We start from the raw sequence: 144,179 nt of genomic DNA on the forward strand, positions 1-144,179 counted from the left end.
ATAACAAGAAAGAGCCCAAATATATATCTACCTGGTAAACAAGCTGGGCCAAATCCTCTCTAGCCAGCGGATACCATGGGGGAGAAGTCTTTGATTCAAGCTTCTTTTTGGCTTCCAAGGTTTTAGCCACATTAGCATGTTGCTCTCGCAGATAGGATTTAATGTCACACTCACAAATATTTGCAGCATTGACCAATGTATCTTTCGGATTTGCATGCTCATTGAAGCTTCCAAAAAAAAAATTTAATACAGATGCATTTAATGAGAAGGATCACATGCGCATTGTGTTTTGAGAGGAACTTATTCATTCATGCGAAGAAAGCCAGCAAGCAACAAGACTTCACTGAGTCTAGTTGGATCAACAACAGTGCTAAAGACCCTCAAATGCCATTCTTTATCATCTTTATATTTCTCTGTAATGAGATCCATCCAAGCCACTGTGCGATGGTTCCCCTCCCACACATAGAACATTTTATTGGAAAGAAAAGACAACCCCTTCTTGGTTCTCAACTCATTGTCAAACTCTTTATCTATAGCCTACCAGTGGGCCTCCCATGAAGCCCTCATGTCACTTGTCACCGGAATTGCAACACCCAAAGGGGAGATGACAGAGACAATGAAAATACCCTTCTTTGGACAGTAAGTTTCACCCTCTAAGGCTATTTTGAGTAGCGAAGTGTCACTTCTCAAACCTCGAACCCTAGGGTATGGAAACATCCTACAAAGGGGAATGCGTGGGCACCTTGAAACATCTAAAACCCTGCATTTAGCCAATACATGTCCACCTTTCATAATTTCCACCACCTCATTTTCCCCTTGCTCTTCTTTCTCACTACACATGGGCTGCATAGTGCTGCTAGCGGGTTGAGACAATACTTGTTCTTTTTGTCTTCTTTTAGAAACCTAGGAAGACATTAATCAAACACAAAACAAACAACATTTGAAACATAGAACTTAGAAACTAGCAAACTCAATATAAGCAACATAAAATATTCCCTAGAAAAAGCATACAAACAAGAACCTGGATAGGAGAGAAATCATCGCCGCCACTCTCATCTGCTGTAGGACTAGATGCACACACTCCTTTCTCCTTGCTCGTTGGCTGAATTATAAATCATTAGTTCACACAAAAATATTAAGAAATCAAAGCTACAACAATTGAATGTAAAATCTTCCTGTAAGAGACCCGAACTCCCTATGTTTTTTTGCTTGTTTTCTCTTTCATGGAGGCATGATTATTCCCTAACATTTCACAAAAGATTATGTTGGTGTCAAAAAATTAAGATCATGGCCACAAAATGGCCATGAGGTAATCAAGATCATGGTCATTGTGGCAAGCATCCTAAACTCCTTTACTCAAAATGGCCATGAGGTAATCAAGATCATGGTCATTGTGGCAAGCATCCTAAACTCCTTTACTCACTCCTATTAAATTTACCTATCATAAGATTGAACCCTTCTATCATAAGATTGTCTATGGCCTTAGCTCCTTCCCACCCCAAGGGCAAGAAAGCCCATACGCTGGCATATGGGCTTTCTTGCCCTTGGTGGCAAGGGGATAAGGTCTCATTGTGTGTGGCCTTAGCTTCTTGCCACCAAGGGCAAGAAAGCCCATACGCTGGCGTATGGGCTTTCTTGCCCTTGGTGGCAAGGTCTCATTGTCTGTGGCCTTAGCAACTTTCCACCAAGGGCAAGAAAGCCCATACGCTGGCGTATGGGCTTTCTTGCCCTTAGTGGCAATAAGGAAACCAGGCCCTAAATCTTTGTTGAAAGCTTCAAACTTGGATCAAGGTAAGACTTCTGTAAAGATGTTTGACACATTGTCTTGTGTTGGACAATATGCTAAATGTATCTCCCTTGCTAGAATCATCTCTCACACATAGTGATAATGCATTACTATGCATTTAGTTTGAGCATGAAATACTGGGGCTTTTGCAACTACAAGTGCTATTTGACTATCAATGTAGATAGTCATAGGAGTGTCTTGAGCTAGTAGGAGATCATGAAGTAGCCTGCATGTCCATACACAATCTACTGTAGTAGAGACGGTTACCCTATAAACGTAAGTAGATGTAGCCTCTATGGGTTATTTCTTGCTAGAGATAAGAAACACAAGCACTATCCACTTATAAGTAGTTCTCACTAGTGGAATGAGAAATTATTGATCCAATCCAACTCTGTATGGGCATGCAATTAACATGGTCCAATTCCCATTAGGGAAAAAAAAATAACAGTCTAGGGTGCCTTGTATGTAGTCTTTTTAATAATGTCTAGTATTTTGTGCTTGGCCAATGCATAAATTTGCAAGTAAAATTGAAACTAGACATTGAATATCTGCGTGGTTTTTGTTGCTAGTAAATAGATGAGGCAACCCACAATGAGTATGAACATCAAACTCTTCACTTACATCAACAAGAGAGAGATGTAGGTGAGGCTCCATAAGGATAGCTATTGACTTGCACTTTTCTATACCAAACCTTACATGCATAATATACGTGATGTAAAAAAATACCGTGTTCATTTTTCTTGAACTCAATGCCCAAATAAATGTGCAAAAGACCCATGTTTGACATGTCAAAAGCACCCCACAAAGTGTCTTTAAACTCTTTGATGGAGTGCAAAGTATCACTCGCATAAAGCCTTGAGATAGTAGTGAAGCCTTCTCAAACCAAGCACAGGGTCTTAGCTCCTTCCCACCAAGGGCAAGAAAGCCCATACGCTGGGCTTTCTTGCCCTTGGTGGGGCTTATTGCCACCAAGGGCAAGAAAGCCCATACGCCAGCATATGGGCTTTCTTGCCCTCACACTGCTCCGCCAGCTACACACTCATGCCCTCGACTTCATATTCCACCCACACATGCACTCACCCTTCACACCTTGTTCCCACACAAGCCCGTGGATGCCCTCTGCTGGGGACATGCACACACACAAGCACACCCACGGCTGCTTCTTATCCCATACTCAACACACAACACACTCAACCCTTGCCTCATAATACTGTGCCCTCACACTGCCCTCTGCTGGGGACATGCACACACACAAGCACACCCACGGCTGCTTCTTATCCCATACTCAACACACAACACACTCAACCCTTGCCTCATAATACTGTGCCCTCACACTGCGACACCACACCAAACACATGCACACTCGTTGGTTGATTACTCAGAACACCCCTGCGCACTTGCAGCCCTCTGATGGACTGCCACGCTACACACTCACACAAACACTCACTCTTCTGCTCACTGCACACACACACACACACACACCCGCCGGTGCTCGCTTATCATAAACACACCCACACACACGCAGTCACTGCGGTTTACACACCCACCGCCTATACACTCTCAAGCACACACGCACACTCGTTTCTCATCAACTCACACACCCACAACTCTCACTCAACCACACTCTATATCTCTCTCTCTCTCTCTCTCTTTCTCTCTTTCTCTCTCTCTCTCACGAAGGGCAAGAAAGCCCATACGCCAGCGTATGGGCTTTCTTGCCCTTGGTGGCAAGGGGCTAAGGCCACAGACAATGAGACCTTAGCCCCTTGCCACCAAGGGCAAGAAAGCCCATACGCCAGTTGGTGAAGTGGAAAAAAGAACACGAAAACAGGCTTCTATAGTTTCCCACTCCCCCAACCTTGGAAATCACTAACACAAAACAGGGGCACCATAGTCAAAGTAGACACCCAACAAACACATACACTTCCACTGTGTGCATGACGAGGTAATCGACGAAGGCTGGCACAAATAGCGCTGTGAGAGTGTAAACCCGTGGACTACACCACCAAACACGTCAATCATGCCTTCTCCTAAAAATCAACACACACAGGATACCAACACACAACCATAGCCAAATACATCACTAGTATCATTCATCCTTGAATTCCCAGTAAACACTTCATACAAGCTTCTTCCGACATAGAAGCTTTTGCTTCACACCATCTTACATACACGACACCTTCACATCAACACACAAGATGTATACTCACAAGGTTGTCCCTGCTCACTACTACGAGCTGCACCACAACAAGAAAAACACTCTCTGGTATCCCCTAGCCACAGCTAATCAACATAACCAACACCCCTACCCTGAGACACCAGGAGGCAGTAACCCACAAAAACCACATGCACACACTCTCTATCGCCAAACAGCTGTGCCAAAACACAACAAACCTGCTCGCGGGCTGCTATACTCCCTCTTCCTTGCTACCAGCCACCGTAGGCGACAAAGCAAACCACTCTTTTATCATCACCAGCATCTCGTTTGCTGGACTTGTGAGATCCCTGTCCCCACCGAGCAACGGATTCGGGGTACTAGCAGCGGAAGTAGCACTTCTCGCGCGGGACAGGGGTCCCACACTCGGGGCCTCGCCCACGGATATCCGGACAAGAGACTAATCCGTCGGTTTGTCCAAAACCGAAACCGAAAAAACTTTCTTTACCCGGAAAGCACGGGCGATTCCACCAGGATAACTCTTTACTCTAACGTAGTCAAGATCATTACCGATCAAACTGATCTGACTGCACCTTTAACGGTACTTGGTCAAATCAAGGAAGAACTTGCACTTGGATCATTGGGATCAACGCTTTTTTCCCCATCAAGAGGCACAGCCGTTGATTCCTATCCATAGAACAATTTCTATCCGGGATTTACTTCATCTATCGTAATAATAGAAATTAAATCTCGATTTACGGATCCATCAGTCCAGCCTAACCCCATCCGATCCCATGGGTTAGCCAACCGCCCAACCACTGTAGTGATGGGATCCAATTTTGGAATTTGGTTAGGTTTTGTCCCGGGTACCAAGGAAAAGAGTTCCAAGGCCCCCTAGCCGGAAGTTCATGCAAACATAGAACTAGCCACACCACTTACACACCCAATATGAAATTGCCTTTTTCTTAGCATCAACTAACTTTAAAACAATCCTTTAATGAAACCATAGTACCACTGATCATAATCTTCCAATTTATCCGGTTGATTCATAATTTCCCATCATTCCTTCATCAGAGTATCTATGACATCATTGGCAACTAGAACGCTCACCACCTGTCCACACAGGGGCCTTTTCAATAGTTCCTAGCCCATAATACTCGGCAATATAATCACTTATAAAAATCAAGATGGACTCTCGTTGAAGATCAGCAAGATCAACCAACAGATCCATATAAAGAGCCATGGACTCATCCATTGAAGACCAGCAAGGTCAATCAACCAGATCCATGCCCGGTTTCACAAAACAACTCTTACTCCTTGTTCCAATATCTTCCTCGACGCACGCGTGGGTATCCTGGGCGACCCAGAGCCCGAGCACCGTATGGTCAGCACCCTCTAGGATCCTTCGCAGGTGACCTAGCGCTTCACTCATAGGCCGCTTCCTTGGTCCCTCATCCACCGTACCGGAAGCTCACCATTTAAATCGAACCGAGGCTAGTCAAGACCTCGGTCGACCTTGCTACGCGAGACGTCCTCCATTGACTCTCCGTTAGCAGTTGCAACTTTAACAGTTAGGTCTTCATGACCTTAATCCACAAGATGGTCAAAATGCTTCCCCAGCATTCTTGACATAAAACAGTCATTTACAAACAGTCACAAAATACAGTTTCTAAATCAAACTCTCGTCTTTCCACATTATCCCTCCTTAGTCCACATTACTTATTCCACATTCCATTCAATGTGTACTCATTCTCATCCATTTCCTCATATCGACGACACATTAATTCACATTCACATTCATACATCCACATTTACATGGATACATCCATTTTCACATTCTCATTTATACATCCACATCCCATATCCACATTCATACATACACATCCATATCCACATCTATACATCCACATTCACATCCTCATTTATACATCCACATCCACATCCATATTCACATCCATACATCCACATCTACATGCATACCTCCATTTTCACATCCTCATTTATACATCCACATCCCTTATCTACATTCATACATACACATCCATATCCACATCCATACATCCACATCCACATCCACACTCATATTCACATCCATATATCCACATCTACATGCATACATCCATTATCACGTCCTCATTCATACATCCACATCCACATACATACATACATCCACATCCACATACATACATACATCCACATCCACATTCCCATTCACATCTATACATCCACATCTACATCCACATTCCCATTCACATCCACATCTACATCCACATTCATATACATCCACATCCACATTCCCATTCACATCTATACATTCACATCTACATCCACATACATACATACATCCACATCCACATTCCCATTCACATCTATACATCCACATCTACATCCACATTCACATCTATGCATATACATCTTCATGCATACATCCATTTTCACATTCATACATCCACTTTCACATTCATACATCCATACTCCCATCTCCACATCCACACATCCACATACATACATCCATTTCCACATTCCCATTCATGTAACCCCATATGTCTTCACATCTAATCTTTTACATCACATCCATTCTCGCCCTATCACAACCCATATACATCCTATTCTATCACATACACTTCTTACCTCATCCCATACACATCTTATCACATCCTATCACTTTCCATACGCATCTTATCAATTCTTATCACATCTCATACACCTCTTATCACATCTTATCACATTTCATATCTTTTTTTTTAAAGAGAATTCTTATATTTGATATAAGATTTCTCTACACATTTATTTATACATAAATTCCATTTAAGGAGACTAACACTTTCGAAATTAAAATCAATCTTTTATGCATCTTCTTATGCATAAATTCAGTTTGGTAGGAAATTACACTTTTAGAATAAAAGAATTTCTCTTATGCATCTAAGTTAAGCATAAAATCCATTTATGAGGAAAATCACACTTTTAGTATAAAAAGAATATCTTTTATGCATACCTATATGCATGAAATCCAATATGATAAAAGTAACACTCTTACAATAAAATAATCAACTTTTATGCATACCTCTATGCATGAAATTCAATTATGATAAAAGTCACACTTTTATAATAAAATAATCAACTCTTATGCATACTTCTATGCATGAAAATTAAAAATGATAAAAATAACATTTTTGATATAAAAATTTATCCATTATGCATCCTTCTATGCATGAAATAAAAATGGTAAAAATAACACTTTTGATATAAAAATTTATCCATTATGCATACTTCTATGCATGAAATAAAAATGGTAAAAATAACACTTTTGATATAAAAATTTATCCATTATGCATACTTCTATGCATGAAATAAAAATGGTAAAAATAACACTTTTGATATAAAAATTTATCCATTATGCATACTTCTATGCATGAAATAAAAATGGTAAAAATAACACTTTTGATATAAAAATTTATCCATTATGCATACTTCTATGCATGAAATAAAAATGGTAAAAATAACACTTTTGATATAAAAATTTATCCATTATGCATACTTCTATGCATGAAATAAAAATGGTAAAAATAACACTTTTGATATAAAAACTTATCCTTTATGCATGATATTAAAATTCAATTTCTCCATAATTGTAATGAAATTCTTTCAATTAATCTAGGATGATAATTCCTAGAATATGGTAGGAAGCCCTCTTTTTATGCTTTGAATGAAATTATTTTATGCATAATTTTTATAAAAATTTTGCCATAGCTCCGCTGCTATGACTGATAAATCTCAGTTTTTCTAAGGGATAAAGCTTATCATTAAGAAAATAATTAAAATGATCTCTAATTGGATCATTCATCCATAATGGATTGAATCATCAATATACATAAACTAAAAGCATAGAAAAAAGCCATTAATTTGGCCTCAAGCATAGCTTAATCTTGGGTTAAGGAAAAGCTTTATGAAAAGCTTGATTTGGATTGAGAATGGGTCATGAGTATGACCATTTCTTGAGTGAGAGAGAGAAATTACATAAAAACCATTAGAATTTAAACATAAATGGAAATTAACTTCAATAGCATTTATTAAATTATGTAACTCATCACTACTATTCACCAGTTAACTTCAATAGCATTTAAAAAAACCATACCAATTAAGCTTCTCAAGCTTGAGAGGGGTTGAGAAGAGAGAAACATTGAGAAATTATAGAAAGATCAATATTCATTAATTACCTTACAAATTGCTTGATTCTTTGTTCACGGTAGAGGCCCCCAACCAATCAATTGGTTAAGTATGTTGATGGAGCCACTAATGGGGATTGAAGAAAGAGGGAAGCTCCAAAAACTAGTGAATTATTAAATGAATTCACAGTTCTTGGCTTAGGTGGAGTAGAGTAACGATGCATAAACACTATATATTTTTCAACAAGGGGGAGGCTTCTATTTATAGGAAAAATTGAGCTCCTAACCAAACAAACTGATTCAAGAATTTTCTAAATCAGTTTGGTCAATTTTTGACCATTTTTAGGTCAGTTAAGCTAACTTTTTGGAACTAGACTTGAATGAGGAGAGAGGAGAGATGAAATATCTCAATTTTTATGAGTTTAAAACTCATTCAAGCATGTGAAATATGCACCTCCTTTAAAGAACTCTCTTTCCTTACATATGTGTCATAATGGAATCATTTTAATATTGCTCATAGTTTTTTTACTAATAAACCTTGTACATTTTCAACTCTTCATCTTATGTGAGCATTTAAGGGACTCCCCTTCCTTACATATGTGTCATAATAAAATCATTATTCCCAAAATATCTCATATTTTTAATATTGCTCATAGTTTTTTACTAATAAACCTTGTACATTTTCAACTCTTCACCTTATGTGAGCATTTACTCATTTTTGGGTATCTTCTTTTTTACAAATTGGATTTATCTACTCCCTACACATGGATTGATGCTATTGGCCCATAGGAACCTTAATTGGACCATAGTCTAAAGATTTTTGAAAATCTAGACCCTTAGACTAAGGTTCTTTATACCTATTTCCAATTAATTCCAATTGCACATTGGAAAATTCTTTTTGAATTTCTGTTTCAGGGGAACTCATCTGAAATATAAGAGATATTTTTCTATCCAAAAATATTCAAAGTCTGAATATTCTCTCTCTAGAATAATTTTCTCTCTCTAGGCTAAAACACTTAGAAATAAGATCTTTTATATTTCTGAAGAGGGATTTGATTTCAGGGGAAGATACTAGACATCAAAAGGGGGTTTGGGGAGGAATCTTACATTCTATCCCACTTAAAAAACGCGAGATGTCCTCATCTCGCAAACTGGGATAATTTCGCAAGATGCACGAATTATGAGACTTAGAGAAAAATTTAAATCAGGATTAACCACCAAGAAAAGTCTCAAAGAGAGTAAGATTCAAGATAAGAACAAGATTTAAACTTTATTCATTCTCAGAACTTATACAGTAAAGATAGAAGAACTCTTTACACTTCCATAAGCCCGTCCATCATATGATCACAAAAGCAGCACTCACAAGCTGCGCATGTATAAGGTAACTCATCTATGGGAATAATTGTGTGGGTTATTGCTGCGCCTATCTCAGTGGTATGAGGTGTTCTAACAAAAGGACCTCTGAGAGGCAAGCCAAAAACGGGGTAAAGGCATATCTTCTCATGAGGAAGAAAACACGCCAGTAAGAAGACCCGCTCAGAAAACCCAAGATGCCTTGATCTCATGACGCAGTAGTATCGGGGACCCAAACCCAAAGCTTCAATAACCATGGCCAAGCGGACATTGTTACGAAAGTGCTGCTGACCCCAGGGTGTTACCCTAGTTATGTCTTGATAGGTCCGCCATTTTGTCTGCGCTACAGAAGTTCCCAAGTGAGGGAAAAGTGAGCGCTCATACTGCTCTATAAAATCTTTCTTCACAAACTCCCTTGCGTCTTGAAGGTGAGAAATCATCATGGATAAAACTAATTCTTGTTGCCAAGCCATGAAGGAGATTAAGAAAGAAAGAAGATCGATGGAAGTAAGATTACTGTGAACGACAATTAAAAGTTGTGACTTATATAAAGGAAGGAGCTAGCGTAACTTAGAAGCCAACGGTAACTTGCCACTGAAGTTTTACCGTCTTTCCATGATTTGGGTTTGGCACATTTTTCTATAGAAGGCATTTAGAACTTTGAGATGAGGAGATAAAAGAAGTTCGTAAGCTAAATCACCTACTTTCTTTGGTCCACAATATCTGGGAGATAACTTCTTATACTTCTCGAGAGATAAAGAACTTCTTTTGGGCCGTACTCGAGACCAAAACCTTGATATCCAAAACATCGATTCTCACTTCTGAACTCATTGTTCTGAATCCTTAAAACAGGTGGGACTCTTGAGAAGTATTCAGGAAAAAGGTTCTTCCTTTTTTAAACAGAATCTTTCTTTTATTTTAGAGAGAGAATAACTATAAGATCAGAAAGGGAGATTCTTACTCCTGTATACCTCTAAGGCTGGGGGAGGAATCTTACATTCTACCCCACTTAAAAGGTGCAAGATGTCCTCATCTCGCAAGTAGAGGACAACTTTTTTGCTTAAGATCCAATTTATTCTGGGTTCCTTATATTCCGGTCAACCCAACAAAATATGGGGATAAATATCCCTTATATAGAACTCATCATTAAATAACAATTCATTCAGATCATATCATTCATATCTTTAACACGATAATGGTCCGTTAGACCGAAAAATTTCCTTCTGAACATTCCTCCACGGGAATTTAAGTTAAGCAAGTTCTCAATTTGTCATCCCTTAACTTGATCTACCGTCTCAAGTATTAACAGTAGCAATTTGACAGCACAATCCACTAATCTCATAGTGATTTGCTGAATCATTTTCATCATTTATCATTACAGGGACTCGTCCCAATCATCCACATTGTGGTTTCGCTCAGCTTATTACATTTCAACCCATTTTCAAGGATCATCATTTTTCAATCAGAATCCAAATCAATTCATCAGTTCCCCAAACAAAATTAAAAATCATATCAACCACATTCGAAATCAAAATCATCATCTGGATAGCATTAACGCTTATAATTTCAAGTCTTAGATTTACTCGTATATACTGTCGGTAAAGAGCTGCAGTTATACCCTCGGTATATACGGATAGTCATGAAACTCGAAACTATAAGGTAAATACCATCATGTCTAGGCCTCAAGCAAGTCAGGGATTCTATATAATTACGGTACTTTCATCTAAAGACCCAATTACCAAATTACAAATTTCAGTTTGAATATCAAATTGTATGAATTATATCACACAATTACAACCTTTTTGTGCTCCTTGATAAATTTTTGACATATTTGGCTTCTCAGTTAATCTTTATTAACCAATTCGCTCTGATACCAACTGTGAGATCCCTGTCCCCACCGAGCAACGGATTCGGGGTACTAGCAGCGGAAGTAGCACTTCTCGCGCGGGACAGGGGTCCCACACTCGGGGCCTCGCCCACGGATATCCGGACAAGAGACTAATCCGTCGGTTTGTCCAAAACCGAAACCGGAAAAACTTTCTTTACCCGGAAAGCACGGGCGATTCCACCAGGATAACTCTTTACTCTAACGTAGTCAAGATCATTACCGATCAAACTGATCTGACTGCACCTTTAACGGTACTTGGTCAAATCAAGGAAGAACTTGCACTTGGATCATTGGGATCAACGCTTTTTTCCCCATCAAGAGGCACAGCCGTTGATTCCTATCCATAGAACAATTTCTATCCGGGATTTACTTCATCTATCGTAATAATAGAAATTAAATCTCGATTTACGGATCCATCAGTCCAGCCTAACCCCATCCAATCCCATGGGTTAGCCAACCGCCCAACCACTGTAGTGATGGGATCCAATTTTGGAATTTGGTTAGGTTTTGTCCCGGGTACCAAGGAAAAGAGTTCCTAGGCCCCCTAGCCGGAAGTTCATGCAAACATAGAACTAGCCACACCACTTACACACCCAATATGAAATTCCCTTTTTCTTAGCATCAACTAACTTTAAAACAATCCTTTAATGAAACCATAGTACCACTGATCATAATCTTCCAATTTATCCGGTTGATTCATAATTTCCCATCATTCCTTCATCAGAGTATCTATGACATCATTGGCAACTAGAACGCTCACCACCTGTCCACACAGGGGCCTTTTCAATAGTTCCTAGCCCATAATACTCGGCAATATAATCACTTATAAAAATCAAGATGGACTCTCGTTGAAGATCAGCAAGATCAACCAACAGATCCATATAAAGAGCCATGGACTCATCCATTGAAGACCAGCAAGGTCAATCAACCAGATCCATGCCCGGTTTCACAAAACAACTCTGACTCCTTGTTCCAATATCTTCCTCGACGCACGCGTGGGTATCCTGGGCGACCCAGAGCCCGAGCACCGTATGGTCAGCACCCTCTAGGATCCTTCGCAGGTGACCTAGCGCTTCACTCATAGGCCGCTTCCTTGGTCCCTCATCCACCGTACCGGAAACTCACCATTTAAATCGAACCGAGGCTGGTCAAGACCTCGGTCGACCTTGCTACGCGAGACGTCCTCCATTGACTCTCCGTCAGCAGTTGCAACTTTAACAGTTAGGTCTTCATGACCTTAATCCACAAGATGGTCAAAATGCTTCCCCAGCATTCTTGACATAAAACAGTCATTTACAAACAGTCACAAAATACAGTTTCTAAATCAAACTCTCGTCTTTCCACATTATCCCTCCTTAGTCCACATTACTTATTCCACATTCCATTCAATGTGTACTCATTCTCATCCATTTCCTCATATCGACGACACATTAATTCACATTCACATTCATACATCCACATTTACATGGATACATCCATTTTCACATCCTCATTTATACATCCACATCCCATATCCACATTCATACATACACATCCATATCCACATCTATACATCCACATTCACATCCACATTCACATTCACATCCACATTCACATCCTCATTTATACATCCACATCCACATCCATATTCACATCCATACATCCACATCTACATGCATACCTCCATTTTCACATCCTCATTTATACATCCACATCCCTTATCTACATTCATACATACACATCCATATCCACATCCATACATCCACATCCACATCCACACTCATATTCACATCCATATATCCACATCTACATGCATACATCCATTATCACGTCCTCATTCATACATCCACATCCACATACATACATACATCCACATCCACATACATACATACATCCACATCCACATTCCCATTCACATCTATACATCCACATCTACATCCACATACATACATACATCCACATCCACATTCCCATTCACATCTATACATCCACATCTACATCCACATTCATATACATCCACATCCACATTCCCATTCACATCTATACATTCACATCTACATCCACATACATACATACATCCACATCCACATTCCCATTCATATCTATACATCCACATCTACATCCACATTCACATCTATGCATATACATCTTCATGCATACATCCATTTTCACATTCATACATCCACTTTCACATTCATACATCCATACTCCCATCTCCACATCCACACATCCACATACATACATCCATTTCCACATTCCCATCCATGTAACCCCATATGTCTTCACATCTAATCTTTTACATCACATCCATTCTCGCCCTATCACAACCCATATACATCCTATTCTATCACATACACTTCTTACCTCATCCCATACACATCCTATCACTTTCCATACGCATCTTATCAATTCTTATCACATCTCATACACCTCTTATCACATCTTATCACATTTCATATCTTTTTTTTTAAAGAGAATTCTTATATTTGATATAAGATTTCTCTACACATTTATTTATACATAAATTCCATTTAAGGAGACTAACACTTTCGAAATTAAAATCAATCTTTTATGCATCTTCTTATGCATAAATTCAGTTTGGTAGGAAATTACACTTTTAGAATAAAAGAATTTCTCTTATGCATCTAAGTTAAGCATAAAATCCATTTATGAGGAAAATCACACTTTTAGTATAAAAAGAATATCTTTTATGCATACCTATATGCATGAAATCCAATATGATAAAAGTAACACTCTTACAATAAAATAATCAACTTTTATGCATACCTCTATGCATGAAATTCAATTATGATAAAAGTCACACTTTTATAATAAAATAATCAACTCTTATGCATACTTCTATGCATGAAAATTAAAAATGATAAAAATAACATTTTTGATATAAAAATTTATCCATTATGCATCCTTCTATGCATGAAATAAAAATGATAAAAATAACACTTTTGATATAAAAATTTATCCATTATGCATACTTCTATGCATGAAATAAAAATGGTAAAAATAACACTTTTGATATAAAAATTTATCCATTATGCATACTTCTATGCATGAAATAAAAATGGTAAAAATAACACTTTTGATATAAAAATTTATCCATTATGCATACTTCTATGCATGAAATAAAAATGGTAAAAATAACACTTTTGATATAAAAATTTATCCATTATGCATACTTCTATGCATGAAATAAAAATGGTAAAAATAACACTTTTGATATAAAAATTTATCCATTATGCATACTTCTATGCATGAAATAAAAATGGTAAAAATAACACTTTTGATATAAAAACTTATCCTTTATGCATGATATTAAAATTCAATTTCTCCATAATTGTAATGAAATTCTTTCAATTAATCTAGGATGATAATTCCTAGAATATGGTAGGAAGCCCTCTTTTTATGCTTTGAATGAAATTATTTTATGCATAATTTTTATAAAAATTTTGCCATAGCTCCGCTGCTATGACTGATAAATCTCAGTTTTTCTAAGGGATAAAGCTTATCATTAAGAAAATAATTAAAATGATCTCTAATTGGATCATTCATCCATAATGGATTGAATCATCAATATACATAAACTAAAAGCATAGAAAAAAGCCATTAATTTGGCCTCAAGCATAGCTTAATCTTGGGTTAAGGAAAAGCTTTATGAAAAGCTTGATTTGGATTGAGAATGGGTCATGAGTATGACCATTTCTTGAGTGAGAGAGAGAAATTACATAAAAACCATTAGAATTTAAACATAAATGGAAATTAACTTCAATAGCATTTATTAAATTATGTAACTCATCACTACTATTCACCAGTTAACTTCAATAGCATTTAAAAAAACCATACCAATTAAGCTTCTCAAGCTTGAGAGGGGTTGAGAAGAGAGAAACATTGAGAAATTATAGAAAGATCAATATTCATTAATTACCTTACAAATTGCTTGATTCTTTGTTCACGGTAGAGGCCCCCAACCAATCAATTGGTTAAGTATGTTGATGGAGCCACTAATGGGGATTGAAGAAAGAGGGAAGCTCCAAAAACTAGTGAATTATTAAATGAATTCACAGTTCTTGGCTTAGGTGGAGTAGAGTAACGATGCATAAACACTATATATTTTTCAACAAGGGGGAGGCTTCTATTTATAGGAAAAATTGAGCTCCTAACCAAACAAACTGATTCAAGAATTTTCTAAATCAGTTTGGTCAATTTTTGACCATTTTTAGGTCAGTTAAGCTAACTTTTTGGAACTAGACTTGAATGAGGAGAGAGGAGAGATGAAATATCTCAATTTTTATGAGTTTAAAACTCATTCAAGCATGTGAAATATGCACCTCCTTTAAAGAACTCTCTTTCCTTACATATGTGTCATAATGGAATCATTTTAATATTGCTCATAGTTTTTTTACTAATAAACCTTGTACATTTTCAACTCTTCATCTTATGTGAGCATTTAAGGGACTCCCCTTCCTTACATATGTGTCATAATAAAATCATTATTCCCAAAATATCTCATATTTTTAATATTGCTCATAGTTTTTTACTAATAAACCTTGTACATTTTCAACTCTTCACCTTATGTGAGCATTTACTCATTTTTGGGTATCTTCTTTTTTACAAATTGGATTTATCTACTCCCTACACATGGATTGATGCTATTGGCCCATAGGAACCTTAATTGGACCATAGTCTAAAGATTTTTGAAAATCTAGACCCTTAGACTAAGGTTCTTTATACCTATTTCCAATTAATTCCAATTGCACATTGGAAAATTCTTTTTGAATTTCTGTTTCAGGGGAACTCATCTGAAATATAAGAGATATTTTTCTATCCAAAAATATTCAAAGTCTGAATATTCTCTCTCTAGAATAATTTTCTCTCTCTAGGCTAAAACACTTAGAAATAAGATCTTTTATATTTCTGAAGAGGGATTTGATTTCAGGGGAAGATACTAGACATCAAAAGGGGGTTTGGGGAGGAATCTTACATTCTATCCCACTTAAAAAACGCGAGATGTCCTCATCTCGCAAACTGGGATAATTTCGCAAGATGCACGAATTATGAGACTTAGAGAAAAATTTAAATCAGGATTAACCACCAAGAAAAGTCTCAAAGAGAGTAAGATTCAAGATAAGAACAAGATTTAAACTTTATTCATTCTCAGAACTTATACAGTAAAGATAGAAGAACTCTTTACACTTCCATAAGCCCGTCCATCATATGATCACAAAAGCAGCACTCACAAGCTGCGCATGTATAAGGTAACTCATCTATGGGAATAATTGTGTGGGTTATTGCTGCGCCTATCTCAGTGGTATGAGGTGTTCTAACAAAAGGACCTCTGAGAGGCAAGCCAAAAACGGGGTAAAGGCATATCTTCTCATGAGGAAGAAAACACGCCAGTAAGAAGACCCGCTCAGAAAACCCAAGATGCCTTGATCTCATGACGCAGTAGTATCGGGGACCCAAACCCAAAGCTTCAATAACCATGGCCAAGCGGACATTGTTACGAAAGTGCTGCTGACCCCAGGGTGTTACCCTAGTTATGTCTTGATAGGTCCGCCATTTTGTCTGCGCTACAGAAGTTCCCAAGTGAGGGAAAAGTGAGCGCTCATACTGCTCTATAAAATCTTTCTTCACAAACTCCCTTGCGTCTTGAAGGTGAGAAATCATCATGGATAAAACTAATTCTTGTTGCCAAGCCATGAAGGAGATTAAGAAAGAAAGAAGATCGATGGAAGTAAGATTACTGTGAACGACAATTAAAAGTTGTGACTTATATAAAGGAAGGAGCTAGCGTAACTTAGAAGCCAACGGTAACTTGCCACTGAAGTTTTACCGTCTTTCCATGATTTGGGTTTGGCACATTTTTCTATAGAAGGCATTTAGAACTTTGAGATGAGGAGATAAAAGAAGTTCGTAAGCTAAATCACCTACTTTCTTTGGTCCACAATATCTGGGAGATAACTTCTTATACTTCTCGAGAGATAAAGAACTTCTTTTGGGCCGTACTCGAGACCAAAACCTTGATATCCAAAACATCGATTCTCACTTCTGAACTCATTGTTCTGAATCCTTAAAACAGGTGGGACTCTTGAGAAGTATTCAGGAAAAAGGTTCTTCCTTTTTTAAACAGAATCTTTCTTTTATTTTAGAGAGAGAATAACTATAAGATCAGAAAGGGAGATTCTTACTCCTGTATACCTCTAAGGCTGGGGGAGGAATCTTACATTCTACCCCACTTAAAAGGTGCAAGATGTCCTCATCTCGCAAGTAGAGGACAACTTTTTTGCTTAAGATCCAATTTATTCTGGGTTCCTTATATTCCGGTCAACCCAACAAAATATGGGGATAAATATCCCTTATATAGAACTCATCATTAAATAACAATTCATTCAGATCATATCATTCATATCTTTAACACGATAATGGTCCGTTAGACCGAAAAATTTCCTTCTGAACATTCCTCCACGGGAATTTAAGTTAAGCAAGTTCTCAATTTGTCATCCCTTAACTTGATCTACCGTCTCAAGTATTAACAGTAGCAATTTGACAGCACAATCCACTAATCTCATAGTGATTTGCTGAATCATTTTCATCATTTATCATTACAGGGACTCGTCCCAATCATCCACATTGTGGTTTCGCTCAGCTTATTACATTTCAACCCATTTTCAAGGATCATCATTTTTCAATCAGAATCCAAATCAATTCATCAGTTCCCCAAACAAAATTAAAAATCATATCAACCACATTCGAAATCAAAATCATCATCTGGATAGCATTAACGCTTATAATTTCAAGTCTTAGATTTACTCGTATATACTGTCGGTAAAGAGCTGCAGTTATACCCTCGGTATATACGGATAGTCATGAAACTCGAAACTATAAGGTAAATACCATCATGTCTAGGCCTCAAGCAAGTCAGGGATTCTATATAATTACGGTACTTTCATCTAAAGACCCAATTACCAAATTACAAATTTCAGTTTGAATATCAAATTGTATGAATTATATCACACAATTACAACCTTTTTGTGCTCCTTGATAAATTTTTGACATATTTGGCTTCTCAGTTAATCTTTATTAACCAATTCGCTCTGATACCAACTGTGAGATCCCTGTCCCCACCGAGCAACGGATTCGGGGTACTAGCAGCGGAAGTAGCACTTCTCGCGCGGGACAGGGGTCCCACACTCGGGGCCTCGCCCACGGATATCCGGACAAGAGACTAATCCGTCGGTTTGTCCAAAACCGAAACCGGAAAAACTTTCTTTACCCGGAAAGCACGGGCGATTCCACCAGGATAACTCTTTACTCTAACGTAGTCAAGATCATTACCGATCAAACTGATCTGACTGCACCTTTAACGGTACTTGGTCAAATCAAGGAAGAACTTGCACTTGGATCATTGGGATCAACGCTTTTTTCCCCATCAAGAGGCACAGCCGTTGATTCCTATCCATAGAACAATTTCTATCCGGGATTTACTTCATCTATCGTAATAATAGAAATTAAATCTCGATTTACGGATCCATCAGTCCAGCCTAACCCCATCCAATCCCATGGGTTAGCCAACCGCCCAACCACTGTAGTGATGGGATCCAATTTTGGAATTTGGTTAGGTTTTGTCCCGGGTACCAAGGAAAAGAGTTCCTAGGCCCCCTAGCCGGAAGTTCATGCAAACATAGAACTAGCCACACCACTTACACACCCAATATGAAATTCCCTTTTTCTTAGCATCAACTAACTTTAAAACAATCCTTTAATGAAACCATAGTACCACTGATCATAATCTTCCAATTTATCCGGTTGATTCATAATTTCCCATCATTCCTTCATCAGAGTATCTATGACATCATTGGCAACTAGAACGCTCACCACCTGTCCACACAGGGGCCTTTTCAATAGTTCCTAGCCCATAATACTCGGCAATATAATCACTTATAAAAATCAAGATGGACTCTCGTTGAAGATCAGCAAGATCAACCAACAGATCCATATAAAGAGCCATGGACTCATCCATTGAAGACCAGCAAGGTCAATCAACCAGATCCATGCCCGGTTTCACAAAACAACTCTGACTCCTTGTTCCAATATCTTCCTCGACGCACGCGTGGGTATCCTGGGCGACCCAGAGCCCGAGCACCGTATGGTCAGCACCCTCTAGGATCCTTCGCAGGTGACCTAGCGCTTCACTCATAGGCCGCTTCCTTGGTCCCTCATCCACCGTACCGGAAACTCACCATTTAAATCGAACCGAGGCTGGTCAAGACCTCGGTCGACCTTGCTACGCGAGACGTCCTCCATTGACTCTCCGTCAGCAGTTGCAACTTTAACAGTTAGGTCTTCATGACCTTAATCCACAAGATGGTCAAAATGCTTCCCCAGCATTCTTGACATAAAACAGTCATTTACAAACAGTCACAAAATACAGTTTCTAAATCAAACTCTCGTCTTTCCACATTATCCCTCCTTAGTCCACATTACTTATTCCACATTCCATTCAATGTGTACTCATTCTCATCCATTTCCTCATATCGACGACACATTAATTCACATTCACATTCATACATCCACATTTACATGGATACATCCATTTTCACATCCTCATTTATACATCCACATCCCATATCCACATTCATACATACACATCCATATCCACATCTATACATCCACATTCACATCCACATTCACATTCACATCCACATTCACATCCTCATTTATACATCCACATCCACATCCATATTCACATCCATACATCCACATCTACATGCATACCTCCATTTTCACATCCTCATTTATACATCCACATCCCTTATCTACATTCATACATACACATCCATATCCACATCCATACATCCACATCCACATCCACACTCATATTCACATCCATATATCCACATCTACATGCATACATCCATTATCACGTCCTCATTCATACATCCACATCCACATACATACATACATCCACATCCACATACATACATACATCCACATCCACATTCCCATTCACATCTATACATCCACATCTACATCCACATACATACATACATCCACATCCACATTCCCATTCACATCTATACATCCACATCTACATCCACATTCATATACATCCACATCCACATTCCCATTCACATCTATACATTCACATCTACATCCACATACATACATACATCCACATCCACATTCCCATTCATATCTATACATCCACATCTACATCCACATTCACATCTATGCATATACATCTTCATGCATACATCCATTTTCACATTCATACATCCACTTTCACATTCATACATCCATACTCCCATCTCCACATCCACACATCCACATACATACATCCATTTCCACATTCCCATCCATGTAACCCCATATGTCTTCACATCTAATCTTTTACATCACATCCATTCTCGCCCTATCACAACCCATATACATCCTATTCTATCACATACACTTCTTACCTCATCCCATACACATCCTATCACTTTCCATACGCATCTTATCAATTCTTATCACATCTCATACACCTCTTATCACATCTTATCACATTTCATATCTTTTTTTTTAAAGAGAATTCTTATATTTGATATAAGATTTCTCTACACATTTATTTATACATAAATTCCATTTAAGGAGACTAACACTTTCGAAATTAAAATCAATCTTTTATGCATCTTCTTATGCATAAATTCAGTTTGGTAGGAAATTACACTTTTAGAATAAAAGAATTTCTCTTATGCATCTAAGTTAAGCATAAAATCCATTTATGAGGAAAATCACACTTTTAGTATAAAAAGAATATCTTTTATGCATACCTATATGCATGAAATCCAATATGATAAAAGTAACACTCTTACAATAAAATAATCAACTTTTATGCATACCTCTATGCATGAAATTCAATTATGATAAAAGTCACACTTTTATAATAAAATAATCAACTCTTATACATACTTCTATGCATGAAAATTAAAAATGATAAAAATAACACTTTCGATATAAAAATTTATCCATTATGCATACTTCTATGCATGAAATAAAAATGGTAAAAATAACACTTTTGATATAAAAATTTATCCATTATGCATACTTCTATGCATGAAATAAAAATGGTAAAAATAACACTTTTGATATAAAAATTTATCCATTATGCATACTTCTATGCATGAAATAAAAATGGTAAAAATAACACTTTTGATATAAAAATTTATCCATTATGCATACTTCTATGCATGAAATAAAAATGGTAAAAATAACACTTTTGATATAAAAATTTATCCATTATGCATACTTCTATGCATGAAATAAAAATGGTAAAAATAACACTTTTGATATAAAAACTTATCCTTTATGCATGATATTAAAATTCAATTTCTCCATAATTGTAATGAAATTCTTTCAATTAATCTAGGATGATAATTCCTAGAATATGGTAGGAAGTCCTCTTTTTATGCTTTGAATGAAATTATTTTATGCATAATTTTTATAAAAATTTTGCCATAGCTCCGCTGCTATGACTGATAAATCTCAATTTTTCTAAGGGATAAAGCTTATCATTAAGAAAATAATTAAAATGATCTCTAATTGGATCATTCATCCATAATGGATTGAATCATCAATATACATAAACTAAAAGCATAGAAAAAATCCATTAATTTGGCCTCAAGCATAGCTTAATCTTGGGTTAAGAAAAAGCTTTATGAAAAGCTTGATTTGGATTGAGAATGGGTCATGAGTATGACCATTTCTTGAGTGAGAGAAAGAAATTACATAAAAACCATTAGAATTTAAACATAAATGGAAATTAACTTCAATAGCATTTATTAAATTATGTAACTCATCACTACTATTCACTAATTAACTTCAATAGCATTTAAAAAAACCATACCAATTAAGCTTCTCAAGCTTGAGAGGGGTTGAGAAGAGAGAAACATTGAGAAATTATAGAAAGATCAATATTCATTAATTACCTTACAAATTGCTTGATTCTTTGTTCACGGTAGAGGCCCCCAACCAATCAATTGGTTAAGTATGTTGATGGAGCCACTAATGGGGATTGAAGAAAGAGGGAAGCTCCAAAAACTAGTGAATTATTAAATGAATTCACAGTTCTTGGCTTAGGTGGAGTAGAGTAACGATGCATAAACACTATATATTTTTCAACAAGGGGGAGGCTTCTATTTATAGGAAAAATTGAGCTCCTAACCAAACAAACTGATTCTAGAATTTTCTAAATCAGTTTGGTCAATTTTTGACCATTTTTAGGTCAGTTAAGCTAACTTTTTGGAACTAGACTTGAATGAGAAGAGAGGAGAGATGAAATATCTCAATTTTTATGAGTTTAAAACTCATTCAAGCATGTGAAATATGCACCTCCTTTAAAGAACTCTCTTTCCTTACATATGTGTCATAATGGAATCATTTTAATATTGCTCATAGTTTTTTTACTAATAAACCTTGTACATTTTCAACTCTTTATCTTATGTGAGCATTTAAGGGACTCCCCGTCCTTACATATGTGTCATAATAAAATCATTATTCCCAAAATATCTCATATTTTTAATATTGCTCATAGTTTTTTACTAATAAACCTTGTACATTTTCAACTCTTCACCTTATGTGAGCATTTACTCATTTTTGGGTATCTTCTTTTACAAATTGGATTTATCTTCTCCCTACACATGTATTGATGCTATTGGCCCATAGGAACCTTAATTGGACCATACTCTAAAGATTTCTGAAAATCTAGACCCTTAGACTAAGGTTCTTTATACCTATTTCCAATTAATTCCAATTGCACATTGGAAAATTCTTTTTGAATTTCTGTTTCAGGGGAACTCATCTGAAATATAAGAGATATTTTTCTATCCAAAAATATTTCAAAGTCTGAATATTCTCTCTCTAGAATAATTTTCTCTCTCTAGGCTAAAACACTTAGAAATAAGATCTTTTATATTTCTGAAGAGGGATTTGATTTCAAGGGAAGATACTAGACATCAAAAGGGGGTTTGGGGAGGAATCTTACAGGACTTCTCTGCATCTCACCACAAACAGACAGCGGAAGTCTTCGTTGCACTTGGCGGAACTACAGTCAACGTTTTCTCTCTTTTTCTCTCGATGTCTTTCTCTCCTTCACTCTGCCTACTACAGTTGGTGTCTTTTTCCTCCACGACTTCACTACTGACATGCTCTCCTCTTCTCTGCTTCCATGCTTTATCTCTCCTTCACTACCAGCCGCCCACCCAATGGCAACACCTCCTAGCCTTCCCGCTACCAAAGGCGGCTCCCCAACAAGGAACTCCTTCTCTGACGTCGTCACCAGCCGACCTTCACTTCTGCTTCGATGCCTTCTCTCTCCGCTGCTTACAGTCGATGTCTTCTTCTTTGACGTCGTTTTGCTCTCCTTCCTGGCTTCTTGTAGTCGCCACCACCACCTTGTTCTCTCTCCTTTGCTGTAGTCGACCCTCGTTTTCTCTACTGCAACTATGGCAACATACAAGGTGGCACCCCCAACAACCATCACTACCAGAGGCGGCCCACTCAACAATGAACTCCTCTTTCTTTTTTTACCAGAGTCGGCTCCTTCAACAAGTCGGCCTTTTTCTGGAAGAACCCGCCACCCTCGCTCGAATAGGCATCCCTTCTTTTTCGAATACTCCCTGCGCTATCTCTTCCATGATATTCTCACACCCATCACCTTCTTTTCCTGGAACTTCCAGATCTAGCTCATGCACACATTAAATTGGCATCCTCAATAATTAATTGCCCTTATGCCCATGCACACCTTCGAATACAACCTACAAGTGCCATTTTATTTTTTTGGGACACGCACACATACGGAGCAACCGAATGACTGATACCATCTCGAGCAGACCACGCTCCGGACAAGCTTGTACTAGCCTACTACCAAGCCATCCACTCTCTGTACACCTGCCAGGGCATTCAGGGCAAAGCTTTTTTACATGCTATGCATCCCATATGTACACAGGCCCAAAACACCTTTCAAAATTTTGCCTAACATACTTACTTCGCCAACTCCCCTGTCTGCTAGAGCATTTATACTCAGCAGCAAAAAGATAAAGTCCAATAGCTATCCACCAAGATCAAAAGAAAACTGTTGTAACTCACCATCGCATTTCCCAACATCTATGAAAAATAATGGCTGCATCACTACATACCAAACGTCAACCATATGTGCCACAAAATCATTTCTGTCCATTATTTGATAAGCATTCACAGACTCTCACCACACAGCATCACCCTCAAGCCTTCACTCTTCAAAAATAAACCATAATAGAACACTTCACCCACAACAAACCTCCTTGTCTTCAAAACCTATGGCATTGCAACATCTAGCATCCAATTCATCAATACCAGTGAAGGCCAAGTTCCAACATTTTGACCTTTATGCACATAAAAATCCAGATCCTTTCCAACAGCAGTTTTCCAACAGTAGTGTCCACAAGCACTTCCAACTCTTGTAAAATAGGCATCTCTTCACAACCATACAACTCAACTGGTTCAGAACCCTTGTCATCCATGGACTTTGCCTTTAGCATTTTAGCAACACGCAAAGAAGCCTTAGTTACACTCTCAACCATATTTGCATCCATGTCCATCTCTGGCTCCTGTTCATCAAGGCTAGCAACTTCCCATATATCATCCTCAAGCACAATACTCTTATCACAACGCTCTTCATCAGCCCAATCTACATGCATATCTTCTTGAGTGTTGCCAACCCCCCTAGTATCATTGTCCAAAGACTCCCCAGCACATAATGCATCAAATGGAAAAATATCCACATCATTCATTGCAGGTACCAAACCACCATCAAGCTGTCCAAGAAAATCCATGCTCTCCACATCCGCATTGTAAACCATCTTCATTTCATCACAAGTCTCTACCCCATCCTCCTCCCTTGTAGAATCTGGCAAAGAATCATCCTCAAAGCATTCTGTATCCAACTCCTCTTCCTTCTTATCATCAGCCAATCCCAAGGCATCATCCTCTTTGCTTCCATGTGCATGCATGTCATCTAGATCTGAATGTAAATGATCTTCAATAGAGCATTCCAAATCACTGTCATGCACAGCCATGACATCCCAATCCAAAGAAGAATCCATTGGCAACTCCTCATCTGCAAAAGTCTCAAACCTTGACCTAGATTCCTCATCCTGCTTTTCAACATGCACATATTTAGTTTTAATCGCAACATCAATAGGGAAAACCTTAGCTACATCCACATCATTCATCAAACACAGATCTTCACTTTTCTCCTTCACCTGCTTTTCATCCACCTTCACATGCTTTAAAGACTTTGGAAAAAAATCAGAAGGCACATAAAACATCCCCCTTTGCACTTGTATAGGCCTTTGAGGTTCCTGTCTAATCAAACTTTTCATAGAACTCTTATCTACCTCAACCAAATTTACATGCATATCCCTTGCAGACACAACACATTCATGCGGATAAATACCCATCTCCATCTACTTCAAAATCTTGCTTTCCTTTTCCCTAGCAACCCTAACTGCATCATCAAATGACTTGGGATTCTTCAACTCAACCCTGATCTTCAAATGGGGTAACAAACCATCAATAAACAAGCTTTTCTTCAGAAACATAGGAGGAACTTCCTGCTTTAATTTCGTACACCACTTACCCCATAAACATGTAAATACCTTCACAAAATCATCCAAGTGATGCCCATGGACCTGTTTCAAAATGCTCAACTCCTGCCAAAGCACACTAGGCTCTTTTGCTTTGCTGAAAATGCTCCAAAAGGCCTTCTTTCAACCTGTCTAAGGTCAAAACACCATGTAGCTCATATGCCGCATCCTGTGCTTCAAAATCTTTAAGCTAACTTCGGGCATCTTCCTTCAAAAAAATATTTACTAGCCTCAAAACCTGCTCTTCATCTGTAACATGATTGCTAATGCATGCCAACTCCATTTGCTCCAAGAAGTCACCCTTCCTGCCATGAAATTCTAGATAGGACCACATCATGAAAATCTACAACAATCCCTGAGAGCTCGCCTCAGTGGGGTCACCAAAAAGCTGTGGAGTGGAAAAAAGAACACGGAAACAGGCTTCTATAGCTTCCCACTCCCCCAACCTTGGAAATCACTGACACAAAATGGGGGCACCATAGTCAAAGTAAACACCCAGCAAACACATACACTTCCACTGTGTGCATGACGAGGTAATCAAAGGCTGGCACAAAGTGCACTGTGAGAGTGTAAACCCGTGGACTTCACCACCAAACACATCAATCATGCCTTCTCCTGCAAATCAACACACACAGGATACCAACACATAACCATAGCTAGATACATCACTAGTATCATTCATCCTTGAATTCCCCGGTCAACACGTCATACAAGCTTCTTCCAACACAGAAGCTTTTGCTTCACACCATCTTACATACACGACACCTTCACATCAGCACACAATATGTATACTCACAAGGTTGTCCCTGCTCGCTACTACGAGCTGCACCCCAACAAGAAAAAAACTCTAGCATCACCAAACACCACCCACAGCTAATCAACAAAACCAACACCCCTACCCTGAGACACCAGGAGGCAGTAACCCACAAAAACCACACGCACACACTCTCTCTATGTCGCTAGCAGAGCTGCACCAAAACACAACAAACCTGCTCCCGGCTGCTATACTCCCTCTTCCTAGCTACCAGCCACCGTAGGCGACAAAGCAAACCACTCTTCTGTCATCACCAGCGTCTCCTTTGCTAGACTTCTCTGCATCTGACCACCACAAACAGATAGCCGAGGTCTTCGTTGCACTTGGTGGAACTGTAGTCAACATTTTCTCTCCTTTTCTCTCGACGTCTTCCTCTCCTTCACTCTGCCTACTTCAGTCGGCGTCTTTTTCCTCCATGACTTCACTGCTGACCTGCTCTCCTCTTCTTTGCTTCCACGCTTTATCTCTCCTTCACTACCAGCCGTCGCACCCAATGACAACTCCTCCTAACCTTCTCGCTACCAGAGGTGGCTCCCCAACAAGGAATGCCTTCTCTAACGTTGTCACCAGCTGACCTTCACTTTTGCTATGACGCCTTCTCTCTCCGCTGCTTACAGTCGACGTCTTCTTCTTCGACATCGCTTTGCTCTCCTTCCTGGCCTGTAGTCGCCACCACCACCTTGTTCTCTCTGCTTTACTGCAGTCGACCCTCGTTTTCTCTACTGCAACTATGACAGCATACAAGGCGGCACCCCCAACAACCACCGCTACCAGAGGCGGCCCACTCAACAATGAACTCCTCTTCTTTTTTTACCAGAGTCGCCTCCTTCAAATGGTCGGCCTTTTTCTGGAATATCCTACCACCCTCACTCGAATAGGCATCCCTTCTTTTTCGAATACTCCCTGCGCTATCTCTTCCATGATATTCTCACGCCCATCACCTTCTTTTCCTGGACCTTCCAGATCTAGCTCATGCACACCTTCGAATACAACCTACAAGTGCCATTTTATTTTTTTGGGACGTGCACACATACGAAAAAACCGAATGACTGATACCATCTACCAGACCACGCTCCGGACAAGCCTGTACTAGCCTACTACTACCAAGCCATCCACTCTTACACCTCCCAAGGCATTCAGGGCAAAGCTTTTTTACATGCTATGCATCCCATATGTACACAGGCCCAAAACACCTTTCAAAATTTTGTCTAACACTAGTGTATGGGCTTTCTTGCCCTTGTTGGGAAGGAGCTAAGGGGAGTGCATAACACGGAGAAGAAGGGCCCGCAGCTCACCTAATAGTGCAGAAGAAGGGGCCGCGGCAGTGCAGAGCCGGTAAAATTACATGTAAATGCCGGTTTTGTCGAGCAGCACTGCAGCAACAACCCGCGCAGTGCAAAGACAAAGGAAGAGGGAAACAATCAGAGGAAACAGAGGAAGGCTTGGCGGAGGCGAAAGAAGAAGAGCAGAGCGAAGAGGTGTTGGCGGGAGACGACCCCGTAGTTTTGAGAATATGCTATGCGATTAGGTATGCATGTAAGAGCAGTAGGGGTTCACTATTGACCCACCGAGGAATATGCTATGCGATTAGGTATGCGTGTAAGAGCAGTAGGGGTCCTCTTTCCACCATGTGAAAGAATGCTTTTAGTTAGTGGCGAATATATTCAATAAATGCATCGTACTCATTAATCAACTATTTGAAAAGGATATATATAGAGTTAGAGTGAGAGTTATGGATAGAGATTGGTATATATTATGTACTATTTATATATTATGTATTAATTATATATTATGTATTAATTATATATGTATTTATTTTTATTTATATATTATGCATTGAAATGTTATAAATTGATTGTACAAGCGTATATTAGTGGTGAATATAGTCATTAAATGCGTCGTAATCATTCTTCAGTTATTTGAAAAAGACATATACTAGTGGTGCAAATATTCGGTTTTAAATGCAATCATATCTGGAAAATATCAATACTCATATCTCAAAAAGGGAGAATGATTTTGGCCTGCTTGATATATTTTCAGACATTTGTTGCATCTCGCAAAGTAGAATGGTGCACGTCATTGATATTCTTTGCTTTGGCTCTTTGAAAATTTTATCCGTCCGTTTTGATTCAGAAGATGTTATAATTTTGACAGAGAGAGAGCTTCAAGAGTACTTCTCCTTAGGTAAAAATAACTTATCAACAATGGAGAATCAAAGCAGTGTAGTGCCTAGGATAAAGCTAGCTGATGGTGTTTATGCATTTAAACTTATTGCAACAACGCCAAGGGAATGCACTGTGTCTACTTTATCTCTACATTCCAAGGATGTTGTACATGGTAGAGATGATGGTGGGCATATATTCTCATCAGTTAAAAAATCCCTCTTTTTCTTGTTTGGAAACTCCATCAATCCTTGAACCCTGTCTATCTAGTTTAGGGACACCCATAGAAAATAAAGTTCTCAGTATCTTGTCTTTGATTAGACGATTTCCTGTTAACGACACTTTTCTCAATGCTTTTATGAATGCATCTGAAGTTAGGCAAGTTGATGAACTTCCATCACAGTACGATGGGGATATTGTTTTTGAGCTCTCTATTGCACCACAAGGTAAGCCAATGGCTGGGATGGAGCAAAGATATGATGGTCATGTGTGGGTGGAGTATAACCATGTACAAAGGAATGTTTTGATGGTGTTGTTAGGCGTAGTTCTTGTGGGGGGCATCTAAGATGTTGTAATGTGGAGTGCCCATATTATGAGCGGACGAAGGGAAGCAATCAATCTCAATGGAAGGGAAAACTTAAACAGGTGCCCAGAATTGGGTTTTTGAGTTCTAAAACTGGCACTTTAGTATGTCGACATTGCTCTACTTTATCGGAATGCTTGGCTGTGTGTGAGTCGTCTATTTATTATTGCTACCCTACAGATAGAACTACTACAACAAGATGTGTCATACATCAAGGTAGTCACAGGCATCCAGTGGCAGTTGGGGTGTCGAAAACAAATGAGACTTTTGTGTATACTTTGGTGCAAAATAGAGCTTCCCATGACCTTTATGCAAAGTGTAAAAAGGTTGAGATAGGTGTAGCTCAAGATATAATTTGGACATGCTCTTTGATGACACTGATATCAATCCTGATATGGAAGATTTGGGGGTCAAGCAGCTTCTGGAAAGAGTTACACCTCTTGTATAAAGAAAAAGGTTAGGTCTAAACTTTGTTTACATTTTTTTGAAACTCACATGTTGCAATGGTTGACTTTTGGTATTTGATTAGGATTCAGAGATCCATGGATATTACCCATCAAAATGTGAAGGGATCGGTTCTTGGGCTCGAAGCATTACTGGATCTTAAGGAGAAAACAAATAGGTGATACCCTTTCTTTCATAGCCTCTTATTTCCAAACCAATTGGCAAGCAATGTGGAGCCTCATGTATTTAAGATGTCCTCTGTGGGTCCTGGAAGTGGGATTGACTTGGTTAATCAAATGAGGTCGGGTTGACCATTAGAGAAACAATTTGTCCACTTTGATCATGTGCATAGGACAAGTGGCTAGACCACAATGAGTGCACATGTTTATCACCCTTTTGTTAGAGAATTGCTTACAATTGCAGTAGGTGAGTTCAAGGTGGAGAATATAAATGCACAGGTTTTATTTTGGACTTTGATGAATGAAAGGTTGCAGCAATGTGGATTTGAGAGTGCAGAGTTTGCAGGTTTCATGGGACTGATGAGGCATAAGCAAATTGGCTTGTAGTGCGTACTGTTTTCAATAAAGGTAAAAGGAATGTGATGATGTTCAAGGAATGCTCGTGTTCTTTTCACTGGGAAAAGAGTATGCTGGAACATACACAAGTTTGTATCAAACCACGATTTCAAGAAGAGCATAAGGATTTGTGTCGACGGTGGAGAGATGCACCAAGTGAAGTGTCAGCCGCATCAGCAAAGGACAAACTTGTTACATTTTGGAGTTTGGGACAAGCGCATGAGACATAGCTACATTCATTAGAGACATGAACGCCATATTAGTGAATTTGGGAATTTCCCAATTCCCATTTTTGAATACTTAAAAAAGGGGACATGGATAACATGTTTGTAAGTTTCTCAAAACCCTATCATATGACCTATCGTTGGAAAGCGCTTGAAAAATGGAATCTAAAGAGCTATAAAGCGCTCATTTTGGATTAGTGGTGTTCAAGTTATGGTTAATCCAAACTTTTGACCACATGTCCCAAACTTGTGGGAAATTCCCATATTCCCCAATATGGTGTTCATGGTTATCTTGGTGGGAGGTGCGGGGATTTCACTGGGTAAAATGGGTATTGACACAAGGGGGTGGAGGTCCATTTGTGCCTACAGTTAATCTCTCAGAGTCTAAGCATGCATCCATGCGAGCAGCTTTGGGATACGCTCAACAAGTTAGCTTGTTCTCTGCTTCAGCTATGCAGACCTTGCCATGTCAATCTTGCAAAGTGCCCATTATAAGGCCTACTTGACACGAAGACATGAGGGGTCTGGGCCGAGTTTAAATCAAATTAAGAAAAGATTTATTTCCGGAGATAAGGGGTTCGAGCAAAAAAAAAATTTGTGGACCTTGCATCAACAGTGTTGGAGGAACAAGATATTGTTGCTCCAGATGTTCAGAGGACAGTCTTGAAAAGTGTGATGCGTAAGAGAAGAAAAATGGATGTAAAAATTATACTTGATACAGATAGTCATCGGCCAGAATATGAGAACGTTACTATTCATGTTCCAAGACCAAAAGGGGGTGCTTCATGCATTCATGGGACCCCAAAAGAGAGTGAGGTTGATGTGAAAGAATGGGCTATCTGGAGAACACCACCCAAATGTCAATCTACATGCTGGGGTATTTTGGAAGGGAGAGCCAAACACTGTGGAGCTTTCGTTCTTGACAAGAAGGAAGGGCCACTGAAGGGTATTCCTGCACCTTGCTTCAAAGGACGTCGACAGTACAAGGATAAGGAGACTTGGCAGATGTTCTACTTTTGTCCATCGAGTGTAATTCATTCAGCTAGAGTGGATGAGCAGATTCAGAAGTCTTGTGGGCCAGCTCCTCTTCTTTGGAAGGTTGCTAGAGGCATATGTTTTTCTGTGGAAGAGACAACCAAACTCATCAACGCGGGTTTTATTTTGGAGGGTGTAAAACACAGTGTTTCCACTATTTAGACAACACCATGCAATGTTCGCCCAATGAGCAGAGGTGATGGCCGCATTGTAAGATGGAAGGAGAAGATAACCAAGGCAAGCCAAGATTGCATTAACAGAGCACTTATAATGGAAGGAGAGGTAGTGCGTGAGACAGTTGTCAGTCAAGCAGAGACACATTTTTTGGATTTCAACAATTCAAAGAAATCTGGAATCTCCTTTGCGGTTAATTTATGCAAATTTCCAAGGTGCTCTTGTCCAAAGTTTGCTTTGAGGGATCTGAAAAAAGAGTCGTACGTGCCATGTGAGCATATATATTTTGTGTTCATTAGGGTGTTGGTTTGCAACCTGCAATACACAAATTTATGCACCAAGCTGCAATTACAAAGTTAGAGCTTAGTCAAGCACTCTCGGGACACCGCAATATTCCTTCTACTAGTGTTATATAGAAGGAATGTATAAGGGATGTTTGGCATTTGGTTGGATTATTTGATCCATTGCGGAAATGCGAAAATTGCAGGGAAGCAAGAAATTAGGTTTGCGCCATAGATAAGTTAATAACTTTTGGGACATCTGTAATTTCTTCTTCTAGTGTCTTATAGATGGTTATATGTTGTCATTCCTTTTTTGGTTCATTAAAACAGAGTCGCATTTTGAATTTTGTTTGCATTAGTGTGTGGTTAACTCATCTTCTCCCATTCGGGATAGCCTCTATGCGCTAACCGGGTTGCATTCACGGATTGACAAGTGTGTGGGTTGGAGTGTAGCCTCCGCTATGCTATGATGTCCCAAACAATGGCGCCGCTGCCGGGGAACACACGTTGTTCTTGTGAGGGAGAATTCCATTACTAGGCTTGTGTATGCACTTTCTTTGAGAATCTAAAACTTTAAGATATGACTATGAGTTCTAAATGACACTATCAAAACAGCTTGCTCGGTCTCTTGCCGCTCGGTTTGGGTCCTCGCTCAGTTTTTCTATGCTCGGTTTTTGGTAATCTTCCTTGCTCGCATGCTTGCATGTGTAGTCTCTAAAAGGTTAGTCATTTTACAACAAAAACACCAGTGACCAGACTCATCTTGAGTCATGAAGCAAGGTCCGCAATGGAATGCCCTGATATCCCACCAAGCCAGCCATGTTTACAATGCTGGTACCTCCCCTTGTATTGCATGTGCTATCTACAAAAGTTTCTTGATTTTATTTTTGTTCCCTCCTATGGTGGTCTAAGGTTCCTCCTGTGGAAAAGAATAGGGATGAGAAAAAAATCCACATCGACAAGGGTGAAGATATAATGTAGAGAACAAGGCTTTTTAGTTATGAATGCCCCCCATCGATTCCCCTATGCAAGAGTTACGGCATGAAGAGATGATGTTTTCAGGTCTAAAGATGACTTTTGGGAAGGAGGGTTATGTAGTTGTGAAGGGTGCCTTCATTGCATCCATGTGGACATGTGATAGGGAGAGCACGATGGCTAATGATGTGGCCGAGTGGGATAATATTTGGCATAACATTAACAAGGAGTTTAAAGAAGAGAGCACAATCTCTTACAAAAAGAGAGAGAGAGGGAGAGAGAGAGATGGAGTTTGTGTGCTCAACATAGTCAGCTTGAGATAGCACACCGTCTAGCCTACGAGAGAGATGGAGAAAGGGATGAGGCCAGGACCCGACAAAGAGAGAGTTACATGATTACATTAAAACATAATGTGGGTAGTAGTGGGGACTTCCTTTTTTCAAAACTAGCACAAATTAAAGATTATTATTCCGATTTGATATTTAGTTTACACTTACAAAAATGGCAAAAAGTTGATGCTTGCTCTACCACTTTGCTACTTCCATGTGGTACCTCTTATGTCATCGATGGCCCCTGTTGGACAAAAACTCCCTGTATGATTCTCTCTAGAAATGCCACCTTTTATGGAAACTATAGATTGAGGGTTGAGGATAGGACTAACACTCGTGCTCCTTCAAAACAATACAGTCAAAAGCTCAAGATGTTTAGAGATGAACAAGTATGATGGCACACAATATGCTTAGCACCACCTAGCAGTTTTTGAGAGAATGTCCGAAGGAAAAGCTGTTTGTGATAAATGTACCCTAATATTAGCTTTTGGCTTAAACTTAGATGGATCTCGATGTTAGTTTCAAACCCTAAAGCCTCTTACAAGGCTACATATGTTTCCTTGAAAAATACTTGAAGACTAGAATTCTAAAAGTCTAGACTCAAGTGGTGTCCACCATCTCAATAATGTCAACTAATAAAAATCTCAGTTTGTATGGACGAACATTCGAAGCATAAGAGATACTACTATTTCCATTTTGTCAGTTTGACGAGAAACCAAGCTAATCTGGTTTTGATCTCATTGTTACTTTTTGATGGTTTACAAGATCCAAATCTACACAACTATCTTTATTTTGTAGAGGACAATGACCTTTAATGAGTGTTTTAAAGACACCCTTGATTGTAATGTTAATATGACTGGCACTAAAGGGTTTTGAGAGATCAAAAGCTCCATCTGAAGTCTATCCTAGAACGTCCTCAAGTAGCAAGAAATCAGATAAGGCTTATGTCAAGGACATGGCTCTGCTATTATGCTCCAAAAGATGTAGGAAAATTGAAAAGCACTTCCTAGGGATCTTGTAGCTTTTCCTAGGAGAGAGGGAACTTGTGTTAAAATTACAGCAATGTGATGAGCTATGGTGGATCAAATGCTAGAATCAATATCATTAACAAAGATATTACACGATAATTAACATGTGATAAATGCTAGAATCAATATCATTAACAAAGATATTACACGATAATTAACATGTGATAGCTTAATGTAGGCATGGATAATCAAAAACCAGCAAATTCTCATTAGGCCAATGCCTCAATTTATAGGGTTTACACATCCAAGCATCTAATCCCACTGATTTCTCCTTGATTCACTCCACCTCTTTTGCTTGATTTTCTTTACCTCTCTCAGAATATCTTCACACCTCCTAAATCTCCTCATGCTACCCTTTATTCTCTCCCAGTAGATACTTCTCACCTTTTCATAGGTTCTCTCACATTTACAGATTCTTTTTACAGCCTCTTGCTAAGGGCTTGTTCCCGCACACACCCTATTCACTTGTATATTTCAACACCTCCCCTCAAGCGAATACTCCTAGCACACCTGGACCCTATACCAAGTTTCCCTCTTACTTAATAGTCCGCGACTAGTGCCTCAAGTCCCTAAACTCATAGTCCTTGACACTCTCTCTCTCTATGTGTTCAAGGCTACTACAAGTGCCCGTGACCTTGACTAAAGTGCTCACACATACATCTACCACATGGCCTACATCATGGGTGGCTCACATGTGGTTTTACTCTGTTGGGGCAGGTTACATTGGGTTGTGGGGTTTCACTCTCTCTCTCTCTCTCTCTCTCTCTCTCTCTCATAAAAGATGATCTGACTCCATTCCTTTAGGAGCCTCCATGAAGTTTGCCGATGTAGTTCCTTCTCCATTGGTTTTGCTGCTGTAGCAGTCTCTTGCCATGTGTCCTGGCTTCCCACAATTGTGGCAACAAGTGAAGGTCCTTCCTCCTACTCTGCCTCTTCCTCGTCCTCGTCCTCATCCTCAAGAGAATCCTCCTCGGGTGAAGAATGTTTTTTCTTCTCCTGGTGTTGAGTCGAGCCATTTCTTCTCTTTGCCTCTGGTCTCTTGCTTTAGTAGAGCTCCTTCTATCTCGTGTAGCTTCAATTCAGGTACATTCTTTAGTGTTGCTATAATGTTTTCATATTCACCTTTGTCCACACTCTTTAGTAGCACTACTAGTGTCTCATCATCTTCTACCTTTTTGCCAATAGCTAGTTGCTGCTTAATGCTTTTATATCTGTTCAAGTGTGTAAAGGTTCACTTTCCTTTATATCCAATTTTTAAAATTTTATTAACAGATTTATTTTTGAATTTTTAGCTTGTGTGCCAAATAATTTATTGAGTTCATCCCATGCATCTTTTGCCCATTGTATCCCTATGATGTGATGAATGATTTCATCATTTAAACTGAGTGCGATAAGTCCCAATGCTTTTTCATTCCTTCTCTTCCACTCATTTTTCCCTCTCACCTCTAGGCATTCATCTCTTCCCTCAACTAGCCCCCACAAATTTTTCCTCATGAGCAGATACATGGTTTTTGTCTACCATGTGTAAAACTACTCCCCATTAATTTTGGCTATTTCTTGTGCCGTACTCATGATAATGTGAAGGGGGTCTTACCACTTGATCCAATTTCAAGATTCAAGGGCAGTGTATACCCTTTTACAACTCAATTTGGTGTTTAGGAGATGATTACACAAATTTATCAGCATAAAATCACCAGAAATTACATTAAATCAAGGGTAACCAATTTGAACGAAATGGTTGGAGTATCAATCTATCTTCAAATTGCAATCTGAAGTTATAGGGATCTGTATATCGGATACCTAATGGTTAATTTGGACCCTCAATTACACCAAAAAATAGTGATTAGCAAATTAATCCTTTGTTTTGTGTGTAGAAAATAGAGTATACGGGGAGCCCAGATCTGAGATTTTAGAGTTCAAATGAGCTCAAATCCTTTCAAGGCCATCAACACTAATTAGTCTAGTAGAGGATTAAGCCAAGAAACACAAGATTTGACCAAACATTAAATGCTTAATCTCTGTTTTACCAAAGTCACCTGCTATTATGCAGATTTGATAAAGAGCTTGGATCTCACTTAAGACTTGATCAAATCAAATTCTATCTTCACCAGAGCAGCCTTGAAAACCCCTAGGGCCAAGAGGAACTAGACTAATTGCATTTGATGAAGCAGAAATCTCAAATTTTCTCCAAAAACACGGTGCCTACAAATTAGCGAATTTCTCCAGCTGTGCGCGGCAGTTTGACCTTTTGTTTGGATGGGCTAGTGCACAAGTGTGTTAGCTATGTTTGCCTAAAGTGGCTTGGGCTAATTTGATGTATGATGGGAGATAGAGCTCCTCCACCAGCTGGGGGTACAGAGGGTTTGTTGAAAAAAAGGTAAAAATATTAATTATCTACTAATCCTAATTAGCTATGTGATTAGTAAGATAATGGGCTCACAATTTGGTGGCTTCTAGGCTAGGCTCTAATACCATGTTAAAATTACAGCAATGTGATGAGCTATGGTGGATCAAATGCTAGAATCAACATCATTAACAAAAGATTAGATGATAATTAAGACTTGATTAGTGAGCAATTAACTGCTGATAGCTTAATGTAGGCATGGATAATCAAAAACCAACAAATTCTCATTAGGCCAATGCCTCAATTTATAGGGTTTACATCCAAGCATCTAATCCCACTGACTTCTCCTTTATTCACTCCACCTCTTTTGTTTGATTCTCTCGACCTTTCCCAGAATATCTCCACACCTCCTAAATCTCCTCATGCTACCCTTTATTCTCTCCCAGTAGATACTTCTCACCTTTCTCATAGGTTCTCTCTCATTTACAGATTCTCTTTTACAGCCTCTTGTGCAGGGCTTGCTCTCGCACACACCCTATTCACTTGTATATTTCAACAACTTGGTGCCCTTATTATTGTAGAGGTAAGAACACTAGAAATGAGTGTCCACATTGCAAGGGTGTGGTGTGGCTATTGTAGAAGATATATTAATCACTCATGATACCCGAATTGACCCTGTACTATCGGTATAATCGAGCAAATCATGGTATGCATGCTCCCACCTTACTAGTAGTCAATCAAATTCTTGCACTTCCTTCTCCACCTGGAGTGGGTAGTGGAGATTGTACACTAGGCTACTACTGCTACCAATCCTCTGCAAAGAGGAATCCTTAAATTTCCAAACACAGCTCCTCCCATTTTGGAACATCAACCTACCACCACATGTGTGGCATCCATAAGGCATATGGAAGCTGGGCTTTTGATTGAAGATATCCTTGACACTTCTGTGCCACAACCCCAACCTTTAGAAATACCATCCAAATATCATTCCTATTATGTTCCATTTCAAAAAATGAGATGTAATACTTGTGAGGATGCTGAACAAAACTCTAACAAGATATTACCTCTTGCAGAATGGGTAACCAATGAGCTATAGGTCTTGGGAGATGAATTATATAGCCCATGGCCAACCCTTATATCTGAAAAGATGTAGGGGAGAAGAGAGCTTGAGCTCTTGCAAGCACACACACACACTCACACTAACCCTAGAAGTGAACACACAAGGTGAGAGGCTGAAAATTCTTCTTCGTCTTCACATAACAAAAGAGGTCTACAAAAAGGATAAGATGACTAACACACATAATAGAGTATATACAAGTGGTCCATAATGTGAACACGCTAAGTGGACTGGGTAGATGTGGACTAGTTGGTGTAGTCCAACTGCTATAGAATCTATGGTGAAGATATGTCGGTGCCAGCTACCAAACCCGCTAGTGATATAAATGTCGAACGGTCATGCAGGTGCCTCGTGAGTGTTCGCTCATGTTGAGCTTGACATCTCAACACTCCCCCTCAAGCTCAACTCTAGCTCATGAAATCTAAGCATATGTAGAAATCTGTTAAGCTTCTTGGCTCCCAAGGCCTTCGTGAAGATGTTAGCGACATGATCCTGTGTGCTGATGTAGGTCAAGTCGATGTCGCCTCTGCTGCCAAGATTCTCTCCTTGATGAAGTGGTAATGTACCTCAATGTGTTTTGTCCGTGCATGGAAAACTGGGTTCTTGGCCAACTGCATACTACTAAGATTGTCACAATATATGACAACCTTTCTCTCCATATGCAACCCTAAATCAGCAGTAGCTTGCATAACCAAGCTACCTCACACGCTGCCACCACCGCAGCTCCTCAGTACTTTGCCTTTGTGCTCAATAAGGCAACTGTGGGATGATTCTTTCTACTCCATGTCATAGCAACACTCCCTAATGAAAACATATATCCACTGGTAGATCTCCTGTGCGAGATGCTACCTGCCCAATCTACATCTGTGTACCCATATAGCTCCAATGGTACACCTTTTGCATAAAACAATGCATAATCAATAGTGGCCCTCAAGTATTGAAGTATAAACTGGCTCTCTAAAAGCCAACAGTGGCCCTCAAGTATCAAAGTATAAACTAGCTCTCTAAAAGCCAACAGTGTAGCTCAAATATGGCCTACTGATTGTGACATAAATCAAACTCCCCACAATCTTCCTGTACATAGTGGGATCCTCCAACACATAACCTACATCTGCACTAAGCTTGCCATTTTGATATAATGGCACCGAGATTGACTTACAATCAGCCATCCCATACTTGGACAACATGTCCAATACATATTGTCTCTGTGCCAACCAAATACTTTTAGGTGTGCAAATGACCTCAATTCCCAAAAAGTAGTGTAGATCTCCCAAATCCTTCATCTCAAACTTCCTTTTGAGAAGACTTTTCACATGCTGAATCTCTTCCAAGTTGTCACCCCCCCAACAATAAGATCATCTACATAAATAGTGATGATCACAATACCCTTATCACTCTTGCCCACATACAAAGAATGATCTACATCTGCCATATGAAAACCAATAGTGACAAGATACTCAGCAATCTTGTCATGCCATGCTCGTGGAGCTTGCTTTAGCCCCCCATACAAGGCCTTACGAAGCTTACATACATACTCTAGGTGACCTGTAGTACGGGCCTGGTGGCTGATCCATATACACCTCTTCTTTCAAGTCACCATGCAAGAACAAATTTTTTACATCCATCTGATGTAAAAACTAGCCTTTAGCTGGAGCCACCGCAATCACAACTCTCAGAGTTGCCATCTTTGCAACTGGGAAAAATGTCTCCTCATAATCAATCCCATGTATCTATGCATATCCTTTGGCTACCAATCTAGCCTTGTACCTGCTTATGCTACCCTCACTGTTATGTTTCACCTTATACACCCACTTATAGTGAATAGCTTTCTTGCCTTCAGGCAATGGCACCGAATCCCAAGTCTCATTTTCATACAATGCATCCATCTCCTCATCCTGATATGCCACATAACCATCATAAGTCAACCTCTGCACAGGGTTTTTGACTCTTCCAGATCTTTTTGTGTAACTTTGCATTAATGGCTTCCATAGCCTTCTTCTTCACACCAGGTGTCCGCATTGTTGGAATCCCAAACTCCTCATCCCACCATCAATAAGAGAATGACTTGCAGAAATATTTGGCATACCAAGGGGATCAACCATTTTCTCTTTGCCTTTGCCTTTATGTGATGTACCAACTATTACTAATATTGCCATCCCTGTATTTTGGATGAAAAGCACTAAGAACTTTTGTTGTAGTTGTGTTTTCTTGAGCTGATTATGGAGGTGGACCCCCACTTTAAAGCACAAATCCATTTACTTGAAGCATTTGTATCTCATGTGGCTGCAGACATGTTCCATTATCCATTGGTGGACACACCCCAAGTGTGCCAATCACAAGTTGTCTGGGAAATATCTAGACGAGCGAGGCAAAGAGGACAAAACCCAACCCCCCAGATATCCAACAAAGATAATGCTACACTCTCCCAATACCCCAATGAAGAAGGCACTAGTAAATAGGAATGTGTGCTATGGATTCTTTCTGACAAATGACAAAAGAGCGAGATGACACTACGACACCAATGTACGAGGCAAAATATAATGTGAAATGTGCTTTGTTTATTGAATTTGATGTGCACGTGTTTGATTTGCAAGATAAATTTATGTAGCTCTTTATGAATGAGAAAGCGAGGAAATCTTATCTGGCCACTTCTTCTTGATGTTGACAAAGCTTTTGTGTGCTTGCCGATGACGCTCTCCACCACAAGAAATAATGCCTTCACGGCCCTCAAGGGTTGAATTTTACAATGCTTTCAATTTTTTTGAATACAAACACTTACGAGGGTTTGCTAACGTGTGGCTATGTGAGTGTGTGAGTGTGAAACTATATTATTATTTATCGCCAAGAATTTCACTTGATTCTTTGTTGCTAATATCTTCTTTTCTTTTCCGTTTCCTTCTTCTCTTCACATGCAATGAAAAGAAATAAATGAATTATGCTTTCTCTATTCCTTTTATTTTACCCTTTTTTTAAAACTCCTTTTTTCCTTGATCAAATGGAAATGGGAACAACCCTTTTTAATGATACTTATTTATTAAAAAAAGTTTAAAACGAACGTAGAATGTGAAGTTTGCTTTCCTGCGATCCTGTTGGCGTTTCCTACGATCCAAGTCATAATGGATCGCTTTCTTCCTTTTTTTCTTTACATGTGAGGGAGCGCACAAGTCGGCGCTGTCTCCCTTCTCCTCCATAGCCTCTACAATAGGTTGGCTGTAGCGACGATGGGCGAATCTAGCTTCGTTTTCTTTTTTTTTTGTTCACAGCAGCACCAAGGGCCAGTGACAATAATGATGGCGACCTCGCTCTCTACAGTCTCAACGCGACTGTTCACCTTCTTCTGCTCTCAGCGCATAGGCCGGTGAAGGGGAATGGTCGAATCTCCTCTCTCTTCAATTGCAGGTGGGTTCGGGTGGCGACGTTTCGATGCAATGCATGCACTGGTGGCATTTTGTTTCCACGCTGTATGCGCTGGGGCAGCCATTTGTATCAAATGCTAGGGATTAAGGTTTAAAACCTTGTATGGGTCAAGCCTTTATAGCAAAGGTCTAAGGTCTTTAAAATTGGCTAAGGTTTAAAAACCTTTAATATCCACTAAGGTTTTAAAGCTTTATATTTTAAATGGGCCAAGCCCCTTGGTTCCACAAATGTTTGAGTCCGGCTCCTTGATGTTAGCTTCTTGCTTGCCTCCAAAAAATGCTCGTGTTAGCTTCTTGCTTGCCTCCAAAAAAATGCTCGTGTGTCAAAACTAAGTGCGGGTACAAAGTGAAGGCATCACGAAAAAAAATGCAATAGTGGTGTCCTGTGAGGTAAGCTAGCTGGCTAGTGTGAACCCAGAATTTCCGGTTAGAGACTAGTGCCTTCTCCATTGGGCTACACGATCATGAGAAAATGGCTAGGATCTATAGTGAGAAAGGTAACATCTGACAAGTGAATCAATCGACGGGTCATGGATAGAATGAGAGAAGCAAAAGTGGAAGGATGGGATGACTTGAAAACCCTTAGAAGACTACCCAACTCCTCAACTCCCAAACACTTAAAGTCTTGCACTATTTCCCAAGGCTCAATGTCAAAGGAATGGGTATCCACCAAGGCAAGATCAAAATTTTGGGTAAAGGAACTAGAAAGGGCCATCAAAGCTAAGGAATCTGCAAAACAGGGTTTTCATGTGACGAGGCAAAAAGGTCAAGGAAGAAGAGGTGAAATGGGTGAAGAGGTCACGGGCTAAAAGGCTATAGTAGTGCATCAAAGGGTGGAGGTTGCGATCTTGGCCATGAAACTGGTGAATCTCCCAAAAGAAGTAGTGCTCTCAAACCAATCAAAAGTGCTTGATATTCAGCAATGTTGTTGCTCAGATGATCTCCCAAAAGAACTCCCAAAAGAATAGCATTCCCGTCAGCAGGTGGCTATATGACAATGCCGCAACTACCAAGTTTTTCCTTGCCCCTACATGCTCCATCAAAGTATAGACTCTAGAAAGGCGTGGAAGATTCAACATCATCTACAACTCATAACGGAAAAGTCAATAAACTCACATCCAATAGGGCTTAATTTTATCAAAATTGGTTTTGGTAGAGTACCATGTCCCATCCATTTCTGCAAGCTGGACTTTATTGTGAGGATGAACCTCAATAATGCGATAAGGACCCGACCATAAATGGCTCACCTTCCCAAGGAAAAGCTCATGACGTGCATCATAGAGAAGAACCAATTGCCCTTTCTCAAAAGAATAGGTTTTTACTTTCTTATCACATTGCTTGGTTTGACGTTTCTTCTTAGCAACCTCTTGATGTAGATAGGCTCGCAATCTCCACTCATCTAAATGCTCCAAAGTGCCCAATCTCTCTTGCAAACTCTCTTCCAAAGGTAGTGTGTGCGTGTGCAAAGACCTCAAACTCTCCAACTCATGCTCAATAGGTAACACACATTCTTGCCCATAAACTAACCCCGTGGCTTCCTTGAAAGTAGTGTTATAGGCCCAAACAGCTGTTGGCAACTTCTTATCCCAATCCCTTTTATGAGTGTCCACACCTAAGGATAGTCACCAAAGTTTTGTTTGTGCTCTCAACTTGCCCGTTAGTAGAAGGTTTGTAGGGTGGTTTTATCATGACGGATATTGAAATAGGCAGTGAGTTCCTCAGTGACATCATTAAGAAAATGGGTCCCCCTATCAGAAACTTGAAAAGATGCAAGGGGAAAGAGAGCTTGAGCTCTTGCAAAAAGCACACACACACTCACAAAACCCTAATAGAGAACACACAAGGTGAGAGGCTGAATATCTTCTTCTTCTTCACTCAACACTCAACACACCATATACAAGATAAGAGTACACATAATATGAAAGGTACTCAACCAATACATACACGGGTTCTCTATAGTGTGAACCCAACTTAAATGAGCTGGTGCTATAACTATGATAGTCTCTAGAATGGCTGTCACACAGCCTATCATCCCACTGGCTGCATATCACCCAAGATCTCACCAACCATGCCAGTGGTGTAAGTGTGGGGCCTATCCCCCAGGCGGGTCATCAGTGTCCACTGCCTCACTGGATGAGCTCAATATCTCAACACTCCCCCTCGAGCTCAACTCCATCTCATGTACACCAAGCAAAGCCGTGAATATGTGGAGCTTCTTTGTACCCGATGCTTTGGTGAAGATGTCAGCTACCTGATCCTCTGTGCTGACATAAACAAGGTCAAGGTCTCCTGCCAAGATCCTGACCTCTATATGCTTTGTACGAGCATGAAATACTGGGTTCCTGGCAAATTGTATATTGCTAATGTTGTCACAGAAAATGACAACTTGTCTATCCACTGATAGACCCAAATCTGCAAGTAGCTTTCAACTCACAGCAGGACTCCCCAAAGAAAACATGAATCCACTGGTAGATCTTCTATCTCAGATACTACCAGCCCAATCAGCATCTGTGTACCCAGGTACACATATCTCTGTCCCAGTCTCATAGAATAGTCCACAATGCAAAGTAGACCTCACATACCTCAGTATGCATCTCAATGCATCCAAATGCAGTTTCCGTGGAACCTGCATAAACTGACTCACCAACCCAACAGCATAGCTCAAATCTGGTCTGGTGATCGTCATATAGATCAAGCTTCCCATTATGCACCTATACATAGTAGGATCCTCCAAGATCTCTCCTGAATCTGCACTCAACTTGCCATTCTGATCCAATGGCATGGAAATAGGCTTACAACCTGTCATACCATACTTGGACAACATGTCCAAGCCATACTGTCTCTGCAGTAATCCAATACCATGTGGTGACCTAATCACCTCAATGCCCAAGAAATATCTGAGCTCCCCCAGATCCTTCATCTCGAACTTCTGTCTAAGCAAGATCTTTACATCAAAGATCTCTGCATCATGGTCCCCCGTAATGATCAAGTCATCTACATAGATGACAACAAGCACAACCCCTCTATCACCATGTCTCACATACAGCGAGAAATTTGCATTGGCTACATGAAAGCCAATAGTGACAAGATATTCAGAAATCTTGTCAGACCATGCTCTTGGTGCTTGCTTTAAGCCATACAAGGCTTTCTTCAACCTGCAAACATACTCGGGGTGACTCACATCCTCATAACCAGGTGGATGCAACATATACACCTCTTCTTGCAAATCCCCATGCAAGAATGCATTCTTTACATCCATCTGATGTAAAGACCATTGCTTTGACGCAGCCACTGCTATCACAACTCTCACTGTTGCCATCTTGGCAATTGGACTAAAAGTTTCCTCATAATCAATGCCATAAATCTACGCATACCCTTTGGCTACCAACCTAGCCTTATACCTGTTTATGCTTCCATCACTGTTATGTTTTACTTTGTACACCCACTTGCATCCAATGGCTTTCTTGCCTTCAGGCAATTGCACTAAGTCCCAAGTTTCATTTCCATATAGTGCATTCATCTCCTCATCCATAGCCTTTGGCTACCAACCTAGCCTTATACCTGTTTATGCTTCCATCACTGTTATGTTTTACTTTGTACACCCACTTGCATCCAATGGCTTTCTTGCCTTCAGGAAATTGCACTAAGTCCCAAGTTTCATTTCCATATAGTGCATTCATCTCCTCATCCATACCCTTTGGCTACCAACCTAGCCTTATACCTGTTTATGCTTCCATCACTGTTATGTTTTACTTTGTACACCCACTTGCATCCAATGGCTTTCCTGCCTTCAGGCAATTGCACTAAGTCCCAAGTTTCATTTCCATATAGTGCATTCATCTCCTATTCCATAGCTTTCTCCCAACACACATTTCCAACAGCCTCATCAATGCATGTGGGCTCTACAACCTGCACAACCTTTGCCATATATGCATAGTGATGTGCCACATAACCATCATAGGTAAACCTCTGCATAGGGTTTTTCACTCTCCCAGATCTTCGTAGCTTTTCATTCATGGCTTCCATAGCCTTCTTTACGCCAGGTGTTCTCATAGCTGGGATCCCAAGCTCCTCATCAAGGCTCATATCTGAGCCACTTGACTCTCCATCAACATGAGAATGCCCTGCAGAAATGTCAGGCATACCAGGGGGCTCAACCACTTTCTCTTTTCCTTTACGTGATGTACTAATCACATTTGCAGGACTGGTATTATGACGCAGCCTGCCACTCCATGGTCTATCAACAGACCCACTAGATGAGGACTCTCCTGGTCCACTCAAAGACTGTGATTGCTGACCTGCATTCTATGCAACCACACTTCCACTCACATCAGCCCCAACAGGGATCGAAATTCTCTAGAAGTATTGCTTCAAATTCTATCTTTTTGTTTGGTGGGAGAGGCTCGTTCCTGGTTGCAAACTTTTAGAGCTGCGTTTCATGATGACTAGGGTGTTCACAGGAACCCCACGTATGGTGAAGTTAAGGCTGCATTGGTTGTTCATTTTGTTTACACCAGAGATGCTGATGGAATATGGAGGGAGTTGTGTGCCTTGCAAAAGAATTCTGGTCAATCTATTGATGATTGTTTAGGTCATTTCACAGTAATGTGGAACAAGTGGCAAGCTGCATTGATACCAGAAATCCCTCCCCGTGTGATTAAAAAGGACTGGTTTATTGCTAGTCTAAGATCTGACATTCGGGTAAAGGTGGAATGCAAGGAACTTCCCACATATGAAGATGTTCTCCGAGTTGCCAAAGAAAAAGAAAGAAAGATGAAGAAGCTGACTCAGATGGGTATAGCAGTGTCTAAAATACCAACTGTTCTAGAGCTTATTCCACATATGGTAGCTGAGCCACCGAGGACAGAACCAAAAAAAAGAAGAAACGCTGAAGGAGGAAATTCATGAGATGTCTGAACTCATCAAGAATCTCAGTTTAAACTTGATGGCAGGAAGAGGTCGAGGACAAGCTCCAAATGGCAAAGGACCAAGTGGTATGCCTCCTACGACTGGTGGTGCTCCATCAACATGGTTTCCAGGACGAGGTCGAGGTACGAATGCTCCTTATGTGCAATGCTTTAACTGTAGAGATTGGGGGCATTATAGCACTAATTGTGAGAAGCCTCCAAGGATGGGTGGTGAAATCTATCCTTTGCCATCTGGATTAAGTAATAGAGTGAATGATCATAGTGTAGAAATCAAAGATGCAGATCAACCAGGATCAAGTAGCAGTTCCAAAACTAATGTGGAAGAAAAAGGTAAAGGAAAGCTAGTGAGTCTGCTTGGTTTGGAAGATGATGAGGTGACTGTTTTGCCTTTGGGCAAGCGAGATCGAAATGAAGAAGCTGAACCCAGTGCTAAGAAAGGTAAGCAAACGAAAGAGGTGATCACTCGTCAGAGGAAGAAAACCAGGAAGCCAAGGAAAAAGTACAAGACATATGACTATCCGATGGGGAAGGATCAAGGTGAATACGATCTTGTGGAAGACCTTTCTAAGAGGAAGCTAGATATCACTTTTGCCTAAATTATTGGATTATGTCCCAGATTGAAGAAGGATTGGCGACATGCTGTGAATCCAAAGAAAAAGATGGGAAAGACCGCTGGTAATGTATTGACTAATGGCGTGGCATAATGGTTTAGACCTTGGTGAAGCTTATATTGATGGTGGTGCTCAGATCTGTGTTATCACTCAATCTTGTATGGAGAAACTAAATCTAAAGGTAACTTCCCCTTCAACTTTCCAAATACGGATGGCTAATCATGCAAAGGTAAAATGCTTGGGAATGGTGGCTGATTTGAATGTTAAAGTTTTCAATACTCTATGTAAAGTGGATTGTCATGTCATGCCTACGGGATTAGGGGCCTATCCTTTAATTTTAGGGAGACCCTGGTTAAGGAAGGTTGGGGCTATTCAGAATTGGAAAGATGGAGTGATTACTGTACATGCTTCTTCAAGGAAAAAAATGAGTTTTGATATGGTGAGTCGAACTGAGATCTTTGAAGTTAAAAAGAGAGAGATAGAAGATGAGTCATCTACCAGTAGTGAGGAAGACAGTAGTACAACTTCTGAGAGTGATATAGCTGATGTAGCTTTTGTAGGAGGGGTTGAAGATTTGCATTTGGGTTGTACAACCATCAATGATAGTGAGGAAGAGGATAGATTTGAAGAGATAGAAAGATTTTTGCAACCAAAAAACTATGCAGTCATCTTTAACTCTAATGGAAGAGTCATTATCTCCTTGTCTATCTCCTGAAGAAAAAGAGGAATATTGTAGAGTGCTGAGAAAATATCCCAACTTATTCATCACTTCTTGTGAGGAAATAAGAGGATTCAAAGGGAAGCCACTTAAAATTGAATTAAAAGAGCATGCAAAGCCTATATTTCAAAGGATGAGGAGGTTGAATCCCAAACAGATCTCAGTTTTGAAAGAGGAAGTAATAAAGTTACTTAAGGCTGATATTATCTTTCCTGTTGGTCTTTCTGATTGGGCCAGCTCAGTGGTTACTACGCCAAAAAAAGATGGCAAATGGAGAATCTGTGTGGACTAAAAACCTTTAAATGCAGCAACAAAGGCTAATCATTATCCTCTTCCACATATTGATGACATTTTGGATTGGATAGGAGGCCATCAGATGTATAGTCTGTGTGATGGATATTCTGGTTACTTCCAGATTGCCATAGCTCCAGAAGATTGAGTGAAGACTACCTTCCTTACACCGTGGGGTTGTTTCGGCTACAAAAAAATGCCCTTTGGGCTCAAAAATGCACCGTCTCATTATCAGGAAAACTCCGACCAGGTATTGGCCCCATTCTTGGATAAGTTCTGTAAAGTTTTCATTGATGATATATGTGTCTATAGTGATCGTGCTGTACATAGTCAGAAGCTTGATGAAGTCTTTCAAAAATTGGATGAAAGTGGTGGACAGCTGAACCCAAGAAAGTGTCATCTAGCACAAGGAAGAATTAAGGTTCTTGGACACATTGTGTCTGAGAATGGAATAGAGCCAGATTCGGACAAGATTAAGGCATTAATGATGCTGCCCTCTCCTTCGACCACAAAGCAATTGCATACTTTCTTACAGAAAGTAAAATATTTGTCACGGTTCATTCACATGTTGTCACATGCATTATATCCTCTACAGCAAGTAGTAAAGTATGATCCCTTAAAATGGATTGATGAAAGTGAAGAAGTGTTTGAGGCAGTAAAAAAATGTTAGGACAGATTTCTAGTGTGAAGGCTCCTGACTTTTCCAACCCATTTTATGTGAATCCTTCAGTTGGAGTGGATGCATAGGGGCTGTATTATTACAGCAGGGAGAAAATTCTCGGTATATGCGACCTGTGTATTATGCTAGCAGGGTCAAAACTGAAGCTGAAAGGAGGTACACAGCAGCTGAATTAATAATGGCCAGTTTACTTTTTGCTTGTAGAAGATTCAGATCTTATTTACTTTCTCAATCATTTGTTGTCTTGACTAGCTGCACCCTGCTACCTCAGTTTGCTGAATAACACTGCTCTTTCAAAGTGTATGGTTAAGTGGATAACTGAAATTCAAGAGTATTCTTTTACTTTCCTTGTTGAAAAGTCTACTAGAGCTTCACTGGCAGATTTACTTACATAAAAAGAAGGTCCTATATTGGTGAAGGAGGTTGATGATCATACAGTTCCATTGGAAGAAAAGATGCCGGACAATGCTTTTGTTCTTCATTTTGATGGTTCTTTCAGGAAAAGTCTAAATTTAGCAAAGGGTGGCATGGCATTATATGATCCTGGGGGAAGGCTAGTTCAAAAGAAAGGTTTTCTGCTCAATGTTAGTAGCAACAATGAAGCTGAATATTCAGCTTTACATGAAGGCTTAAAGGCATGTCTTGAGAAAGGTATAAGAAGATTATCTATTAAGGGTGATGCTTTGTTGATTGTTAAGCAGATACTTGGTGTTTGGAAGACAAAGCATGCTCATCTCAAGCATTGGTTGTTGGCTATTAAGAAAATGTTGAGGCAGTTTGTTGATGCATGGACATTACAACATTTGGAGAGGAGGCAAATTGTTGCAGCTCATGAAGTAGCTCAGGGTGAAACTAAGGTATGTCTGAATGTGGTAAGGATACAAGAACCACTGTTTAGAGGTAGAGAATTTTTGGCTAAGGTTGAGAATTTTTTGTTGACTGGGAAAGTTTCTGATGATTTTCCCAAACAGAAGAGATATAGATTTGTGAAATCCTGTGCACCTTATTTTATGATAGATGATGTTTTATACATGAAGGGAACAAATCTGATTCTCAGAAGGATACCCTGGCAAGAGGAAATCATGCATATTTTGGAGACTAACCATGAAGGCATATGTGGTGGCCATTTTGCTTTCAAGATTATGATGAGGAAGATTTTAACTGAAGGTTATATTTGGCCTTCACTTCAAAGAGACATCTGGCATTGGTGTAGGTCATGCCTACAATGTCAACAAATGGGTAAGAGGATTCTTCATCCGGAACTCAGAAATGTCATGATTGCTTATAACATTTTTGAGAAATGGGGAATTGATGCAATTGGTCCTATGCCACTGACTGCAAGGAAAATTTGTTATTTGTTGACTACTGTTGATTATCTATCTCGTTGGGCTGAAGCAAGACTGGTGAAGACAGTCAATGCCAAAACAGTGTGTAAGTTTGTATATGAAGATATTTGCTGCCATTTTGGGGTTCCTTTGGAATTGTTTCTGATCATGGGCCTGGTTTTCAAAGTGAGCTAATGGATCTGCTTTGTGAAAAATTGAAAATCAAGCATAGATATTCTTCTCCGCATTATCCCCAATGTAATGGTATGAATGAATACTTCAATGGGAAGTTAACTAGTATAATGGGAAAAATGATCAGAACTCATGAAAAAAGTTGGGATCTAGTTGTACCTTGGGCATTATGGGCATACAGAATAGCAGAGAAAGAAGGCATTAAATTCTCTCCTTATCACTTAGTCTATGGAAAGGAAGCACTTTTACCATTGGATGTAGAAATACCTGTCTTGCAATTATTGTTGAAATTAGATGAGAACCCATACATAACCTATACCAATAGGTTATTGGATATGCAAGAAGCACAACTAGACAGAATGAAAGCAGTGGAGCACTACACACAGGTTCAAGAAAAAAATCAATGGAAAGCTAATCTGAAATTCAAAGACAAAGAAATCAATAACGGAGACTTGGTGATGAGATATGACAGTAGGCTGGATTTCACATTTAAAACTCGGTTTGTGACTAAATGGGAAGGGCCATACCTTGTGGTCCAAAAGTTTGCCAATGGATCATACCAGCTAGCGGATTTGGATGGAAGTCTGCATAAGAATAGAGTAAATGGTCTGAGATTAAAAAAGTATATTGTGAGAATTATGCAGGTAAGTTCATGTGGACCAATCATCATGAAGACCAAACAGATAAAAGACCTCATGGATGAGGATATCTCCACCGAAATGACAACTATGTTTGATTGTTGACTGCTAGACATTAATGTCTACAGCTTGGGGGATGGGCAAAATGATAGAACAAAAAATGTTCAGACTTTTTTTGGTTCATGCTTGTAAATAGGGTGTGTGAAATTAAAATGAGTGAGAGGGTGTTATGTACATATTTTTTTTTCCTTTGCAAAATGTGAAGAATGTAAATTTTCTTGGGCCAAGCCAAGGGGTTTTTCTTGAAACCCCAAGGTGGTGCATGTATTAAATATGGCTATGTGAAAGAAAGAGAAAATGTGAGTCTAGGGGGTGTATTTTTTTTAAAAAAAATGCCTTGGCGAGTTTTTTTAGATTCGAGGAGTGGTTTAAATGAAGAGGTGGCTGGAAAATAAATTGTAATGGACACGAAGAAAAGACAAAAATAGAAATTGAAGACCTAGTGGCACCACGAGTGGCAGCGCATCACTTCTGGTGGATGATCACGATTCTCTTCGTGGAATACATGCATTTAACTTGCTAACCTTGCATGAAGTCTGTAGGCTCTATAAAATGCTGGTACGCATGTCTCAACAGAGGAGGGAATTGAAGAGGAGCATTACGATATTTTTGATTCACTGTGATAGAAAAAATCACCTACATAAACGGACCCCTGCTAATGCTTGTATCCTTGACCATCTCCTAACCATCATCAATGGTCAAAATAATGACCCCATCGATGCCTAAGCACCGGGGTTCCCACTAAAGACATGCACCATGGCTACTCCTCATAATGGGGGCCTAACAATTGTGCATTATACATCAAAGTGAGATACATGCTAAGATGCAAGCATTGAGTGTATACTAACATAGAGAACAAGAGCACTCTATTGTATTAGAATAAGAGAATGACTGGTGAGACTACAAAATGACCCTTATCTTGGCCCCCAGCCTTCGCCCCTTGGGCGACCATACTTTAAAACTATCCATGGCTATCCACGGCTACCTAGGCTTGTGAAACACTTAATCTAAGAATACAATCTCAATTAATCTCATGGCATGCCTTTGATAGACAAGAAACGATCACACACGTAAAATGTACAATGATGCTGGAGAGGTGTCCAATGAGGGTTAACAAAGATAAAGATATACTTACTACTTAATTTTCTCTGCCAGCTTGATAGTAGAGCAATCTCGCTAACTCTCACTAGATCTATAATTGTACATAATGCTTGGTTATTCTTTGCCCTTGTAATGGAGAATATTTCTTTAACTGCACAATAGTCCATGCTATTATACGGTGGTTTCCTTCGCAAATATAAAACATTCAAACCTCAAGAGTTAGAAACTCCGATCTTCTTTGAATCTCTTCTTCAAACTCCTTGTTAAGGTTATGCCAAATATTATCCCACTCGGCCATGATCACATCATTAGCCACCATCGTGCTCTCCTTATCACATGTCCACATGGCGCAATGAAGGCACCCTTCACAACTACATAACCCACCTTTCCAAAAGTTATCTTTAGACTTGAAATCATCATCTCTTGATGCCCTAACTCTTGCATAGGGAAATCAATGGGGGGCATTCATAACTAAAAAGCCTTGTTTTGTACATTATATCTTCACCGCTATCGATGTGGATTTGTTCTCATCCCTATTCTTTTCCGCAGGAGGAACCTTAGACCACCATAGGGAACAAAAATAAAATAAAGATACTTTTGAAGATAGGACATGAAATACAAGGGGAGGTACCAGCATTGGAAACATGGATGGCTTGGTGGGATATCAGGGCATTCCATTGGGGACCTTGGTTCATGACTCAAGATGAGTCTGGTGTTTTTGTGCCAAAACGACTAACCTTTTAGAGACTACACATGCAAGCATGCGAGCAAGTGTGGGTTATAAGAGCCAAATCTCATTTTTTGAGGCCACTGGAGTTGACATGGCAATGGTAGTTCTATGAAGTGTTAAAATAATGCTTACTTGAAAGGAACGCCTATGGAAAATGGAATAGGGATACAAGATATGGTAGATAAATTTTATAATCAGGGTGCAAGAACATCTTCGAGAAAAAGACTCATGGATCTAACACACTCATGCCTTCACTTTGTACCCGCACTTAGTTTTGACACACGAGCATTTTTTTGGAGGCAAGCAAGAAGCTAACATCAGGGAGCCGCACTCAAACATGTGTGGAACCAAGGGGCTTGGCCCATTTAAAATATAAAGCTTTAAAACCTTAGTGGAAATATAAAGCTTTAAAACCTTAGTGGATATTAAAGGTTTTTAAACCTTAGCCAATTTTAAAGGCCTTAGACCTTAGCTATAAAGGCTTGACCCTTTCCAGGTTTTAAACCTTAATCCCTAGCATTTGATATGAATCGCTGCCCCACGAGCACATGCAGCGTGGAAAAAAAATGCCACCAGCGCATGCATTGCATCGAAACGTCGCCACCCGAACCCACGTGCGATTGAAGAGAGAGGAGATGCGACCATTCCCCTTCGTCGGCCTATGCGCTATGAGCAGAAGAAGGTGAACAGTTGCGTTGAGACTGTAGAGAGAGAGGTCACCAGGTTGTCCTGAATGTGTCCCAACTCTCTGGCAAAGTGCATAAGAGAAAGGTGGCTTTGAACTCATCATCCATTGCCAACTTTTGATTAATAACTTGGCTAACAATACCATTAAACTCATTGAGATGAGCTGCCATAGACGCCCCTTCCTTCATTTGAAGACCTATGAGTTTCTTCAACCAATACACTTTGCTTGAGGCACTTTGCTGGGCATACAAGTCCTGCAATCTCTGCCACATTCCCCAAGCTCTCTTCTCTTCACGAATGCTGAAGAGTAAAGAGTCTGACACAGACAACATGATAGTAGATCTTGCCAGCTCATCCATATCTTCCCACTCTTCAACAGCAGTAAGAGAAGCGGGCTTTACACCCCTTTCTTTGATAGGCTTGTGCTGCTTCTTCTGGAGCAACACATTATAGCACTGGGTTTGCCAAATATCATAGTTATGTGAGCCTTCAAGCTTCCTGATGTGAAGCAATGAAGAGCTCTCACCTGTGGTTGCCATAGCAATATGCAACCTGTCAATGCCTGACTCCCTGCAAAATGTGCAAACACTGCACCAAAAGCACACAAAGTGCTCACAGTTACTCTCCCAAGCTTTATCTCCCACTACGGAAGCACGAATGCAACTTTTCTCCCACTGTATGTGATGAAATCACCAAAATCTGGTTGCTGCAGATTTAGGACAGCACCTTAAATGTGCTCTGTTCCCCTTCCAAAGTATTGTACAACAGTACTAAGTGCTCACCAATGATGTACCAAACCTGTACCGGCAAGTACAGCAACTGAAAATGAACCTTTTCTTCACTCAAATCAATGTGCAGCCATGCCAAAACTTGTACAAAGTTGTCCCAAATCTGTACCAGCAAGTACAATAGCAATAAATGCTCTCCTGGCTGTCCAAATGAGTGAAAATCAGACTTTTACAGTCCCGAACACTGCATACAACAGTCCCGAACAGAAATTGGGCAAAAGCCCCTTGACTGCAAGCTGATTTCTGAGGATTCAAGGCATAAAAGTCTTGCGTGCTGCTTTGCCAAGCTTAACAAGCATAAAATCTTGAAAAGCCCCTTGATTTAAGATCAATTGCTGATCATACATGGTACATTGATGCACATGAAGGCAGTCTTCACAGTGCTTCCCCCTCGCCACATATACATCCAAATACATGAAAGCCCCTTGATTTATAGGCACATTGAGTGCTTGACAAGCATCAACACATTTCCCAAAGTACCAAATACGAGTGCCTACATGCAAATCAATCCAATCGGCACAAAAGCCCCTTGATTTGCACTACAATTTGCTGCAATTTTGCCCGAATGTGCGATTTCTCACATCATACAGCATGTATGAATGCTTAATTGCACAATTACATCAAAAGCCCCAAATTTCGACATCCAATTTCCTGCAAATTGATCCTGATTGTGACCAATGTCACCCAATTTTGCCAATTTTGCTCAAAATTGAGCAATTCGGCACCTGTACCTGCTCAATTAATGATTGTACCTACTCAGTTGCAAATCCCAAAAAAAATTGAGGAAAATACCTTGTAATTTTTTATTTTTCTTTTTGTTGCAGGAAAACGGGTTGATGATGCTGCTGCTGTTCTGGTGAAGGATTCCTCAGGCGATTTCTGATTGCAGGAAAGAAGGGGGTCATGATGATGCTGCTATAGCTACAGATGTACGGATGGCTAGGCAGCCCTCTGCGTTGCCTGGTTGGGTAGCGTGGCTGCTACTGGGCAGCTGCTGCTGCTGCTGTAGGCGCCTAAGATGCAGGTGCTTGGAGGTAGGCGCACGAAAAACAATGGGCAAAGCTGCCGACTGCCTGCAGAGGCGCCCGCACTTCGATCTCTACGCGAGGATGCCAGTTGGTGAGGCGAGTTGCGATGGAATGCAGCACCAAAGGTGCCGATGAAACGGAGCCTCTCCCGACTCCTCCAGCTATGTGTAGAACTCCTCGCTCGCCTGCCTCCCCTTCGCGCTATGGGTATGGACGTGTGATGTCCAGCGCTGATACCCCTGCCCTACACGTTGACTCTTTGCCTTCTCCACCTGCGCCGCCTGGGAGATCTGAGGGCAGCACTACTTAAGCGAGCTGATAGTAGTCACATCCGTGCGCTGCTGCATGATCTGGGCCAGGCCCTTCGCACGAGGCACTGGGGGGAGAATAACACATCTCCCTTTCGCTGATGCCTCCTCCAAATGGGCAGAACAGGGCGACCAAAAGCAAGGCTATGTGAGGAGTAGGGTGCAAAAGTACATCAGGTACTCACAGCAGGTACGGCCAGACCAGATCAGGGTACGACTAGCATGGAAATCAGCAGGCGACTACCTTCAGAATTCAACAGATTAATGTCTGTGTGAAGAACAGGGTGCAGCCATCAAGAAGAAGAGGGAGGGGAGGGAATGACCATAGCTCTGATACCAATTGAATGGGAGAGTTAATTAGGGTTAGAGTTCATGTGGGAGACATACACAGAGAAACAAGGGAGAGAGAGAGAGAGAGAGAGAGAGAGAGAGAGTTGTGGGGATAAGTCAACTCATCAAGATGAGTGTGTGACTCCCCTATCACACATGTATATTGCAGATTAATGTCTGTGTGAAGAACAGGGTGCAGCCATCAAGGAGAAGAGGGAGGGGAGGGAATGACCATAGCTCTGATGAATGGGAGAGTTAATTAGGGTTAGAGTTCATGTGGGAGACATACACAAAGAAACAAGGGAGAGAGAGAGAGAGAGAGAGTTGTGGGGATAAGTCAACTCATCAAGATGAGTGTGTGACTCCCCTATCACACATGTATATTGCACTAGTACACATAGTGCACTTAGTACATTAAAAGTACTAAGTGTACTATGTACTATAACTTATGGGCTTGTACACACTATAAGGGTGGGCATAATGCCTTTACCCCAACATTTTTAACATCAACCCGCTCACCATCATGGACTCGTTTCTACGAGGCATACACCCTAGCATCCAAATTTTGGTTAGAGCTCAAACCCCAAATGACTTGAATATGGCCATTACTTTTGCCATTAATGTGGAAAGCTCTTATCGATGTGTTTATGAGCAACAACAGGCCATGACTCCATCTCCCTCGTATTATCCATGGCTAGCACCACATACTCCTGTTTTGCCCTCCGCGCAACAACCTTGGCCAACCTCATCGTATGTGCCTCAACTTCAACCAACTCAACTATTCCAATTCCCACCCGTTGTACCACCTCACCTTCAAGTGACCTCACCACCTCTTTTGCCTTTAGCACCCCCACCTTCTTCTAGCGTCGTGGCTCCCCTAACCTCTTCACAAAATTATGTTCCTGCCCCTCATTCTCCATCACCGTATGTGACTTACCCTGATTCTACTTCTACCACTCCACCACCAGCAAATCACAAGGGGGGGATGGGTATGAAAGCACCGCATCTAGTATTGGGGATTTGAAAAACATGTTGACAAATTACATGAACCAACTTAATAAAAATGTGAAGGCAGTAACTCTTGATGTGAATTTTCTAAAGCGCCAACAAAACTTGTTGTCTGCACGTCGCCTTGAGCCTAATCCCACCAACATGGTGTAAGATCCCTGTTCCCACCGAGCAACGGATTCAGGATACTGGCAGCGGAAGTAACACATCATGCACGGGTAGGGGTCTCACACTCGGGGCCTCGCCCACGGATATCCGGACAAGAGACTAATCCGTCGGTTTGTCCAAAACCGAAACCGGAAAAACTTCCTTTACCCAGAAAGCATGGGCGATTCCACCAGGATAACTCTTTACTCTAACGTAGTCAAGATCATTACGGATCAACTGATCTGACTGCACCTTTAACGGTACTATCAAGGAAGAAACTTGCACTTGGATCATTGGGATCAACGCTTTTTTCCCCATCAAGAGGCACAGCCGTTGATTCCTATCCATAGAACAATTTCTATCCGGGATTTACTTCATCTATCGTAATAATAGAAATTAAATCTCGATTTACGGATCCATCAGTCCAGCCTAACCCCATCCGATCCCATGGGTTAGCCAACCGCCCAACCACTGTAGTGATGGGATCCAATTTGGAATTTGGTTAGGTTTTGTCCCGGGTACCAAGGAAAAGAGTTCCAAGGCCCCCTAGCCGGAAGTTCGTGCAAACATAAAACTAGCCACACCACTTACACACCCAATATGAAATTGCCTTTTTCTTAGCATCAGCTAACTTTAAAACAATCCTTTAATGAAACCATAGTACCACTGATCACAATCTTCCAATTTATCCAGTTGATTCATAATTTCCCATCATTCCTTCATCAGAGTATCTATGGCATCATTGGCAACTAGAACGCTCACCACCTGTCCACACAGGGGCCTTTTCAATAGTTCCTAGCCCATAATACTCGGCAATATAATCACTTATAAAAATCAAGATGGACTCTCGTTGAAGATCAGCAAGATCAACCAACAGATCCATATAAAGAGCCATGGACTCATCCATTGAAGACCAGCAAGGTCAATCAACCAGATCCATGCCTGGTTTCACAAAACAACTCTTACTCCTTGTTCCAATATCTTCCTCGACGCACGCGTGGGTATCCTAGGCGACCCAGAGCCCGAGCACCGTATGGTCAGTACCCTCTAGGATCCTTCGCAGGTGACCTAGCGCTTCACTCATAGGCCGCTTCCTTGGTCCCTCATCCACCGTACCGGAAGCTCACCATTTAAATCGAACCGAGGCTGGTCAAGACCTCGGTCGACCTTGCTACGCGAGACGTCCTCCATTGACTCTCCGTCAGCAGTTGCAACTTTAACAGTTAGGTCTTCATGACCTTAATCCACAAGATGGTCAAAATGCTTCCCCAGCATTCTTGACATAAAACAGTCATTTACAAACAGTCACAAAATACAGTTTCTAAATCGAACTCTCGTCTTTCCACATTATCCCTCATTAATCCACATTACTTATTCCACATTCCATTTATATATGTACTCATCCAATCACATCATTTTCCATCTCTTCACTTCAGATTTCTTCACATCACATATCATATATTCACATCCATATCCACATCCATACATCCACATTCACATCCACATTCACATCCATACATCCACATCTACATGCTTACCTCCATTTTCACAGCCTCATTTATACATCCACATCCCGTATCCACATTCATACATACACATCCATATCCACATCCATACATCCACACCCACATGCATACATCCACTATCATGTCCTCATTCATACATCCACATCCACATACATACATACATCCACATCCACATTCCCATTCACATCTATACATCCACATCTACATCCACATACATACATACATCCACATCCACATTCCATATTCACATCTATACATCCACATCTACATCCACATCCACATTCCCATTCACATCTATACATCCACATCTACATCCACATACATACATACATCCACATCCACATTCCACATTCACATCTATACATCCACATCTACATCCACATTCACATACATCCACATCCACATTCCCATTCACATCTATACATCCACATCTACATCCACATTCACATCTATGCATATACATCCTCATGCATACATCCACATTCACATTCACATCTACACATCCACATCTACATCCACATACATACATACATCCACATCCACATTCCACATCAACATTCACATTCATACATATACATCTACATGTATACATCCATTTTCACATCCTCATTCATACATACACATCCACATACATACATACACATCCGTATCTACATCCATACATCCACATCCACATCCACATTCACATTCATACATATACATCTACATGTTTACATCCACATCACGTTCATATAACCATATTACATCCATTCTCGTCCTAACACATCCATATACATCTTAACACATCCTAACTCATCTTAACACATTCTATCACATCTCATACACATCTTATCACATCTTTTTACATCTCATACACCTCTTATCACATCTTATCACTTTCCATACGCATCTTATCAAATCTTATCACATCTTATCACATTTCATATCTTTTTTAAGAGAATTCTTATATTTGATATAAGATTTCTCTACACATTTATTTATGTATAAATTCCATTTAAGGAGACTAACACTTTTGAAATCAATCTTTTATGCATCTTCTTATGCATAAATTCAATTTGGTAGGAATTACACTTTTTGAATAAAAGAATTTCTCTTATGCATCTAAGTTATGCATAAAATCCATTTATGATGAAAATCACACCTTTAGTATAAAAATAATATCTTTTATGCATACCTCTATGCATGAAATCCAATATGATAAAATAACACTCTTACAATAAAATAATCAACTTTTATGCATACCTCTATGCATGAAATGCAATTATGATAAAAGTCACACTTTTATAATAAAATAATCAACTTTTATGCATACCTTTATGCATGAAATTCAATTATGATAAAAGTCACACTTTTATAATAAAATAATCAACTTTTATGCATACCTTTATGCATGAAATTCAAATATGATAAAAGTAACACTTTTGATATAAAAATTTATCCATTATGCATACTTCTATGCATGAAATAAAAATGATAAAAGTAACACTTTTGATATAAAAATTTATCCTTTATGCATACTTCTATGCATGAAAATAAAAATGATAAAAGTAACACTTTTGATATAAAAATTTATCCTTTATGCATACTTTTATGCATGAAAATAAAAATGATAAAAATAACACTTTTGATATAAAAATTTATCCATTATGCATACTTCTATGCATGAAAATAAAAATGGTAATAAGAACACTTTTGATATAAAAATTTATCCATTATGCATACTTCTATGCATGAAATAGAAATGGTAAAAATAACACTTTTGATATAAAAATTTATCCATTACGCATACTTCTATGCATGAAAATAAAAATGGTAAAAATAACACTTTTGATATAAAAATTTATCCATTATGCATACTTCTATGCATGAAATAAAGATGGTAAAAATAACACTTTTGATATAAAAATTTATCCATTACGCATACTTCTATGCATGAAATAAAAATGGTAAAAATAACACTTTTGATATAAAAACTTATCCTTTATACATGATATTAAAATTTAATTTCTCCATGATTATAATGAAATTCTTTCAATTAATCTAGGATGATAATTCCTAGAATATGGTAGGAAGTCCTCTTTTTATGCTTTGAATGAAATTATTTTATGCATAATTTTTATAAAAATTTTGCCATAGCTCCGCTGCTATGACTGATAAATCTCAATTTTTCTAAGGGATAAAGCTTATCATTAAGAAAATAATTAAAATGATCTCTAATTGGATTATCAATCCATAATGGATTAAATCATTAATATACATAAACTAAAAGCATAGAAAAAAACCATTAATTTGGCCTCAAGCATAGCTTAATCTTGGGTTAAGGAAAAGCTTTATGAAGAGCTTGATTTGGATTGAGAATGGGTCATGAGTATGACCATCTCTTGAGTGAGAGAGAGAAATTACATAAAAACCATTAGAATTTAAACATAAATGGAAATTAACTTCAATAGTATTTAATAAATTATGTAACTCTTCACTACTATTCAACAATTAACTTCAATAGCATTTAAAAAAACCATACCAATTAAGCTTCTCAAGCTTGAGAGGGGTTGAGAAGAGAGAAACATTGAGAAATTATAGAAAAGATCAATATTCACTAATTACCTTACAAATTGCTTGATTCTTTGTTCACGGTAGAGGCCCCCAACCAATCAATTGGTTAAGTATGTTGATGGAGCCACTAATGGGGATTGAAGAAAGAGGGAAGCTCCAAAAACTAGTGAATTATTAAATGAATTCACAGTTCTTGGCTTAGGTGGAGTAGAGTAACGATGCATAAACACTATCTTTCTTTCAACAAGGGGAAGGCTTCTATTTAAAGGAAAAATTGAGCTCCTAACCAAACAAACTGATTCTAGAATTTTCTAAATCAGTTTGGTCAATATTTGACCATTTTTAGGTCAGTTAAGCTAACTTTTTGGAACTAGACTTGAATGAGGAGAGAGGAGAGATAAAATATCTCAATTTTTATGAGTTTAAAACTCATTCAAGCATGTAAAATATGCACCTCCTTTAAAGAACTCCCCTTCCTTACATATGTGTCATAATGGAATCATTTTAATATTACTCATAGTTTTTTACTAATAAACCTTGTACATTTTCAACTCTTCATCTTATGTGAAATATGCACCTCCTTTAAAGAACTCCCCTTCCTTACATATGTGTCATAATGGAATCATTTTAATATTGCTCATAGTTTTTTACTAATAAACCTTGTACATTTTCAACTCTTCATCTTATGTGAGTATTTACTCATTTTTGGATACCCAAAATATCTCATATTTTTAATATTGCTCATAGTTTTTTTACTAATAAACCTTGTACATTTTCAACTCTTCATCTTATGTGAGCATTTACTCATTTTTGGGTATCTTCTTTTACAAATTGGATTTATCTCCTCCCTACACATGGATTGATGCTATTGGCCCATAGGAACCTTAATTGGACTATAATCCAAAAATTTCTGAAAATCTAGACCCTTAGGCTAGGGTCCTTTATACCCATTTCCAATTAATTCCAATTGCACATTTGGAAAGTTCTTTTTGAATTTCTGTTTCAGGGGAACTTATTTTAATAAGATGAGTTATTTTTCTATCCAAAAATATTCATAATCTGAATATTCTATCTCTAGAATATTTTCTCTCTCTAGGTTAAAACAGTTAGAGACAAGGTCTTTATATTTCTGAAGAGGGATTGATTACAGGGGAAGATACTAGACATCAAAAGGGGATTGGGGGAGGAATCTTACATTCTACCCCACTTAAAAAATGCGAGATGTCCTCATCTCGCAAACTGGGATAATTTCGCAAGATGCACGAATATGAGACTTAGAGAAAAATTTTAATCAAGGTTAACCACCAAGAAAAGTCTTAAAGAGAGCAAGATTCAAAATAAGAACAAGATTTAAACTTTATTCATTCTCGGAACTTATACAGTAAGGATAGAAGAACTCTTTACACTTCCATAAGCCCGTCCATCATATGGTCACAAAAGCAGTCCTCACAAGCTGCGCATGTATAAGGTAACTCATCTATGGGAATAATTCTGTTGGTTATTGCTGCACCTATCTCAGTGGTATGAGGTGATTTAACAAAAGGACCTCTGAGAGGTAAGCCAAAAACGGGGTAAAGGCATATCTTCTGATGAGGAAGAAAACATGCCAGTAAGAAGACCCGCTCAGAAAACCCAAGATGTCTTGATCTCATGACGCAGTAGTATCGGGGACCCAAACCCAAAGCTTCAATAACCATGGCCAAGCGGACATTGTTACGAAAGTGCTGCTGTCCCCAGGGTGTTACCCTAGTTATGTTTTGATAGGTCCTCCATTTGGTCTGAGCTACAGAAGTTCCCAAGTGAGGGAAAAGTGAGCGCTCATACTGTTCTATAAAATCTTTCTTCACAGACTCGCTTGCGTCTTGAAGGTGAGAAATCATCATGGATAAAACTAATTCTTGTTGCCAAGCCATGAAGGAGATTAAGAAAGAAGGAGATTGATGGGAGTAAGATTACTGTGAGCGACAAGTAAAAGTTACGACTTATATAAAGGAAGGAGCTAGCGTAACTTAGAAGCCAACGGTATCTTGCCACTGAAGTTTTACCGTCTTTCCAAGATTTGGGTTTGGCACATATTTCTATGAAATATATTAAGAACTTTGAGATGAGGAGATAAAAGAAGCTCGTAAGCTAAGTCACTTACTTTCTTTGAATTGAGATAAGGCTCACAATATCTGTGGGATAACTTCTTAAACTCCCCAATAGATAAAGAACTTCTTTTGGGTCGTACTCGAATGAAGACCAAAACCTTGGTATCCAAAACACCGATTCTCACTTCTGAACTCATTGTTCTAAATCCTTAAAACGGGTGGGACTCCTGAGAAGTATTTTAGAGAAAGGGTCTTTCTTTTTTAAACAGAATCTTTCTTTTATTTTAGAGAGGGAATAATTATAAGATCAAAAAGGGAGATTCTTACTCCTGTATACCTCGAAGGTTGGGGAGGAATCTTACATTCTACCCCACTTAAAAAAGTGCGAGATGTCCTCATCTCGCAAGGTAGAGGATAACTCTTTTTCTTAAGATCCAATTTTATTCTGGGGTTCCTTATATTCTGGTCAACCCAACAGAATACTGGGATAAATATCCCTTAGAACTCATCAATAATTCATTCAGATCATATCATTCATATCTTTAACATGATAATGGTCCATTAGACCGAAAAATTTCCTTCTGAACATTCCTCCACGAAAATTTCAGTCAAGTAAGTTCTCAATTTGTCATCCCTTAACTTGATCTAACGGTCAAGTATTAATAGTAGCAACCTGACAGCACAATCCACTAATCTCATAGTGATTTGCTGAAATCATTATCATCATTCCAGTTATGAATATCATCACAGGGACTCGTCCCATTCATCCTCATTGAGGTTTCGCTCAGCTTATTACATTTCAACCAAATTTCAAGGATCATCATTTTTCAATCAGAATCCAATTCAATTCATCAATTCTCAAACAGAATTAAAAATCATATCAACCACATTCGAAATCATCCTCTGGATAGCATTAACGCTTATAATTTCAAGTCTTAGATTTACTCGTATATACTGTCAGTAAAGAGCTGCAGTATACTCTCGGTATATACGGGTAGTCACGGCCCTTGGAATTATAAGGTAAATACCATCATGTCTAGGCCTCAAGCAAGTCAGGGATTCTATATAATTGTGGTACTTCCATCTGAAGACCCAATAACCAAATTACAAATTTTAGTTTGAATATCAAATTGTATGACTTATAACACACAATTACAACCTTTTTGTGTTTCTTGATAAATTTTTGACATATTTGTCTTCTCAGTTGATCTTTATTAACCAAAAGCTCTGATACCAACTGTAAGATCCCTGTTCCCACCGAGCAACGGATTCAGGATACTGGCAGCGGAAGTAACACATCATGCGCGGGTAGGGGTCTCACACTCGGGGCCTCGCCCACGGATATCCAGACAAGAGACTAATCCGTCGGTTTGTCCAAAACCGAAACCGGAAAAACTTCGTTTACCCGGAAAGCATGGGCGATTCCACCAGGATAACTCTTTACTCTAACGTAGTCAAGATCATTACGGATCAACTGATCTGACTGCACCTTTAACGGTACTTGGTCAAATCAAGGAAGAAACTTGCACTTGGATCATTGGGATCAACGCTTTTTTCCCCATCAAGAGGCACAGCCGTTGATTCCTATCCATAGAACAATTTCTACCCGGGATTTACTTCATCTATCGTAATAATAGAAATTAAATTTCGATTTACGGATCCCTCAGTCCAGCCTAACCCCATCCGATCCCATGGGTTAGCCAACCGCCCAACCACTGTAGTGATGGGATCCAATTTGGAATTTGGTTAGGTTTTGTCCCGGGTACCAAGGAAAAGAGTTCCAAGGCCCCCTAGCCGGAAGTTCATGCAAACATAAAACTAGCCCCAATCCCTCTTCAGAAATATAAAGACCTTGTTTCTAACTGTTTTAACCTAGAGAGAGAAAATATTCTAGAGAGAGAATATTCAGATTATGAATATTTTTGGATAGAAAAATAACTCATCTTATTAAAATAAGTTCCCCTGAAACAGAAATTCAAAAAGAACTTTCCAATGTGCAATTGGAATTAATTGGAAATGGGTATAAAGGACCTTAGCCTAAGGGTCTAGATTTTCAGAAATTTTTGGATTATAGTCCAATTAAGGTTCCTATGGGCCAATAGCATCAATCCATGTGTAGGGAGGAGATAAATCCAATTTGTAAAAGAAGATACCCAAAAATGAGTAAATGCTCACATAAGATGAAGAGTTGAAAATGTACAAGGTTTATTAGTAAAAAAACTATGAGCAATATTAAAAATATGAGATATTTTGGGTATCCAAAAATGAGTAAATGCTCACATAAGATGAAGAGTTGAAAATGTACAAGGTTTATTAGTAAAAAACTATGAGCAATATTAAAATGATTCCATTATGACACATATGTAAGGAAGGGGAGTTCTTTAAAGGAGGTGCATATTTCACATAAGATGAAGAGTTGAAAATGTACAAGGTTTATTAGTAAAAAACTATGAGCAATATTAAAATGATTCCATTATGACACATATGTAAGGAAGGGGAGTTCTTTAAAGGAGGTGCATATTTCACATAAGATGAAGAGTTGAAAATGTACAAGGTTTATTAGTAAAAAACTATGAGCAATATTAAAATGACTCCATTATGACACATATGTAAGGAAGGGGAGTTCTTTAAAGGAGGTGCATATTTCACATGCTTGAATGAGTTTTAAACTCATAAAAATTGAGATATTTTATCTCTCCTCTCTCCTCATTCAAGTCTAGTTCCAAAAAGTTAGCTTAACTGACCTAAAAATGGTCAAATATTGACCAAACTGATTTAGAAAATTCTAGAATCAGTTTGTTTGGTTAGGAGCTCAATTTTTCCTATAAATAGAAGCCTCCCCCTTGTTGAAAGAAAGATAGTGTTTATGCATCGTTACTCTACTCCACCTAAGCCAAGAACTGTGAATTCATTTAATAATTCACTAGTTTTTGGAGCTTCCCTCTTTCTTCAATCCCCATTAGTGGCTCCATCAACATACTTAACCAATTGATTGGTTGGGGGCCTCTACCGTGAACAAATAATCAAGCAATTTCTAAGGTAATTAGTGAATATTGATCTTTTTTATAATTTCTCAATGTTTCTCTCTTCTCAACCCCTCTCAAACTTGAGAAGCTTAATTGGTATGGTTTTTTTAAATGCTATTGAAGTTAATTGTTGAATAGTAGTGAAGAGTTACATAATTTAATAAATACTATTGAAGTTAATTTTCATTTATGTTTAAATTCTAATGGTTTTTATGTAATTTCTCTCTCTCACTCAAGAGATGGTCATACTCATGACCCATTCTCAATCCAAATCAAGCTTTTCATAAAGCTTTTCCTTAACCCAAGATTAAGCTATGCTTGAGGCCAAATTAATGGTTTTTTTCTATGCTTTTAGTTTATGTATATTAATGATTTAATCCATTATGGATTGATAATCCAATTAGAGATCATTTTAATTATTTTCTTAATGATAAGCTTTATCCCTTAGAAAAATTGAGATTTATCAGTCATAGCAGCGGAGCTATGGCAAAATTTTTATAAAAATTATGCATAAAATATTTTCATTCAAAGCATAAAAAGAGGACTTCCTACCATATTCTAGGAATTATCATCCTAGATTAATTGAAATAATTTCATTATAATCATGGAGAAATTAAATTTTAATATCATGCATAAAGGATAAGTTTTTATATCAAAAGTGTTATTTTTACCATTTTTATTTCATGCATAGAAGTATGCGTAATGGATAAATTTTTATATCAAAAGTGTTATTTTTACCATTTTTCTTTCATGCATAGAAGTATGCATAATGGATAAATTTTTATATCAAAAGTGTTATTTTTACCATTTTTATTTTCATGCATAGAAGTATGCGTAATGGATAAATTTTTATATCAAAAGTGTTATTTTTACCATTTTTATTTCATGCATAGAAGTATGCATAATGGATAAATTTTTATATCAAAAGTGTTATTTTTACCATTTTTATTTTCATGCATAGAAGTATGCATAATGGATAAATTTTTATATCAAAAGTGTTATTTTTATCATTTTTATTTTCATGCATAAAAGTATGCATAAAGGATAAATTTTTATATCAAAAGTGTTACTTTTATCATTTTTATTTTCATGCATAGAAGTATGCATAAAGGATAAATTTTTATATCAAAAGTGTTACTTTTATCATTTTTATTTCATGCATAGAAGTATGCATAATGGATAAATTTTTATATCAAAAGTGTTACTTTTATCATATTTGAATTTCATGCATAAAGGTATGCATAAAAGTTGATTATTTTATTATAAAAGTGTGACTTTTATCATAATTGAATTTCATGCATAAAGGTATGCATAAAAGTTGATTATTTTATTATAAAAGTGTGACTTTTATCATAATTGAATTTCATGCATAGAGATATGCATAAAAGTTGATTATTTTATTGTAAGAGTGTTATTTTATCATATTGGATTTCATGCATAGAGGTATGCATAAAAGATATTCTTTTTATACTAAAGGTGTGATTTTCATCATAAATGGATTTTATGCATAACTTAGATGCATAAGAGAAATTCTTTTATTCTAAAAGTGTAATTCCTACCAAATTGAATTTATGCATAAGAAGATGCATAAAAGATTGATTTCAAAAGTTTTAGTCTCCTTAAATGGAATTTATACATAAATAAATGTGTAGAGAAATCTTATATCAAATATAAGAATTCTCTTAAAAAAGATATGAAATGTGATAAGATGTGATAAGAGGTGTATGAGATGTGATAAGATTTGATAAGATGCGTATGGAAAGTGATAAGATGTGATAAGAGGTGTACGAGATGTAAAAAGATGTGATAAGATGTGTATGAGATGTGATAGAATGTGTTAAGATGAGTTAGGATGTGTTAAGATGTATATGGATGTGTTAGGATGAGAATGGATGTAATATGGTTATATGAATGTGATGTGGATGTATACATGTAGATGTATATGTATGAATGTGAATGTGGATGTGGATGTGGATGTATGGATGTAGATACGGATGTGTATGTATGTATGTGGATGTGTATGTATGAATGAGGATGTGAAAATGGATGTATACATGTAGATGTATATGTATGAATGTGAATGTAGAAGGAATGTGAATGTGTATGTGAATTAATGTGTCGCCGATATGAGGAAATGGATGAGAATGAGTACACATTAAATACTGTAAGATCCCTGTTCCCACCGAGCAACGGATTCAGGATACTGGCAGCGGAAGTAACACATCATGCGCGGGTAGGGGTCTCACACTCGGGGCCTCGCCCACGGATATCCGGACAAGAGACTAATCCGTCGGTTTGTCCAAAACCGAAACCGGAAAAACTTCCTTTACCCGGAAAGCATGGGCGATTCCACCAGGATAACTCTTTACTCTAACGTAGTCAAGATCATTACGGATCAACTGATCTGACTGCACCTTTAACGGTACTTGGTCAAATCAAGGATGAAACTTGCACTTGGATCATTGGGATCAACGCTTTTTTCCCCATCAAGAGGCACAGCCGTTGATTCCTATCCATAGAACAATTTCTATCCGGGATTTACTTCATCTATCGTAATAATAGAAATTAAATCTCGATTTACGGATCCATCAGTCCAGCCTAACCCCATCCGATCCCATGGGTTAGCCAACCGCCCAACCACTGTAGTGATGGGATCCAATTTGCAATTTGGTTAGGTTTTGTCCCGGGTACCAAGGAAAAGAGTTCCAAGGCCCCCTAGCCGGAAGTTCGTGCAAACATAAAACTAGCCACACCACTTACACACCCAATATGAAATTGCCTTTTTCTTAGCATCAGCTAACTTTAAAACAATCCTTTAATGAAACCATAGTACCACTGATCACAATCTTCCAATTTATCCGGTTGATTCATAATTTCCCATCATTCCTTCATCAGAGTATCTATGGCATCATTGGCAACTAGAACGCTCACCACCTGTCCACACAGGGGCCTTTTCAATAGTTCCTAGCCCATAATACTCGGCAATATAATCACTTATAAAAATCAAGATGGACTCTCGTTGAAGATCAGCAAGATCAACCAACAGATCCATATAAAGAGCCATGGACTCATCCATTGAAGACCAGCAAGGTCAATCAACCAGATCCATGCCCGGTTTCACAAAACAACTCTTACTCCTTGTTCCAATATCTTCCTCGATGCACGGGTGGGTATCCTAGGCGACCCAGAGCCCGAGCACCGTATGGTCAGCACCCTCTAGGATCCTTCGCAGGTGACCTAGCGCTTCACTCATAGGCCGCTTCCTTGGTCCCTCATCCACCGTACCGGAAGCTCACCATTTAAATCGAACCGAGGCTGGTCAAGACCTCGGTCGACCTTGCTACCCGAGACGTCCTCCATTGACTCTCCGTCAGCAGTTGCAACTTTAACAGTTAGGTCTTCATGACCTTAATCCACAAGATGGTCAAAATGCTTCCCCAGCATTCTTGACATAAAACAGTCATTTACAAACAGTCACAAAATACAGTTTCTAAATCGAACTCTCGTCTTTCCACATTATCCCTCATTAATCCACATTACTTATTCCACATTCCATTTATATATGTACTCATCCAATCACATCATTTTCCATCTCTTCACTTCAGATTTCTTCACATCACATATCATATATTCACATCCATATCCACATCCATACATCCACATTCACATCCACATTCACATCCATACATCCACATCTACATGCTTACCTCCATTTTCACAGCCTCATTTATACATCCACATCCCGTATCCACATTCATACATACACATCCATATCCACATCCATACATCCACACCCACATGTATACATCCACTATCATGTCCTCATTCATACATCCACATCCACATACATACATACATCCACATCCACATTCCCATTCACATCTATACATCCACATCTACATCCACATACATACATACATCCACATCCACATTCCATATTCACATCTATACATCCACATCTACATCCACATCCACATTCCCATTCACATCTATACATCCACATCTACATCCACATACATACATACATCCACATCCACATTCCACATTCACATCTATACATCCACATCTACATCCACATTCACATACATCCACATCCACATTCCCATTCACATCTATACATCCACATCTACATCCACATTCACATCTATGCATATACATCCTCATGCATACATCCACATTCACATTCACATCTATGCATCCACATCTACATCCACATACATACATACATCCACATCCACATTCCACATCAACATTCACATTCATACATATACATCTACATGTATACATCCATTTTCACATCCTCATTCATACATACACATCCACATACATACATACACATCCGTATCTACATCCATACATCCACATCCACATCCACATTCACATTCATACATATACATCTACATGTATACATCCACATCACATTCATATAACCATATTACATCCATTCTCGTCCTAACACATCCATATACATCTTAACACATCCTAACTCATCTTAACACATTCTATCACATCTCATACACATCTTATCACATCTTTTTACATCTCATACACCTCTTATCACATCTTATCACTTTCCATACGCATCTTATCAAATCTTATCACATCTCATACACCTCTTATCACATCTTATCACATTTCATATCTTTCTTAAGAGAATTCTTATATTTGATATAAGATTTCTCTACACATTTATTTATGTATAAATTCCATTTAAGGAGACTAACACTTTTGAAATCAATCTTTTATGCATCTTCTTATGCATAAATTCAATTTGGTAGGAATTACACTTTTAGAATAAAAGAATTTCTCTTATGCATCTAAGTTATGCATAAAATCCATTTATGATGAAAATCACACCTTTAGTATAAAAAGAATATCTTTTATGCATACCTCTATGCATAAAATCCAATATGATAAAATAACACTCTTACAATAAAATAATCAACTTTTATGCATATCTCTATGCATGAAATTCAATTATGATAAAAGTCACACTTTTATAATAAAATAATCAACTTTTATGCATACCTTTATGCATGAAATTCAATTATGATAAAAGTCACACTTTTATAATAAAATAATCAACTTTTATGCATACCTTTATGCATGAAATTCAAATATGATAAAAGTAACACTTTTGATATAAAAATTTATCCATTATCCATACTTCTATGCATGAAATAAAAATGATAAAAGTAACACTTTTGATATAAAAATTTATCCTTTATGCATACTTCTATGCATGAAAATAAAAATGATAAAAGTAACACTTTTGATATAAAAATTTATCCTTTATGCATACTTTTATGCATGAAAATAAAAATGATAAAAATAACACTTTTGATATAAAAATTTATCCATTATGCATACTTCTATGCATGAAAATAAAAATGGTAAAAATAACACTTTTGATATAAAAATTTATCCATTATGCATACTTCTATGCATGAAATAAAAATGGTAAAAATAACACTTTTGATATAAAAATTTATCCATTACGCATACTTCTATGCATGAAAATAAAAATGGTAAAAATAACACTTTTGATATAAAAATTTATCCATTATGCATACTTCTATGCATGAAATAAAAATGGTAAAAATAACACTTTTGATATAAAAATTTATCCATTACGCATACTTCTATGCATGAAATAAAAATGGTAAAAATAACACTTTTGATATAAAAACTTATCCTTTATGCATGATATTAAAATTTAATTTCTCCATGATTATAATGAAATTCTTTCAATTAATCTAGGATGATAATTCCTAGAATATGGTAGGAACTCGTCTTTTTATGCTTTGAATGAAACTATTTTATGCATAATTTTTATAAAAATTTTGCCATAGCTCCGCTGCTATGACTGATAAATCTCAATTTTTCTAAGGGATAAAGCTTATCATTAAGAAAATAATTAAAATGATCTCTAATTGGATTATCAATCCATAATGGATTAAATCATTAATATACATAAACTAAAAGCATAGAAAAAAACCATTAATTTGGCCTAAAGCATAGCTTAATCTTGGGTTAAGGAAAAGCTTTATGAAAAGCTTGATTTGGATTGAGAATGGGTCATGAGTATGACCATTTCTTGAGTGAGAGAGAGAAATTACATAAAAACCATTAGAATTTAAACATAAATGGAAATTAACTTCAATAGTATTTATTAAATTATGTAACTCTTCACTACTATTCAACAATTAACTTCAATAGCATTTAAAAAAACCATACCAATTAAGCTTCTCAAGCTTGAGAGGGGTTGAGAAGAGAGAAACATTGAGAAATTATAGAAAAGATCAATATTCACTAATTACCTTACAAATTGCTTGATTCTTTGTTCACGATAGAGGCCCCCAACCAATCAATTGGTTAAGTATGTTGATGGAGCCACTAATGGGGATTGAAGAAAGAGGGAAGCTCCAAAAACTAGTAAATTATTAAATGAATTCACAGTTCTTGGCTTAGGCGGAGTAGAGTAACGATGCATAAACACTATCTTTCTTTCAACAAGGGGGAGGCTTCTATTTATAGGAAAAATTGAGCTCCTAACCAAACAAACTGATTCTAGAATTTTCTAAATCAGTTTGGTCAATATTTGACCATTTTTAGGTCAGTTAAGCTAACTTTTTGGAACTAGACTTGAATGAGGAGAGAGGAGAGATAAAATATCTCAATTTTTATGCGTTTAAAACTCATTCAAGCATGTGAAATATGCACCTCCTTTAAAGAACTCCCCTTCCTTACATATGTGTCATAATGGAATCATTTTAATATTGCTCATAGTTTTTTACTAATAAACCTTGTACATTTTCAACTCTTCATCTTATGTGAAATATGCACCTCCTTTAAAGAACTCCCCTTCCTTACATATGTGTCATAATGGAATCATTTTAATATTGCTCATAGTTTTTTACTAATAAACCTTGTACATTTTCAACTCTTCATCTTATGTGAAATATGCACCTCCTTTAAAGAACTCCCCTTCCTTACATATGTGTCATAATGGAATCATTTTAATATTGCTCATAGTTTTTTACTAATAAACCTTGTACATTTTCAACTCTTCATCTTATGTGAGCATTTACTTATTTTTGGATACCCAAAATATCTCATATTTTTAATATTGCTCATAGTTTTTTTACTAATAAACCTTGTACATTTTCAACTCTTCATCTTATGTGAGCATTTACTCATTTTTGGGTATCTTCTTTTACAAATTGGATTTATCTCCTCCCTACACATGGATTGATGCTATTGGTCCATAAGAACCTTAATTGGACTATAATCCAAAAATTTCAGAAAATCTAGACCCTTAGGCTAAGGTCCTTTATACCCATTTCCAATTAATTCCAATTGCACATTGGAAAGTTCTTTTTGAATTTCTGTTTCAAGGAAACTTATTTTAATAAGATGAGTTATTTTTCTATCCAAAAATATTCATAATCTGAATATTCTCTCTCTAGAATATTTTCTCTCTCTAGGTTAAAACAGTTAGAAACAAGGTCTTTATATTTCTGAAGAGGGATTGATTACAGGGGAAGATACTAGACATCAAAAGGGGGTTGGGGGAGGAATCTTACACATGGTGTGTCAAGCTTATCATGTATCTGGCCATCTTTCCAAATATTGCCCCACCTTTATTTGCACTTATGAGAAATGTTTGGGTAGGGGGCACACAGTGTAAGATTCCTCCCCCAGCCTTCGAGGTATGCAGGAGTAAGAATCTCGCTTTCTGATCTTATAATTATTCCCTCTCTAAAATAAAAGAAAGATTCTGTTTAAAAAGGGAAGACACTTTCCCCAGAATACCTTCTCAGGAGCCTACTTGTTTTAAGGATTCAGAACGATGAGTTCAGAAGTGAGAACCGGTGTTTTGGATGCCAAGGTTTTGGTCATCAGTTAAAAGACTACCCGACTCCTACCATGAAAAGGGCACAGGGAAGTCTAGAACCCAAATTCAGAGACCAATTCCTTCATACCAATCTAATCAGGATCCGTCTCAGACAAGCTTGCTTAACTCCATTAACTAGGTCCGCCGACCCATTGATCAGGGTCGAGATGACCTGTCAAATGCTTGGCGACATAGAGCAACAGATGGAGGCAATTCATGAAGATATAAAAGCTGCCCAGGATCGACAGAAACAGTATACATATAAGAAGAGGACAGTTAGAGAATTCAAAGAAGTAGATATGGTCTTTATTGAGTACGGACCAAAAGAAGTTCTTTATCTCTTGGGGAGTATAAGTAGTTATCTCCCAGATATTGTGGACCAAAGAAAGTAGGTGACTTAGCCTACGAACTTCTTTTATCTCCTCATCTCAAAATTCTTAATGCCTTCTATAGAAAAATGTGCCAAAACCAAATTATGGAAAGACGGTAAAACTTCAGTTGGCAAGATACCATTGGCTTCTAAGTTACGCTAGCTCCTTCCTTTATATAAGTCGTAACTTTTACTTGCCGCTCGCAGTAATCTTACTTCCATCGATCTCCTTTTTTCTTAATCTCCTTCATGGCTTGGCAGCAGGAATTGGTTTTATCCATGATGATTTCTCACCTTCAAGATGCAAGCGAGTCTGTGAAGAAGGATTTTATAGAACTATATGAGCGCTCACTTTTCCCTCACTTGGAAACTTCTGTAGCTCAGACCAAATGGCGGACCTATCAAGACATAACTAGGGTAACACCCTAGGGTTAGCAGCACTTTTGTAACAATGTCCGCTTGGCTATGGTTATTGAAGCTTTGGGTTTGGGTCCCCGATACTATTGCGTGATGAGATCAAGGCATATTGGGTTTTTTGAGCGGGTCTTCTTACTGGCGTGTTTTCTTCCTCATCAGAAGATATGCCTTTACCCTGTTTTTGGCTTGTCTCTCAGAGGTCCTTTTGTTAGATCACCTCCTACCACTGAGGTAGGTGCAGCAATAACCAGCCGAATTATTCCCATAGATGAGTTACCTTATACGTGCGCAGCTTGTGAGTGCTGCTTTTGTGACCATATGATGGACGGGCTTATGGAAGTGTAAAGAGTTCTTCTATCTTTACTGTATATGTTCCAAGAACCAATAAAGTTAAAATCTTGTTCTTGTCTTGAATCTTGCTCTCTTTGAGACTTTTCTTGGTGGTTAATTTTTTCTCTAAGTCTCATATTCGTGCATATTGCGAAATTATCCCAAGTTTGCAAGATGAGGACATCTCGCGTTTTTCAAGTGGGAGAGAATGTAAGATTCCTCCCCAGCCTCTCAAAATGTCCAGCATATTCTCCTGTAATTAATTCCCTCTTCAGAAATATAAGAGATCTTGTCTCTACCTGTTTTGGCATAGAGAGAGAAAATATTCTAGAGAGAGAATATATATATTTTGAATATTTTTGGATAGAAAAATATCTCATCTTATTAAAATGAATTCCCCTGAAACAGAAATTCAGAAAGAACTTTCCAATGTGCAATTGGAATTAATTGGAAATGGGTATAAAGGACCTTAGCCTAAGGGTCTAGATTTTCAGAAATTTTTAGATTATGGTCCAATTAAGGTTCTTGTGGGCCAATAGGATCAATCCATGTGTGGGGAGGAGATAAATCCAATTTGTAAAAGAAAATATCCAAAAATGAGTAAATGCTCACATAAGATGAAGAGTTGACTATGCACAAGGTATATTAGTAAGAAACTATGAGTAATATAAAAAATATGAGATATTTTGGGTATAATGATTCCATTTTGACACATATGTAAGGAAGGGGAGTCCCTTAAAGGAGGTGCATACTTCACATGCTTGAATGATTTTTAAACTCAAAAATAATGTGATATTTTTATCTCTCCTCTCTCTTGAACCAAACCAAATCAAAATGGAACCAAACCGAATCAAAAAGTAACCAAACTAGGTCCAAATCTAGTCCAAATTCAACAAAACTGAAATCTAGAAAATTCTAAAAATATGTTAGCTTTGGTTAGAGCTTCCCTCTCCTGTAAATAGATCATGAATGCTTTGAAAAAAATAGGAGAATTTTACTATACTAGAGTTATGCTGAAATAATGGTAATTTCTACTATTCTCTAAAATTCTCTCCAAATTGAAGAAATTGGAGCTTCCCTCTTTTTTCAATCCCCATTGGTGGCTCCATCAACATACTAAACCAATTGATTGGTTGGGGGCCTCTACTGTGAATAAAGAATCAAGCAATTTGTAAGGTAATTGGTGAATTTTGATCTTTTCTATAATTTCTCAATGTTTCTCTCTTCTCAACCCCTCTCAAGCTTGAGAAGCTTAATTGGAATGGTTTTTGAATGCTATTGAAGTTAATTGATGAATGGTAGTGAAGAATTACATAATTTGATGAATGCTATTGAAGTTAATTGATTAATGATAGTAAAGAATTACATAAATTTTTATTTATACTTAATTCTAATGGTTTTTATGTAATTTCTCTCTCTCCCTCAAGAAATGGTCATACTCATGACCCATTCTCAATCCAAATGAAGATTTTCATAAAGCTTTTCCTTAATCCAAGATTAATCTATGCTTGAGGTCAAATTAATGGCTTTTTTGTATGCTTTTAGTTTATGTAATTCATGATATTGATGATTCAATCCATTATTGGGTTAATGATCCAATTAGGGATCATTCTAATCATTCCCTTTATGATAAGCTTTATTTTTTAAAAAATAACTGAGATTTATCAGTCATAGCAGCGGAGCTATGGCAAAATTTTTGTAAAAATTACACATAAAATAAATACATTCAAAGCATGAAAAGAGAACTTACTACCATATTCTAGGAATTACCATCCTAAATAAATTGAAAGAATTTTATTGTAATCATGGAGAATTTGATTTTTATAATATGCATAATTGATGATTATTTTATTGTAAAAGTGTTACTTTTATCATAATTGGATTTCATGCATAGAGGTATGCATAAAAGATTATTATTTTAATGTATAAGTGTTACTTTTATCTTAATTGGATTTCATGCATAGAGGTATGCATAAAAGATTATTATTTTAATGTAAAAGTGTTACTTTTATCATATTTGGATTTCATGCATAGAGGTATGCATAAAATTTGATTATTTTATTATAAAAGGGTTACTTTTATCATATTTGGATTTCATGCATAGAGGTATACATAAAAGTTGATTATTTTATTATAAAAGTGTTACTTTTATCATATTTGGATTTCATGCATAAAAGTTGATTATTTTATTATAAAAGTGTTACTTCTATCATAATTGGATTTCATGCATAGAGGTATGTATAAAAGTTGATTATTTTAATGTAAAAGGGTTACTTTTATCATATTTGGATTTCATGCATAGAGGTATGCATAAAAGTTGATTATTTTATTATAAAAGGGTTACTTTTATCATATTTGGATTTCATGCATAGAGGTATGCATAAAAGTTGATTATTTTATTATAAAAGTGTTACTTTTACCATATTTGGATTTCATGCATAGAGGTATGCATAAAAGTTGATTATTTTATTATAAAAGTGTTACTTTTATCATATTTGAATTTCATGCATAGAGGTATGCATAAAAGTTGATTATTTTATTGTAAAAGTGTTACTTTTATCATATTGGATTTCATGCATAGATGTATGCATAAAAGATATTTTTTTACTTAAAGTGTGATTTTCATCATAAATGGATTTTATGCATAACTTAGATGCATAAGAGAAATTCTTTTATTCTAAAAGTGTAATTCCTACCAAATTGAATTTATGCATAAGGAGATACATAAAAGATTGATTTTTAATTCAAAGTGTCATTCTCATCTAAATTGAATTTATGCATAGGAAGATGCATAAAAGAATGAAAATTCAATTCAAGAGTGTTATTCTCATCCAAATTGAATTTATGCATAGGAAGATGCATAAAAGATGGATTTTTAATTCAAAGTGTCAATTCTCATCTAAATTGAGTTTATGCATAGGAAGATGCATAAAAGATTGAATTTTAATTCAAAAGTGTCATTTTCATTTAAAATGAATTTATGCATAGGAAGATGCATAAAAGATTCATTTTTAATTCGAAAGTGTTAGTCTCCTTAAATGGAATTTATGCATAAATAAATGTGTAGAGAAATCTTATATCAAATATAAGAATTCTCTTGTATTCTATAAATAGATAGTTGAAGTGATAGGATGTGATGAGAGGTGTATGAGATGTGGGAAGTTATAGGATGTGATAAGAGGTGTATGAGATGTGATAAGATGCATATGAGAATGAGTTAGGATGTGATAAGATGAGTCAAGATGTGATAAGATGTGTATGGGATGAGGTAAGAAGTGTATGTGATGGGATAAGATGTATATGGGTTGTGATAGGGCAAGAATGGATATGTGTATGAGATGTGATAAGATGCATATGAGAATGAGTTAGGATGTGATATGATGAGTCAAGATGTGATAAGATGTGTATGGGATGAGGTAAGAAGTGTATGTGATGGGATAAGATGTATATGGGTTGTGATAGGGCAAGAATGGATATGATGTAAAAGAATAGATGTGAAGGCGTATATGGTTATATGAATGGGAATGTGGAAATGGATGTATGAATGGCCTAACAATTGTGTATTATACATCAAAGTGAGATACATGCTAAGATGCAAGCATTGAGTATATACTAACATAGAGAACAAGAGCACTCTATTGTATTAGAATAAGAGAATGAGTGGTGAGACTACAAAATGACCCTTATCTTGGCCCCCAGCCTTCACCCTTTGGGTGACCATACTTTAAAACTATCCATGGCTATCCACGGCTACCTAGGCTTGTGAAACACTTAATCTAAGAATACAATCTCCATAATTAATCTCATGGCACGCCTTTGATAGACAAGGAGAGATCACACACGTAAAATATACAATGATGCTGGAGAGGTTTCCAATGAGGGTTGTACATAATGCTTGGTTATTCTTTGCCCTTGTAATGGAGAATATTTCTTTAACTGCACAATAGTCCATGCTATTGTACGGTGGTTTCCTTCGCAAATATAAAACATTCAAACCTCAAGAATTAGAAACTCTGATCTTCTTTGAATCTCTTCTTCAAACTCCTTGTTAATGTTATGCCAAATATTATCCCACTCGGCCATGATCACATCATTAGCCACCATCGTGCTCTCCCTATCACATGTCCAGATGGTGCAATGAAGGCACCCTTCACAACTACATAACCCACCTTTCCAAAAGTTATCTTTAGACTTGAAAACATCATCTCTTGATGCCCTAACTCTTGCATAGGGAAATCAATGGGGGGAATTCATAACTAAAAAGCCTTGTTTTCTACATTATATCTTCACCACTGTCGATGTGGATTTGTTCTCATCCCTATTCTTTTCCACAAGAGGAACCTTAGACAACCATAGGGAACAAAAATAAAATCAAGAAACTTTTGAACTCAGAAATGTCATGATTGCTTATAACATTTTTGAGAAATGGGAAATTGATGCAATTGGCCCTATGCCAATGACTGCAAGGAAAAGTTGTTATTTGTTGACTGCTGTTGATTATCTACCTCGTTGGGCTGAACCAAGACCGTGAAGACAGTCAATGCCAAAACAGTGTGTAAGTTTGTATATGAAGATATTTGCTGCCGTTTTGGGGTTCCTTTGGAACTTGTTTCTGATCATGGGCCTAGTTTTCAAAGTGAGCTAATGGATCTGCTTTGTGAAGAATTGAAAATCAAGCATAGATATTCTTCTCCGCATTATCCCGTATTGGGAGAGTGTAGCATTATCTTTGTTGGATATCTGGGGGGTTGTCGGGTTTTGTCCTCTTTGCCTCGCTCGTCCAGATATTTCCCCCAGACAGTGGCACGCCCGGTGGGACCTTGACTTGGTCTTGGTTTCGCGACACGAACCTACTTGGAAAGGAGATTTATGCAAAGTGCGAAAGATTGGCAAGATAGCTTGAGAGAGAGTGATCGAGCAGCTAAGAGATACCATAAAAGGGAGAAAGCCAAGCAACACCTACTTCACTGTAGTCCCACTAGCACTTTTCTATTACAAAGTTCATCTCCTTCGCCATAATCGGGGGGGAGTTCACCTGGAATCGTAATTTCTATACCAATCCCAATTATGGCTCAACCACCACTTCCTCCTCCATTTGCCATTCAATCACCTTTGGTTTTGCCGCAAAATTTGGTCCGTCCTGATGCACCCCTTATCCCATTCACCAAATTCTATTATGGGACACCGTTGGAGGATCCCACCACTCATCTAAACAATTTTAAAATTTCTTGTTTGACCTCACACATCCTTGAGGAAGGGCATGTGATGAATTACTTTAGCACTACACTTAAAGGTGAGGCCAAAAATTGGTTTGCCAAGCAACAACCAAACTCCATCCCAAACTTTGCCGATTTTGAGCAAAAATTCTTGGCTGAATTTTGCAAACCTCGAAACTTCTTTGCATTTTTTGAGCAATTACGCTCATTCAAGCAAAATCACTAGCATGAAACCGTGGAAAAAGCGGCAACCACGAGGTTTAGGAACTTTGTTGATCATTATACTCCTGTTTTTTGAATGGGAGAGTTAATTAGGGTTAGAGTTCATGTGGGAGACATACACAGAGAAACAAGGGAGAGAGAGAGAGAGAGAGAGCTGTGGGGATAAGTCAACTCATCAAGATGAGTGTGTGACTCCCCTATCAAACATGTATATTGCACCAGTACACATAGTGCTCTTAGTACATTAAAAGTACTAAGTGTACTATGTACTATAACTTATGGGCTTGTCCACACTATAAGGGTGGGCATAATGCCTTTACCCCAACAACCTCCCACTTAAAGGCAAAGTGCCCTTAAGTAAAGGAAAAGAAAAATCAGCATGTACATGATAATATACAAGGCCATATCAAGGCTAAAACTGGCCTCATCCTGCCCATCAAGTGTCTGCAATGAGCAAATTGCTCCAGAGGCAAACTTTTTGTCAACAGATCAGCTGGGTTGTCATCCGTATGAATCTTAACAAGCTGAATTTGCTTGTTCTCTATCACCTCTCTGATGAAGTGATACTTCACATCCACATGCTTCGTCTTTGCATGAAAGACAGGGTTCTTTGCATGAAAGATAGGGTTCTTTGCCAACTGGATGGCACTCTGACTGTCACAATGCAACAATGGAATATCCCATGTATAACCCAAATCAACCACTAACCGAGATAGCCATAATGCCTCCTTGCAAGCCTCTGTGGCTGCAATATACTCGGCCTCTGTAGTAGATAAGGCTGTGCACTTCTGCATCCTAGATATCCATGACACAGCACCTCCTGTGAATGTAAATACATAACTGGTAGTAGACTTCCATTTATCTGGATGACCGGCATAATCCGAATGTGTGTAACCATGCACTCATGCATCCTGTTTGCCAAAACAAATGCACATATCCTGTGTGCCCTTCAGGTATCTCATGACACCTTTCACTGCTTCCCAATGCTTCTTGCCAGGGTTGGCCATGTATCTAGAAACCACTCCCACTGCAAAATGCAATGTCCGGCCTAGTAGCAACCATGGCATACATGAGACTGCCACAAGCTGAAGCATATGGAATCTTGGCCATATCATCCCTGCCACTATCTGACACTGGGCTGTCCATAGCACTGAGTTTCACATATGGAGGCAAAGGAGTACTAGTCTTCTTCCCCCCATCCATATTGAACCTCTGCAAAACTTTGCCAATGTATTCCTTCTGAGACAAATACAACACATGCTGATTTCTGTCCCGAAGTATCCGCATACCCAAGATGTGATTTGCATCACCCAAATCCTTCATATCAAAGGTTTGATGCAGCCTCTTCTTCAAGGTATCCATCTCTTTATGAGATTTCCCGGCAATCAACATATCATCAACATACAAGATGAGGATCAATAGACTGCCATCCAAAGCTTTCTTGGTGTATAAGTAGTGATCTATGTCACTTCTCCTGAATTTCTGGGATTGCTGCGTATAATCTTTCTATTCACTGTGAGATCCCTGTTCCCACCGAGCAACAGATTCGGGATACTAGCAGCGGAAGTAGCACTTCTCACGCGAGACAGGGATCCCACATTCGGGGCCTCGCCCACGAATATCCGGATAAGAGACTAATTTGTCGGTTGTTCTAAAACCGAACCCGGAAAAACTTCCTTTACCGGAAAGCACGGGCGATTCCACCAGAATAACTTTTTACTCTAACGTAGTCAAGATCATTTCTGATCGAGCTGATCCAATTGCATCTATAAGATACTTGGTCAGATTAAGGAAGAAACTTGCACTTGGATCATTGGGATCAACGCTTTTTTCCCCATTCAAGAGGCACAGCCGTTGATTCCTATCCATAGAACAGTTACTGTCCGGGATTTATTTTATCTATCGTAAAAACAAAAGTTTGAGTCTCGATTTACGGATCCATCAGTCCAGCCTAACCCCATCCAGTCCCATGGGTTAGCCAACCGCCCAACCACTGTAGTGATGGGATCTAATTAAGAATTTGGTTAGGTTTTGTCCCGGGTACCAAGGAAAAGAGTTCCAAGGCCCCCTAGCCGGATGTTCATGTAAAATAAAACTAGTCACACCACTCACACACCCAATATGAAATTGCCATAGTATCACTGATCACCATCTTCCAATTTATCCAGTTGATTCTTAATTTTCCCATCATTCCTTCATCAGAGTATCTATGGCATCATTGGCAACTAGGACGCTCACCACCTGTCCACTCAAGGGCCGTTTCCTAATCCCTAGCCCATAATACTCAGCAATATAATCACTTATCAAGATGGACTCTCGTTGAAGATCAGTAAGATCAACCAACAGATCCATATAAAGAGCCATGGACTCATCCATTGAAGACCAGCAAGGTCAATCAACCAGATCCATGCCCGATTTCAGAAAACAACTCCTACTCTTGTTCCAATATCTTCCTCGACGCACGCGTGGGTATCCTAGGCAACCCAGAGCCCGAGCACCGTATGGTCAGCACCCTCTAGGATCCTTCGCAGGTGACCTAGCGCTTCACTCATAGGCTGCTTTCTTGGCCCCTCATCCACCGTACCGGAAGCTCACCATTTTAATCGCACCGAGGCTGGGCCGGCCTTGCTACGCGAGACGTCCTTCATTGACTCTCCGTCAGCAGTTGCAACTTTTTCAGTTAGGTCTCCACGACCTTAATCACAAGATAGTCACAATGCTTTCCCAGCAATCTTGACATAGAACAGTCATTTACAAACAGCATTTACAAACAGTCACAAAATACAGTTTCTATATTAACTCTCATTTTTCCACATTATCCCTCATCAATCCACATTGCTTATTCCACATTCCAGTTATATGTGTACTCATCCCATCACATCATTTTCCATCTCATCACTTCAGATTCCTTCACATCACATATCGTATATTCACATCCATACATATATCCACATCCATATCTACATTCACATCCATACATCCACATCTACATCCATACATCTATTTTCACATCCACATCTACATGCACATTCATGCATCCACATCTATACATCCACATCTACGTGCACATTCACATCCATACATCCACATCTATATGCATACATTCACATCTACATGCATACATCCACATCTCTATGCATACATCCACATCCACATTCTCCTCCATACATCTACATCTACATGCATACATCCACCTCCTTATTCACATCCATATCTATATATCTATATCTACATGCATACATCCACATCTCTATTTACATCCTCATCTATACATCTACTTCTACATGCATACATCCACATCACCATTCACATCTACATCTATACATCTACATCTACATGCATACATCCACATGCATACATCCACATCCACATCTATACCTCTATATCTACATGTATACATCTACATCTCCATTCACATCCACATCTATACATCTACATGCATCCATCCACATCTCTATTACATCCTCATCTATACATCTACTTCTACATGCATACATCCACATCTCCATGCATACATCCACCTCCACAATCACACTCACATCCATACATCTACATCTACATGCAAACATCCACATCTTCATGCATATTAAAATTCTTTTAATTAATCTAGGATGATAGTTCCTAGAATATGGTAGGAAGTCGTCTTTTTATGCTTTGAATGAAATTATTTTATGCGTAATTTCTATAAAAATTTTGCCATAGCTCCGCTACTATGACTGATAAATCTCAATTTTTTCTAAGGGATAAAGCTTATCATTAAGGAAATAATTAGAATGGTCTCTAATTGAATCATCAATCCATAATGGATTGAATCATCAATCCATAATGGATTGAATCATCAATATGCATAAACTAAAAGCATAGAAAAAAGCCATTAATTTGGCCTCAAGCATAGCTTAATCTTGGATTAAGGAAAAGCTTTATGAAAAGCTTCATTTGGATTGAGAATGGGTCATGAGTATGACCCTTTCTTGAGTGAGAGAGAGAAATTACATAAAAACCATTAGAATTTAAACATAAATGGAAATTAACTTCAATAGCATTTATTAAATTATGTAACTCTTCACTACTATTCACCAATTAACTTCAATAGCATTTAAAAAAACCATACCAATTAAGCTTCTCAAGCTTGAGAGGGGTTGAGAAGAGAGAATCATTGAGAGATTATAGAAAAGATCAAAATTCAATATACTTACCTTATAATTTGCTTGATTCTTTATTCACGGTAGAGGCCCCCAACCAATCAATTGGTTTAGTATGTTGATGGAGCCACCAATGGGGATTGAAGAAAGAGAGAAGTGTCAAAAACTAGTGAATTATTAAAGAATTCACAGTTCTTGGCTTAGGTGGAGTAGAGTAACAAGGCATAAGACACTATATATTTTGGCTTAGGTGGAGTAGAGTAACAAAGCATAAGACACTATATAATTTGGCTTAGGTGGAGTAGAGTAACAAAGCATAAGACACTATATATTTTGGCTTAGGTGGAGTAGAGTAACAAAGCATAATACACTATATATTTTTCAACAAGGGGGAGGCTTCTATTTATAGGAAAAATTGAGCTCCTAACCAAACAAACTGATTCTAGAATTTTCTAAATCAGTTTGGTCAATATTTGACCATTTTTAGGTCAGTTAAGCTAACTTTTTGGAACTAGACTTGAATGAGGAGAGAGGAGAGATGAAATATCTCCATTTTTAGGAGTTTAAAACTCATTCAAGCATGTGAAATATGCACCTCCTTTAAAGAACTCCCCTTCCTTACATATGTGTCATAATGGAATCATTTTAATATTGCTCATAGTTTTTTACTAATAAACCTTGTACATTTTCAACTCTTCATCTTATGTGAAATATGCACCTCCTTTAAAGAACTCCCCTTCCTTACATATGTGTCATAATGGGATCATTTTAATATTGCTCATAGTTTTTTTTACTAATAAACCTGGTACATTTTCAACTCTTCATCTTATGTGAGCATTTACTCATTTTTGGATACCCAAAATATCTCATATTTTTAATATTGCTCATAGTTTTTTAATATTGCTCATAGTTTTTTACTAATAAACCTTGTACATTTTCAACTCTTCATCTTATGTGAGCATTTACTCATTTTTGGGTATCTTCTTTTACAAATTGGATTTATCTTATCCCTACACATGTATTGATGCTATTGGCCCATAGGAACCTTAATTGGACCATAGTCTGAAGATTTCTGAAAATCTAGACCCTTAGACTAAGGCTCTTTATACCTATTTCTAATTAATTCCAATTGCACATTGGAAAATTCTTTTTGAATTTCTATTTCAGGGGAACTTATTTTAATAAGCTGAGTTATTTTTCTATCCAAAAATATTCATAATCTGAATATTCTCTCTCTAGAATAATTTTCTATCTCTAAGCTAAAACAATTAGAAACAAGGTCTTTATATTTCTGAAGAGGGATTGATTACAGGGGAAGATACTAGACATCAAAAAGGGGGTTGGGGGAGGAATCTTACATTCTACCCCACTTAAAAAACGCGAGATGTCTTCATCTCGCAACTTGGGATAATTTCGCAAGATGCACGAATATGAGACTTAGAGAAAAATTTTAATCAAGATTAACCACCAAGAAAAGTCTTAAAGAGAGCAAGATTCAAAATAAGAACAAGATTTAAACTTTATTCATTCTCGAAACTTATACAGTAAAGATAGAAGAACTCTTTACACTTCCATAAGCCCGTCCATCATATGGTCACAAAAGCAGTCCTCACAAGCTGCATAAGTATAGGGTAACTCATCTATGGGAATGATTCTGCTGGTTATTGCCGCACTTATCTCAGTGGTATGAGGTGATCTAACAAAAAGACCTCTGAGAGGCAAGCCAAAAATGGGATAAAGGCATATCTTCTCATGAGGAAGAAAACATGCCAGTAAGAAGACCCGCTTAGAAAACCCAAGATGCCTTGATCTCATGACGCAGTAGTATCGGGGACCCAAACCCAAAGCTTCAATAACCATGGCCAAGCGGACATTGTTACGAAAGTGCTGCTGATCCCACGGTGTTACCCTAGTTATGTTTTGATAGGTCCGCCATTTGGTCTGAGCTACAGAAGTTCCTAGGTGAGGAAAAAGTGAGCGCTCATACTGTTCTATAAAGTCTTTCTTCACAGACTCTCTTGCGTCTTGAAGGTGAGAAATCATCAGGGATAAAACTAATTCCTATTGCCAAGCCATGAAGGAGATTAAGAAAGAAAGGAGATTGATGGGGGTAAGATTACTGTTAGCGGCAAGTAAAAGTTATGACTTATATAAAGGAAGGAGCTAGCGTAACCTAGAAGCCAACGGTAGCTTGCCACTGAAGTTTTACCGTCTTTCCATGATTTGTGTTTGACACATTTTTCTGTAGAAGACATTAAGAATTTTGAGATGAGGAGATAAAAGAAGCTTGTAGGCTAAGTCACCTACTTTCATTGAATTCAGATATAAGGGTCACAATATCTGGGGGATAACTTCTTATACTCCCCAAGAGACAAAGAACTTCTTTTGGGCCGTACTCGAATGAAAACCAAAACCTTGGTATCTAAAACACCGATTCTCACTTCTGAACTCATTGTTCTAAATCTTTAAAACAGGTGGGACTCCTGAGAAGTATTCTAGGGAAAGGGTCTTCCTTTTTTAAACAGAAACTTTCTTTTATTTTAGAGAGGGAATAATTATAAGATCAGAAAGGAAGATTCTTACTCCAGTATACCTCGAAGGTTGGGGAGGAATCTTACATTCTACCCCACTTAAAAAGTGCGAGATGTCCTCATCTCGCAAGGTAGAGGACAGCTCTTTTTCTTAAGATCCAAATTTTATTCTGGGGTTCCTTATATTCTGGTCAACCCAACAGAACACTGGGATAAATATCCCTTATATAGAACTCATAATTAAATAACAATTCATTCAGATCTTATCATTCATATTTTTAACATGATAATGGTCCATTAGACCGAAAAATTTCCTTCTGAACATTCCTTTTTGGAAATTTCAGTCAAGCAAGTTCTCAATTTGACATCCCTTAACTTGATCTACCTGTCAAGTATTAACAGTAGCAATCTGACAGCACAACCCACTAATCTCATAGTGATTTTCTGAATTCGTTATCATCATTCTAGTTATGAATATCATCACAGGGACTCGTCCCATTCCCCCTCATTGTGGTTTCATTATATTACAACTAATTTTTAAAAATCAACATTTTTCAATCAGCATTTTCAATCAGAATCCAAATCAATTCATCAATTCTCAAATAGAATTAAAAATCATATCAATCACATTCGAAATCATCATCTGGATAGCATTAACGCTTATAATTTCAAGTCTTAGATTTACTCGTATATACTGTCAGTAAAGAGCTGCAGTATACTCTCGGTATATACGAGTAGTCACGGCCCTTGGAATTATAAGGTAAATACTATCATGTCTAGGCCTCAAGCAAGTCAGGTATTCTATATAATTGCGGCACTTCCATCTAAAGACCCAATTACCAAATTACGAATTTCAGTTTGAATATCAAATTGTATGAATTATCTCACACAATTATAACCTTTTTGTGTTTCTTGATAAGTTTTTGATATATTTGTCTTCTCAGTTGATCTTTATTAACCAAATGCTCTGATACCAACTGTGAGATCCCTGTTCCCACCGAGCAACAGATTTGCGATACTAGCAGCAGAAGTAGCACTTCTCACGCGGGACAGGGATCCCACATTCGGGGCCTCACCCACGGATATCCGGATAAGAGACTAATTCGTCGGTTGTTCTAAAACCAAACCCGAAAAAACTTCCTTTACCGGAAAGCACGGGCGATTCCACCAGAATAACTTTTTACTCTAACGTAGTCAAGATCATTTCTGATCGAGCTGATCCAATTGCATCTATAAGATACTTGGTCAGATTAAGGAAGAAACTTGCACTTGGATCATTGGGATCAACGCTTTTTTCCCCATTCAAGAGGCACAGCCGTTGATTCCTATCCATAGAACAGTTACTGTCCGGGATTTATTTTATCTATCGTAAAAACAAAAGTTTGAGTCTCGATTTACGGATCCATCAGTCCAGCTTAACCCCATCCAGTCCCATGGGTTAGCCAACCGCCCAACCACTGTAGTGATGGGATCCAATTAAGAATTTGGTTAGATTTTGTCCCGGCTACCAAGGAAAAGAGTTCCATGGCCCCCTAGCCGGATGTTCATGTAAAATAAAACTAGTCACACCACTCACACACCCAATATGAAATTGCCTTTTCACAGACTCAACCAGTTTAAAACAATCCTTTAATAAAACCATAGTATCACTCATCACCATCTTCCAATTTATCCAGTTGATTCTTAATTTTCCCATCATTCCTTCATCAGAGTATCTATGGCATCATTGGCAACTCGGATGCTCACCACCTGTCCACTCAGGGGCCGTTTCCTAATCCCTAGCCCATAATACTCGGTAATATAATCACTTATCAAGATGGACTCTCGTTGAAGATCAGTAAGATCAACCAACAGATCCATATAAAGAGCCATGGACTCATCCATTGAAGACCAGCAAGGTCAATCAACCAGATCCATGCCCGATTTCAGAAAACAACTCCTACTCTTGTTCCAATATCTTCCTCGACGCACGCGTGGGTATCCTAGGCGACCCAGAGCCCGAGCACCGTATGGTCAACACCCTCTAGGATCCTTCGCAGGTGACCTAGCGCTTCACTCATAGGCCGCTTCCTTGGCCCCTCATCCACCGTACCGGAAGCTCACCATTTTAATCGCACCGAGGCTGGTCAAGACCTCGGCCGACCTTGCTACGCGAGACGTCCTTCATTGACTCTCCGTCAGCAGTTGCAACTTTTTCAGTTAGGTCTCCACGACCTTAATCACAAGATAGTCACAATGCTTTCCCAGCAATCTTGACATAAAACAATCATTTACAAACAGCATTTACAAACAGTCACAAAATACAGTTTCTATATTAACTCTCATTTTTCCACATTATCCCTCATCAATCTACATTGCTTGTTCCACATTCCATTTATATGTGTACTCATCCCATCACATCATTTTCCATCTCATCACTTCAGATTCCTTCACATCACATATCGTATATTCACATCCATACATATATCCACATCCACATCTACATTCACATCCATATATCCACATCTACATCCATACATCTATTTTCACATCCACATCTACATGCACATTCATGCATCCACATCCATACATCCACATCTACATGCACATTCACATCCATACATCCACATTTATATGCGTACATTCACATCTACATGCATACATCCACATCTCTATGCATACATCCACATCCACATTCTCCTCCATACATCTACATCTACATGCATACATCCACCTCCACATTCACATCCACATCTATACATCTATATCTACATACATACATCCACATCTCTATTTACATCAAATATCTCATATTTTTAATATTGCTCATAGTTTTTTACTAATAAACCTTGTACATTTTCAACTCTTCATCTTATGTGAGCATTTACTCATTTTTGGGTATCTTCTTTTACAAATTGGATTTATCTCCTCCCTACACATGTATTGATGCTATTGGCCCATAGGAACCTTAATTGGACCATAGTCTAAAGATTTCTGAAAATCTAGACCCTTAGACTAAGGTTCTTTATACCTATTTCTAATTAATTCCAATTGCACATTGGAAAATTCTTTTTGAATTTCTGTTTCAGGGGAACTTATTTTAATAAGCTGAGTTATTTTTCTATCCAAAAATATTCATAATCTGAATATTCTCTCTCTAGAATAATTTTCTCTCTCTAAGCTAAAACAGTTAGAAACAAGGTCTTTATATTTCTGAAGAGGGATTGATTACAGGGGAAGATACTAGACATCAAAAAGGGGGTTGGGGGAGGAATCTTACATTCTACCCCACTTAAAAAACGCGAGATGTCTTCATCTCGCAACTTGGGATAATTTCGCAAGATGCACGAATATGAGACTTAGAGAAAAATTTTAATCAAGATTAACCACCAAGAAAAGTCTTAAAGAGAGCAAGATTCAAAATAAGAACAAGATTTAAACTTTATTCATTCTCGAAACTTATACAGTAAAGATAGAAGAACTCTTTACACTTCCATAAGCCCGTCCATCATATGGTCACAAAAGCAGTCCTCACAAGCTGCACAAGTATAGGGTAACTCATCTACGGGAATGATTCTGCTGGTTATTGCCGCAGTTATCTCAGTGGTATGAGGTGATCTAACAAAAGGACCTCTGAGAGGCAAGCCAAAAACGGGATAAAGGCATATCTTCTCATGAGGAAGAAAACACGCCAGTAAGAAGACCCGCTCAGAAAACCCAAGATGCCTTGATCTCATGACGCAGTAGTATCGGGGACCCAAACCCAAAGCTTCAATAACCATGGCCAAGCGGACATTGTTACGAAAGTGCTGCTTACCCCAGGGTGTTACCCTAGTTATGTTTTGATAGGTCCGCCATTTGGTCTGAGCTACAGAAGTTCCTAGGTGAGGAAAAAGTGAGCGCTCATACTGTTCTATAAAGTCTTTCTTCACAGACTCTCTTGCATCTTGAAGGTGAGAAATCATCAGGGATAAAACTAATTCCTGTTGCCAAGCCATGAAGGAGATTAAGAAAGAAAGGAGATTGATGGGGGTAAGATTACTGTGAGTGGCAAGTAAAAGTTATGACTTATATAAAGGAAGGAGCTAGCGTAACCTAGAAGCCAACGGTAGCTTGCCACTGAAGTTTTACCGTCTTTCCATGATTTGTGTTTGACACATTTTTCTATAGAAGACATTAAGAATTTTGAGAGAGGAGATAAAAGAAGCTTGTAGGCTAAGTCACCTACTTTCATTGAATTCAGATATAAGGGTCACAATATCTAGGGGATAACTTCTTATACTCCCCAAGAGATAAAGAACTTCTTTTGGGCCGTACTCGAATGAAAACCAAAACCTTGGTATCTAAAACACCGATTCTCACTTCTGAACTCATTGTTCTAAATCTTTAAAACAGGTGGGACTCCTGAGAAGTATTCTAGGGAAAGGGTCTTCCTTTTTTAAACAGAAACTTTCTTTTATTTTAGAGAGGGAATAATTATAAGATCAGAAAGGAAGATTCTTACTCCAGTATACCTCGAAGGTTGGGGAGGAATCTTACATTCATGGGATCCCAAAGTCTATACCCCATTTCACCTCTGTCACCATATCCTAGGAATATGCATTTGTGAGACTTAGGATCAAGTTTGGTGCGCATTTCCCTACGTATGTGCATGCACGCAATGCAACCAAACACTCTCAAGTGCTTGTATGACGGAGGCTTCCCTGTCCATACTTCCTCTGGCACTTTCCCACCAAGCCTCGTGTTAGGTGACCTGTTTATAAGATGAACGGCTGTAATAACAGCTTCAGCCCAGAAACCATGAGGTAACGCAGCATGTGAAAACATAGAACGGACCTTCTCCTGAATGGTCCTGTTCATCCTCTCTGCTGTCCCGTTTTGTGGAGGATCATAAGGAGTAGAGAGCTCCCTCTTGATGCCTTTAGAATCACAAAAGTCCTGAAACAGTTTGGACATATACTCTCCACCATTGTCGGAACGCAAAGCCTTCAATGTTTTGCCGGTTTGATTCTCAACAAGAGCAACAAACTTCTCAAACACTAAGAATGTATCACTCTTCAAACGAAGAGGATAAACCCACACCTTGCGTGTGGCATCATCAATAAAAGACACAAAATATTTTGCCCCTCCCAAAGAAAGCTGAGGCATCTCACATACATCTGTATACACAAGCTCTAACTGAGCATCTTTCTGTCCAAGAGCTTTCTTGTGGGGGCACTGTAGTTGCCTACCATATATACAATGCTCACAAAACTGAAAACTTGAAAACTTTAGAGAAGGCAAGCAACCCAAACGAGACAATTGCTCCATGCCTTTGACACTCATGTGTCCCAACCGGCTATGCCACAGAAATTTTCGGCAGCTCGGTTGCATTTACATTAGCATGGTGACAAACACGTGCATGCATGAAGTAAAGAGTGTCCACCTTAGAGCCTCTGGCAACAACCAGTGAGCCCTTACTAATCTTCCACTTTCCATGACCAAATGTGGTAACATAATCAACATCATCATGCTGTCCAGTAGAAAGCAGGTTCTTCTTGATTTCAGGCACATGCCTGACATCATGGAGCATAAGCTGTGAGCCATCTGAAAACACAAGCCTCACATCACCTCTTCCAAGAATCTTGCATGCATGGTTATCACCCAAATAAACTACTCCTTCATTGCCAGTAGTATACCTGACAAACAAGTCTCTGCAACCTATGACATGAAAGGAGGCACCTGAATCAATGATCCATGAGTGCATACCATGACCATCTCTTGTAAGAAGTGAACGCGCATCAAGTGAAGACGTGAATAGGACCTCATCCTCACTGTCACCTGCATGTGACACATTGATTTCTTCAATCTTGACTCCACTTTTGCCCTTTGGATTTACATCTTTGGCTTCATCTTTGTCTTTGTCTTTGCCTTTTCCCTTTGATCATTTTTCCATTTGTAGCATTGCTTTTTGTTGATGTGTCCCTTCTTGCCACATTAATGGCATTCCAAGTCCTTTTTGGAGCGAGACTTGCTCCTTCCCTGTTCTTGGCTTTTACCCCTTTGCTAAGATCTCCCATGTGCATTCATTGCATTGGACTTTCCAACCGAATTGTTCTTCCTGTTCATCTCTTCTTGAAGAAGAGCACCCTCAACATCTGCATATGACAGCATAGCATTCGTAGTGGTTGTCCTGAATGTGTCCCAACTCTCTGGCAAAGTGCATAAGAGAAAGGTGGATTTGAACTCATCGTCCATTGCCAACTTTTGATTAATAACTTGGCTGACAATACCATTAAACTCATTGAGATGAGCTGCCCCATAGACGCCCCTTCCTTCATTTGAAGACCTATGAGTTTCTTCAACCAATACACTTTGCTTGAGGCACTTTGCTGGGCATACAAGTCCTGCAATCTCTGCCACATTCCCCAAGCTCTCTTCTCTTCACGAATGCTGAAGAGTAAAGAGTCTGACACAGACAACATGATAGTAGATCTTGCCACCTCATCCATATCTTCCCACTCTTCAGCAGTAAGAGAAGCGGGCTTTACACCCCTTTCTTTGATAGGCTTGTGCTGCTTCTTTTGGAGCAACACATTAAAGCACTGGGTTTGCCAAATATCATAGTTATGTGAGCCTTCAAGCTTCTTGATGTGAAGCAATGAAGAGCTCTCAATTGTGGCTGCCATAGCAATATGCAACCTGTCAATGCCTAACTCCCTGCAAAATGTGCAAACACTGCACCAAAAGCACACAAAGTACTCAGAGTTATTCTCCCAAGCTTTATCTCCCACTGCAAAAGCACGAATGCAACTTTTCTCCCACTGTATGTGATGAAATCACCAAAATCTGGTTGCTGCAGATTTAGGACAGCACCTTAAATGTGCTCTGTTCCCCTTCCAAAGTACTGTACAGCAGTACTAAGTGCTCACCAATGATGTACCAAACCTGTACCGGCAAGTACAGTAGCTGAAAATGCACCTTTTCTTCACTCAAATCAATGTGCAGCCATGCCAAAACTTGTACAAAGCTGTCCCAAATCTGTACCAGCAGGTACAGTAGCAATAAATGCTCTCTTTGCTGTCCAAATGAGTGAAAATCAGACTTCTACAGTCCCAAACACTGCATACAACAGTCCTGAACAGAAATTGGGCAAAAGCCCCTTGAGTGCAAGTTGATTTCTGAGGATTCACGGCATAAAAATCTTGCCTGCTGCTTTGCCAAGCTTAACAAGCATAAAATCTTGAAAAGCCCCTTGATTTAAGATTAATTGCTGATCATACATGGTACATTGACGCACATGAAGGCATCCAGAGTCTTCACAGTGCTTCCCCCTAGCCACATATACATCCAATACATGAAAGCCCCTTGATTTACATGCACATTGAGTGCTTGACAGGCATCAACACATTGCCCAAAGCATCAAATACGAGTGCCTGCATGCAAATCAATCCAATCGGCACAAAAGCCCCTTGATTTGCACTGCAATTTGCTGTAATTTTGCCCGAATGTGCGATTTCTCACATCATACAGCATGTATAAATGCTTAATTGCACAATTACATCAAAAGCCCCAAATTTCGACATCCAATTTTCTGCAAATTGATCCTGATTGTGACCAATGTCACCCAATTTTGCCAATTTTGCTCAAAATTGAGCAATTCGGCACCTGTACCTGCTCAATTAATGATTGTACCTGCTCAATTGCAAATCCCAAAAAAAATTGAGAAAAATACCTTGTAATTTCTGATTTTTCTTTTTGTTGCAGGAAAAGGGGTTGATGCTGCTGCTGCTGTTCTGGTGAAGGATTCCTCAGGCGATTTCTGATTGTAGGAAAGAAGGGGGTCGTGATGCTGCTGCTGTAGTTGCAGATGTACGAATGGCTGGGCAGCCCTCTGCGCTGCCTGGTTGGGCAGCGTGGTTCCTGCTGGGCAGCTGTTGCTGCTGCTGTAGGCACCTAAGATGTAGGCGCTTGGAGGTAGGCGCACGAAAAACAACAAGCAAAGCTGTCGAGACTGCCTGCAGAGGCGCCCACACTTCGATCTCTATGCGAGGATGCTAGTTGGTGAGGTGAGTTGCGATGGAACGCAGCACCAAAGGCGCCTATGGAATGGAGCCTCTCCCGACTCCTCCAGCTACGCGTAGAACTCCTCGCTCGCCTGCCTCCCCTTCGCGCTATGGGTATGGACGTGTGCTGCCCAGTGCTGATACCCCTACCCTACACGTTGACTCTTTACCTTCTTCTCCACCTGCACCTGGGAGATCTGAGGGCAGCACTGCTTAAGCCAGCTGATAGCAGTCACATCCTTGCGCTGCTGCATGATTTGGGCCAGGCCCTTCGCACGAGGCACTGGTTGGGGGGAGAATAACACATCCCCCTTTCGCTGATGCCTCCTCCAAACAGGCAGAACAGGGCGACCAAAAGCAAGGCTATGTGAGGAGTAGGGTGCAAAAGTACATCAGGTACTCACAACAGGTACGGCCAGACCAGATCAGGGTACGACCAGCATGGAAATCAGCAGGCGACTACCTTCAGAATTCAGCAGATTAATGTCTGTGTGAAGAACAGGGTGCAGCCATCAAGGAGAAGAGGGAGGGGAGGGAATGACCATAGCTCTGATACCAGTTGAATGGGAGAGTTAATTAGGGTTAGAGTTCATGTGGGAGACATACACAGAGAAACAAGGGAGAGAGAGAGAGAGAGAGAGTTGTGGGGATAAGTCAACTCATCAAGATGAGTGTGTGACTCCCCTATCACACATGTATATTGCACTAGTACACATAGTGCACTTAGTACATTAAAAGTACTAAGTGTACTATGTACTATAACTTATGGGCTTGTACACACTATAAGGGTGGGTATAATGCCTTTACCCCAACATTTTTAACATCAACCCGCTCACCATCATGGACTCGTTTCTACGAGGCATACACCCTAGCATCCAAATTTTGGTTAGAGCTCAAACCCCAAATGACTTGAATATGGCCATTACTTTTGCCATTAATGTGGAAAGCTCTTATCGATGTGTTTATGAGCAACAACAGGCCACGACTCCATCTCCTTCGTATTATCCATGGCTAGCACCACATACTCCTGTTTTGCCCTCCGCGGAACAACCTTGGCCAACCTCATGGTATGTGCCTCAACTTCAACCAACTCAACCATTCCAATTCCCACCCGTTGTACCACCTCACCTTCAAGTGACCTCACCACCTCTTTTGCCTTTAGCACCCTCACCTTCTTCTAGCATCGTGTCTCCCCTAACCTCTTCACAAAATTATGTTCCTGCCCCTCATTCTCCATCACCGTATGTGACTTACCCTGATTCTACTTCTACCACTCCACCACCAGCAAATCACAAGGGGGGGATGGGTATGAAAGCACCGCGTCTAGTATTGGGGATTTGAAAAACATGTTGACAAATTACATGAACCAACTTAATGAAAATGTGAAGGTAGTAACTCTTGATGTGAATTTTCTAAAGCACCAACAAAACTTGTTGTCTGCACGTCGCCCTGAGCCTAATCCCACCAACATGGTGTGTCAAGCTTGTCATGTATCCGTAACCAGCCGAATTATTCCCATAGATGAGTTACCTTGTACGTGCGCAGCTTGTGAGTGCTGCTTTTGTGACCATATGATGGACGGGCTTATGGAAGTGTAAAGAGTTCTTCTATCTTTACTGTATATGTTCCAATTTACAATTTTGTTTACCTAATAAAAAAGAGGACTTTTGGTGCTCAATTTTAGATCAACTTTGGCACAATGTTTTATCTTTCCAATATCCACAAGTATGTTAGATTTCACATGCATCGGACAACTGGAGCATATAGTTACTCTAATAGGCCAAAAATGAAGATTCATTGTACATTTCAAGCCCCAAACCCCTCTCCACATTTCCATGCTTGGTAAAAATAAGGAAATCTAGTAATCAATTAACCTTGGTAAAAATAGGAGAATCTAGTAATCAATTCGGCTTCTCATCTTCTCGGCAACGATTAATGTACTGCTTCATCCTATTTACACAGTCTCTAACACTCTCAGTCTCACCTTGCTTGAAAGAGTAGATGTTTGCTACTGTGTCATGCTGAATCCCCATCAAGGAAAAAGCAGCAATGAATCTCTCTTCCAAAACTCGTAAAGAAGATTTGTCTGAAGCCTCTAGTGCCTGAAACTAAGCAAGGGCCTTTCCTTCAAGAGTGAGCCCAAATCCTTCAATTTGCGTATGCTTGTCAGTCACTTGCTCAACTCGAACTGCTTGCCTAAATGCTGCTACATGGTCATATGGATCTCCCGACCCTTCGTACTTCTTTACCAGTTTCTGAAGAGTTAATGGCCTTACTTGTCTTGAATACTCATCAACGGCCTCTCACTCTCAGTGGGAATTGTTCCTCTCTTTGGTAAGATGGTCCACATGCATCCCAAATTGGTGTGGGTCCCCTATTACCTGCCTCACCAACCCCCTCCAAAGATCTTGTTACCCGCATTTCAGGAGGTGCATTTATGGGAGGCTGAGTTGGCTCCCCTACCCTCCGATTGTCATAGTGAGAGAAACGTTGTTGTGGTGTGATCTGTGGTCGCACTTTTGGTGTAGGATAATATCTTGGTGCTAGAGTTGGGCTACTTGCAGTGGTCCACTTTGATGTTGAGGGTCCCTCTCTAATGAACTCTCGTAGGGGAGGAGTAGCAGTTTCTCCAAGAAAGGCTGTCTCTCCTGGTTTAGCTATATTTGTTGAGAACACTTCCATGAATAATGGTTGTCCTTTCCACGTGAGCTCCCGAATCTCCTTCCAATCTAAGGTTCGTCGGTATTCATTGGCCCATTTATGAACGATTCGGTTCTTGTATTCTACAAGCTTCTCGACTACCACCACAAGTGCTAGAGGAAGATCTAGCTCTGGCAATCTAGTTGTGGCATAATATCCTTCTAAAGAGTCCTTATAGACCTCTTGAAGTGGGTCATCCTGTAAGACCTTTGTCACTCGAATTTGTCGTATAAACTCCCATTGGTTCTTAGCCCCCTGATCCATTTTGCTCTTGCCTTTCCTATCCCTTTCCAAATTTAGATCTACAAAAAGTAAATCATCTATGGATGGCTTTGAGGACTGGGCATTGGATGGTCCAAGCATGTCCGGCTCAATGAGCCAATCATCTCTAGACTCCCTTGCTCCTCTGGAAAGCTTTGATAAGTCTAAGAACTCACTTTTAGAGAGCTCCCCTAATTTGTCCACATTCTCTGGATGATAGGTGACTTCGTAGTAGTGAACACCATCTCCACCCATGTACATGTTACCCTGGTCATTGACTAGAGGTGCTCTATCAAGCTCTGAGAAAAAGTCTGCGACCTTAACAAGATACCGTTGTTGTGGATCCCTAAAGATCTCAGCTCCTTGAGCAGTCGTGTAGACATATTGAAGTCTCACATTGAGTGGTAACCCCATGGTGTTGGCTTCCAATGGATTAAAAGATCTTGTGGGTGTCCTATTTGGGGCTAAGGGATGACTATTTGACGGCCCTAGATTATCCATGGACAATGAGCTAGTTGTTCTGGAAAGGGTATCAGATTGGGATTCAAAAAAGGTTTCAGCAATATCTGCCAAATTTCCTACCGATTGGGTCCCTCTTTCCTGCGTAGGTACTCTAGAAGGTGCCCTAAGCCCTATGGCAGTGTCTATATGACGTCCCGACTGCAAGTGCATAAGGTCAAATTTTAAGGTTTTTTTAAAATATATATATATATATATATATATTTAAACCCTACCTAACCACTAAATACAACTAACATAAATATGTGTGTAGCTATCTATTTTTTTATTTTTTTTTATCTTTTTATTTTTTCTATTTTTTTCTATTTTTTACTAATTACACAAAAATACTAATTATGCACAAAATTATAATTTTTTTTAAGAAATGCAAGTTACACTAATTATGCAAAAAAAACTACAAAAAATTTAAAAAAATGCAGAATATGCAGAAAATATGGACTCAAAATAAAACATGTAATTTACAGATTTTTTCCTTTTCTTTTCTTTTCTTTTCTTTTCTTTTTTTAAAATTATTTTTTATTTATTTTTATTATTTTATTGTTTTTTTTTCTTTTTTTCTTTTTTCTTTTTATTTTTTTATTAAAAAAATACAAAGAACATGAAAATTAACCAAAAATTTAAAAAATTAAAAATTAAAAATTAAAAAAAATACTAACCTTCAGCCTTATCCTTATCGCCTCCGGATTTCCCTACTGCGGCGGCTGCGTCTGACGTGTTCGACTCCTTCGCTGCAGCCAGTTTACCACACCTCCTCTGGTTCTTCGCTCGTGCCCAGCTCTCTCCTCTGCAGCTACTCCTTCGCCAGGTGCTTCAGATGCCGCCTTCACCTCTGCTTAGCCGGCCACCACCGCTTCGTCTCGCCAGCAGCTCTCTTCCTTCGCCTTCTGCTTCGCTCGCCTCCTCAGCCGCAGCTACTCCTTCGCACCTGCCTCTCGCCGCCTTCGCAGCTGTGCAGCCGCCACGTTTGTCCTTGTCTGCTACGGATGCCTTCGCCGCAACTTCACTTTCGCCTTTGGCCTCCTCTGTTGCGCTTGCAGCAGTTGACGCTTAGCCAGCCCTCACCTTTGCTACAGTAACCTTCCAGCTCGCCTTCCTTCTCTTCGCCTTCTGCTTCACACCTCTACTGCTGCGGGCGGGTAGTGCATTATGCATTATGTAATATTGCATTAAGCACAAGTTTAATGCATAATAAATAAGCTCACACATAATGCATTGAGCTTAATGTATTATTCAAATTTTGTTTCTAATCTATGAACAAAACATGAACACAACGATGAAAACAACCATGGAAAGCATATACATGAATGAGAAAACATTAGCGGGAGTAGATCTCAACCGCACAAGTAAGTACTAATCTATTTTTTCTCTTCTAATCACTAGCTCCGAGATTCCACACTCATGCTAACCCTAAACCTAAAAACAAAAAGAAATAGTGGTAGTAATGCAAGCTTCTCAACCGGTTTTGAGTCTTCTCCCCGGCAGCGGCGCCAATGGAGAGACGGAAAACTCTCTCACTTGTAGCATGAGTAGTATGATCCGTGTGTAGCTCAATCCAATGGGATTTGCATCCCTTTCGGAGCTAGGGATTCAACCTGTACCGGTGCACGAAAGCTTATCCATGAATGGAGAAAATGCTATGAACACTACTACCTTGACATAGACTTCACACACACAAGCTCAATCTTGCCATAGCTCATTCACTCATCATCCCACTCATTCATACATCCAATACAAGAAGAAAGCTAAGCTAATGCATTCACAAGCTCAAAGCATACTTCATTCTCAAGCACTTACTTCCCTAGCATGCACACAAACCTTGAAGCTTAATGGAACTTGAAATAAACATGCATTCTCAATCACTACTCAAGCAATGCCTTGCCCATGGATAAGCTACAAGCTATGGAGAAGCTTAAGCTTGAATCCACTACCACACAAAGCCTAATAGAGAATCCACAAGCATCAACAAAGAAGCATGCACACTAGAGAATAGAAATGAGAAGAGTGATAAACATCATCTCATTGCATTGAATTAAAAAGAGCATTGCTCATACAATAGTGTAGATGGGGAGAGAGAAGAGCTTGCACCTCTATGAAAAAGAGGGAGAGCTAGTCTCAAGAGAGCTTAAACATGAGTATAGGCCAATGTGTCTAAGCTCTCAAATGAGCCACTTTTTATACTAAAACTCCTAAAACTCCCAAAACTTCCCATGTGGGATTATTCTTAAGCCCACTCCCACACTCATCTACAACTTGGAACTCTTTACAAGAGCCCTAAATAAGAATGTCAAGTCTCTTGTTTTCTTGCTTGCATCTTTGCGTTGCATCCTTGCATTGATCCCGCAACAGTCTTATCATGCTTGCTCTCCTTGTACCATGCAAGTATAAGGTGGCAAACATGGATGTGTACCTCGAGTCTTTGATCAAGGAGCTTGAGACACTATGGCGCAAGGTATCAAAGTGCCTGATATCTCAAGGCCAACAAATAGGCATGAGGTGGAGGTGAAAGGAGTTTTGCATTGGACGATGCATGACTATCCCGAGTCCTCAAAGTGCTCAGGTACATACTTGAACCAGATAACTTTAATCTTTAAACTTAAAACTTTAAGTTTATATCTCTACCTCTCAACCATCTCAATTTTAAAATAGGTTTGGAAACCTCCGGATATCATGAATGTCCAATTTTTGGACCATCACTTGTTTCAGAAAGACCCTCTACCGTAAAGAAGGTGTTGTATGAAAAACATCATCGATTTCTCCCTCCTTCCACATCCCACGTATGTGCCACATGATGTCTCAGCACTAGTGATGAGAGGTAGAGATTAGTTTGAGGCATGGAGAAGCACTCGTAATCCACCACCCGATGGGATGTCTGGACACTGAATCTTCTTTCGACTTCCATATTGGTGTGAGTTGGAGATCAATAATCTCTTAGATCCCATACATATCTTCAAGAATGTGGCAAGAAATATTTGGGACCATTTGATTTGTAAATGAGATACGCAGTGTACAAGGGATGACTTACAAAACATTGGATGCCTTCAAAGTGTATTGCCAATTATAAGTGAGAGATACGCAAGGTGCAAGGGTATTAACCAAGAAGGAGTACAATAAGGTGAAAAGTGTGATTGCCTCTTTCTGTACACCAACGGGAGTGATGCATTCATAGAAGGGTGCCTTCACAAAGACCAAAAAGGAGGTAGAGGAACAATTATATGGCCTCAAGACACATGATTGGCACAAGATATTATAGGTATATAAATATTTACTTATTCATTTTCTCTTTATGGTACATAATTTGTAGCCTTATATTAGTACTAGTTTCCATTTTTTTCTATGCATAGTTCATTCTTCCAATTGCTATAGTTGGTTGTGAGGAGACAAGAAGGTCAGAGAGGTTATTTACAATCTTGGTGAAGAATGAATCTTCTCTTCAATTCACTAGAGCTAAGTTATATTTATTATTTGGTATTCTCATGCACGTGATATGTATAATAAATAGTATACATGATTGTTATGTATGTAGGTACATATCGTCTCAATGCTATTGAGGCAGTGTGTAATCGAGGAAAACTTTCCTAGAACAATTCTCACCAGCCAATTGCATGTTGTGGTACATTTAGTTGATGAAATGGCGCTTTGTGGTGTTGTTCATGTTTGATGGATATTTTTTCTTGAAAGGTTTATGAAAACCCTAAAGGGTTTTGTGAGAAAAAGAGCAAGGCTAGAAGCAAACATGGAAGAGGGATGGTTGATGCAAGAGTCTCTTGTGTATATCTCAAAACATCTTTCTTGCATAGATCCTTCCATTCCACGATTGTGAAGTAATGAGGAGGATGACCAGGTAATCACTAATGTGTCACAAGGAAAAGAAAGGCAACAAAGCATTGCACCAAAAGGTGAATACATTCTACATTCTAAATGGTCCCATCATGGAAAAGTGGAGTGGGATATACAAGGATGCAATCAATAGAGAAAAAGGTGAATACATTCTTCATTCTAAATAGTCCCATCATGGAGAAGTGGATTGGGAGATAGAAGGATGCAATCAATAGAAGAAGGATGAGAGAAGAGATTTCACAAGAACAAATAGATGCTTGCCATTCTCACCCGGCTTAGAACATCTACCAAATGTGATCGATATCGAATGACTTCCTACGGAAATATCGATCGCATTGAAAAATTGAGAGATGATCATAATAGAAGAGCATGAGTATACACGAGAATGTGACCCTCAAGTAAGTATATACTTCATCTTTGTCTCATGCTTCAATCATTATATACCTTATTTAATGCACTATACTTAATGTCATGCTTTTTTTTAATGTTATTACAAACTATATAATGCAATATGGTCAGAGGGGAGGCACTTTCACATAGAGCATGTGGATTCTAAAACAAACACATTTGATTGTGGTGTGATGGCAAATTTTGAGCAAGAAAGTCGAGATTATAGACATGATACCAATTTCATAGAAGATAATCTTGAGTATTATAGAACTATTCAAGATATTCTTGAGATTGGACTTAGAGCATTTAGTCTATTCATCTTTGATGTCAAATGGTTCAAGGTGATATATAGAGGTGCTCAAGAAACCAAGAAGAAACATCTAAATGGGTTCTTTCAAAATAATTCCACCAAGTTTTGAAATGATGAGCAGGATACTTTCATACTACCTCAACACTGTCACAACAAGTTAGTAACCCAACCAATCTCAACGGTGCATCTTGATGTAGTATAATAAAAGTTTAACCCCTGTGCTTTTTGATATTAGGGTGTGTTTCACGCAGATTAAATTGATCCAAAAGTGGTGGTGTGTTATATAAGTTTTTCCTCATTCAAAATTTAAAGATCAAGATGTTGAGAACGAATCTTTGGATGAGATGTAAGTACTACCTCAAATCGACTCATTAGAAGAAGAGAATGACGAAAACAATTTAGGTGAGGCCGATCAAGAGCACAAGGAACATTAATCTGAAGAAGATGATAAGTCACCTTTCAATCATGACAATGCTACATTGGATAATGATAGTGATATTGATATGGAACCCCATCTTTTCATTGAGCTTCCATTAGATATAGACATTGATGAGGCAACACATATGGATCTATTACAAGATGGGACAGATTCATGATCTTGAAATTGTTTCCCTTCTCAAAAGATTTTAACTTTTTTTTTTTTTTGCTTGCAACATGGCTCTAAGGGATCTGATGGATGCTTTTTTAAAACTATAATCATTTTTTGAGTGTATGTGACATGTATGACTTAAATTCAACACTCAACAACTCGCTGGAATTTTATGCAACAAGAAAATTTGTTGCTAGTCTAGCAGCAAAATTATAGTATACCAGCGAAATTTTGCTGCTAGGCTCGTTGCTATTATCACTGGGTGGCTGAGCAACACCAAAACTCCCCGACATTCCAAAAAATTAAAAAGTGCTATGACCCTGACGTGTTGTAGTGCACTGACCATCTGCATTACTAGAAAAGTGGTAGTTAGCATCATGGAAAATAATGAGCACTAGAATACTTAAATAGCGCTATTAACACTCATCACTGGCATAGTGGTAACTAGCAGTTCTGTCAAGGTGATCAGTAGCATCATTAGTAACAATCACAACCACTACCACTAGTAATGCACAAGCTACCACTACTCCAGTGGTGATTATTGCGCATATGATACTAGCTACCACTTTTGTATGTATGTAGATGCTCAAGTGGTACTAGCCTATGAATCACCAGTGGTAGTGGTTATGAGTGCTACTAGTGATGTGAGTGACTACTTTGATAGACGTGCTAGTTACCATTGTGCTAATTGTGAGTGTTACTATATTTATGCCACTATTCTAGTGTTAATGATGCACATAATTGGTAACTACCCTTTTCCCATAATGTTCTCTACTATCTTAGGCAAGTGGAATCAAAATGGAAAGTGGTAGGAGAAACTTTACAAGTGTGAGTGAAGAGTGAAATGCCCTAGTGCACTATCAATTGTAACCACTCCTAATGGTAGTGACCAATTTGCTACCACTTCTCTCTCTTGGAGGAGAAGTAGAACCTATGCTAGTTAGTAGTAACATATGAGTCCACTAACACCTATTATAATTTCTACTCAGGGGGAAGACCTACATATAATGTGCGTTCAAAGGGTATTAAAAAATACCCTTGTCTAGGAATTTCGACTTAATAGAGTGACCCCTTTTTCTTTATAAACTTACGGTTTTTTTTTCAAAAATCCATGAAAACCTTCCTTATGTAGGTAGATTTATGTAAAAAAAAAACCTTTAATTTTCACTATCCATTTGTTTCAAATAATTCCATAAAACTGGTCAGTATTGAAGACATAAATATGTCCACGAGTACATTTCTATCCTGTTACCAAACTAGTGTTGAATTAAAGGGCATTTTCACTGTTTAAAAACAAATCCCGTCGTGGGTGGACTAAAACCCTTTTTGAGAAGATAGGCTGTAGGGAAAGTAAGAAAAGCAAGGATCCTTTTATGGTGGCTAGCCACTCTTGGAGGGTCATTACATTGAAGGGAGAAGGCATTGTCAAAAGAGTACTCAAACCAAAAGGTTTTTCCAAAAAAAGTACTCATGATTAATTGGCGAGAACCATTGTGTGTGTTGCTCATTTATCAACAAAAGAATGTATAATTGATTTGGCAAGAGCAATTAGCTCGCGGGGGGTGGGAGGGGACTCATAAAAATGTAAGTGTAGCACGTGGGTTCAACAGAAGGGATTTTTAAAATCTGATTTTCATACATTTTTATATACAAAAAGGTACCATTTAAAGGGAGTATTCACAGGTTGAATAGAAAAAGGGTGTGTTTTAGTCATGAAAAATTCACAGATAAGGGTGTTTTAAAGTAGGCATTGAACGCACGTGATATAGAGGGTTTACATATAGTGAACCCCCCGAGGCAATCTGAACCATTGGTTTTGATGTGGATGCCCGCTTGTTGAGTGCAGATACATGATGATGATGATAAGAAGCCAAGAAGGGTCGAGTTCATAAATAGGACGTTGTGATAGGAGGGGAGGGACACTTCAACAACAAGGAGCCATTTTCACATGCTTGAGCTTGTGGGGTAACATGGATTTAGGTGCTATATCCATACCGGTGTGGGCCATGGCCGAAGAGGATGTCTTCTTGCTGCTAAGAGAAATGGCAACATCATGGGGAAAACTTATAATACAACGTTTCTCTTTTTTATGGGAGAGCATTGCTCCTGCCCATCAAAGACCAAACTTGTTGAGGATGGACGGCGCTGCTGCTGATGATAAGATTAAGCCTGCAAGAGGGCCCTTGCTCGGTTAGGTTTGGTTAGGTCATGATATCGATGGGAGAGGAGGTGTCGTCGACGTCGCTCGGTTATTTATTTAAGGATGATGATCTGCGCCATTTCCCATTCACAGTACAATTGCTGGTCTTTGCCCACTTTTGCATGATCATGGCACTCAGTCGATCAGGAGGAGCTTGCGTGCTTATTCTCTTTCTTGTGTGCCTTGTGAGTGCACGCTTGAGCTTGTGGGGCAACGTCGCGGCTGCAAGCGCTGTGTCTAGTGACATTGACCAAGGAGGAGGAGGAGGAGGACGCTCTCTCGCTGAGAATGGTGGATCTGCTGGGGAGAATATAATGCATCGTCACCTTTCTGATGATTACCACCACCACAAGAAGCATCACCACAGGAAACATCGCCATGGCCACAAGAAACATCGCCGTCCCCACAAGAAACATCGCAAGTACTACAGCGATTAAGATGCCATCTGAATGACGCCGCAGAGCAGCACCCTGTTAATAAGTAATTAATAATCAAGCGGCCTCTGCCAGCTTGAAGCTATAGCCATGCACCCTATCACTCCCTAAAATAAAACTTCCATAATAATTAGGCACCATGCCGCGCACACAGCCCAGCGTTGCTGCTCTAATAATATACGAAAATGGAACTTTTTTTTTACGATGTTGAAAAAGGCCGTTCTAAGGTTTTATTAGTTTTTCTCGCGAGTGAAAATTGGAGATTTTATTAATTAGTCATTGCAACCTTACAACTTAACTTGTTCCTCTAAAGCATTAATAACCTGGGTTATTTTTCTAACCTTTACTTTTTGGTAGCTTTTCACTACTACAGGCCCTTGTAAATTTATGTCTCCAAATAGATGTCTCTCCATATCTCTCTCATCGCTTGTTGTCGACGAACAATGACAACATAAATCTCATTGATTATGAATCACGCGTGTAGGCCAGGGTAATGCTCAGAATGACCACAAATCATTGTGCGTTGAGGAGGGTAATGCTTAGAATGACACGTGTTATACAGGGGATTCTTTCTCGAAGGACATGAAGAGGTGCAAGACTTGGAACATAGTACAATGGGGTTCGGATTTCTGCCTCACATGTAAGTCAATGACCTCTCTCTCTCTCTCTCTCTCTCTCTCTCTCTCTCTCTCTCTCTCTCTTTCTTGAGACCTTTCAGACCTACCATGTGCTAGTCAAAAGCGAACGCTGATTCCGTACCCAATGCTTGCTATTTGCGTTTCAAAATAGTCATGATGTTGCACCCACACACCAATATGAATTCCTATGAGAACAAATGTGTAATGATGCTAAGGAGGAACCGTGAGTACGTGAGATGGATAGGATCCTTGAGTTTGTGTTTATTTTCATTCCTTCATGATGGATTCCTCATATATTGTACATTTATTGATGTGAGATATATATATACATATACACACATATATATATATATATTGTTTACATAAACACATGTACACATGCACATTAACATGTTTACAAGCACACATGTACACATGTAGAAATACATGCACGTGCACACACACACACACACACACACACATAAAAACATAAACGATGTACACACACACACAATGCAGACAAATAAAACGTATTGGTGTGGATAAACATTGCATCATGATAGAGAAATATGCATTTTGACTAACGGCCTCATATGAGAATGTAACCCAAAAAAAAAGTCAATTAATATGCCCAAATATATGTATCTAAACTCCGCCTTGTTATTGGAGCTTCAATTTTATAAATTAAGTGAAATTGTGTGTGTGTGTGTGGGAAAGAGAGAGAGAGAGAGAGACATTTTCTGGAGCTTTCAAAAGAAGCTAGCCTATCAAGAATAGTCGTTACTATGTTAATATATAAGGATATAAAATGATGCTTAAGAATACTACATGTGTCTCTTTGCGACACATTTGTATTTCAAAGAGAAATTCTTGATGTCAAGTATGCATTTTTAGAAAAGGACAGCTTCCTGATAAAAATGATGTTTTGTGGGGTGTGTTCAATGTCACCTGTCACCTTAAAATTTTACAAGCTTCCCTTATGTTACAAGTGTCATACACATCCCCTATTTTCTTATAGTGTGATGTTAATTATGATCATACATATGTGTTAAAGACGTTTCACCTACACACATATGTATAGCATGAGTGTATTGTTTTCATGATCATGAGTATATTTGAGCATGTGAGTACCAATAGTGAAGAGGTCCATCCTAGATTGATAGTTTAGGGATCTTATCATGCTTAAATTTTGACAAGATCGGATACCGAATGATCTTTGACACTTACACTTCATTCAAATCCAAGGGCACCTTATTTCTGACACCATAAGTCTATTTCTAGCGGAGGCTTAGAAATTGCCTTAATTTTCTCCATCGAATTGTTAAATATCCTAAATGTGATGAAAATTGGCCAAAATTATGCATATAGAATTTATTTAATGTGGGCTAGCCTTGGTTGAAACCATAGTTAAATGTAGGATAAGCAAATCACCCAAACAAAATATCTAGGCTTGCTGCTTTACAATTTTGTTTGCCTAATAAAAAAGAGGACTTTTGGTGCTCAACTTTAGATCAACTTTGGCACAATGTTTTATCTTTCCAATATCCACAAGCATGCTAGATTTCACATGCATCGGACAACTGGAGCATATAGTCACTCTAATAGGCCAAAAAAGAAGATTCATTGTACATTTCAAGGCCCAAACCCCTCTCCACATTTCCATGCTTGGTAAAAATAGGGGAATCTAGTAATCAATTAACCTTGGTAAAAATGGGGGAATCTAGTAATCAATTGACCTTGAGAATTTTTGCATTCCTTTATCTAACCTTGTGCCACAATTTGGGCTGATTCTAACAAGTGTAGGCATGCCAAGTTGTGTAAAAGCACCTTTCTGACATCAAATTCTAGCCAAATGCCAACCTGGGCTTTTGTATTTCAATGCTAAGTTCAATTCAGGTCCATACGATGTCACATGGTTGCTCATCTTCACACATGTGTGATATTCTTTGACCTTAGCCTCAATTTAAGGACACTATATTTTGAGCATAAGAGAGTGTCGTGCAAGTAAAAGCACCTTTGTTGTATTTTTGGAGGCTATGGCCTATTTCGAAATAAAGATTTACGACGTAAATTCTCATGTGTGGGGAGATGCCAGACACATGAGGGGGGTTGATTGCACCCTATTTTTGATTCATTATCTCAAGCTTTGTATTTTTCTTTGTTATTCACTCAAATCTTAAATGTGTTAAATTTGTGGTCTTTTGATGAGTTATTTGCAGGCATGAATAATCTATTTTCTTGCAAGCTCCTATTTTCTCTGTCTTCCTAGAATTGGATCTGTGTCACATATGCACTATCATCCTACAATGCCTCATTAGCACCACCAACATTGTAAGATTCCTCTCCCAACCCCCTTTTTGATGTCTAGTATCTTCCCCTGTAATCAATCCCTCTTCAGAAATATAAAGACCTTGTTTCTAACTGTTTTAACCTAGAGAGAGAAAATATTATAGAGAGAGAATGTAGGTGTAGCACGTGGGTTCAACAGAAGGGATTTCTAAAATCTGATTTTCACACATTTTTATATACAAAAAGGTACCATTTAAAGGGAGTATTCACAGGTTGAATAGAAAAAGGGTGCGTTTTAGTCATGAAAAATTCACAGATATATATTGTTTACATAGACACATGTACACATGCACATTAACATGTTTACAAGCACACATGTACACATGTAGAAATACATGCACGTGCACACACACACACACATAAAAACATAAACGATGTACACACACACACAATGCAGACAAATAAAACGTATTGGTGTGGATAAACATTGCATCATGATAGAGAAATATGCATTTTGACTAGCGGCCTCATATGAAAATGTAACCCAAAAAAAAAGTCAACTAATATGCCCAAATATATGTATCTAAACTCCGCCTTGTTATTGGAGCTTCAATTTTATAAATTAAGTGAAATTGTGTGTGTGTGTGTGGGAAAGAGAGAGAGAGAGAGAGAGAGATTTTCTAGAGCTTTCAAAAGAAGCTAGCCTATCAAGAATAGTCGTTACTATGTTAATATATTAGGATATAAAATGATGCTTAAGAATACTACATGTGTCTCTTTGCGACGCATTTGTATTTCAAAGAGAAATTCTTGATGCCAAGTATGCATTTTTGAAAAGGACAGCTTCCTGATAAAAATGATGTTTTGTGGGGTGTGTTCAATGTCACGTGTCACCTTAAAATTTTACAAGCTTCCATTATGTTACAAGTGTCATACACAATCCCCTATTTTCTTATAGTGTGATGTTAATTATGATCATACATATGTGTTAACGACGTTTCACCTACACACATATGTATAGCATGAGTGTATTGTTTTCATGATCATGAGTATATTTGAGCATGTGAGTACCAATAGTGAAGAGGTCCATCCTAGATTGATAGTTTAGGGATCTTATCATGCTTAAATTTTGACAAGATCGGATACCGAATGATCTTTGACACTTGCACTTCATTCAAATCCAAGGGCACCTTATTTCTGACACCATAAGTCTATTTCTAGCGGAGGCTTAGAAATTGGCTTAATTTTCTCCATCGGATTGTCAAATATCCTAAATGTGATGAAAACTCGCCAAAATTATGCATATAGAATTTATTTAATGTGGGCTAGCCTTGGTTGAAACCATAGTTAAATCTAGGATAAGAAAATCACCCAACCAAAATATCTAGGCTTGCTGCTTTACAATTTTGTTTGCCTAATAAAAAAGAGAACTTTTGGTGCTAAATTTTAGATCAACTTTGGCACAATGTTTTATCTTTCCAATATCCACAAGCATGTTGGATTTCACATGCATCGGACAACTGGAGCATATAGTCACTCTAATAGGCCAAAAAAGAAGATTCATTGTACATTTCAAGGCCCAAACCCCTCTCCACATTTCCATGCTTGGTAAAAATAGGGGAATCTAGTAATCAATTGAGCTTGTGAATTTTTGCATTCCTTCATCTAACCTTGTGCCACATGTAATCAAATTTGGGCTGATTCTAACAAGTGTAGGCATGCCAAGTTGTGTAAAAGCACCTTTCTGACATCAAATTCTAGCCAAATGCCAACCTGGGCTTGTGTATTTCAATGCTAAGTTCAATTAAGGTCCATATGATGTCACATGGTTGCTCATCTTCACACATGTGTGATATTCTTTGACCTTAGCCTCAATTTATGGACACTGTATTTTGAGCATAAGAGAGTGTCGTGCAAGTAAAAGCACCTTTGTTGTATTTTTGGAGGCTATGGCCTATTTCGAAATAAAGATTTACGTAAGTTCTCATGTGTGGGGAGATGCCAGACACATGAAGGGGGTTGATTGCACCCTATTTTTGAGTCATTATCTCAAGCTTAGTATTTTTCTTTGTTATTCACTCAAATCTTAAATGTGTCAAATTTGTGGTCTTTTGATGAGTTCTTTGGCAGCATGAATAATCTATTTTCTTGCAAGTTCCTATTTTCTCTGTCTTCCTAGAATTGGATCTGTGTCACATATGTACTATCATCCTACAATGCCTCATTAGCACCACCAACATCATAGGCTTGGAGATATTATAGTTACAAACTGCCATACTTATGTAGTAATAGGATCTCACCTACCACCAACCAAGCTTAAAGGTCTATATATACCTAGTGTAACTCGTTGTGATTAGAGTAAGTAATACAAGGATAGAAAGGAATATTAAGGGCTGATCTACAAGCCACTTAGGTATTGAGGGATTTAGTTAATTCTCCTATTTGTCGAGTTCATCTGATTTATTTGAAGTTGTAGTGCACAAGCATGAATCTTTCATAATACAAGCATTTTCTTGATATGCATGAATAAAGAGCTATATCGATAATTAGATCACTCTATGCAAGCATAGATCTCATAGAGAGATCTATATGTATGCATAGAGAGCTATATCTATGTATAGAGCCTATAGAAAGCCCTATGCATGTATAGAGAGCTATATCCATGCATAGAGAACCCTATGCATTTATAGAGAGCCCTATGTATGCATAAAGAGCTATATCTGTGCATAGAGCTCATTAAGAGCTCTATGCATGTATAGAGGGCTATATCCATGCATAGAAAGATCTCTCTATGCATGTATAGAGGGCTATATCCATGCATAGAGAGATCTAGGCATGTATAGAGAGTTATATCCATGCATAGAGCACTCTATACATGTGATACCCTTACCCCTTTTTTTATACATTAATATGGTAGCATAAATCACACTAAGCATAGAGCACCTCACTTGAGGCCTCATATCACAGTATCGTGACACTTAGCTATTATGTCACCTCCCCTTAGTTTCAATGAAATATTCTTGTTAAGTAAAGTTGAATTATTCCTCCATGTATTTTCCCTCCATAATTCTCACTAGAAGGTAACATCCCATTGACTTTGTGAGTCTCAATAAGATGTTCTAACTCCTTGGTGAGGGTGATTCCTCTATCTGACCGTTGGTCTAGACTACTTATTCTTATTGTGAAATATAATTTGGTCTCATTTTGGAAAATACCCACAGAGTCGGGTATCCCTTAGAGTTTTATCCTTTTTCTACTCGGACCAGCTTTATAGCCAGCCTAGCCATGCTATCCATGTCCAATCCTAAGGATCTAGACTCTCTAGACCTATGGATCTTGTGTGAATTCTCACACCCATAATTAAAATTGCCATTTAACTCACACACACCACTTAAATGGAGCTCACACATGTACTCTAAAAAAATTCTTTTTGTTAAAACATTTCATACAAATCTTGCACATAACATCCATAAGCTCCACATATCTAATCACATAACATAAAGAAACACATCAGTGTCACAATATCATCACATGTCCAATAACATAATGTAAAGAAACACATCAATGTCTTAATATCGTCGCACATATCTTCGTGCACCATGATTGTGATCCTCAACAAGATGGTATGTATTGTCAAGCACGATCACTCCTCATCGATCTCATTAGCAATAGTGCATATGTCATACATCCACCAAAATTATGAAAATCCCACTATCCTAAGGAGTTGTTTTACCCATTCATTATCATTCTGGGAAGCTTGTACACTCTACTATGCAGAGCGAGGGGCCATGTATGTCTAGTACTGACATGCTTCCTTAGTCACCAAAGCTCCATCCTGCCCTCAGTCAATCTAGAGTCACTTCCTTATAATCACACCAACCATTCTGAGATCCCACCCACATACGACCATGAAGAGTCAAGCCTTCATGTGATGCACCCACGGATGATATCCATGTAGCTATTCATGAACCTGTGTGATACCTTCAATGCAACACATGAATATAATATCTCAGGGGGTTCACTATAAGTAAACCCTCTATATCACATGAACTCAAGGCCTATTTTTAAAATCCCTTATTTGTGAGTTTTTCATGAATAAAACATACCCTTTTTCTATTCAACCTGTGAATACCCCCTTTAAATGGTACCCTTATGTATGTAAAGAATGTGTAAAAAGAAATCCCTTCTATTGAACCCACGTGCTACGCTTACATATTTATGAGTGACCACCCCGCCCCCCCTCGAGTATAATATTCCAATAGTAAAACATGACTTTACCCGAATATGTACAAAATTCATATCAAAAAGCAATGTACACCACCACAAGCTTGACGAGGCAACTCTCCACTTGATACTCTGAGTAAGTTAAATTACTCTAGTTGCATGTTCTTTGCAAGTTCTTCTCAAGACATTCCTTTGTAACTTATTGAAGTCAAGTCATAGGATATTACAACTCCTTAGTCAAATGGCCATTCTCGTCAGAGTTTTAACGTGAAGTTTTTTAAGTTCATTAGGGGTATTTCTAAGGTTTATGTTCTCTAAGAGCCTCCTTAATTTAACAATGCACATTGATCTAAGTCTGAGACTTCTTTACCTAAAAATAAACAGATAGTATATTTTATCTCAACAAATAAGTCTCCCTTATTTTCCATTCAAGTTTTTCCTCTTTAAGGACTTATTCTCCATAATCCCTACAACTTGATAACCATACATATTTAGAAAGATTCACAAGGTTCCTTCTAGGCCTTAATCCTATTTCATTTTGAGAACTCTCTCTCTCTAATTTTTCAAGTTACGGTGATATAACTCCACACCCAATTTAGTTAACTCTAATTCTGATTTCTTTTCGAGGGTTTGATCATTTTCTTTACTATTTTCTAAAAAAGAGAGAAAATGTGAAGTCCGTGGGATTTTCCAAGATTATAAATTGTACACATGGGTTAATTTATTCTCTTTTCTTCATAAGAAAAGGTCAAGACACATCCTTAGAAATAATCATTAGCACATTTATGCCCTTAATTAATGAGCACTTTACAAGTTTTTCTCATTTTTACAAATTCGTAAAAATTTCATCCTAGCTTGCCAATTACGATCCAATTATTCTAAATCCATTATAAGGTCCTATCCTTAAAATAAAATATCTTTTATGGTACACAAAGAAGGATTATTAGGGTCAAAAATAGGCATGTGTATAAATATTTCTCTCTATAATTTATGTGATAATCCATAATTACATTATCAATTAATTTCTTAGGGTTAGGTAAATTCATCTTAACTTATCCATGTTTTAAACTAATTTAGGTTTAGGAAAATGCTCATAAATTTACATGATAAACTAAGGTCACAAACCTTTACTTTACTAAGCCCTAATTTAATTATTTTTGACCTTTCGGTTCATTGATTTGGGGTCATGAACATAAATTTAAACTAATATACTCTAGCCAAAATTAATAATAAGATATCCTAAGTTTACAAGTTTGATTTATCTCGTAAGTAAAAGGGAGGAAAACCATTCTTGTCGAGAGCGAGTTTTTTCGAGCAAAGGGAAAAGCTGAGCGAAACCGGCCAAACAATCTACAAAAAAGAAGGAAACAGGTACACTTTCTAAACATGCACATGCACACATAATACTATAGTTAATATACAAATTAGAGAATGTAATTGGAGAAATGATATAGCCCATCACCTAAAAAAAAACATTAAAACAATGGTTTCCTCGCATGATATTGAAACCCAACTAGAGTAAATTTAAATTTGGGTTTTAATCCTAGCTAAATTGTTATATTCAAATGGTACAAGCACCCCTCTAATATTAAGCTCACCACACAAGAAACTTTAACACAGCTCAACCATAACAAAAAGTTCCACCATATGTCAAGGTGCTATATTTTACCCAAAAAAAAGGTTCCACTATATTTCAAGGTGCTATAAAGTTCCACTATATGTCAAGGTGCTATATTTCAAAAAGTGACACCGAAAAAACATCTCCTTATGTAGGTACATTGCATCTTCTACCTCATCGAGGACTTGAAAAAACATTCCATCGTGGTGGTGAGTGTTGCATGGTGCATGAACTCGTGAGCCAATGAATCTAATCCGAGAACCTGTAAGTACAAATCTACCAAAGAGCTTCAATTGTAGTGTTAAGCCTTACCTTTGGTTTTGGGTATGTCCTTCTTAAGAGGTGGGAAGGATAGCAATTGTCGAGGAATTTGAGCAAGACAAGAGGATTTAGGTAGTGAAGTGCTAGAATCTATGCTCAAAGGAGACTCATGTAAAGTTGGATTTGTCTTAGGTACACAAGTTGATGGTGGAAGTGTGTAACAAGGAGAAGTTGGGAAAACTGGTGATTCAATACATGTTTGGGGAAGGTTAACACAAGGACATTTGTAATTTTATCACGATACATGCCTCAGTTTTTCCTCGTTGTACACCTTTTTGGGAACCTTGCCGATTGTTCACTGTATCAACAATCACATATTTAGGCTTGTGATTATCCTCCTCGAAGATGACACCTAGAGGATCTTTTTTGTGAACACTATGTTGATCTACATTCCCACGCTACATTTTAGGAGAGTTTATTCCCATAAGTCTATTTCTTGAAGATGTTCTTGCACCCTGATTATAAATTTATCTAGCATATCTTGTATCCCTATTCCATTTCCCATATGCGTTCCTTTCAAGTAAGCATTATTTTAACACTTTGTAGAACTACCATTGCCATGTCAATTCCAGTGGCCTCAAAAACGAGATTTGGCTCTTGTAACCCACACTTGCTCGGAGTTTAACTTTAAACCGAGCATGCATGAACCGAGCAGAGACAGAAACTGAGCATGCAAAGACCGAGCGGAGCAGTAAAAAAGAGCAACATGAAGAGAAGTGATAGAATTCAAGCAGTATAGAACCAAAATCAGATCTCTTATCTACTCTAATTGTTTATTGAAAACTCTCAAACCTTACAACACCATGACTTGAAGCGATAAAAAAACACTCCATGCATGCTCAAATTTTATAATTAAACCATATGATAGAGATTAAAAGACTCGAGGTTATCAAATTTTTCAAACCAACCCATACAGTACTCATAGTCTTAGCACAATAGTCATTGTCTTAACACAACACCAAAATCTCAATACACTTCACACCCTCTCTTCTCCACACTCATCATCTACAAAACAACATCCCACTCTTCTCCCTTTATTAGTTTTTGTCTTGATTGTATCATAGGAGGCATCCTTGCTCATCTCCCTTGCAACTTCCTCCGCATAACATGGTAGTACACTACAATAAGAATTTTATAAACCGCATTTCATTAACATTTCAAAGCACATGGCAAAAACTCACACACAAAGACATATCATCCTAGAGTGCATATAATGTCCTAAATAAGTCAATAGTAGTAACCTTGACAAACCATGACAAAACACAAGTCAATAGTAGTAACCATACTAATCAAAAGGGCAGCCATATGCATCATCCACTGGCTCACTCTCTAATAGAGAAATTAATTTTTATATTATGCATAATTGATTTTCATGCATAGAGGTATGCATAAAAGATTATTATTTTAACATAAAAGTGTTACTTTTATCATAATTAGAATTCATGCATAGAGGTATGCATAAAAGATTATTATTTTAGTATAAAAGTGTTACTTTTATCATATTTGAATTTCATGCATAGAGGTATGCATAAAAGATGATTATTTTATTATAAAAGTGTTACTTTTATCATATTTGAATTTCATGCATAGAGGTATGCATAAAAGATGATTATTTTATTATAAAAGTGTGACTTTTATCATAATTGAATTTCATGCATAGAGGTATGCATAAAAGTTGATTATTTTATTATAAAAGTGTGACTTTTATCATATTTGAATTTCATGCATAGAGGTATGCATAAAAGTTGATTATTTTATTGTAAAAGTGTTACTTTTATCATATTGGATTTCATGCATAGAGGTATGCATAAAAGATATTCTTTTTATACTAAAAGTGTGATTTTTCATCATAAATGGATTTTATGCATAACTTAGATGCATAAGAGAAATTCTTTTATTCTAAAAGTGTAATTCCTACCAAATTGAATTTATGCATAATAAGATGCATAAAAGATTGATTTTAAATTCAAAAGTGTAATTCTCATCTAAATTGAATTTATGCATAGGAAAAGCTTTTCCTTAATCCAAGATTAATCTATACTTAAGACTAAATTAATGACTTTTTCTATGCTTTTAGTTTATGTATTTCATGAATGTTGATGATTCAATACATTATGGGTTAATGATCCAATTAGGGATCATTCTAATCATTCCCTTAATGATAAGCTTTATCTTTTGAGATAATTGAGATTTATCAGTCATAGCAGCGGAGCTATGGTAAAATTTTTATAAAAATTACGCATAAAATAATTTCATTCAAAGCATGAAAAGAGGACTTCTTACCATATTCTAGGAATTATCATCCTAGATTAATTGAAAGATATTCATTGTAATCATAGAGAAATTGATTTTTATATTATGCATAATTGATTTTCATGCATAGAGGTATGCATAAAAGATTATTATTTTAACATAAAAGTGGTACTTTTATCATAATTAGATTTCATGCATAGAGGTATGCATAAAAGATTATTATTTTAATATAAAAGTGTTACTTTTATCATATTTGAATTTCATGCATAGAGGTATGCAGAAAAGTTGATTATTTAATTATAAAAGTGTTACTTTTGTCACAATTGAATTTCATGCATAGAGGTATGCATAAAAGTTAATTATTTTATTATAAAAGTGTTACTTTTGTCACAATTGAATTTCATCCATAGAGGTATGCATAAAAGTTGATTATTTTATTATAAAAGTGTTACTTTTATCAGAATTGGATTTCATGCATAGAGGTATGCATAAAAGATATTCTTTTTATACTAAAAGTGTGATTTTCATCATAAATGGATTTTATGCATAACTTAGATGCATAAGAGAAATTCTTTTATTCTAAAAGTGTAATTCCTACCAAATTGAATTTATGCATAAGAAGATGCATTAAAAATTGATTTGTAATTCAAAAGTGTAATTGAATTTATGCATAGGAAGAAGCATAAAAAAATTGATTTTTAATTCAAAAGTGTCATTCTCATCTAAATTGAATTTATGCATAGGAAGATGCATAAAAGATTGATTTTTAATTCAAAAGTGTCATTCTCATCTAAATTGAATTTATGCATAGGAAGATGCATAATTCTCATCTAAATTGAATTTATGCATAGGAAGATGCATAAAAGATTGATTTTTAATTCAAAAGTGTCATTCTCATCTAAATTGAATTTATGCATAGGAAGATGCATAAAAGATTGAATTTTAATTCAAAAGTGTCATTTTCATTTAAAATGAATTTATGCATAGGAAGATGCATAAAAGATTGATTTTACTTCGGAAGTATTAATCTCCTTAAATGGAATTTATGCATAAATAAGTGTGTAAAGAATCTTATATCAAATATAAGAATTCTCTTGTATTCTATAAATAGATATGAGATGTGATAGGATGTGATAAGAGGTGTATAAGATGTGATAAGAGGTGATAAGATGCTTATGAAATAAGTTAGGAGGTGATAAGATGAATTAAGATGTGATAAGATGTGTATGGGATGAGGTAAGAAGTGTATGTGATAGGATAAGATGTATATGGGTTGTGATAGGGCTAGAATTGATGTAATGTAAAAGATTAGATGTGAAGGCATATGGGGCTATATGAATGGGAATGTGGAAATGGATGTATGTATGTGGATGTTGTTGAGATATCGAGCTCATCCAGTGAGGCAGTGGACACTGATGACCCGCCTGGGAGCTAGGCCCCACACTTACACCACTGGCATGGTTGATGAGATCTTGGGTGATATGTGGCCAGTGGGATGACAGGCTGTGTGACAGCCATTCTAGAGACTGGCATAGTCATAGCGCCAGCTCATTTAGTTGGGTTCACACTATAGAGAACCCGTGTATGTATTGGTTGAGTACCTTTCATATTATGTGTACTCTTATTCTTGTATATGGTGTGTTGAGTGTTGAGTGAAGAAGAAGAAGATTTTCAGCCTCTCACCTTGTGTGTTCTCTATTAGGGTTTTGTGAGTGTGTGTGTGTACTTGCAAGAGCTCAAGCTCTCTTTCCCCCTGCATCTTTTCATGGTATCAGAGCCTAGTTCGTGCTAAGGATTGAGCTGCAAGCAAGAGAACCATAGGAAGCGGTACAAGGGTAAGAGCTTCAACTACTCCTCCCTATTTGTGTTGGTGACTACACCCTTGTCGGGAGCTCTACGGGAGGCACCAGCAAACGATCTCTGATTGAGGAGCTTTCTTCGCGGGAGTAAAGCTATAGGGCAACTATACTATCCTATTGGACGACATTTTCTGGACCGAAAATGCGTTTCAGGCGCGTCTGGACCTCCGTTTTTCAGAAAGCAGGCGATTTCGAGCACTGCAGGTAAGTCATCGATTCTCTGCAGAACTCTGTTTTAAGAACTGCAGGAATACAGATTGACTATGCAGACACTGTGGGTGCTGCAAAGAGGTCAACAGTTGCCATTGGGTGTATGTATACACATTGAAGTCACTGGTTGTGACATTTGAGAGTACTACAGTACCGCTGCAGAAAATAGAGCAGTTTGTGCAGGAAAAACCAGAGTGCTATTTCTGGTAAAATTGTGTGTTTGGCAAAATGTCAAATGATAGGATAACCCAGATTGTGGCTGAGAAGCTTGACAAGAATAGCTTCCATGCTTGGAGGTTCAGGTTGACGAATTTCCTGATGGGAAAGGGCTATTGGGACTACATAGAAGGTGAGCATGAAGAGGCACTAGAGATACCGGACATAAATCTGACTGCTGGCAGATGTGAAAGAGTTTAAAGACTGGAACCAAGGAGCCAGGAAGGTTATGTATTGGCTATCCATTAGTATACAGGACACCATGATTGGGCACATTCAGGATGCCAAGTCCCCCAAGGAGGCATGGGACACCTTGATAAAGCTTTATGAAACAAATACCAAGGCACGCAACATACAGTTGAAGAATGAACTTCATACTGTGGAGAAAAAGAGCATGTCTGTGAATGACTATGCATTGAAGATAAAGGGTATTGTGGAATCCCTTACATCTATTGGTGTGTCAGTAGATGATGATGATAAGGTGGAGGTCTGTCTACGTGGTCTCGGGCCACAATACAAGGCATTCAAGACGTCTATTCAGACTCGGGAAAACATTCCCAACTTTACAGATTTGGTGTCTGTAAGATCCCTGTTCCCACCGAGCATCGGATTCGGGGTACTAGCAGCGGAAGTAGCACTTCTTGCACGGGATAGGGGTCCCACACTCGGGACCTCACCCACGGATATCCGGACAAGAGACTAATCCGTCGGTTTGTCCAAATCCGAACCCGAAAAAACTTCCTTCAGCCGGAAAGTACGGGCGATTCCACCAGGATAACTCTTTACTCTAACGTAGTCAAGACCATTACTGATCAAGCTGATCTGTCGACTGCACCTATAAAGATACTCAGTCAGATCAAGGAAGAAACTTGCCCTTGGATCATTGGGATCAACTCTTTTTTCCCCATTAAGAGGCACAGCCGTTGATTCCTATCCATAGAACAATTACTATCCGGGATTTACTTTATCTATCGTAAACAGAAATTGAGTCTCGATTTACGGATCCATCACTCCAACCTACCCCATCCAGTCCCATGGGTTAGCCAACCGCCCAACCACTGTAGTGATGGGATCCAATTAAGAATTTGGTTAGGTTTTGTCCTGGGTACCAAGGAAAAGAGTTGCAAGGCCCCCTAGCCGGCAAACATAAAACTAGTCACACCACTTACACACCCAATATGAAATTGCCTTTTTCTTAGCAGCATCAGCTAACTTTAAAACAATCCTTTAATGAAACCATTATGTCTGACAATCCTCATAGTCTCTAGTTGAATCCTTATTTCAAGTCATTCATTCATCGGTATACTTATGGCATCATTGGTAACCAGAACGCTCACCACCTGTTCACTCAGGGGCCTTTTCCATAGTTCCTAGCTCATAGTAACCGGCAATATATTCATATAATAGAATAGAATCTCCGTGGAAGATCAGCAAGATCAACCCACAGATCCATATAAAAGAGCCATGGACTCATCCGTTGAGAACCAGCAAGGTCAATCAACCAGATCCATGCCCGGTTTCAGAAAACAATTCTTATTCTTTATTCCAATATCTTCCACGACGCACGTGTGGGTATCTTCGGCGACCCAGAGCCTGAGCACTGTATGGTTAGCACCCTCTAGGATCCTTCGCAGGTGACCTAGCGCTTCACTCATAGGCCGCTTCCTTGGTCCCTCATCCACCGTACCGGAAGCTCACCATTTAAATCGAACCGAGGTTGGTCAAGACCTCGACCTTGCTACGCGAGACGTCCTCCATTGACTCTCCGTCTCAGCAGTTGCAACTTTAACAGTTAGGTCTTCATGACCTTAATCCACAAGATGGTCAAAATGCTTCCCCAGCATTCTTGACATAAAATAGTCATTTACAAACAGTCACAAAATACAGTTTCTAAATCGAACTCTCGTCTTTCCACATTATCCCTCCTTAGTCCACATTACTTATTTCACATTCCATTCAATGTGTACTCATTCTCATCCATTTTCTCATATCGACAACACATTAATTCACATACACATTCACATTCACATTCATACATCCACATCTACATGCTTACCTCCATTTTCACATCCTCATATATACATCCACATCCCATATCCACATTCATCCACATCCATACATCCACATCCACATGCATACATCCACTATCACGTCCTCATGCATACATCCACATCCACATACATACATACATCCATATCCACATTCCCATTCACATCTATACATCCACATCCACATTCCCATTCACATCTATACATCCACATCTACATCCACATACATACATACATCCACAATTGAGAATAGGTCATGACTATGACCATTTCTTGAGTGAGAGAGAGATATTACATAAAAACCATTAGAATTAAGCATAAATGTAAATTTATGTAATTCTTTACTATCATTCATTAATTACTTCAATAGCATTCAAAAACCATTCCAATTAAGCTTCTCAAGCTTGAGAGGGGTTGAGAAGAGAGAAACATTGAGAAATTATAGAAAAGATCAAAATTCACCACTTACTTTATAAATTGCTTGATTCTTTGTTCATGGTAGAGGCCCCCAACTAATCAATTGGTTTAGTATGTTGATGGAGCCACCAATGGAGATTGAAGAAAGAGGGAAGCTCCAATTTCTTACAAATTGGAGAGAATTTTAGAGAATAGTAGATATTAGCATTATTTCAGCATAGTTCTAGAATAGTAAAATTCTCCTCCCTTTTTTTCAAAGGACTCATGTTCTATTTATAGGAGAGGGAGGCTCTAACCAAGGTTAACTGATTTTTAGAATTCTTCAGATTCAGTTTGGTTGAATTTGGACTAGATTTGGACCTAGTTTGGTTACTTTTTTGATTCGGTTTGGTTCCTTTTTTATTTGGTTTGGTTCAAGAGAGAGGAGAGATAAAAATATCACATTATCTTTGAGTTTAAAACTCATTCAATCATGTGAAATATGCACCTCCTTTAATGGAGGTGTGGATTTTGATGTGGATGCCCGCTTATTCAGTGCAGATACATGATGATGATGATAAGAAGCCAAGAAGGGTCGAGTTCATAAATAGGACATTGTGATAGGAGGGGAGGGACACTTCAACAAGGAGCCATTTTCTTATGCTTGAGCTTGTGGAGTAGCATGGATTTAGGTGCTATATCCATACCGGTGTTGGCCATGGCCAAAGAGGATGTTGTCTTGCTGTTATATCTCGACAGGTCTGCCATTTGGTCTGAGCTACAGAAGTTCCCAAGTGAGGAAAAAGTGAGCGCTCATACAGTTCTATAAAATCCTTCTTCACGGACTCGCTTGCGTCTTGAAGGTGAGAAATCATCATGGATAAAACCAATTCTTGCTACCAAGCCATGAGGGAGATTAAGAAAGAAAGGAGATCGATGGAAGTAAGATTACTGTGAGCGACAAGTAAAAGTTACGACTTATATAAAGGAAGGAGCTAGCGTAACCTAGAAGCCAACGGTATCTTGCCATTGAAGTTTTATCGTCTTTCCATGATTTGGATTTGGCACATTTTTCTATATAAGGTTTACATGAAATATATTATGAACTTTGAGATGAGGAGGTAAAAGAAACTCGTAGGCTAAGTCACCTACTTTCTTTGAAATCGGATATGGCCCACAATATCTGGGGGATAACTTCTTGTACTTTCCAAGAGATAAAGAACTTATTTTGGGCCGTACTCGAATGAAGACTATATCTGCTTCTTTGAATTCTCTGACTGTCCTCTTCTTATCTGCATACTGCTTCTATGGATCCTGGGCAGCTTTTATATCTTTATGAATTGCCTGCATCTGTTGCTCCATGTCATCAAGTATTTGTCTGGACATCTCGACCCTAATCAATGGGTCGGACCTAGTTAATGGAGTAAAGCAATCTTGTCCGAGACAGACCCTGATTAGATTGGTATGAAGGAATTGGTCTCTGAATTCGGGGTTCTTGACTTCCCTTTGCTCTTGACATGGCAGGAGTCAGGTAGTCTTTTAACTGATGACCAAAACCTTGGCATCCAAAACACCGATTCTCACTTCTGAACTCATTGTTCTGAATCCTTAAAACAGATGGGACTCTTGAGAAAGTATTCTGGGGAAAGGATCTTCCTTTAAAAAAAAAAAATAGAATCTTTCTTTTATTTTAGAGAGGGAATAATTATAAGATCAAAAAGGGAGGTTCTTATTCCTGTATACCTCAACGGCTGAGAGAGAAATCTTACATTCTACCCCACTTAAAAAGTGCGAGATGTCCTCATCTCGCAAGGTAGAGAACAACTCTTTTTCTTAAGATCCACGAGTACATTTCTATCCTATTACCAAACTAGTGTTAAATTAAAGGACATTTTCATTGTTTAAAAACAAATCCCGTCGTGGGTGGACTAAAACCCTTTTTGAGAAGATAGGCTGTAGGGAAAGTAAGAAAAGCAAGGATCCTTTTATGGTGGCTAGCCACTCTTGGAGGGTCATTACATTGAAGGGAGAAGACATTGTCAAAAGAGTACTCAAACCAAAAGGTTTTTCCAAAAAAAGTACTCATGATTAATTGGCGAGAACCATTGTGTGTGTTGCTCATTTATCAACAAAAGAATGTATAATTGATTTGGCAAGAGCAATTAGCTCGCGGGGGGTGGGAGGGGACTCATAAAAATGTAAGTGTAGCACGTGGGTTCAACAGAAGGGATTTTTAAAATCTGATTTTCATACATTTTTATATACAAAAAGGTACCATTTAAAGGGAGTATTCACAGGTTGAATAGAAAAAGGGTGTGTTTTAGTCATGAAAAATTCACAGATAAGGGTGTTTTAAAGTAGGCATTGAACGCACGTGATATAGAGGGTTTACATATAGTGAACCCCCCGAGGCAATCAGAACCATTGGTTTTGATGTGGATGCCCGCTTGTTGAGTGCAGATACATGATGATGATGATAAGAAGCCAAGAAGGGTCGAGTTCATAAATAGGACGTTGTGATAGGAGGGGAGGGACACTTCAACAACAAGGAGCCATTTTCACATGCTTGAGCTTGTGGGGTAACATGGATTTAGGTGCTATATCCATACCGGTGTGGGCCATGGCCGAAGAGGATGTCTTCTTGCTGCTAAGAGAAATGGCAACATCATGGGGAAAACTTATAATACAACGTTTCTCTTTTTTATGGGAGAGCATTGCTCCTGCCCATCAAAGACCAAACTTGTTGAGGATGGACGGCGCTGCTGCTGATGATAAGATTAAGCCTGCAAGAGGGCCCTTGCTCGGTTAGGTTTGGTTAGGTCATGATATCGATGGGAGAGGAGGTGTCGTCGACGTCGCTCGGTTATTTATTTAAGGATGATGATCTGCGCCATTTCCCATTCACAGTACAATTGCTGGTCTTTGCCCACTTTTGCATGATCATGGCACTCAGTCGATCAGGAGGAGCTTGCGTGCTTATTCTCTTTCTTGTGTGCCTTGTGAGTGCACGCTTGAGCTTGTGGGGCAACGTCGCGGCTGCAAGCGCTGTGTCTAGTGACATTGACCAAGGAGGAGGAGGAGGAGGACGCTCTCTCGCTGAGAATGGTGGATCTGCTGGGGAGAATATAATGCATCGTCACCTTTCTGATGATTACCACCACCACAAGAAGCATCACCACAGGAAACATCGCCATGGCCACAAGAAACATCGCCGTCCCCACAAGAAACATCGCAAGTACTACAGCGATTAAGATGCCATCTGAATGACGCCGCAGAGCAGCACCCTGTTAATAAGTAATTAATAATCAAGCGGCCTCTGCCAGCTTGAAGCTATAGCCATGCACCCTATCACTCCCTAAAATAAAACTTCCATAATAATTAGGCACCATGCCGCGCACACAGCCCAGCGTTGCTGCTCTAATAATATACGAAAATGGAACTTTTTTTTTACGATGTTGAAAAAGGCCGTTCTAAGGTTTTATTAGTTTTTCTCGCGAGTGAAAATTGGAGATTTTATTAATTAGTCATTGCAACCTTACAACTTAACTTGTTCCTCTAAAGCATTAATAACCTGGGTTATTTTTCTAACCTTTACTTTTTGGTAGCTTTTCACTACTACGGGCCCTTGTAAATTTATGTCTCCAAATAGATGTCTCTCCATATCTCTCTCATCGTTGTTGTCGACGAACAATGACAACATAAATCTCATTGATTATGAATCACGCGTGTAGGCCAGGGTAATGCTCAGAATGACCACAAATCATTGTGCGTTAAGGAGGGTAATGCTTAGAATGACATGTGTTATACAGGGGATTCTTTCTCGAAGGACATGAAGAGGTGCAAGACTTCGAACATAGTACAATGGGGTTCGGATTTCTGCCTCACATGTAAGTCAACGACCTCTCTCTCTCTCTCTCTCTCTCTCTCTCTCTCTCTCTCTCTTTCTTGAGACCTTTCAGACCTACCATGTGCTAGTCAAAAACGAACGCTGATTCCGTACCCAGTGCTTGCTATTTGCATTTTAAAATAGTCATGATGTTGCACCCACACACCAATATGAATTCCTATGAGAACAAATGTGTAATGATGCTAAGGAGGAACCGTCAGTACGTGAGATGGATAGGATCCTTGAGTTTGTGTTTATTTTCGTTCGTTCATGATGGATTCCTCATATATTGTACATTTGTTGATGTGAGATATATATATACATATACACATATATATATATATATTGTTTACATAGACACATGTACACATGCACATTAACATGTTTACAAGCACACATGTACACATGTAGAAATACATGCACGTGCACACACACACACACACACACACACACACACACACACACACAAAAACATAAACGATGTACACACACACACACAATGCAGACAAATAAAACGTATTGGTGTGGATAAACATTGCATCATGATAGAGAAATATGCATTTTGACTAGCAGCCTCATATGAGAATGTAACCCAAAAAAAAGTCAATTAATATGCCCAAATATATGTATCTAAACTCCGCCTTGTTATTGGAGCTTCAATTTTATAAATTAAGTGAAATTGTGTGTGTGTGTGTGGGAAAGAGAGAGAGAGAGAGAGAGATAGATTTTCTAGAGCTTTCAAAAGAAGCTAGCCTATCAAGAATAGTCGTTACTATGTTAATATATTAGGATATAAAATGATGCTTAAGAATACTACATGTGTCTCTTTGCGACACATTTGTATTTCAAAGAGAAATTCTTGATGTCAAGTATGCATTTTTGAAAAGGACAGCTTCCTGATAAAAATGATGTTTTGTGGGGTGTGTTCAATGTCACGTGTCACCTTAAAATTTTACAAGCTTCCATTATGTTACAAGTGTCATACGCAATCCCCTATTTTCTTATAGTGTGATGTTAATTATGATCATACATATGTGTTAAAGACGTTTCACCTACACACATATGTATAGCATGAGTGTATTGTTTTCATGATCATGAGTATATTTGAGCATGTGAGTACCAATAGTGAAGAGGTTCATCCTAGATTGATAGTTTAGGGATCTTATCATGCTTAAATTTTGACAAGATCGGATACCGAATGATCTTTGACACTTGCACTTCATTCAAATCCAAGGGCACCTTATTTCTGACACCATAAGTCTATTCCTAGTGGAGGCTTAGAAATTGGCTTAATTTTCTCCATCGGATTGTCAAATATCCTAAATGTGATGAAAACTCGCCAAAATTATGCATATAGAATTTATTTAATGTGGGCTAGCCTTGGTTGAAACCATAGTTAAATCTAGGATAAGAAAATCACCCAACCAAAATATCTAGGCTTGCTGCTTTACAATTTTGTTTGCCTAATAAAAAAGAGAACTTTTGGTGCTCAATTTTAGATCAACTTTGGCACAATGTTTTATCTTTCCAATATCCACAAGCATGTTAAATTTCACATGCATCGGACAACTGGAGCATATAGTCACTCTAATAGGCCAAAAAAGAAGATTCATTGTACATTTCAAGGCCCAAACCCCTCTCCACATTTCCATGCTTGGTAAAAATAGGGGAATCTAGTAATCAATTGACCTTGTGAATTTTTGCATTCCTTCATCTAACCTTGTGCCACATGTAATCAAATTTGGGCTGATTCTAACAAGTGTAGGCATGCCAAGTTGTGTAAAAGCACCTTTCTGACATCAAATTCTAGCCAAATGCCAACCTGGGCTTGTGTATTTCAATGCTAAGTTCAATTAAGGTCCATATGATGTCACATGGTTGCTCATCTTCACACATGTGTGATATTCTTTGACCTTAGCCTCAATTTATGGACACTGTATTTTGAGCATAAGAGAGTGTCGTGCAAGTAAAAGCACCTTTGTTGTATTTTTGGAGACTATGGCCTATTTCGAAATAAAGATTTACGTAAGTTCTCATGTGTGGGGAGATGCCAGACACATGAGGGGGGTTGATTGCACCCTATTTTTGAGTCCTTATCTCAAGCTTAGTATTTTTCTTTGTTATTCACTCAAATCTTAAATGTGTTAAATTTGTGGTCTTTTGATGAGTTATTTGGCAGCATGAATAATCTATTTTCTTGCAAGTTCTATTTTCTCTGTCTTCCTAGAATTGGATCTGTCATCCTACAATGCCTCATTAGCACCACCAACATCATAGGCTTGGAGATATTATAGTTACAAACTGCCATAGTTATGTAGTAATAGTATCTCACCTACCACCGACCAAGCTTAAAGGTCTATATATACCTAATGTAACTCGTTGTGATTAGAGTAAGTAATACAAGGATAGAAAGGAATACTAAGGGCTGATCTACAAGCCACTTAGGTATTGAGGGATTTAGTTAATTCTCCTATTTGTCGAGTTCATCTGATTTATTTGAAGTTGTAGTGCACAAGCATTAATCTTTCATAATACAAGCATTTTCTTGATATGCATGAATAAAGAGCTATATCGATAATTAGATCACTCTATGCAAGCATAGATCTCATAGATAGATCTATATGTATGCATAGAGGGCTATATCTATGTATAGAGCCTATAGAAAGCCCTATGCATGTATAGAGAGCTATATCCATGCATAGAGCACCCTATGCATTTATAGAGAGCCCTATGTATGCATTTATAGAGAGTTCTATGTATGCATAAAGAGCTATATCTGTGCATAGAGCTCATTAAGAGCTCTATGCATGTATAGAGGGTTATATCCACGCATAGAGAGATCTCTCTATGCATGTATAGAGGGCTATATCCACGCATAGAGAGATCTAGGCATGTATAGAGAGTTATATCCATGCATAGAGCACTCTATACATGTGATACCCTTACCCCTTTTTTTATACATTAATATGGTAGCATAAATCACACTAAGCATAGAGCATCTCACTTGAGGCCTCATATCACAGTATCGTGACACTTAGCTATTATGTCACCTCCCCTTAGTTTCAATGAAATAATCTTGTTAAGTAAAGTTGAATTATTCCTCCATGTATTTTCCCTCCATAATTCTCACTAGAAGGTTACATCCCATTGACTTTGTGAGTCTCAATAAGATGTTCTAACTCCTTGGTGAAGGTGGTTCCTCTATCTGACCATTGGTCTAGACTACTTATTCTTATTGTGAAATATAATTTGGTCTCATTTTGGAAAATACCCACAAAGTCGGGTATCCCTTACCACTCACTTTCTAGAGTTTTATCCTTTTTCTACTCGGACCAGCTTTATAGCCAGCCTAGCCATGCTAGCCATGTCCAATCCTAAGGATCTAGACTCTCTAGACTATGGATCTTGTGTGAACTCTCACACCCATAATTAAAATTGCCATTTAACTCACACACACCACTTAAATGGAGCTCACACATGTACTCTAAAAGAATTCTTTTTGTTAAAACATTTCATACAAATCTTGCACATAACATCCATAAGCTCCACATATCTAATCACATAACATAAAGAAACACATCAGTGTCACAATATCATCACATGTCCCAATAACATAATGTAAAGAAACACATCAATGTCTTAATATCGTCGCACATATCTTCCTGCACCATGATTGTGATCCTCAACAAGATGGTATGTATTGTCAAGCACGATCACTCCTCATCGATCTCATTAGCAGTAGTGCATACGTCATACATCCACCAAAATTATGAAAATCCCACTATCCTAAGGAGTTGTTTTACCCATCCATTATCATTCCTGGAAGCTTGTACACTCTACTATGCAGAGCGAGGGGCCATGTATGTCTAGTACTGACATGCTTCCTTAGTCACCAAGCTCCATCCTGCCCTCAGTCAATCTAGAGTCACTTCCTTATAATCACACCAACCATTCTGAGATCCCACCCACATACGACCATGAAGAGTCAAGCCTTCATGTGATGCACCCAGAGATGATATCCATGCAACTATTCATGAACCTGTGTGATACCTTCATAGAAATCAACAAAAAAAACACATATGCAACACATGAATATAATATCTCAGGGGGTTCACTATAAGTAAACCCTCTATATCACATGAACTCAAGGCTTATTTTTAAAATCCCTTATTTGTGAGTTTTTCATGAATAAAACATACCCTTTTTCTATTCAACCTGTGAATACCCCCTTTAAATGGTACCCTTATGTATGTAAAGAATGTGTAAAAAGAAATCCCTTCTATTGAACCCACGTGCTACGCTTACATATTTATGAGTGACCACCCCGCCCCCCCTCGAGTATAATATTCCAATAGTAAAACATGACTTTACCCGAATATGTACAAAACTCATATCAAAAAGCAATGTACACCACCACAAGCTTGAGGAGGCAACTCTCCACTTGATACTTTGAGTAAGTTAAATTACTCTAGTTGCATGTTCTTTGTTGCAAGTTCTTCTCAAGACATTCCTTTGTAACTTATTGAAGTCAAGTCATAGGATATTACAACTCCTTAGTCAAATGGTCATTCTCGTCAGAGTTTTAACGTGAAGTTTTTTAATTCGGGGTATTTCTAAGGTTTATGTTCTCTAAGAGCCTCCTTAATTTAACAATGCACATTGATCTAAGTCTGAGACTTCTTTACCTAAAAATAAACAGATAGTATATTTTATCTCAACAAATAAGTCTCCCTTATTTTCCATTCAAGTTTTTCCTCTTTAAGGACTTATTCTCCATAATCCCTACAAGTTAAAACAAAAAGTTCCACCATATGTCAAGGTGCTATATTTTACCCAAAAAAAAGGTTCCACTTTATTTCAAGGTGCTATAAAGTTCCACCATATGTCAAGGTGCTATATTTCAAAAAGTGACACCGAAAAAACATCTCCTTATGTAGGTACATTGCATCTTCTACCTCATCGAGGACTTGAAAAAACATTCCATCGTGGTGGTGAGTGTTGCATGGTGCATGAACTCATCACCCAATGAATCTAATCCGAGAACCTGTAAGTACAAGAAGTATAAGCACTTGTATGGCATGTATACCAAGCGCTTACTCTCTCGTTTTTAAAGCTTTTCACATGTGCATCATGGAAAGTATGCAATTGACATAGAGTAGGTAACACCATTTACTATCGACCCTTCAATACTAATGTAAAATATGTGGGATTAATTGCATAAAATAATGTTCTAAAATGAACAACTTGTGCATCCAAGGTCCTTCCCTTCTCTACATTATTGAGGAATTCTTTAGTTAATCAAGATCTCCACTTAGCAATATTGCCATCCCTGTATTTTAGATGAAAAGCACTAAGAACTTTTACTCCTGTAGTTGTGTTTTCTTAAGCTCACTATGGACGTGGACCCCACTTTAAAGCACAAATCCATTTACTTGAAGCATTTGTATCTCATGTGGCTACAGACATGTTCCATTATCCAATGGCCAAACCCCAAGTGTGCGGCCAAGTGTGCCAATCACATGTTTTTCATCAACATCCCAAGAGTGAGTGGGAGCCAAGTTATAAAACCATATCACCCCCCCCCCCACCCCCCCACAACACCACCAGGGTATTTATTATGACATCCCTAAAAGCATGGTGTAGGCACTTTGCCATTTCTATCTCCATCTCCCTCGTTCCCACACGTTACTCATGTAGTCACCCAAAATAGGTCATTTTCTTACCTAGCTCTATGCTTTGAATAGCCCACATTGTTTTGGGTAATTTTATCACGATACATGCCTCAATTTTCCCTCCTTGTACACCTTTTTGGGCACCTTGCCGATTGTTCACTGTATCAATCACATATTTAGGCTTGTGATTGTCCTCCTCAAAGATGACACCTAGAGGATCTTTTTTGTGAACACTATGTTGATCTACATTCCCACGCTACATTTTAGGAGAGTTTATCCCCATCTCTTGAGAGTGTGCTAGATCCATGAGTCTTTTTCTTGAAGATGTTCTTGCACCCTGATTATAGATGTATCTACCATATCTTGTATCCCTATTTCATTTCCCATATGCGTTCCTTTCAAGTAAGCATTATTTTAACACTTTGTAGAACTACCATTGCCATGTCAATTCCAGTGGCCTCAAAAACGAGATTTGGCTCTTGTAACCCACTTCTTTGTTAGAAAAGTAAAGCTTAAGGAAGGAGAGGAGACAGTTGTGAAAGCCACTTTACCTTGACTCAGACAGCCACCACTTGCACCCTTTCCCTTTGATTTTTGCCATTCCTCAAACTTTGCTTTCTCACTTGGCAATACATGGGGCAAGGGAATGTCAATCCACCAAGGGCATGTCTCAATCTCAAATGGTGAGAGAGCAATCATATTCTCCCCATACATACTAGACTCTTTGTTAGTGATATCCACCCATGTTTTACAAGCCTTGGGCAAATCAACAAGCAGCTTGAGGTCTCTCAAGTGCAAAAAATACCTGGAATATTCAAAGATAATTTATCCAAGCCAACACAAACTACACACTGCAATGTCAAACAAAAGGCATTAAAATAGAAAACCAACCGATAGAGCAACCGATAAACGGCTGCATCAAGATGGGACTGAATAGGTTGACCCTCTTTTTTGGGACTTTTCTTTAGCACCAGTTTTCTTAATGTTGCCAAAAATATATTTTCTACCCTCGTATCGTATGGATGCAAAGTAAACATGAAGAGATGGCTCATCGGGCAAATTAATTGGATGCTCTGTGGTAGCTGCTATTCTTATCTCTTGCTCCAAAGAACGAAGTGCATTCTTTTCTATCATGTCTAGCAATAGTTCCCTAGACAACCACCTACAATGATAGAAATAATGAAAGGCACGAAAACATGCAAAGCGAAGATAATTTTTTTCTATGAAGCATAGAGATAAAGCAAGAAAAGTGAAAAACTCTTATGCTCTGAACTCTGTGTTTGTTGATGGCATACCATGGGTATTGCAAACAGATCTTGAACTCTCAAGCAATCTCAACCAAGTTATCTTCTTCTCTACACTGACGGAAGAGATTACTATCAAATTCAACTTTTCAATACCCACAATGGTGTCCGCTCCATCAAATTGAAGAGAAAACAAAGTTTCTCTCCATTCCTTGCCAAAAAGGGATGGATTAATAATATTCAAAACCTAATAAATATACCAAAACCATTTCATATTAGTAGGAGACAAACACAACAATAATAATTTTAAACAAATCAAACATTGCAATACTTTTTGCATACGATCAGTGTACTTTCGTTGCAACTCAATGGAGATCTCCTTTTCTTTTAAAGCCCTCTCCTCCGCACTTAGACCTTTGTCACTTCAGCTACTTTGGTCCTTACTTCCTTTTGAAACTCAACCTATAAAATTTTGGGAAAATCATTGCATACCATACTTTCTAATCCTCTCATAACAAGAAAGAGCCCAAATATATATCTACCTGGTAAACAAGCTAGGCCAAATCCTCTCTAGCCAGCGGATACGGGTGAAGTCTTTGATTCAAGCTTCTTTTTGGCTTCCAAGGTTTTAGCCACATTAGCAGGTTGCTCTCACAAATAGGATTTAATGTCACACTCACAAATATTTGCAGCATTGACCAATGTATCCTTCAGATTTGTTACTATGACTGCATGCTCATTCAAGCTTCCAAAAAAAATAAAAGTTTAATACAAATGCATTTAATGAGAAGGATCACATGCGCATTGTGTTTTGAGAGGAACGTACTCATTCATGCGAAGAAAGCCAGCACAAGCAAGGAGACTTCACTGAGTTTAGTTGGATCAACAATAGTGCTAAAGACCCTCAAACGCCATTCTTTATCATCTTTATATTTTTGTGTAATGAGCTCCATCATCCAAGCCACTGTGCAATGGTTCCCCTCCCACACATAGAACATTTTATTGGAAAGAAAAGACAACCCCTTCTTGGTTCTCAACTCATTCTCAAACTCTTTATCTATAGCCTGCCAGTGGGCATCCCATGAAGCCCTCATCTCACTTGTCACTGGAATTGCAACACCCAAAGGGGAGACAATAGAGACAATGAAAATACCCTTCTCTGGACAGTAAGTTTCACCCTCTAAGGCTATTTTGAGTAGCGAAGTGTCACTTCTCAAACCTCAAACCCTAGGGTATGGAAACATCCTACAAAGGGGAATGGGTGGGCACCTTGAAACATCTAAAACCCTGCATTTAGCCAATACATCTCCACCTTTCATAATTTCCACCACCTCATTTTCCCCTTGCTCTTCTTTCTCACTACACATGGACTGCATAGTGCTACTAGCGGGTTGAGACAATGCTTGTTCTTTTTGTCTTCTTTTAGAAACCTAGGAAGACATTAATCAAACACAAAACAAACAACATTTGAAACATAGAACTTAGAAACTGGCAAACTCAATATGAGCAATATAAAATATTCCCTAGAAAAAGCATACAAACAAGAACCTAGATAGGAGAGAAATCATCGCCGCCACTCTCATCTGCTGTAGGACTAGATACACACACTCCTTTCTCCTTGCTCGTTGGCTGAATTATAAATCATTAGTTCACACAGAAATATTAAGAAATCAAAGCTGCAATAATTGAATGTAATATCTTACTGTAAGAGACCCAAACTCCCTATGTTTTTTTGCTTGTTTTCTCTTTCGTGGAGGCATGATTATTCCCTAACATTTCACATAAGATTATATTGGTGTCAGAAAATTAAGATCATGGCCACAAAATGGCCATGAGGTAATCAAGATCATGGTCATTGTGGCAAGCATCCTAAACTCCTCTACTCACTCCTATTAAATTCACCTATCATAAGATTGAACCCTTCTATCATAAGATTGGCTGTGGCCTTAGCTCCCCCCTACTTGACAGGAAGACATGAGGGGTCTGGGCCGAGTTTAAATCAAATTAAGAAAAGATTTATGTCCGGAGACGAAGGGGTTCGAGCAAAAAAAAATCTTGTGGACCTTGCATCAACAGTGTTGGAGGAATAAGATATTGTTGCTCCAGATGTTCAGAGGACAGTCCTGAAAAAGTGTGATGCACAAGAGAAGAAAAATGGATGCAAAAATTATACTTGATACAGAGAGTCATCGGCCAGAATATGAGAACGTTACTATTCATGTTCCAAGACCAAAAGGGGGTGCTTCATGCATTCATGGGACCCGAAAAGAGAGTGAGGTTGATGTGAAAGAATGGGCTATCCGGAGAACACCACCCAAATGTCAATCTACATGCTGGGGTATTTTGGAAGGGAGAGCCAAACGCTGTGGAGCTTTCGTTCCACTGAAGGGTATTCCTGCACCTTGCTTCATAGGACGTCGACAGTACAAGGATAAGGAGATTTGGCAGATGTTCTACTTTTGTCCATCGAGTGTAATTCATTCAGCTAGAGTGGATGAGCAGATTGAGAAGTCTTGTGGGTCAGCTCCTCTTCTTTGGAAGGTTGCTAGAGGCACATGTTTGTCTGCGGAAGAGACAACCAAACTCATCAACGCGGGTTTTATTTTGGAGGGTGTAAAACATAGTGTTTCCACTATTCAGACAACACCATGCAATGTTTGCCGAACGAGCAGAGGTGATGGCCGCATTGTAAGATGGAAGGAGAAGATAAGCAAGGGAAGCCAAGATTGCATTAACATAGCACTTATAATGGAAGGAGAGGTAGTGCGTGAGAGACAGTTGTCAGTCAAGCAGAGACACATTTTTTGGATTTCAACAACTAATTCAAAGAAACCTGGAATCTCCTTTGCGGTTAATGTATGCGAATTTCCAAGGTGCTCTTGTCCAGAGTTTGCTTTGAGGGATCTGAAAAAAGAGTCGTACGTTCCATGTGAGCATATATATTTTGTGTTCATTAGGGTGTTTGGTTTGCAACCTGCAATACACAAATTTATGCACCAAGCTGCAATTACAAAGTTAAAGCTTAGTCAAGCACTCTCGGGACACCACAATATTCCTTCTACTAGTGTTATATAGAAGGAATGTATAAGGGATGTTTGGCATTTGGTTGGATTTTTTGATCCATTGCGGAAATGCGGAAATTGCAGGGAAGCAAGAAATTATGTAAAGCAAGAAATTAGGTTTGCACCATAGATAAGTCAGTAACTTTTGGGACATCTATAATTTCTTCTTCTAGTGTCTTATAGATAGTTATATGTTGTCATTCCTTTTTTGGTTCATTAAAACAGAGTCGCATTTTGAATTACGTTTGCGCTTTCTTGATTGAGACAATATAAGTTTCTTTTGCTAATGTCAATAAGTTGTTGCTGTGTTGTAAGTTGTTGCTGTGTTGTTCTTGTGAGGGGGAATTCCATTACTAGGCTTGTGTATGCACTTTCTTTGATAATCTAAAACTTTAAGATATGACTACGAGTTCTAAATGACACTGTCAAAACAGCTTGCTCGGTCTCTTACCGCTCGGTTTGGGTCCTCGCTCGGTTTTTCCATGCTCGGTTTTTGGTAATCTTCCTTGCTCGCATGCTTGCATGTGTAGTCTCTAAAAGGTTAGCCATTCTGCAACAAAAACACCAGGCTCATCTTGAGTCATGAAGCAAGGTCCGCAATGGAATGCCCTTATATCCCACCAAGCCAGCCAAGTTTACAATGCTGGTACCTCCCCCTGTATTGCATGTGCTATCTACAAAAGTTTCTTGATTTTATTTTTGTTCCCTCCTATGGTGGTCTAAGGTTCCTCTTGTGGAAAAGAATAGGGATGAGAACAAAATCCACATCGACAAGGGTGAAGATATAATGTAGAGAACAAGGCTTTTTAGTTATGAATGCCTCCCATCGATTCCCCTATGCAAGAGTTAGGGCATGAAGAGATGATGTTTTCAGGTCTAAAGACAACTTTTGGAAAGGAGGGTTATGTAGTTGTGAAGGGTGCCTTCATTGTGTCCATGTGGACATGTGATAGGGAGAGCACGATGGCTAATGGTGTGGCCGAGTGGGATAATATTTGGCATAACATTAACAAGGAGTTTAAAGAAGAGATTCAAAGAAGATTAGAGTTTATAATTCTTGAGGTTTGAATGTTTTATGTTTGTGAAGGAAACCACCGTACAATAGCATGGACTACTGCTGCAGTTAAAGAAATATTCTCCATTACAAGGGCAAAGAATCACCAAGCATTATGTACAATTATAGATCCAGTGAGAGTTAGAAAGATTGCTCTACTATCAAGCTTGCAGAGCAAATGAAGTAGTAAGTATATCTTTGTCTATGTTAACCCTCATTAGACACCTCTCCAGCATCATTGTATATTTTACGTGTGTGATCGCTGCTTGTCTATCAAAGGCATGGCACGTGATTAATTAGGGAGATTGTATTCTTAGATTAAGTGTTTGCACAAGCCTAGGTAGCCGTGGATAGCCATGGATATTTCTAAAGTTAAGTCGCCCAAGGGGTGAAGGCTGGGGGCCAAGATAAGGGTCATTTTGTAATCTCACCACTCATTCTCTTATTCTAATACAATAGAGTGCTCTTGTTCTCTATGTTAGTATGCACTCAATGCTCGCATCCCAGCATGTATCCCACTTTGATGTATAATGCACATTTGTTAGGCCCCCATTATGAGGAGTAACCATGGTGCATGTCTTTCGTGGGAACCCGGCATAGACGTCGATGCGGTCATTATTTTGACCATTGATGATGGTTAGGAGATGGTCAAGGTTACAAGCATTAGCTGGGGTCCGTTAATGTAGGTGAATGAATGAGGAATACTCCCTTAGATACCAGGTCTATCATAAGTGGGTGGTGGTCGGTGGTTAGTGGGCCGCGTTCTTGATACGTGGGCGATGATCATGTCGATGTAGTGTAATCACCCTCGTTGTATACGCATCTACGACACCGCCTACAGTACTATATATGCACATGGTTGCCATGAGCTAAGGTATCCAATGCATGTGAGTATCAACGCCCTTCTAGACTTCATACATACTCCATCCAGAGTCTGTCTAGATCGCCATCTAAACTCTACTTGTTGGGAGCGCATGAGTGGATAACACCATCACTTGTACCTCTTTGGTATAATCAGAATTTTAAATTCTTTCCATTGTGCATCTATTACATTGTCTATTATGCTTTGTCTTGCTATCTCTTTCTATTGTGCCATATTATTATACTCTACTCTCCATGCTATTTCTTTCTTGCTTGCCTCTTGCTTATTTGAGATCTTGTGTGCTTGGTTGCATGTATGTGAGAGAGTGAGTGTGTGCGAGTGAGTGATAGAGGAGGGTCGAGGTTCCATTGGAGTGTGGCAGTAGCGTTGGAGTGGAGCTTGGAGTGTGACTGTGCGGCAACATCATCTCCTACCAAAATCCGAGCACAAGCATTCACGAGGTGAGCGAAACATCTTGTTTATGCAATTGTGGGCCAGGTTATGGTAGATTAACTTCTGGATTTGATCTGTTTTATTCTCTTGAGTGCGATGAGGAAAAACCCCACAACATTGGCTAGTTCCTACACTCTTTCTATGGTGCAAGCGCTTCCCATAAATGGCACCGCTTTGCCAAGGAATAGCCCTATTGCTTAGCCACAATGCATTTTGAATATGTGTGTGCGCGTGTGTGTGTGTTTGTGTATGAAAGAATTCTGTTATAATTATGTTTTCTACTTTTGCAAGGAGGGTAGAAATGAATAACTGAAAATGTGTCCATTTTGTGGCATTGTATTCTTGTTGATTTCTACATTTTCTATAGTTTCTACATATTGTTCAATTTCTTTAATTCTTACATGTTTCTTAGTTTTTGTTTTTTTTTCCATTTCTTGTGTGTTGCACTTAGTGCATTTTGATTAATTCTCATCCCACATCCAATTTGTAATTTTTACAATTAATCGAAGGGTTCTCGGTGGTGGTAGGTGGTGAACTAGACGAAGCAACTGCTAGAGAACTAGGAGACCCCCTCTGAAGAAGAAGTGTCCAACTAGGGCCGGGGGGTTTCTCGGCATCAATACGATGATTAATGGGGCCGAGGGGTGGCAAAGTGGTGCTCCTATTCATCAAATGGCGCATCTTACTACTGTAACACATATCCTCTGTGTGCCCCCTACCCAAACATTTCTCATAAGTGCAAATAATGATGGGGCAATCTTTGGAAAGATGGTCGGACACATGACAAGATTGACTCACCATGTTGGTGGGATTAGGCTTAGGGCGACGTGCAGACAACAAGTTTTATTGGTGCTTTAGAAAATTCACATCAAGAGTTACTGCCTTCACATTTTCATTAAGTTGGTTCATGTAATTTGTCATCATGTTTTTCAAATCCCCAATACTAGACGCGGTGCTTTCGTACCCATCCCCCCCTTGTTATTTGCTGGTGGTGGAGTGGTAGAAGTAGAATCAAGGTAAGTCACATACGGTGATGGAGCATGAGGGGCAGGAACACAATTTTGTGAAGAGGTTAGGGGAGCCACGACGCTAGAAGAAGGTGGGGGTGCTAAAGGCAAAAGAGGTGGTGAGGTCACTTGAAGGAGAGGTGGTACAACAGGTGGGAATTGGAATGGTTGAGTTGGTTGAAGTTGAGGCACATACGATGAGGTTGGCCAAGGTTGTTGCGGGGAGGGCAAAACAGGAGTATGTGTGGTGCTAGCCATGGATAATATGAGGGAGATGGAGTCGTGGCCTGTTGTAGCTGGTAAACACATCGATAAGAGCTTTCCACATTAATGGCAAAAGTAATGGCCGTATTCAAGTCATTTGGGGCTTGAGCTCTAACCAAAATTTTGATGTTAGGGTGTATGCCTCATAGAATCGAGTCCATGATGGTGAGCGGGTCGATGTTAAAAACAGGAGTGTAATGATCACAACAAAGTTCCTAAACCTCGTGGTGGCCGCTTTTTCCATGGTCTCATGCGGCGGGTGATTTTGTTTGAATGAGCGTAATTGCTCAAAAAATGTGAAGAAGTTTGGAGGTTTGCAAAATTCAGCCAAGAATTTTTGCTCAAAATCGGCAAAGTTTGGGATGGACTTTGGTTGTTGCTTGGCAAACCAATTTGAGGCCTCACCTTTGACTGTAGTGCTAAAGTAATTCATCACATGCCCTTCCTCGATGATGTGTGAGGTCAAACAAGCAATTTTAAAAATTGTTTAGATGAGTGGTAGGATCCTCCAACGGTGTCCCATAATAGAATGTGCTGAATGGGATGAGGGGTGCATCAGGACGACGGACCAAATTTGGCGACAAAACCAAAGATGATTGAATGGCAAATGGATGAGGAAGTGGTGGTTGAGCCATAATTGAAATTGGTATAGAATATACAATTCCAGGTGATATCCCCACACTTTGGTGAAGGAGATGAACTTTGTAGTAGAAAAGTGCTAGTGGGACTACAGTAAAGTAGGTGGTACTCGGCTTTCTCCCTTTTATGGTATCTCTTAACTCGATCACTACCTCTCAAGCTATCTTGCCAATCTTTGGCACTTTGCATAAGTCCCCTTTCCAAGTAGGTTCGTGTCGCGAAACCAACACCGGGCGTGCCACTTTCTGGGAAATATCTGGACGAGCGAGGCAAAGAGGACAAAACCTGACAACCCCCCCAAATATCCAACAAAGATAATGCTACACTCTCCCAATACCCCAATGAAGAAGGCACTAGTAAATAGGAATGTGTGCTATGGATTCTTTCTGACAAATGAAAAAAGAGCGAGATGACACTATGACACTAAATTTGATGTGTGCACATGTTTGATTTGCAAGACAAATTTATGTAGCTCTTTATGATGAGAAAAGAGAGCAAGGAAATCTTATCTGGCCACTTCTTCTTGATGTTGATGAAGCTTTTGTGTGCTTGCCGATGACGCTCTCCACACGAGAAACAATGCCTTCACGGCCCCTCAAGGGTTGAATTTTACAATGCTTTCAATTTTTTTGAATACAAACACTTACGAGGGTTTGCTAACATGTGGCTATGTGAGTGTGTGAGTGTGAAACTATATTATTATTTGTCGCCAAGAATTTCACTTGATTTTCTGTTGCCAATATCTTCTTCTCTTTTCCGTTCCCTTCTTCTCTTCACATGCAATGAAAAGAAATGCATGAATTATGCTTTCTCTATTCCTTTTCTTTTACCCTTTTTTTTAACTCCTTTTTCTCCTGATCAAAAAAAAATGGAAACAACCCTTTTTAATGATACTTTTTTTTAAACTTATTTATAAAGAGAAGTTTAAAAAGAACGTAGAATGTGAAGATCGCTTCCCTGCAATCCTGCTGGCGTTTCCTGCGATCCAGGTCGTAATGGATCGCTTTCTTCCTTTTTTTCTTTACATGTGAGGGAGCGCAGAAGTCAGTGCTGTCTCCCTTCTCCTCCATAGCCTCTACGAGATAGGTTGGTTGTTGCGACGTTGGGCGAATCTGGCTTCGCTTCCTTTTTTTTTGTTCACAGCACGCTTGGATGCATCAGGTGGTGGTTTGAGGATAGGGGCGGTAGTGAATGCACTTTTAAGAGAAGCGAAGGAATTTTGTTGAGGTTCCCCCCAAATGAACTTGTGGTCAACTTGCAAAAGTTTGTTCAATGGTAAAATAAGATGTGCCATATCTTTAATGAAGCTGCTATAGTGTTTAGCGGCTCCAAGAAAACCCCTTACTTGACGCAGTATAGTAGGTTGAAAAAATGCAAGAATAGCCTCAACTTTGTGGGGATCCATAGAAATGCCATGCTTGCTAACGAGGTGACCCAACAAAATGCCATAAGTGACCCCAAACACACACTTTTTTGCATTCAAAGCTATTGATTTTTCATAGCACTTGTGAAAGACGTACCTAAGGGCTGCAACAAGTTTATCATGCATGGTCCCAATCCCCAAATCATCCATGAAGATCTTTAAGAAATCGGTCAAATCATCATGAAAGGATTCATGCTTATAGTGCTGATATGAAGCACCCGCCTTGCAAAGCCCAAACGGCATGACATGATATGCATATGTGCCAAATATAGTGATGAAAGTGGTTTTGAGCTTATCCTCGTCAGTGGGAAGATAGCCATTTGATTGTACCTAGAAAAGCAATCTAAGAAAGCATATATCTCCCTCCCCGCCAAAGAGTCAAGGATTTGGTCAATAAAAGGCAAAGGGTAGTAGTCCTTAATGGTAGCTTTGTTAAGCTGCTTATAATCAACATATGCGAAGCTGCTGATTTTTTTAAGGGACTACAACAATAGGAGACACCCATTCAGTGTTATCGACAAGAAAAATCAAACCAGCTTCTAAAAGCTTTTTAATTTCCGTGTAAACCCCCTCTCTATAATGCTCAAGCAATCTGCGCTGACGTTGGCGCACAGGTGTAGTGTCGGGTTTAAGAGGAACGTGGTGCACAACAAGCTCGGGTGGAAAACCTCTCAACTCATTGTAATCCAATGCAAAGATGTCCTGATACTCCCGACATAAAGCGATAATCTCCTCCCTCAATGTGGATCTAAAGAAGTTCCCAAAAGCACAACTTTCTCATCCCCCTTTATAGGAACTCTCACAATATCCTCTTCTTTGGAGAAAGGTGGAGTCTCCTCATCTTCATCAAGGGTAATCTCAAAAGAATCAAGGTAAATGCAATAGGAACTCGGTGTACATGAAGAAGTAGAACTCCGGTCATCATCCCCATCACTCTCAACATCAGTATAGTAACCCCAGGGCTCAGAATAGAAGAAGGGTAAGTAGGAAGAACCGTTCGGGAAGATCCCCTCTACCTCGTGGTGGCCGATTTTTCCACGGTTTCATGCGAGTGATTTTGCTTGAATGAACGTAATTGCTCAAAAAATACGAAGAAGTTTGGAGGTTTGCGAAATTTAGCCAAGAATTTTTACTCAAAATTGGCAAAGTGGGATGGAGTTTGGTTGTTGCTTGGCAAACCAATTTGAGGCCTCACCTTTGAGTGTAGTGCTAAAGTAATTCATCACATGCCCTTCCTCGACGATGTGTGAGGTCAAACAAGAAATTTTAAAATTGTTTAGATGAGTGGTGGGATCCTCGAACGGTGTCCCATAATAGAATGTGGTTAATGGGATGGGGGGTGCATCAGGATGGACCAAATTTGGTGCAAAACCAAAGGTGATTGAATGGCGAATGGAGGAGGAAGTGGTGGTTGAGCCATAATTGTAATTGGTACTCCCGACATAAAGCGATAATCTCCTCCCTCAACGGTGGATCTAAAGAAGTTCCCAAAAGCAAAACTTTCTCATCCCCCTTTATAGGAACTCTCACAGTATCCTCTTCTCTGGCCAAAGGTGGAGTCTCCTCATCTTCATCAAAGGTAATCTCAATAGAATCAGGGTAAATGTAATAGAAACTCGGTGTACATGAAGAAGTAGAACTCCGGTCATCATCCCCATCACTCTCAACATCAGTATAGTAACCCTAGGGCTCAAAATAGAAGAAGGGTAAGCAAGAAGAACTGCTCGGGAAGATCCCCTCTACCAAGAAGCAACCGCCCTCTAGGAATGTCAATAACACAAACAGTCTTCCATATCCAGGGTCGCCCTAAAAGAAGCTGGTATACTGGCCAGGTTCTCGACTAAGCCGAAAAACATAACAATCAATCTCCACAATCATACGCCCAGCGAGAGTGTGACTCGCA

Source organism: Cibotium barometz, chromosome 22 (assembly GCF_041138505.1).
Source record: "Cibotium barometz isolate CiBa-2024 chromosome 22, ASM4113850v1, whole genome shotgun sequence".
Taxonomy (NCBI): domain Eukaryota; kingdom Viridiplantae; phylum Streptophyta; class Polypodiopsida; order Cyatheales; family Cibotiaceae; genus Cibotium; species Cibotium barometz.